General features: G+C 40.1%; 5 protein-coding genes, 1 long non-coding RNA gene, 1 other non-coding gene and 1 pseudogene across 15 annotated transcripts; 7 read left to right on the top strand and 1 right to left on the bottom strand.

Annotated features, from left to right (window-relative positions):
• Positions 1 to 3,305: 3,305 nt before the first annotated feature.
• Positions 3,306 to 36,908, bottom strand: LOC110742718. 2 transcript variants are annotated; one of them, XR_002520752.2, is made up of 3 exons: positions 36,798 to 36,908; positions 27,492 to 27,643; positions 3,306 to 4,730 (listed from the first exon to the last, which is right to left on the bottom strand). It is a non-coding gene; the product is annotated as an uncharacterized LOC110742718 (long non-coding RNA). The 2 variants fall into 2 exon arrangements; XR_002520753.2 differs by having other exon boundaries at positions 3,306 to 4,608.
• WEE2 (WEE2 oocyte meiosis inhibiting kinase) lies at positions 7,297 to 30,861 on the top strand. Its single transcript, XM_021935356.2, has 12 exons — positions 7,297 to 8,084; positions 13,111 to 13,307; positions 15,132 to 15,180; positions 18,294 to 18,466; positions 20,131 to 20,252; positions 22,355 to 22,501; positions 23,173 to 23,280; positions 23,417 to 23,502; positions 24,255 to 24,425; positions 26,804 to 26,946; positions 29,009 to 29,151; positions 29,458 to 30,861. Exons 1-12 carry the CDS (start codon positions 7,743 to 7,745, stop codon positions 29,481 to 29,483), a joined length of 1,707 nt encoding a protein of 568 aa, XP_021791048.1. The 5' UTR covers positions 7,297 to 7,742; the 3' UTR covers positions 29,484 to 30,861.
• On the top strand, positions 27,484 to 27,646 carry LOC116274834. The gene has a single exon (XR_004183598.1). It is a non-coding gene; the product is annotated as a U1 spliceosomal RNA (small nuclear RNA).
• Positions 36,909 to 36,913: 5 nt separating the features above from the next.
• On the top strand, positions 36,914 to 49,102 carry SSBP1 (single stranded DNA binding protein 1). 8 transcript variants are annotated; one of them, XM_009203990.3, is made up of 8 exons: positions 38,026 to 38,098; positions 39,832 to 39,927; positions 41,063 to 41,123; positions 42,477 to 42,617; positions 42,813 to 42,900; positions 44,379 to 44,467; positions 48,697 to 48,787; positions 48,952 to 49,102. In XM_009203990.3, exons 2-7 carry the CDS (start codon positions 39,892 to 39,894, stop codon positions 48,768 to 48,770), a joined length of 489 nt encoding a protein of 162 aa, XP_009202254.1. In that variant the 5' UTR covers positions 38,026 to 38,098; positions 39,832 to 39,891; the 3' UTR covers positions 48,771 to 48,787; positions 48,952 to 49,102. The 8 variants fall into 8 exon arrangements, with proteins under 8 accessions (XP_009202257.1, XP_003896744.1, XP_003896745.1 ...); XM_009203993.2 differs by lacking the exons at positions 39,832 to 39,927; positions 48,697 to 48,787 and adding an exon at positions 36,914 to 36,996 and having other exon boundaries at positions 38,032 to 38,098; XM_003896695.2 differs by lacking the exons at positions 39,832 to 39,927; positions 48,697 to 48,787 and adding an exon at positions 36,925 to 37,009 and having other exon boundaries at positions 38,032 to 38,098.
• A 7,875-nt stretch (positions 49,103 to 56,977) lies between these two features.
• On the top strand, positions 56,978 to 61,679 carry TAS2R3 (taste 2 receptor member 3). The gene has a single exon (XM_017957236.3). The coding sequence runs from the start codon at positions 60,579 to 60,581 to the stop codon at positions 61,527 to 61,529; it is 951 nt and encodes a 316-aa protein (XP_017812725.2). The 5' UTR covers positions 56,978 to 60,578; the 3' UTR covers positions 61,530 to 61,679.
• A 6,681-nt stretch (positions 61,680 to 68,360) lies between these two features.
• Positions 68,361 to 71,289, top strand: TAS2R4 (taste 2 receptor member 4). Its single transcript, XM_009203997.4, has one exon. It carries the CDS (start codon positions 68,402 to 68,404, stop codon positions 69,299 to 69,301), a length of 900 nt encoding a protein of 299 aa, XP_009202261.2. The 5' UTR covers positions 68,361 to 68,401; the 3' UTR covers positions 69,302 to 71,289.
• A 14,062-nt stretch (positions 71,290 to 85,351) lies between these two features.
• On the top strand, positions 85,352 to 91,554 carry TAS2R5 (taste 2 receptor member 5). The gene has a single exon (XM_009203998.4). The coding sequence runs from the start codon at positions 85,549 to 85,551 to the stop codon at positions 86,719 to 86,721; it is 1,173 nt and encodes a 390-aa protein (XP_009202262.1). The 5' UTR covers positions 85,352 to 85,548; the 3' UTR covers positions 86,722 to 91,554.
• Positions 91,555 to 96,711: 5,157 nt separating this feature from the next.
• LOC101001506 lies at positions 96,712 to 107,653 on the top strand (annotated as a pseudogene).
• The last annotated feature ends 14,243 nt before the right edge of the window (positions 107,654 to 121,896 follow it).

Below are 121,896 nucleotides of genomic sequence, written 5' to 3'. Positions count from 1 at the left end.
GAATGGCGTGAACCCAGGAGGTGGAGCTTGCAGTGAGCCAAGATCGCGACACTGCACTCCAGCCTGGGCGACAGAGCGAGACTCCGTCTCAAAAAAAAAAAAGAATGGACAAGATGAAGAAATAATCTTTGTAGTGGTCTAAGGAATATCTATACCCTTATCTGTCCTGGGAATTGAAGTTCCACAGTCAGATTCTGAGAGTACCAAAAGCCCAGTGCATCCAGGGACTTCCTGGGTGCATCTGCTCCAGTCTCCCTATTTCCTAACATCTACTTTATACATTAGACCACACTAGTCATAATATCAGCCCTGTCTGCACTAGTATTTCTTTCCCAAGTCATCTGTGCTACAGGTGCTTGTTGGCGTGGCCCAAGTTTAAAGCACAGTAAATCATATCCTGCAGAGGTTACATTCAGGTTGTGCCAGAAATGGTATAGGGATTCATAAAATGATGTAGATTTTAAGAATTAATACATTATTTAAAATCTGCAAATCCCTCCCTTTTAGTCCTCTTCAATTTGTATTGGGGCTGAAAATTAAGTTTGAAACCTCATAAAAGCTATCCATTCTGCAGTGGTGTCCATCATGGAGACAGATAGAATATATAACATACTTGATTCACTCTGGACATGTTTATTGAGTCTACCATGTGCCAAGACTTGATCCAGATAATGGAGATAGAGCATCGAATAAGAGTTAAGCCCCTCTCCTCATGGAATTTAGATTCTGTTGGGGGTGGGGTGGGGGAGACAGACAAAATTAAAAATGAATCATTAAATATATACTGTATGATGTAAGGATTCTTGCTGTGAAGGGACGTGACACAGCAAGGGGCCAGTGAATGAGTATGGGTACTCTTTAGGGTTATCATGGAAGACCTCTCTGACAAGTGACCTTTGAGCACACACCTGCAGGAAGGGACAGGGCGAGTGAGATGTGGAGAAAGGGCATGCCAGGAGGAGCAAAGGTTCTGGGGCAAAAAAGATCTTGGCATCTGAAGGAATAGTGAGGAGACTAGAGCGGAATGCCTGATGGGGAAGCTGGCAGGAGTCAGACAGGCTGGAGATGGACCATGTGGCCCATGGGCCTTGGTGTGAGGGCTGGCTCTGTCTTCTGAGTGAATTGGGAGGCACTGGAGGATTTGACTCCAGGAATGTCAGCATCTGGCTTACTTTCTGTTTTTATTATTTATTTATTTAATAATAATAATAATTATTATTATTTTTGAGACGGAGTCTCATGCTGTCATGCAGGCTGGAGTGCAGTGCCGCCACCTCAGCTCATTGCAACCTCTGCCTCCCGGGTTCAAGGGATTTTCATGCCTCAGCCTCCCAAGTAGCTGGGATTGCAGGTACCCAACACCACACCTGGCTAATTTTTGTATTTTTAGTAGAGACAGGGTTTCGCCATGTTGGCCAGGCTGCTCTCAGACTCCTGACCTCAAGTGATCTGCCTGCCTCAGCCTCCCAAAGTGCTGGGATTATAGGTATGAGCCACCGCACCTGGCCTTGGCTTACTTTTTAAAAGGATCCCACTGGTTACTAGGTGTAGAATAGAAATCAATGAGGCAAGGGCAAGAGCAGGGGATGCCCGTGAAGAGGAGGCTGTTGCCTTCAGGGAAGAGGCAGGATAGGACTGAAAGGATCGCTTACGGATTTGATGTGGGGTTGCAGAGAAAGAGAGGAGTACTCACTTGTTTCCATTTCCTGACATAGTAAACATCACAGGAGGAGTGGATGTGATGGGGAAGTTTTGGACATGTTAAGACTGAAGCCTTGTTAGACATCCAGAGGCAATTTGATATGGCAGTTGCAAATCTGAAGTGTAAGTTAAAGTTCTGTGACTTGGACATAAATTCAGAGGCTACCAACTTACAGTTGGTGTTTCAAGCTGTGGGCTAAGTGATATTCCAAGAAACAGAGTGTATACAGAGAAGAGGAAAATTTGGGGGAACAGCCCAGAGGCCTCCAGAGTTTAGAGGTCAGGAAATGAAGATGAAGGAGCAAAAAGATTCAAGCACCTTATGGGCCAGTTTAAAAAGTATGTGCATTTCTGTGTTTGCTTGATTACATTTAAAAAGTTTATTTTAAACATTTTAATGAGTATGTATTTATAGCAAAAAGTTAAATGATCAAATGCATGCAAGACACACTGTGCAGCAATCACCTCTTCTAACCCCGCCATCCCTTTCTCCATCCTTAGAGACAGCCACTTTTCACAGTTTATCATCAGTTTCTAGTAGTTACCTCCTGTGGAAGAGCTTAAATTCTTCTTTACCATACTTCAAAAAATCATAAAATGTTTTATGAAGGTAAAACTTCAGTGTAGGAACCTCGTGACTGGATCAGAAGGATGAAGAAGTAGCTGGGGATGTGTGACCAAGTTACTGGTGACTTCCAGAGCTCATCCCTTGGAGCACTGACAGTGAATAAGTCAAGACTGAGCACAGTAGAGATCCATCTCTGAGAATGTCTCTTCCATACCTGCTCATTTCTTCCCAGCGAGACGGTGTGTGTGTGTGTGTCTGTGTTTGTGAGTGAGGTGGGAGAGGTAGAAACAGACATACACACACACACACACACACACACACAGAGAGAGAGAGAGAGAGAGAGAGAGAGAGAAAGCTTATTTCTGTGGCTGGGGGCTGTGGGGCTGGTCTTGGTGCAGGTCACACAGGTGACCTATTACCTGTTCTAATGTTAGGGAATCTGGGATCACCACAGCCCAACTGTGACTAACAGAGAGAAGGTCAGACTAGTGGGTCTATACCATCGTTTTAAAATGTATGCTCCTTAAACTATTGGTAGGATATAATCAATCTCTAAATTACTGGGACATCAAATCAGAGACCTATTCCTAGTCTAAGAATGCTATGTCTTGTGTGAGTAGACAAGTGGTGTGTTTCTACTGTCACAGCTATTTTGATGAATAATCTCTAGATCTAGCAAATGGGAATATTTGGCAAGAGAAGCAGTTTGTTAAAATCTGTTTGATTTATTCATCAGATAGATTTATAGTAGATTTCAAATTAATAGCATAACCTAGGGGTTTTTATTAATGACACCAAAGTGTCCATGGGTAAAATACGTTGTCACTGATTTGCTTCAGAATACCCCAACACTCACCCTCAATGAAGTTGCAGGTATGAACGAAACAAGACTGTAAAGCCATACATAATTTTTGAAGCTAGGTTTTGGACACATAAGGATTCATTTTAATATTTTCTCTATTTTTGGTATGTTTGAACACTTCCAGAAGAAAAAGTTAAATAAAATGGAGAAAGTGTTAATAATAGACTCCTAGGCTTTCAAGCAACCTCCAGGCTTTATTTACTTATCCCATAATCTTTCCTTGGAATTCTGTTGTGCCGGCAACGCCACCCATGAGATACAGTTTTATGAGCAGTTTGAAATGAGAAATGTGATGGGCAAATATCAAGTATTGTTAATGATTTATGTAATTATCATTGGATTCATCGCAGCTGACAGGTGGCTGCTTCTGAACACTCTCTCAGCAGGCAGGGAGATTAGGAGAAGGTCCCCCTTCAAGGTTGCTGGCTTTGCTGACCATCCTTGTCATAGGAACAGAGCTGTGAGGAGTCAGGAGCACTGGAGACCCCTGGTTTCAATGGATCCACATCCACTGCAGCGGCCCCAATCTGGACCTGGTCAGTGTTGCCACTGCTGATGGATTTGTCCAGGGAGCGAGAGAACATACGCTGGTGATTAAAATAATGTTTTCTCTAAGTTACTGCAAACTTTCTCCTGTGTAGTTGAGGCAACACTTCCAGTTGTGGTGAGAGATTGGACAAAAGAAAAAGAAAGCATACAATGTTAAAGCTGGCAGGACCTTAAAGACACTGCCTAGCCTTGTCACTCAGCAGCAAGTTGCAGATGACTCCTCCAGATCTTGATGAGGCCTGCAGGCCCTCGTTTAAGAACCTCGCTTGCTGCTTTCTTGCTTCTATGGGGCACATTCTGGTGATGAAGGCCAGCTGTTTTTCTCCACCAGCCTGGAGTTCTCTCAACTTTGTTTCTGGCTTTCAGAGTCCCTGGCCAATTGTCTGGAGGCCCAGAGAGCCACTGTTAGTCTAAGGTCACTTAAAAAATAAGGCTAATCCCGGTCCTGGATTCTGCCAGATTCCTAGAAAGACTGACAGTGAAATTGTCATTTCGTGCTTGGGAAACCAGACTTCACAATGGTTTTCAATGGGACGGTCCATCAAATATGTAAGAATCCAACAACATTCTTTTTTCGGAGTTGGAATGACTCAGTCCTAATTCAGTCTTAAATAAATAATGTGCTGGACCTTTACTTAGGCCCGTTTAAGTGTTTTTTTTACAATTCTCTCCCCTGACTGAGGGGACAATTAGGCCAGCATGTTCTTCCTTGGAGCGACAGACTCTCAAATAGCTCATTTCCATGGCCTTAGCTTTACTTTGACAACGGGACAGTCTATCCAGGAAGGTGAATAAAAGTTTCTACCTCTTGCAAATTTGAATAGATAGATTTTCCTGCTTCTGTTCTTCCCATCAACATTTCATAGGCCTCAGAACCCAGTCTGGTCATAGTGGAGTCTAGGTGCTTCCTTATCACTCAGCAGTGTGTCTGCAAGGGGAGAACTTCCTTCAAGCACACAGTTTAGGGAACTCAGCCCTGAAATGCAAGGGTGGCCTCCTTCTTGCACATCTTACTCCTGGGAACTTCGCTTTCCCCCTGTGCATCAACTCCTGACATATTGAGAAAAAAATTCAAACGCTTTTTTAAAAAAGTCAAATACAGAGTATTTTAAACATGATTGAAATATATTAATTTACTTCCCCAAATTCATCCTAAAACAATTTATTAAACCCCTACTATATGTCAGGCATTAAAGGGAAAACCCTCTCCTTTTCCTCTTATTGCCACAGAGTACATGGGTCCCCCTTTTGACACATCATCTCAACTATGACCTGAAGGTTTATGTCAGGATGGATGCCTGTGGGATTAACATATACTGAAGCAGAGATAAAATTTTTCATAATGGAAAGAGGCTAAAAATTAAGAAAAGGCTACAACATGACCAAAAAAATAGTGAGGCCATAGGTAGCACCTCTAGGGATTCCCTTGGGTCATCCAGATCAGTTAACTATGCAATTCTTATTATTTAGTTGTCCAAATTTGGGATATCTTTTTTGTACTCATTGTTACACCTTTCTTATTCTGAAGACTTAGCCACAATCATTATCTTCTGAGTCACAATACATGAAAAGGTGAATGGTCCAAGTTTCTAACAGTATTACTGCTGATAACATGAGATCTCAAGCATTGCAATGGCATAGCTGCCTCCCTAGGCAAACAATGTAGTCATAAATATGGGTAATCAAGAAGTATAGCAAGGGAGAGAGAAAAAGCAGCAGGTGATGAAAAAAAAAAAAAAAAAAGAAAAAGAAAACCTGGTCTACTTGGGTAATACCCAATAAACCAGCCCCTGTGTCCTGCCTCCAGGACAATAATATAGCAGGTGTTTTGAGTCAGTCCTGCTTTACTGAGAGCAAAGCCAGCCTCTAGCTGGCCTGGAGAGGCAGGAATGACAAGCCATGGAATGGGAGGGGAAATTGATCAACATCAAGGCTGTAGAAAAGAAATTCTATCACCTGGCTTGCTAATTTGTAAACAAGACACTCCTAGGCTGAGAATCCCAGTTGATAATAATTGCATTACTGGTAACCTACAAGTTCTCCTTTTTCTTTGATTATTCTGGTTTTTTTTTTCTTTTTTTTTTGCCCCTGTAGGATGCTGAATCTCTGGCAAAGGTGGGCAGTGAGTGATTGCATTTTGTGAGCAATATTTTACCCCCTGTTGAATTATCTGGCATAGTTTGTGTGGGTGGGAGGCTGTGGAGAAGGGCCAAGGAAGGATGAATTGGTGTGCCCACCTACAAAGGGCTGCAGCATGAGAAGGCTTTGAGCTGAAAAAACACATTCAAGTCTCCCCAGTTAGTTTTCATTTGGATTACCCTCGTCAGGAGTTCTGGGTGGGAATGGGGAAGGAATTAGGAGAAAGTGGTGGAGAGATCTGTGAAGAGAGGTAAATGGAAGAGGCTTGACAGGTATCAAAGTCTGTAAAGAGAAGGGAAATAACATTTGTTTCAAACTCATCAAGCTGCCTTGGTTCCTGTCTCTCTTTGGGCCCATGTTTATTATGTAAATAATTTCTCATTTGCCGTCCCTCTGAAGCCTCCTTGAGGGGCACGAGTGTATCATTTTCCTTTTACATGGACTGCCTCTCACATAGTTTTCTCCTATAATGTGATATCAGTGAGGCCTTTTTCCTTTGATATACCTATACATTGTGTAATGATTACCAAAAAATTACCACACCCATGCCCACCCATGCTGTTCATTAGGTCCCCAGAATTGTTCATCTTATATCTGAAAGTGTGTACCCTTTGATCAGCATCTCCCTATTTCCCCTGCCTTTCCAGATCCTGGTAACCACCATTCTCCTCCCTCCCTCTAGGAGTTCGACTGTTTTAGATTCCACATATAAGTAAGATCATGTAGTATCTGTCTTTCTGTGCCTGGCTTATTTCACTTTAACATAATGTGCTCCGGGTTCATCCATATTGTCACAAACGGCAGACTTTCCTTTTTTATGAATGAGTAATATTCTATTGTGTGTGTGTGTGTGTGTGTATCCACTGCGTTTTCTTTACTCATCTGTCCACGGATATTTAGGTAGTTTCCATATCTTAGCTGTTGTGGATAATGCTGCAATGAACATGGGAGTGTTGGTATTTTTTTGAGATAATGATTTTATTTTCTTTGGCTATATAACTGGAAGAGAAGAGAGACAGCTGGATTGTATAACAGTCGTTTTTTTCTTCAAAGAGTTTTTCATCCTTCTCATGGGGGCTTCTCTGAGAAAGAAATTAAATAATGTGTACTAAAGATATTAAAGAGCGTTTTACAAAATAAGGCATTTTTGGTAAAAGCCATTGCTGTTTTCCAGTGATCAATATCTCTTTCTATGTGTTGCTGATCTTTCTAGCCTTTCTTTTGTCAGTTTAAATTTTTGTTCAATTCCCTAGAAGCTTTAACTGTTAACAGCTAACAGCTGCAGGAGGGAGATGCCTGAATTAGGGCAGGTGTGTTTGGCACAGAGCTAAGCTGTGTCTCTGTCAGGGATACAAACTCCAGTCAAGATATGTTAGAGGCTGTTTAAGGATCATTATGATAGCCAGGTGATGCTAAATTGTAATTACCTGCTGTTAGCCATTGGGTGGGTGGGGAGAAGAATGGAGGGGGGGGGTGATATTTATAAATGGCAGGTGTAAGGAGTGAAAATAATTTGTTTTCAATATGAGCTTATTCCCAAATTGGCTAACGGGTATGTTTAAAGCCAGGCTAAATTAAAGGAATCCAATTTTCTCACTAGTATTTGGTAGCACATGGGTTCAAGGAGACTACGTGTCATATCCAGAAGAGTTCTGTACATGAACTGGACTTAATTGTTCCGAGAGTCACTGGAGCTTTCTTTAATCAGAATGGAAATCAGGATAAGCTGAGGTCTTATAGATTAGTAATACTTAAGGCAGAACATTAACACCGTGCCTTGTAGCTGTTAGTTGGTAGAGGGAAATTCAGGCTACCGTCACAAAACCTGCAGGTTAAATTATTTTCTCCTCCCTGCTTCTGTAGGTTCACAGGGTTCCCTTCTGATCGAGTTTTTTGCCTGTGTTGTAAAGCTCTTTGGCTGAGATGGATGACAAAGATATTGACAAAGAACCAAGACAGAAATTAAACTTTTCCTATTGTGAGGAGACTGAGATTGAAGGGCAGAAGAAAGCACAAGAAAGCAGGGAGGCTTCAAGCCAAACCCCAGAGAAGGGTGAGGTGCAGGATTCAGAGGCAAAGGGTACACCACCTCGGACTCCCCTTAGCAACGTGCAGGAGCTCGACACATCTTGGGAAAAAGACAAAGAAAGTCCAGATCAGATTTTGAGGACTCCAGTGTCACATCCTCTCAAACGTCCTGAGACACCAGCCCAAGAAGACAGCAGGAGCAAGCTGCTGCCGGGTGACAGCCCCTCTACTCCCAAAGTAAGTAAGGGGTGGGGGAAAACGGACCCAGGTCGCCAAGCTCCGCTTCCTGTAATTTAGCTGATAGTGACAGTGGATTCATGTGTGTATGACAGTCACTTCCAGGCTGTGGATGTCCTCAATTACATATTTATTGATGAAAATAAAGAAGAGATTAAAATTACCAGAAAATGGACAGAATTAAATGGTTTGCCAGCTGTCTTCTCAAAACCATTGGTGCCAGTAACTATTGGCTATTGGCCACAAACAAATTTTGGGTAGAAAAACGTTCCTAAAAAATATTGGACCTGGAAGGAATATTGAGATTTAGAGCCCCAGCTGTGCACTTTACATATGAGAAAATGAAGGGCCCAGGACAGAAGCTGTCTCATAGCTCAGCCAATGTTAGAGACAGCACTAGAAACCTGATCTTTTTGGCCTAGTCTGTTCTTTCCATTACGCCAACTGGCTCTATTTTTGTGTGATTATTTACTAATACTTTCTAATATAAGAATGTCCAGATTCACTGTTCGAACACATTCATCTCTCTGCTGCTGCTCCTCCCAGAAGAAACTCCTCTCCCCTCCTTGGTCTCGTGAAATACAGGTTCTATTATATGTCAGCAAAGACGAAACTTGTTGATACTTCTTTATAAGCTGAGGATGGCAAATAAGCAACAGTCCCTGGTAGCATATTCCTTTATTCTTGTTGTGATTGGTGTCCTGTTGCATCGTTCATGTTCTTAAAGCCATAGTTGGGGCAGGGTTACCTCTAATCAACTCTGGTGCCATGATGTGTGAGTGCTAGGATTGGTATTAGCTCTGCTTCCTGCTGGCTCAGCTTGAGGCACTTAAGATCATCATCATAACATCTGTGATCCTGACTGCGGCACAGTTGCTGTCAGCGGGTCTCTTTAGTACCTGCTGGGTGTGGGTACCATGTATACCAGGAAATTCTAAGCTGCTTGTTTGAATTGTAGAAAAACTAATATGCTCTGATGTCTATCTCTGGGTTTTTCAATGGTCACAGCACCAACCAATTAATCACCCATTTACTCTTTGAGAATTCCCTGTAGGTAAAGAGCATATAATACAGTCTCTGCCCTCAAAGAGCTTACAGTCTAGCAAAGAGAAGTTATGCCAATAGACACTATGTGATAAGTGTGGTCAGAACCCGCTGGACACATTCTCAGTGCAATGATCAGAAAAGACAGGTATCGGAAGGGCAACGAAAGTTGGTCCAGTTTTGATATATGGGGGAGAATGGGCTGAGAGAATGTGGCTTTGAGTAAGAGTACACAGGGAAGAAAACATGACATTCATTTGATCATTCACAGCTTAACTGAACACCTTGATATGTTAGCAGACCCTCTGCTGGCAAAACCCATTCACTGCCTTCAAAAAGAGCCCACAAAATGAATAAAGATTAAATAAATTAAACAATAAAGTTCAAACCATGTGTACTAGAGGAATGGTTGAGCATGATGAGAAGGAATTAGGAATTAAATCTCTCTCAGGGAAGACTTTCCAAAGAAAGTAATGTTTGAACGATGTCTTAAAGGATATTTAGTTAGCCAGGCAAAGAGGGGAATAGGAATTCTAGGCAAAGGGGAAAGCATCTATCAAGTTACGGAGGGTAAGGAGCTACTACACTTGGAAAACAGCGTGTTATTCAGTGTTACAGGAGCCTGTGTGTGAGAGAGCGCAAGAGATGAGGCCAGTGTAGGTGGGCAGGAGTTGGATCAAGATTTTAATCCTGAGAGTGCTGAGAGAGCCATTACCATGGTTTTGAGTAGGGGGATTGTTTTGGAAAAATCATGACCTTTGTATGTATTATGGGATGGAGCATGAGAGAGCCTGGAGGTAGAGCAGTATTCAGAATAGACCTATTGAACAGAGAAGAGCCTGGACTGGGACAGACAGTGAAAAATTAAGAGATGACTTGATGGAGGGGTTCAGGGAAAAAGGAAACAATCTGATGACTGAGGTTTCTTGCTTGGTTCAGTAGATGGAATCAAGATAGGTGACACTGAGGAATATACGGGTTTGGAGAAAAGCAGAGATGTGGTATAAAAAGTTGGATAACTGGATCTGGGGCACAAGAAAACAATGAAAATTGGAGATCCATATTTGGATATCTACAGCATTTAGGAAGTACTTGAAGCCATGGGTGGAGATAAGGTCACATAGCCTGAGTGCCAGAGTAAGGAGAGAAATGGCCCAGTTAGAAATCTTGGATAATGCCAAGGTTTAAGGGAAAGGCAAAGAACAGGGCTTGGGAGCAAAAGTGAAATGCAACTGGGAAAGTACATACTTTATGCAAACATAGTTTGTGTTAGAGGAAAGAGGCTTGGCGGCTGATCATTGTTATGCAGAAGACAAAGCTGATGGGAAAGGAGGATTGGCTTAGTCAGTCTTGTCCAAGGGATTGAACCAGAAATCATGTGAAATTCAGTTCACTGTAAGGACTTCCTGACAGAATCATCTAGAGATAGAAGAGCATGCTTAGGAGGTGTACGCTCCCTGTGGCTAAAAGCATAGAACACTCATTGATGACCACTTGGTAGGAATACTGCAGAAGGGATTTGTTAGTGTGTTTGCCTTGCTACAAAGGAATACCTGAGACTGGGTAGATTATAAAGAAAAGAGGTTTATCTGGCTTACAGTTCTGCAGGCTGTACAGTAAGCATATTGCCCATATCTGCTTTTGGTGAGGGCCTCAGGAAGTTGACAATCATGGCACAAGGTGAACAGAAACGAGGCAGCTTGTTACATGGTGAGAGAAGAAGTGCGAGAGTGGAAGCAAGACAGGAAGGATTGCTGTCAGGCTCTTTTAAACAACCAGATCTGGCGTGAACTAACAAAATGAGAACTGGTTCATTATCATGAGGATGGCACCAAGGAACTCACCTCTATAATCCAAATGCCACCCACCAGGCCCTATCTCCGGCACTGGGGATTATATTTCAACATGATATCCAAATGATAACAGGATTCAAGCATCAGGGACTAATCATATTGACTGGGCCTTTAAAAAATCCAAACATCCCAATAATATCAGGATTCAAGCATCAGGGGGCTAATTGTATTGACTGGGCCTTTAAAATCCTTCTCTGTCCCAAGATACTATGTTTGTGTGTCTGTGAGGGGTTGCCTTCTCTTCTCACCATCTTCATAAGTCAAGTAGCTATCTGCCAAATTTCCCCAATCTCCCTCAATCATCTGTGCTAGAGCTATTCCTTATAGAATTATTTGCCCTCTCTGGAGCACATTTATACTCTCAACCTGTGTCATCTTTCAATAAATTTTCAAATTGCTGTACTTCTAAGCAGAAGTTCTTTTCATATGTCTTATCCCAAACTATGTTCTTTGAGATTTTGAAAGGATTACTCATAATTCTACTATTCCAGCAATAATGACTATATTAACATAATTAATATCCTTCCCTACATCATAAGTGGTGCTCACAGATTCTCTTGGCCCTCATATTTCCTGACTAGAAAATCTAGTCTTCCCTGATATGAATAATTTTTATCTGAATATTTTCTAGGCCCCTTATATTTTCCTTGATGTGGCAACTAGAACTATGTGCTGCATTCCAGGTGTGGCTACCCACTGTTTCATATGTAATAGATGCATTTTACTTTCCATATGATAATGAGCATTACAAAAAACTAATTCTCAGAATGACTTACAACAAAATTCTAGGTCCATTTTGCAAATCGCACTGATAACTGAGAAATATCATTATAGTTTCGCTTATTTTGAACCAATACTCAGTCTTCATGACAAACACACAGGAAAGCTGCGAGTCTGTCAACAAGGGCTTGTCTGCCCCCTGGATTCTTCAAGCAGCCCTAGGAACTCCAAGATATGAGAAACACTTAACTCTGGCAATGACATCATTTTTCTTCAGTTTTAAAACAAAAAAGGCAGGTTACTGTGATTTTCCATAGTTTCCTTCATTCCTGCTTATTCAATCATTTCTTTAGTATTTACAATAGATCCAATATTCATTTTTTGTAGACTCACATTCTTTAATGAATCATGCAATCTGGCTTCTGCTGCTACACTAAAATATCATGCGCAGAGATGATCAGAACTGTAGAAGTCTTTTAGAAAGAGCCTCACAGTGCAATGCTTATACCGTGGCCCCTGTGTGTGCTGCCATACTCCTGAAGATCCATAACACAGCTACTCCTCTGGCCCCTGACATCAGGTCAGCATTCTGCCTTCGAATTCTTCGGCTTTTCCCTTTGCCCTTTGGTTTCATTCTGGTTAGGTTTAGGCTGATGTTCTCTTCTTGTATCCCACTTGGAGTGGTAAGTCCTGCACCTTTGCCTATTTATTGGTAGCTGGTTGTAGCCACTGCAAAGATCTGAATCTTAAGGGCTTAGAGTACTAATTTTCAATCTAATTACCCCACTTCATGAAGCACTCCTCAGTTAATGCTATATTTTAAGTGAAATTTAAAACTTTTTTTCCATGTTTAAATAGTCTATGAAATCTTTTTCTTATAAGGTGATTATTTCTGAAACACTGATGAACTGCTGAATAATGAACTATATATTCCTTAAGATTTAGAATTCACTTCTGTACCACTTGGCATCTAACCCAGCATCTGCTACGTAGTAGGCACCAAACAAATATCTGGATGAATAATTGAGAGGAAGTTAAAGCATAAGCTCTGAGAATATAGAGTCATTTTTATTTGTCTAAACTTAATGTCTTTGTCTTTAAAAACTGGAGATAGGACTACAACTGGTTTTCATAGCCAGCTAACAGAATTGCCCAGGGGAAGGGTTAGAGTTTGACTAAAGTACAGACTCCTGTGTTGACTTCATGAATCAGAATATCTAGAGGCAGAGACTGGGATTCTGTAGTTTTCATAAGAGGAGCAGTTACAATGCAACTAGTTCGCATGGAACCAGATAATCTCTAAGGCCCCTTCAGCAAAAGCATTCTTCGATTCAGATATTAACTAGCTAACTGATACGGAATGTCTTTACTAATGTTATTATGGCTTGTCTTTTGTCATCCTCATTCAGAGCATGCTGAGCCGGTTGGCGATTTCTCCAACAGGGAAGCTTCCCTCCAGGGGCCCTAAGCATTTGAAGCTCACACCTGCTCCCCTGAAGGATGAGATGACCTCATTGGCTCTGGTCAATATTAATCCCTTCACTCCAGAGTCCTATAGAAAATTATTCCTTCAATCTGGTGGCAAGAGGAAAATGCGAGGAGATCTGTAAGTGCTCTATTACTTATGACTTTTGAGAACTGACCCTACTACAGTCAAGCAGTAAGAAGTGAGTGTTAAAGTAAGATTAGGAACGAGAACTCTATCTGAATGAAATGTATATGCTTACATATTCTCCCCTCCCTAGATATCATTGCTGGTTTTACCTGCTTTATCCCAGAGATTCTAACATCTTTCCATTCTGATGTGTAATGAAGATGCTTTCTCTATAAAAGAACAAGACAGAATAAGCAATAGATTTCTGGCTTCTATTAGGAAGTTGAGTGGGCTGTGGAATTGCCTTCAAGGGGCCCCCTCTGGTTAATATGAGGCTGGCAGTTGTGGAAGGTGTAGTTCAAACGTCAAAGAGTATGTTGCTGCTTTGAGTCTTGTGTGACTAGTGATGAAAGCTATAGAGCAAGGATTTGAACTTCTCTGTGGGTGATCAAAGATTGGCTGAAGCAAAAAAGCATTGCTTTCAGAGTTGCGAAAGAATAGAAAGCCAAACTGGACTATTCCATAAAGGCCCTTGAATGACAGAAATTGTCCAAATAAGGATTGTGCATATTACTCAGGAACATGACTATGTCTCTTCAAGGTCTTTATAGAATGGAATCACTTCCAAAGTGGGGCAGTCATTTATGTTCATATGTACTCAGCAAAAAAATGGACAGCTAACAATGTAAACTTTGCAGAGTGTTTAATGTGCTATGTCAAGTTGTTTCTTTGGAATCAATGAGTATGTGTTAATCAGTCTTTGACCAGAATAGGTTCTCTCAACACTATCTCCTTCTTACTTAAGTAAACGGCACTTCAGCACAAGTCTACTCACCTACTTTGGTTACCAAGAATTCAATTGGTTTTAGTTCTTTAGGAGTCTTTGTAAATCATTACACTCTCACTGAAGCCAGGAACAAAGACAGCTGATTTGAAATCTTGGCAATGAAAGTGGTGACACTTTTGTAGTGTCATTTGGTGCTTCTAAGAGTATTTTTCCTTATTTTTATAATTTATAAAACACTTCATAAAGTATTATAATGTGGTACTAAATCACAAATACCAAGCATCGATTTAGTTCCATGAATGTAGTGCCCTCCATTTGCCATTTCTACCTTGTGTTTCTCCAAAAGAAAAATCTATAGCTAGTTGAAATCTTGCTTAAGGATCCAGAATACAAGTATGTGTGGCAAAGAGGATGTCTGCTGGTCACTTAGCTTATTTAAGAGTAATTGAAAATATCTTATCCCGGGTTATAGCAGATTCTGCCCTACTTGTAGTCTACCTGTGAACTGATTACAAAGCCAGATTCTGGGGGAGGGGTGGGTGTTGGAAGGAGAGTGTGGTGTGGCAGTGAGGAGCAAATGCTTTGGCGTCAGACCTGGCTCCAAGTCCCAGTTCTGCCACTTGCTAATTGTTTGACCTAGAGTTATTTAACCTCTCTCTGTCTTGGTTTCCTAGTTTGTGGATGATGATACCCATTTAACAGTTTCACATATGTTCTGTGCGCTCTTGCTCCAGCACATGGTGTTCTACCTGCTGAAAACCTCACTCTTCTCCCTTTCCTAGTTCCTACTCAGTCCCAGAATCTTGGCTTATATATTCTCTCTTCTGGGAAAGCTTTTTACTCTTGAAATAATTGAGTGCTGTCCATGGTATCCTTGCTATCTTATCCTGTTCTAGGTTCTTGTATTGAAATTTCCTGGTTATCCCTGCCTCCACATTTAAACCGAAGAGAAATGATTGTCTTATTTACTCTTACATCCCTAGAACCTAGCATAGTTCAGGCTCAATAAATATTAATTATATACTGATAAACTTTTTTTTTTCTTTAAGTGAGGAAGCTGGTCCAGAGGAAGGCAAGGGAGGAGGACTACCTGCCAAGGTAAGCGTGGTTCTTTGGCCCAGCTGCCACAACATAGGCAGTTTATCCTATTCTCTTTCTCCTTCCCCCCCCCTTCTCCCTCTCTCTCCTCCCTCCTCCCTTCTTCCCTACCCTCCCTTTTCTCCTCCCTCACCCTCCCCTTCTCGCCTTTGTCCTGAACACTCCCTCCCCTTCTTCTACCCTCTCCTTCTGCCCTGCTCCTTCTGCCCTCTCTTCTCCATCTCCCCTCCTCCCCTCCTTTCTCCTACTTTTCTTCTCTCCTCCCCTCCCCACCCCACCCCACCTCACACTCTAGCTTTGTAAATGTGCTTTGCAGCTGAATTTATCTGGACCCTACTCAGGGTCTATGTTCTCTGCGAGTTGTAACTTTGCCAGGCAGTGCCTGATATGTATATGCTGAATCATTACTTGAGAGTATTTTAAAATTAAATATTTCTGCTTCTATCTTTAATCTGGAGAAAAATTCTACACTCATGGGGTAGAGAAGTGAAGGGAAAATTAAGATATTTTTGGTCTCAAAATAGAAAAAGAGAATTGGAAAAAAATGGCATAGAGCCAGAGATTTATATGTAAATTTTTAGCTTTTAAATGTATTAATATTTGATTTTATAATGTTCACAACCTTTGATCTATCCCTCATTTGATAATCTAACCTAAAAAAAATACTGTAAATATTATCCTCAGAGATGCTGATTGTAATAGCAAAAAAGGGGGGAGACCAAATGCCTTATAATAGAAAAATGGCTAAGCTAATTACAGTTTTACGTCAGTGGAATATTAAATTGCCATTAAGATGTTTATAATACCTTGAAAACATGTGTATGTTCAAGGTTCAGAGTGAAAAGACTCAAAGTTTTATATCCTGAATGACCATAACTATCTATTGCACATTAATCACAGGGAGAATGAAATGGAGCTATAACCACTGCTATTTCAACATTTTTGAAAGGTGGAAATTTAATATTTGTTTTTCCTTTAAATTTCTAAAGTTTTCTGAAGCAAGTTTTATTTGCATAAATAAATATGTTAATATGTTAAAAATGTTAGCACTTGGCTATTGTAGACATCATAGAAAAGAAGGCCACTGGCACAGTCTTTCCTTCATATGCAAATGTTTCTGACTTAGGCCTTCATTATTTTACTCTTGGATTTTATTCCTCACGTATTTTATAATTTATCTCTTGATTTCAGATAGAAATTCTAATGTTTATTGAACATTAAATAAGTGCAAAGCATTGTATTTAGTTAGACCCTTTAAGGAAAAAAATCTGCCCAAACAGAAGTTAAAACCTTTGAAATTTCAAAACAATCTATACATAAATAAGAAGCTATGAGATATGTGTATTTGTGTATATGTGTATGTACATATGTGCAATGTGAATATACATATGTGTGTATATATTTAAAATCTAGAAGGGGTTAGTAAATACTTCTATGAAATAGGACTTGGGCAGGAAGAGATTGTATATTAAGATAATTTTAGGCTAAGGAAGTAAATAACTTAATGCTATCAAGGCAGGAGAACAGAGTTCATGTGTAAGAGGGGCAGGGTGGGAGGGGAATGGTCAGGGATAGATGCAGATGGTACACTGGCTTTGTTGGTATCTAGGGGGAGGGTAGTCAAGTAGTGAGTGTGCAGTTGGTAGAAGGTCTTGAGGCTTTCTTATCAGGAGTTTGAATTTCTCATGGGAAGCAATTAGGTATCTCTGATTCTATGGTATCATTTTGCAAAAATAACTCTTACTATCAGAAGAGTTGAAGAGAGGGCTGGTAGCTGTAGCAAATCCAAACAAGAAGGGAACAGAGCTTGAGACTGGCTAAGGGTAATGAAAATTAGAGATCTTGCTGATGAAAGTGATTGGAATTAGATGTTGAAAATGAGGAAGTAGGCCGGGCGCGGTGGCTCACGCCTGTAATCCCAGCACTTTGGGAAGCCGAGGCGGGCGGATCACAAGGTCAGGAGATCGAGACCACGGTGAAACCCCGTCTCTACTAAAAATACAAAAAAATTAGCCGGGCGCGGTGGCGGGCGCCTGTAGTCCCAGCTACTCAGGAGGCTGAGGCAGGAGAATGGTGTGAACCCGAGAAGCAGAGCTTGCAGTGAGCCGAGATCGCGCCACTGCACTTCAGCCTGGGCAACAGAGCGAGACTCCGTCTCAAAAAAAAAAAAAAAAAAAAAAGAAAATGAGGAAGTAGTAAAACTCAAGATTTTTCAAACTCATAAAGTTGGAGAAAAATTCTTCAGGATTGGGACACTGAGAAAAGGTGACTTTGGAAGATCAATCAGTTTGGATTTGGACTGATATAAATTTATGGAGATTTTTTGGTCATAATAGTTTAATCAGAATTTACTATGTACTTGACATTATCCTAAGGTACGTGTTATGTGTACTATATGTAATACTGTATATTATCATGTAATATTTAAAAGAACCCTGAAGAGTAGTTGCCATGATCTTCATCTCACAGATGGAATGAAAGGAGTTCAGATTGACCTGGGGTTATTTGCTAGCTGGGCAATGAGTGATGTTGCTAGTTGGCCAGTAGTGAGAGTGGTTGCTAGACCTGAACACATAGTCTGAACTAACCAAAATTGTCAAAGTTTGACGATTTTGACAAGATCATTTCTCCAGGCTGGTTTTTAGGGAAAAGAAACAGAAAACAAGTATGTTTATTCAGCTTGAGATGGAAACATTAGCAATCCGACTTTGAGACACATAAAGAAGGGGGAGTTCTTTCATTTCTTTTAATTTGCTCCACCCAGGTCCCAGCTATTCTTTGAACTAAGGACAGTAGCTCTGGGTGTGAGAAGTTGTGTCCCCTTAGGAACATGTAGAAAAGAACAGTATGCCCAGATAGAGAAAAGAATATTGAAAAATAAGTGGGAATTGTCAGTATAGGGTTGTACAGAAGGTTACAAAGAAAACAAAGAAGATAGTCAGCAATTGGGGAGATTCTTGCTACCATGAATATTGATACAGGTAGAATTCATTGCAATCACCTCAAAAGTGTTTTTGAAAACTTGGAGCAATTTAGGACTGTAATATTGTTTAATTTTATTGCTTACAACATGTTAGAATTACTCTAATTTCCTTTTTATTAAAATACTTTAGAGATGTGTTTTAAGAGAAACCAACATGGCTTCCCGCTACGAAAAAGAATTCTTGGAGGTGGAAAAAATTGGTGTTGGCGAATTTGGTACAGTCTACAAGTGCATTAAGAGGCTGGATGGATGTGTTTATGCAATAAAGCGCTCTATGAAAACTTTTGCAGAATTATCAAATGAGTGAGTACCTTTGAAATGCACTAAAACTATAAACTTAGATTTGGAGAGCTGTTTCTTGTCAAATTATTTTGAATTTATAGCATCGATGTCGTTAAAAATCATTTGTATTTTAAAATCACCCCACATTACATGTTGTCTCATATTCATAACCTTTCTGAGTTTTCCAGCTCAGAGATGTTACTTCCTAAAATATAACGTGATCATTTTAGATCATGATGTTTTTCTTTATTTTTTAATTTGTATTTATTTATTTTTTTCTGTGATGGAGTCTCCGTCTGTCACCAGGCTAGAGTGCAGTGGTGAGATCTTGGCTCACAGCAATCTCCACCTCCCGGGATCAAGCAATTCTCCTGCTTCAGCCTCCTGAGTAGCTGGGACTACAGGCATGCACCACCACACCTGGCTAATTTTTGTATTTTTAGTAGAGACGGGGTTTCACCATATTGGCCAGGATGGTCTCGATCTCTTGATCTCGTGATCTGCCCGCCTTGGCCTCCCAAAGTGCTGGGATTACAGGCGTGAGCACCTGGCTGATCATGATGTGTTTGTGTTTTTTTGTTTTTTTTTGTTTTTGTTCTTGTGGCTTTTACTTTCCACTGCTGGTCTTTCTGACTTAAAAGAAAAAAAAAAGAATAGATTTGTGGAATTGTCCTCTGGTGTCTGTTTCATTTATCAGAAATATTACCAAATAGAAAGTGATTATAAACTCACTGGTTTATCTTTACTTTATGTTAACAATGAATTCAATAGTAAAGTTTCAGAGACTACATGCAAGGGAAAATAAGTTTGATTCCCAGAACTGTTCAAAAGTTTTTCCTTAATCACAAGGAAAATACATATTTTCAGATTCAGCCAATGATTTTTATGAACTGTGAGGATATACTTAACACGCAGAATCTAGAATTACAGGTTTGAGATGGAATCTAGCTCTGCTGCCCAGGCTGGAATGCAGTGGCACCATCGTGGCTCACTGTAACCTTTGCCTCCCAGGTTCAAGTGATTCTCCTGCCTTAGTCTCCCAAGTAGCTGGGACTACAGGCATGTGCCACCACACCTGGCTAGTTCCTCATTTTTATGAGATTTGTCAAGTACTCTATTTTGCTTAATTTGTGTTGGGATTTTCTATTCCATAAGGAATATCTCTCCCCAAGGCTATTCCTGTGAGTATGTCATATTGGCTGAGGTTAACACTGACTCTAATGACTGCCTAGTCTTTATAGAGATGAATCGAAGGCCCATTACAATATCCACAATCTGGTGTACAGTGGCCTTCTCGTTAAGCCCATTAAAATGTTTTGATTGTGACAGGATGAAATGAAGACCTGACGCGCATCTGCCATTGAGGCATAACCACTTAAAGCTCCTCTTTACATATGCCATGTTAAAATCAAAACACAATGGACTTTGGCACCAGGCTGACCAAGGTTCTGCTCTTAAGTCTACTATTACCAGTTCGATTTTGGGCCACTTACTTTCGAGAGCCTTCATCCTTTCCACTGTATATTACCAAATGATTATTAAGATTCAGTGAGATAAAATAGCAAGCAGTGTGCTCTCAATAAATATTCTGCCATTGCTAATAAAGCCTCATAGTTTTAAGAAACATTTTTGTGTACATTATGTTGATTGGTGTCTTTATTCCTCGATGCTTTTCTGTCTCATAGGAATTTGGCTTTGCATGAAGTTTATGCACATGCAGTGCTTGGGCATCACCCCCATGTGGTACGTTACTATTCCTCATGGGCAGAAGATGACCACATGATCATTCAGAATGAATACTGCAATGGTAAGTAGTATATAGAAGAATATCTATGAAGAAGGAGATGAACTTTATAAGCCTTTAGAAATAAACTTTCCCTCCTCCTCATAGTTTATGCCACAGATAGCAGACATACCTAAAAAGTCTGTACTATATATTATAGTCTTGCTTGGAAGCACAGAGCTTCTATACCTCTTAAAGGGGTCCTCGACTTATTCTTTCTTTCCCTTCTGTTGTCAGGATAATCATTCATTTCAGAAAATATTTATTCCATGTTAGACCTTGGGCAAGTGAAGATGAGTTAGATGTGCTCCCTCCCCTTAAGCAACCTTCAGGCTGGTAGAGAAACCAGAGCTTTGGTGGCTGCAGCCTTCCTCCTTGTTGGCAGTACCTCATGACCTCACCTACAAACTTTGTCCTGGAGGGACTTCTTTTTTTTTTTTTTTTTGAGATGGAGTTTTGCTCTTGTTGCCTAGGCTGGAGTGCAATGGTGCGATCTCGGCTTACCGCAACCTCCACCTCCTGAGTTCAGGCGATTCTCCTGCCTCAGTCTCCCGAGTAGCTAGGATTACAGACACCTGCCACCACGCCTGGCTAATTTTTTGTATTTTTTTTTTTTTAGTAGAGATGGGGTTTCTCCATGTTGGTCAGGCTGGTCTTGAACTCCCAACCTCAGGTGATCCACCTGCCTCAGCCTCCCAAAGTGCTGGGATTACAGGTGTGAGCCACCGCACCTAGCCGAGTGACTTCATTTTTAACAAGCTCCCAAACACTCTCTTTCCTTACTTATTCTTTCTAATTAATAAGTCACATATAGCGTATAAATTCTAAGAAGACTCTTAAAAAAATAAAAAACTTTATTGTAGCCCTCCTTGTGTTTCTGAAAGGAGCTGAATTTTTCTCCCTTCTGAACTTACATGTCATGCTAAAATAATTCTTTAAATTCAATTTTACACAGAATGCATTTAAATATGAATTCCCTCAAATTCCATGACTATCTCAGAGCTCAATGAGTGGAGCTATGGTCTTTGTAACTGCCAGTTAGAGCTAGGTCTCTATAATTTGAAGAACCTGCCAATGAACACTAATTAATAGTGTTCAGAGGTGGGGCACAATGGCTCACGCCTGTAATCCCAGCAGTTTTGGAGGCTGAGGTGGGCAGATCATGAGGTCAGGAGTTAGAGACCATCCTGGCCAAATATAGTGAAACCCCGTCTCTACTAAAAATACAAAAATTAGCCGGGTGTGGTGGCATGCACCTTTAGTCCCAGCTACTGGGGAGGCTGAGGCAGGAGAATTGCTCGCACCCGGGAGGCGGAGGTTGCAGTGAGCCAAGACCATGCCATTGCACTGCAGCCTGGGTGACAGAGTGAAACTGTCTCAAAAAAAAAAAAAAAAAAAAAAAGGTGTTCAGAAGCATTCTAATACCTTAGAATCAAGATCAGATAGTTATATGAATCCAGGCCTTTTATTTAATTGATAACAATAAATCGAGTACAGTTGATGTACCAATACTGTGGCTCAAATAAGATTTAGGTGTATATGCAGCTTTTATATTTTCCTTGGGTTGGCAGTCATTAAATATTCTTATTTTATGATCTATTTCTAATGAAATTAGTCTTAGACTCAATTAAATTATAAAATAACTGATGGCCTATAACAACTAGCCCGACACTGACATGGAGCTAATCATTGACACCAATAGTAGCTATATGACTATGCCTGATTGATCTTCTAGTTAATAATTAGGTAAAACTTTTAAAATGTTAGCTGGTACATGCTTGAATCAATGGGGCCATATACTGGATACCTGAGATACTAGCATTTTCTTTTCCTCTTTGAAAGCCCTGTAATTCTCCTTTCCAACATGTCTGTGGTATAGATGGGGCAGATATTACGCTTTGCACTGACACAGAATTAATCTATTTGTTGGACTGAAGCCATTCATGAGGAATGTATTCATTATAGTACTATGCCATTTTATACAAGGCACTTGGGCATTTGGGGCTTTGGTATCTGCAGGAGGTCCTGGAACTAATCCCCTGAGGATATGGGAGGCCAATTGTATTTACTGTGCTTTCATCTGTAAAACTCGTACTGTGGGGCTATTCTCCGTTGTTCTTTCCCAGGTGGGAGTTTGCAAGCTGCTATATCTGAAAACACTAAATCTGGCAATCATTTTGAAGAGCCAAAACTCAAGGACATCCTTCTACAGATTTCCCTTGGACTTAAGTACATCCACAACTCTGGCATGGTACACCTGGACATCAAACCTAGTCAGTGTGATTCCCTTCTGCCACTTCTACCATATTTTGTTCTTTCTATGCTATCATCAAAATCTAGGTCTGTATGTCTACCAAGTGTCAAAGACAGTGTTTGCTGGCAAGAACCCCTTTCTTCCATTTGTGTCCCTTTAAAAAATCAGTTAAATAGCTTTAACCGTTCTCTCCTAGGCCCAACGGATAGAGAAAAAAAAAGACTCTTACCCATATATAGTAAGGCCAAAAAGGTAAAATTAGGTATTTAATTTACTACAAAGGCAAGTGACAGCATATCAGCTACATTCTGATTGTGTTTATGACTAGGGCCATACTCATTCTAACTCTGCACTGATTAAGGAGAAATGAGTATCGCTCATTAATGTGAAACCCAAGGACAAGTTCTTACTATTTTTTTTATTTTGGGGACAATAGTACTTTGATGCCAGCCCCTTCAGAGAATGGAGAATGTATGAGGTCAGTTCAACTTAAATAGGTATGATCAATCACTAGCTCTTCAGAAGTGATGTGAGATTTCATAGAAAAAAAGAAACCTTAGTAGTCTTGCTATGTCCACACAAAAGAAGAAAGGAGAGAAGCTGAATTGTCAAATACAGAAAAGAATCTTTGAGATGAAAAAGCTTAGAAATCATTGCTTACATCTATCCTGTGATTTTTTTTTTTTTCAGGTAATATCTTCATTTGTCACAAGATGCAAAGTGACTCCCCTGGAGTCATAGAAGAAGTTGAAAATGAAGCTGATTGGTTTCTCTCTGCTGATGTGATATATAAAATCGGTTAGTCTGCCTTAGACCCTTAGCAGTTACTATTATCTTATAAAATACTGATGACTCAATTTATTCCAGTTTTAAGACATGCTTTTAAAGCTCTTTTTTTCTATTTTATTATTTCCTTTTTCCTATCTTTTTTTAGGTGACCTGGGCCATGCAACATCAATAAATGAACCCAAAGTGGAAGAAGGAGATAGTCGCTTCCTGGCTAATGAGATTTTACAAGAGGTATAGATTAGGGAAATAGAGGGTATTTTATAATCCATTGAACCTTTGACTCTCAAATGGAGGATCTCAGTGCAAAAAATTAAAACTGTATATTTATCATTACAGTACCTCTCTTCCCATTCAGAATGGAGACCAAAGATAGGAGAGAAACTCTTCCAAAAAAGTGAGGAAAGCTGGCTCAATTAAGGATGAATCAATATTCAGACTTTTCTTTCTAAATGCCCTTTACTGTTTCCAGATATTTCTTAGACTTCCTAACCTCATGGATTGCCTGCTAAGAAGGAAGCCTTTTCCTCAAGCCCATATTGGTCCAGTCCATCTTTATCATGCCATTATCGTTCTGATAGCACCACCAGTTTCGGTTATTGAAATGACGTTTAGTCATTGCCCATCTTCTCCAATGTCTGTTGAGTCAGGCCTAGGGAGGATATAACTTCTTCCTGGGTTATAATCAGGTGAAAATGAGTATTTCCTTCCTGTGATCAGACAAGTTATGTAGCAAGCCTTTCTGAGCCTGACAGCAAAATGGCAGTAAGTTTCTGCCTTGGACTCCGCAGGGCACAGCAGTGATAATCAGGTAGATTTATGTTCTCTCTTCTCTAGAACTCACTGACTACAGTGAATGTACCTTTGACCATCATATCTGTTTAGACCTTATATGCACTCGAATGAACCTTTCCTACCAGTTGTATTTTAATCTAGACTCACTCTGCTTGGCATAGTAACTGGCGTTCCTGTCTTCTGTTTTGAAGGATTACCGGCACCTTCCCAAAGCAGACATATTTGCCTTGGGATTAACAATCGCAGTGGCTGCAGGAGCAGAGTCATTACCCACCAATGGTACTGCATGGCACCATATCCGCAAGGGTAACTTTCCAGATGTTCCTCAGGAGCTCTCAGAAAGCTTTTCCAGTCTGCTCAAGGTGATCTCTCTTACGAGATGAACAGAAGATGCAATATCTATTTTTTTTTTTTAATGCGATGGCAAGTAGTTGGGCAAAGAAAAATGGAGATGCTGGTAGTGTCACTAACAGAAAAAGGAATGTGACTAGAAGTCCAGAAAAAATAAGGGCCGGGGCCGGGTGCAGTGGCTCATGCCGGTAATCTCAGCACTTTGGGAGGCCGAGGCAGGTGGATCACGAGGTCAGAAGGTGAGACCATCCTGGCTAACACAGTGAAACCCCATCTCTACTAAAAACACAAAAAATTAGCTGGGCGTGGTGGCCGGTGCCTGTAGTCCCAGCTACTCGGGTGGCTGAGGCAGCAGAATGACTTAAACCTGGAGCTTGCAGTGAGACAAGATCATGCCACTGCATTCCAGCCTGGGCGACAGAGCAAGACTGTCTCAGAAAAAAAAAAAAAAAAAAAATCGGGGGGTGGTGAGACAGATGGAGAATTTCTTAAGGAAACTGAGAGGATATTGTAAAATCTTTCATGCTTAGTTTAAAAATCCTGTTACAAACATGTTTTTCATTTGCCCTTTCTAACAATACTGTAAGGTAGGCAGGTGGCATCTTATCCTGCAGTTGAGGAAACCATGGCTCAGAGCAGCTCCTTGACACCTGTAGTGACAGTGAATTATGGGCTAATAATCCACAATCAAATCTGGTCCTTTAGCTCCTACTTCAGGGTTTTAACTTTTGTTAGCGATAACAGTGATAGTACTAAAAGAATGAATTTATATTATATGTAAGAAGGTATAAGACTACTTTATTGCTACTTGATAATACCAATTATTTGAGCTATTAGAAAAAAGGCATGATGTCAATTCAAAAATCTGTTTTACTTGTACTTAATGACATCTGAGTAGTGTGGGGACAAGAAAAGGAAGATACTATATTGAAATAGACACAAAAAGCTTATATTATCAAGCTTAATCACGTCAAGAAAAATGTATATATGACTTTAAATCATGTCTTAAGGAACAGGATTGGTTAGGATTCCCAAAAGAGCATTAGAAATATCTATTTCCTTGGAGATTAGATTTTTTGGGGGTGGGAGAGGACAGGGTCTCACTCTGTTACCTAGACTGGAGTGCAGTGGCACAATCATAGCTTACTGCAGCCTTGAACTCCTGGACTCGAGCAATCCTCCTGCCTCAGCTTCCTGAGTAGCCGGACTACAGGTGTGGGAGATTCACAGTTTACCTGCAAACTTCAAATGTATTTACAAATCTGTCCTTCTTCCTGACTTCTTTTGCTTTCCTGAAAGGAGGCAAACTCTTCCTCCTTCCTTTTGTTCAGTCTAATCACCTAATACCATGTGTAAACCACTTTTGCATTTAGTTGATATTTCAGTATGTAAATGCTGGCCCTGTACTGGACAATACATATATTAATTTGTTAAATTCTAAAAATAGTCCAAGAAGGTAAATATAATTATCCCAAATTTCAGGTAAGGGAAATGGAGCTTCAGCAAAATTTATAAAACAATGGTGGAGTCGGCTCAGAATTTTGTTCAGTGTTTTCTTCATTATATGACAGTGTCAGTTGCTGTATATAATTAGGTATTTTCTACTATATTCAAATCATGATAGGTTAGACATCTTCTACCTTAAAATAAATGCTTTAGGAATACTGTCATGTTGGGTTATTAATATTAAGTGAAAAAGCAACACGATGTGGTAGAAAGTAAACTGGAGTAAGAGTTGGGCAAACTAGGTTTTGGTCTTGGCCATTCCATAATTTGGATAATTTTTATCAAGGGTCTTAGTTTTTTCTGCTTTAAAACTAAGGCAATAGACTAGTTAGCCAGCCAGTTCCAAAATCTGATTAAAGACAAATCAGGCCGGGCGCGGTGGCTCAAGCCTGTAATCCCAGCACTTTGGGCGGCCGAGGCGGGCAGATCATGAGGTCAGGAGATCAGGATCATCCTGGCTAACACAGTGAAACCCCGACTCTATTAAAAAATACAAAAAGCTAGCCGGGCGAGGTGGCGGGCGCCTGTAGTCCCAGCTACTCGGGAGGCTGAGGCAGGAGAATGGCGTAAACCCATGAGGTGGAGCTTACAATGAGCTGAGATCCGGCCGCTGCACTCCAGCCTGGGCAACAGAGTGAGACTGTCTCAAAAAAAAAAAAAAAGAAAAAAAGACAAATCAAAGATGTGGACAACTGGTGCTACCAGACATGGACGATCCTCCTGCCCAAGGTGGAGCTCAGTTTTCATTTCTTCCCTCTGCACAAAGCAGAAGCAAGGTCTTACAAAATCCACCAGGAGACGCTGGGTTGGAGGTGGCTTCAGCGAGAAGATTTTTCCCAATAGTGAAGCTTCTATTTATTTCCTCTTGGTCCTATATCATCAGAACATGATCCACCCTGATGCTGAACAGAGACCTTCTGCAGCAGCTCTGGCCAGAAATAGAGTTCTCCGGCCTTCCCTGGGAAAAACAGAGGAGCTCCAACAGCAGCTGAATTTAGAAAAGTTCAAAACTGCCACACTGGAAAGGTATATTTTTGGATGATGGGGTTCAAAAAAGAATCTGAGCACTACTCACAATGGTATGACTAGTCTACGGTGTCTTCTCTGTGGATTCAAGTATAAATATATTCACCATTATAATACATAGGTCCCTGCCCATAAGGAAACTGGCAGCATGTGGCTCTTTGTAGCATCGGGCTGGGAGGCTCTGTGATTAGGTTGCTTGAGAGAGAAATTTCCAGTTAATGAAAACAAGGGAAGCAAGAGTGAGGAATGTAAGGAAATACCAGTAAAGAAAACTTAGGATTCTAAGTGACAGCGGGTATCTTAGTAACTGGTTGGTGATCGCCTAATATAAGATAACCGCAGGTAAGATGGGTAAGACCTATTTTAGAAACCCCTTAAATTTCAGGGGCAGGCAGGTAGACATACTGTCCTAGTACACATTTAGAGGAAGGATTATTTTTCTGAGCAAAGAAAACAATCTGTTCTCCTGCTCATGTAGGCTTGTATTCATGCATATATTTACTTGTTAATCCATTCCTTCAATAAATGGGAATTCAAATACTTACCTGGTAGGGAAGATACCATGATCACGAAGGCGGTTTTCCCAGGGTGAGACTCATAGACTGACTCTGGATGTGCTGACCCCTGCGATGTCCCCAAAGGTGGAAACCTTGACTGCATAAGTGGTGGTAGTGGGGGACTGTGTTCATGCTTTCCCCTGAAAAATGAAAAAAAAAAAAAGAATTCAATGGGGTGGGGTTGGAGATGAGCAGTGTTCTGAAGGCATTTTTGAGTAATTATTACATGTTCTGTACACTGCTGAAAATACAAAAGAAAATGAAAAATTGTCCCTAAAATAAGCTTACAAGCCCAACTTCTCTTGGATATACAATCATCCATCTTGGAAAGATTAGCTTTGAAGCATCCCTAACCTGATTTCTTAGTATTAATAATAACTTGTAGAGACTCTTGGCCTTTAGTCAGGTAAATCTTCCTAATAAGCCACTTAATGTTTCTGTTCTCGTTTTGAATTCCATTGTCCCAGCTAATAAAGAAAGTATAAAGTACTACACTTACATATGTTATTCACAAGAATATAAGTACCACTTAAGGTGTGGTGTATACATTCTGGAAAGTCAGCTATGGAGACACAGGTGACTATCATCAGCCAGTACAAGTGATGGGCACCCATCATAGAGATGGGGCAGACAGCATCTTGAAATTCTCTAGACCAGGGGTCCCCAACCCCTGGGCCATGAACCAGTACCAGTCTGTGGCCTGTTAGGAACTGGGCTGCACAGCAGGAGGTGAGCAGTGGGTGAGTGAGCACTACCGCCTGAGCTCTGCCTCCCATCAGATCAGTGGCAGCGTTAAATTCTTATAGCACAAACCCAATTGTGAACTGTGCATGTGAGGGATCTAGGTTGTGCACTCCTTCCAAGAATCTAATACCTGATGATCTGAGGTGAACCGTTTCATCCTGAAACCGTCTCCTCCCCTGATTCCCCATCCATGGAAAAACTGTCTTCCTTGAAATCAGTCCCTGATTCCAAAAAGGTTGGGGACTGCTGGTCTAGACCAAGTGTTGGAAAACTTGTTCCGTGAAGGGCTAGACAGTAAATATTTTATGCTTTGTGGGCCATATGCTTTTTGCTGTGATGATTTCAACTCTGCTGTTACAGTGTAAAAACAGCCATTGACAACATATAAATGAGTGGCTATGTTCCAATAAGACTTTATAAGTACAGGTTATGGGCCAGATTTGACTCAGAAGTTGTGTTTTGTTGACCCTGGTACCTTTCATATGTAGCCTGAAGAGCTGTTCAGTTAATTTAAAACATTTTAAAGATCATTTATACTCCAATCAGCAGAGTCTGGGGAGCTAAACCTACCATGTTGTATGACATGCATGTGTCAACCATTTTTTATGACAACCATAGTAACTGAATTTTCTATTCTGTACATAGCTCAGGCTTTTTTTCTGTAAATACTGAAAAAGAAAAACATTTATATATTAGTTTTGATCATATATATCTCTGATTGGAGATCAAGTAGTCTTTGCTTTTTCCCCCTTGCACTTCAGGGAACTGAGAGAAGCCCAGCAGGCCCAGTCACCCCAGGGAGATAGCCATCATGATGACACTGGGGTCTCTGGGACCCACACAGGATCAAGAAGCACAAAACGCCTGGTGGGAGGAAAGAGTGCAAGGTCTTCAAGCTTTACCTGTGAGTAATCTTCCCCTTAAGAACTCATTTTGCACCAGCCAACCTTTTACTGTAGAACCTCTGGAAATAGATACCAGCTGTCCCAACCTTCCTCTTATAAAATGAAAAAATTAGCCAACTTGAACGCCCAAGGATTTCAAAAGCCACTACTAATTTACCATTTTATAGCCAAGATCCTAAAGCTAGTAAGGCTTTGTATTAGCAATGGTCCCAGATACAGTAATTGGAAGCCATTTCTCCTCTATTGTTACATTCCTAATGCCACTGATCAATAACTTATTTACTTCTCACACTTTTGATGAACAGCAGGAGAGCGTGAGCCTCTGCACTGAAGGAAGAAAAGGAAACAGCCCTTGGTTTGGCCTATGGATTAAGAGGTTGCTGTTGCTGATTCCCCACGAAGGATGCCAGGGACTCATTATACATAGAAAGGAATAGAATTTAGTTTAGAGTTGAAGTCACAGCTTACAGGAAATGTGCCTGGATTTTCCACAGTGCTTCCCAGGTTATATGATGCTGTTCCTAAGAGAAAATTCCCAGCTTCTTGAGGAAGTGGGTCTCCTAATGTATACCCTTTCTGATATTGTATTTATTAAATAAATGGCTTCACCATTATGTGAGGTGGGTAAAAGTTAGACTGTATGCAACTTGGACATCTCTGAGCTGGCTGTTAACTTGTAGGACAAAAATGCTGTGGGGAGGGGCTTCAGGGAAAACTTGATGTGCCTGTGGTTGTTCTCCATCTATTTGCCCTGCCTCTCTTCTGGCTGTTCTGGTTGGTTTGATATTCCGGGTCTCACCAATTTCTCATGATTTTTATGAGAATTTGGCTTTGTTTCCTGTTTTTTAAGATCATATTTTATCTAAATCCTTTTTCTATACACATTTTAAAAGGAATAGAATACTGTATTTTAAATAAAGGGTTTTATCTTGTCCAAAGCCTAATTACAGGTAAAATATCCTTCTTTGTAAAATGTAACTAACAAAGAACAAGAAATTTATGTTGGAGAACATTTTATAAATAAAAGGGTAAGAGAATTCAGTGGGTCAGTAGTAACAGGTCTTGGTGGCAAGTCTCAGCTTCACAGATCCAACAGTTAATAATGGTCAGGGTCTGCTAGAAAATTATGTTGGTCACAAAGGTATTTGATAAGCTCTGTTTGTGTCATCTTAGTGAATGCAACCTGTTAATGATAATGGCTTTTTTGCTGCTTGATTTTCTTCTTTCCCCCTCATTTTTAAAAGCTAATTAAGTTTTTTTAATTGAATAAACCCTAATACTATTCTTTGTTCTGCTTTGGAGTAGCAGTTCTTTCCATGCAATTAAGTGTGGTGGTGGTCTTCCTATAGCCCATAGCCATTTTCTTTACTAGGCTCTATTCAAAATTATAAAATGGGGTTAGTTTATCTCTTGCCACCTCCCGCTGAACAACACACACACACCAGGCCATGTCCCTTGTAGTATAGTACAAGGTCAACCACAATTTGTGATTTAGAAACAGGTAAATTATTAAGTACATCCAATGTACAGATGAGAATTGTTTGGTTATACTAGTCTTCTCAGGCATTGATAACTGACTATTTGGGTCTACAGCCTCTTCTCTACTGTGTTCCTCAGCCTAGCTTCACAACTGAATGGACCTGGTGCCAGATTATTGGCCGCTCTGGCTCTCTCGCTCTGGCTCTCTGGCTCTCTCGCTCTGGCTCTGGCTCTGGCTTGCCCGCTCTCGTTCTTTCTGGCTCACCCGCTCGCTCTCTCTCTCGCTCTCTGGCTCGCCCGCTCGCTCTCTCTCTCACTTTCTGGCTCGCGTGCTCGCCAGCTCTCTGGCTCTCTGGCTTGCTCTCTCGCTCGCTCTCTCTCTACAGGAGCAGGATGTCACCAAAATATAGTATGTGTCTATCTGCATAGATACTACTGAGTGTGAGGGACTGGGTCTTCACTGGCCTTGGCGTTTCATCCCTTCCATTTCAGTTAGATGCTTATTCCTTACCTCAGTAAGTTTGGTTTTTGCACAGAGATCATTATGTAACTTGGAAACTAATTATCACAATTATTTCATTAACATCATTGGGCTGGTAACATTAAAGAAGTTAAATTAAAATACTTTAGAAAATATGTTACTTCTCTAAGGATGTATTCTAAATGTCAACACTGACATTAAGGTACCAACAGATAATCTTGAGATCTAGAGGAATACTATTGTGCTCCACTGGTCTAAGCTCTGACACACATACCACTTTAGAGAGGCCATTTACTGAAAGTTGTAGAAAGATGAATATTGAAAGATATGAACCTTTCAGCCTGAACAACTAAGGCTTTTTATCTCTAAATGAACCATATTTTCAATCTTGAATTGCAGAAAAATTGTCAGGTTGTTTTTAAATTAAGCCATAATAACTACTAAGTATTGCTAAAATTGCTTTGAAACCATTCTAAAATATATGCAAGTAATCAGTGTAGGTAATAAGTGCTGCAATTTTTCAACAGTTATTATGAGGCTTTAGAGAAGCTGATTTAAAATCAAAGTAAAAACCTGATTAAAATGTCTTTAAAAATGGATAATTTACAGCAAAACTGTCCAAGGCTTCCTATTTATGATAAAGCATTGCCAGTCTTCGTCTCTACCAATGGATGCCCATAGCTGGAACCTTTTTAATTCAGGGAGAAATAAGTCAGGCCAAAGGTGATTTTGCACCCCTGGGCATTTATGATACACACTTCTTTCTCATTCATCTTTGCAAGTGATAAAAGCCCTGTGTCAGTCTACTACTGTCAGGCATTAAAACTGATTAAAGCCATAATGCTACCTGTCACCACTTCACAGCATTGGGAAGGCCGTCTCTGGGCCCATGGATGAACTACAGAAAGTATGTGTATGTGTATCCTATGGAGAGGTTTCAGGGCTTCCTCATCAAAATGTGAAATTTAGGTTTCTGAAGGGGTATCTCTGATACAAAAATATATTGGAATCACTGTTCTAAGTCCTCGATTAAAAAGAAATTTTATGGCTCTGTGAGCATCCTTCTGGACTCTTCCCAGAAATAAGAAGGCTTATTTGAGCATCCCTTCTGGATTCTTATTTCCATACCCTGGCCTGTGACCTGGGCCCTACTAGCCTGTCCTTGTTTTAAAGTATCCTGTGAACTGGATATTCACAAGTTCCCTGAACTCTAAGAGCTCACAGTTAACAGGAGGGATGAGGTACCTTCGTGATCATTTGTTATAAGATGGACAGAGTGTGCAAAGAAAATGAAATGGGAGAACAGAAAGGAAGGAACATTTGAGTAGAGAATTCTGAAAGTGTGTGAGGGGAGTGCATTTTAGATCCTGAGGATGGAGCAATGCAGCACAGAAGCATTTGTGTTAGGAAGGAGGGATCCATTTGATAATAGAAGAAAATGCTTTAATTTCTCCATGACATTTTACATCTAAAAAACTGTACATTTTATCACACTTTTCTTTGTCACAGAAAAAACAAAGTAGCAGCACTGTGACTCTCTCCAGCCAGCAATCTCAGGAGAATGTGTATTGGCAATTCCTGTCTGAGAATTCAGGGTACTCCAGACTCTCCACTAAGATATTATTTAGAAAGTTGTAAGAGTTTGCTTAAGGTTGTCTCTTTTCAATTTGCATGGTGCTTTCTGCATTTTTCTTTATAGAACTTCTCCCACACTCCTTACTCCAAAGTATGCAAATTGAAGGGGAGATATTAGTGGCATCATGAAGAAAGAAGTTTTAGGGCCAAGTGATTGGATATGGGTGAATGGATGTGGGTGGTCAGAGAGAGATGAAGATGATTATAAAGTTCAAGTCTGGGAGAATCTTGCTACCATTAAAACAAACAAGGGAGAAACTGACATTGGGCAAAAGAGTGAATTTAGTTTTTCATTTGACTCAAGTGGAAGCAGGATTTTTAAAGAGAAAAATCACTGGAAGTCATTGACAGTAGTAACATAGTGGGTGGAGTGTGGGATTACTGATTCCTGTGCAAGGCTTGAAGGCAGTATAGCGTGGTATGTTTTAGGAGCTCAACATTGTGAGGGTGCTAGTAAAATAGAGGTAAGCATCTGGAAATACGATATACCAACTGGTAAGCAAGACCTTCAGGAGTGAGTTAAGGTGTGCGTTGGAAGCTATGTTAAGATTTTATCCCTAAATGGCAAAAAATGGGAAGATGAAAGGTTTTAGGTAGAGGCCTGAGGAGGTGATTTGCCTGTTAGAACAATACGGTGGGTACCTTCTTTCTCCACAACCTGGACAGTGCCAGGACCAGGAGATGGAGTGGAAGGGGTGGCCCCCACTGGTGTGGGTTCTGTATGGGGCTCCATACATTCTTTTTCCCGCTAGGCCCAGGATTAGCACGAATGAGACAGAATTTAAGGGGCACCAAGAAACTCAGCAATCAAGATTTGTAACACTTGAATGAAATATTCTTAAAATAGTAAAACTAATGAAAAAAAATTCATGATGAATAAAACACCAAAATTTTAAATAAAGACAAGATCAGTAAGCTGAAGTTAATTAAAATTATTTAAGATTGTTACTTGGTCAAGAAAAATTGTGAAGGTATGGAAATTCTCTCAAAACAAGATAAGCAAAGAAGTAGATTTGAAAACATTACTGATCAGTTTACTTCCATTAAAAGTAAAGTTATATTACACTCCATCTTGGCATAAATAAAATATTTAAAGTTAAAACAGTGTTGTGAATTTTAATACACCTGTAATGTACTGGGTCCCCCCCGACCCTGGGTTACTGAAGAGTGTATGTCCACTGCCTGAATCCTGAAGGCCAGGCCATGTGCCAAGGCCATGGTGGCCAGCCAGAGAGCAGGTGTTTCTGAGAAGCTCAAGATCCCAGAGAATATCTGAGAACCTACCAAAGAAAACAGTTCCATCACACACAATAGGCTAAAAGCCAGAAAATTAGCTTACAAGTAGCTTAGGGACGGGAGGCCAGGCGGATCTCCACAGCTGTCCTGCTGCCATCCAGGAGTCCCTTGTATGTAAGTTCTCATAAACTCCTCCACTCGCCAAGCTGTACTTGTGCAAGTCAATCTTTGGTTTCTCGGCTTCCTCTCAGTTTGGGGGAAGGTTTTTTTTTTTTTTTTTTTGAGACGGAGTCTGGTTCTGTTGCCCAGGCTGGAGTGCAGTGGCCGGATCTCAGCTCACTGCAAGCCCCGCCTCCCGGGTTCACGCCATTCTCCTGCCTCAGCCTCCCGAGTAGCTGGGAGTACAGGCACCCGCCACCACGCCTGGCTAATTTTTTGTATCTTTAGTAGAGACGGGGTTTCACTGTGTTAGCCAGGATGGTCTTGATCTCCTGACCTCGTGATCTGCCCGCCTCGGCCTCCCAAAGTTCTGGGATTACAGGCGTGAGCCACTGCGCCTGGCTGCCTGGCAAATTTTTGTATTTTTTGTAGAGACAGGGTTTTGCCATGTTGCCCAAGCTGGTCTTGAACTCCTGGGCTCAAGTGATCCACCTGCCTCAACCTTCCAAAGTGCTGGGATTACAAACATGAGCTGCTGGACCTGGCCAAAATTTTTTTAATTAAATTTTTTTTTGTTTTTGTCTTTTTTATTTTTAATTTTTGTGGGTTCAAAGGAAGTGTATATATTTAGGGGTACATGAGATATTTTGATACAGGCATGCAACGTGAAATAAGCACATCATGGGGATGGGGTACCCTCTTAATCATTTATCCTTTGAGTTACACACAATCCAGTAACACTCTTATTTTAAAATGTACAATTAAGTAATTACTGACTACAGTCAACCTATTGTGTCATCGAAAAGAGCAGGTCTTATTCTATTTTTTTGTATCCATTAACAATCCCCACCTTCCCTCCAGCCCCCCACTAACCTTCCTAGCCCCAGTTTTTAAAAATACATAAACACACATATATATGGGGCGCACATTCTTCCTTGTGCTTCAGGCTCCAATCTGGCTTAGATCCTGTATTCAGTTAAAATTTTAATACAGTCATGTACTTCATAATGATGTTTGGGAAAAAGACAGACTGCATATACAACAGTGCATCTACAAAGGTGGTCCCATAACATTACAATGGAGTTGAAAAATTTCTATTGTCTAGTGACATCGTACCTAAATAAAACATCAGAATGCAATGTATTACTCATGTGTTACTTGATATTAATAATGACTATGTCACTGGTTTATGTGTTTACTATACTTTTTATTATATTATTAACTTATTTTTAAAAAGTTAACTGTAAAACAGCCTCAAGCAGGTCCTTCAGGAGGGATTCCAGAAGAAGGCATTGTTATAGGAGATGACTGTGTGTCACTGCTTCTGAAGACCTTCCAGTGGGACAAGAGGTGGAGGTGGAAGGCTGAGACTGATCATAATGACCCTGTGTAGGCCTAGGCTAATGTGTGTGTTTATGTCCGTTTTTTTTTAAAAAGGCAAAAAAGTTTAAAAAAAAAAAAAAAAGCAAAGGTAGAAAAAAGCTTACAGAATAAGGATATAAGAAAAATATTTTTGTATAGTGGTACAGTGTGTGTTTTAAGCTAATTGTTATTACAAAAGAGTTAAAACGTAAAAAATATTGAAAGATTTATAAAGTTATAGTAAGTGAAAGTTTATTGAAGGAAGAAAAATATTTTTTATAAACAGAGTGTAGCCTAAGTGTATAGTGTTTATGAAGTGTTTAGTGGGGTACAATAATGTCCTAGACCTTCACGTTGGGTTACCACTCACTCACTCACCCACAGCAACTTCTAATTCTCCAAGCTCCATTCATGGTAAGCGCCCCATACAGGCGTACCATTTTTATCTTTTATACTGTATTTGTACTGTACCTTTTCCATGTTTACATATGTTTAGACACACACATACTTACCATGAATTACAATGGTCTGCGGAATTCAGCACAGTCCCATGCTGTCAGGTTTGCAGCCTGGAAGCAACAGGCCACACCGGTGACACAGCTGAGGTGTGTCGCAGGCTCTACCATTTAGGTCGTGAAAGTACATTCTATGGTGTCCGCACAGCAACGAAATCGCCTAATGACGCATTCCTCAGAACATTCCCTGTTGTTAAGCTACACACGACTCTTATTTTGTTCCTCCCGGATTTCTTGCATTAATTTTTACCTTTTAAAATATTACATTAAGATATTATTTGATTGCCAGTTTTTCTGGTGCTCCCTTAAATTTGACGGCCTGTCAGCCCTTCCCCGGCTCCCCTTTCTTTTTCTGCTTTTCTTAGTGCTTTAACAGGCCTGGAACGTTTTCTTTTTCTTCTTTTTCTTTAATTTTCTTCTTCTTCTTCTTTTTTTTTTTTTTTTTGAGACAAAGTCTCGCTCTGTTGCCCAGGCTGCAGTGCGGCGGTGCGTTCACGGCTCAATGCAGCCACGACCTCCAGGGCTCTGGTGATCCCCCGACCTCAGCCTCCCGAGTAGCTTGGACCCCAGGCGCGCGCCACCACGCCCAGCTAATTTTATACTTTTTGTAGAGACAGGGTCTCCCTATGTCGCCTAGGCTGGTCACAAATCGTTTTCCTTTCTCCCCCCACAGGCAGAGCTAGTCTCTGTTTTGCCTACCTCGCCCCCTCCCGGGCACAGTTAGAAACCTCATCACATAATTTCATTTAATTTGAACCTTGAAACCTTCCAAACTCACCACTTGGCGGCGTTGATCATCCTCCCGCGACCAAAGAGAAACTCGCGGAACTTCAGAGTTAAGGGGCGGCGTTTCCTACGGCGCTCGCCGGCAGTATTTCCAAGGCGCACGTTGTGGAGTTTCTGCTTCCTTTTTCCTCTCGCGAGCTTTGCGTTCCCTGTGCCCCGGAAGTGATCCCCTGGTTGGCTCGGCTGCTCGGGTTAGAGCGTCGGGTGAGGGAGGGATAGCAAGCGCTAAGCAAGTGGTGGAGTCCTGTGTTTTGGCGGCGCGTGATCCTGCGTGGGTCGGAAGGTGTTTCTGTAGGTGTCTGGCCCTTTCCTCAGTCGTGCGGAGGACTGCGTGATTTCCTCCCAGTTCTCCTCGGTTTTCAGGTGGTGGCGCCACCTCCGGTAAAGGGGGCCCACCTCTCCCCACGGTGTGGCTGGCTAGCCCTGGGATCTCTACGCTGCTTGGTCTTTGCTAACGGAGATGAAGGCAGTAATTTTTCAGCAACAGGTTTCAGATATAAGTCCCTTGGTGACGCTAATAGTTTTTCTTTTTTTCTTTTTTTTTTTTTTTGAGACGGAGTCTCGCTCTGCCGCCCAGGCTGGAGTGCAGTGGCCGGATCTCAGCTCACTGCAAGCTCCGCCTCCCGGGTTCACGCCATTCTCCTGCCTCAGCCTCCCGAGTAGCTGGGACTACAGGCGCCCGCCACCTCGCCCGGGTAGTTTTTTTTTTTTGTATTTTTTAGTAGAGACGGGGTTTCACCGTGTCAGCCAGGAAGGTCTCGATCTCCTGACCTCGTGATCCGCCCGTCTCGGCCTCCCAAAGTGCTGGGATTATAGGCTTGAGCCACCGCGCCCGGCCGCTAATAGTTTTTGAGCCTTTACTATGCCTAAACTTTTTTAGAAGTTTAGAAAATGGCAGTGAATTAAGCAGATAAAAATGTGTGCCCTAGGGGAGCTTGCATTGTAATCAGATTTGAGAAGAAGTGGATTGGAAGTGGGGTTAACTCACAATCAAAATTTTGTCTGGGTTGGAGGAAGAGGAAGTTGTTTGGGACCAAAAAGACATACAGGTGTGAGTTTATTTGGGAGGGAGGAAGGAATCCTCATCAGTTGTGCAGGAATGTTGGTACGTTGTGGTCACAAAATTGGAGTGCCTAAGAATTATGAATGCAGTTAGGAATTTAGGACTGGTGAGTTGTGCTTTTGCCATAAGAAGTAATGTTTCTCATTTTGTTTTTTTCCTTTAGGAAGAGCCTAAAGATTAGACTGTAAGGAAAGAAAATAGAAGCCATGTTTCGAAGACCTGTGTTACAGGTAGTCACTTGTCTGTATTAATATTGAGATGTATTACTATCAGCGGTGATCAGAAGACTTCTTCAGGCTTTTAACTACAGGGCAAAAGACCTTTGAGCTCACCCACCCACCTCTATACTCAACTGATATGGAGGATTGGTAGTGTAAATTTTGCCAGTGTAAATTATGTTCACTAAAACAAAAAAAAGTTCAGGTTTATTCACATATGTAATAGGAATCATTAATTTTTAAAACGTGTGTGTGTTGCTTGAATTTAAGCAGTGAGAGGACATTATAGGTCTTTAGTGACCTAAAGACTGTAGGAATCATTGTTCCAACTTTTTTCTTAAGGCGTGTAGTTGCTTTTTTGACCGTCTACCTCCTGTGTTGCTAAACGTTCCTCTTCCCCCATCTTTCCACCCTGAAGAGAGCAGCTCAAGTGTGAATGGTCACCACAGATTTCACTATGTAGAAAATGCCTTCTTATTCCACTTAATATGGCTCCTCACTTTTCCAGTCACTCTAGCCTACCTTGAGCCAGCTTAGACTACCGTTTTTCCTCACTTACCACATTTGGGCACCAACTCCTTTAGATTCTTCTTTGGCTCTCCTACTCCCCATCCTCCTGTGAAGATCAATGAAGAATAAGTTCCTCCATGACTCTGTCATTTTTCCCACCTTGATCCTATATTCTTGGATCCCCCCTTTAACCTGTATGTATCTTTAATCTATTTTTTCTGTATTGAAATGTGAAACATAAAAAAGTTATTACTTAACACTAATGTTACAGTATTAAAATGTCTTTAAATAAGAGTGAAAAGTTTAATTTTAAAAAGTATCCAAGTTAAATAATCCTTTCCTAATCTTTTCCAGTAGGCTTTGATTTTTGTGTGCCCCAAATGAGACATTGTTATCATGTAAGATTTATGAGCTCTTGCTTGTCTGAGCACTGAAATGAGTACATTTCCAGAATCATGACACAGGTTCTCATTAGCAGTTTGATTCTATAGTATGTTGTACTCATATCTTTATTCTCTTACCCACACTGTGCCCCTAAGTTTAGTGATAGGATTAGATAGCCAACAGCACCCTGGGAATTGGTGTTTATTTGATTGGTGGGCTTCTGCTTTTTATTTTAACAGTACTGCCACTTCGAAAATGTTTCTCTGATAGAATGGCTAGCTCTCTCAACTCTGTATTCAGTGATGTGTACTCCCATCTTTACAGTAGCTCTTGAAATTCAGGAGGCAGCAAGGGGCTTTGGGAAAGTAGTAGCATTGGTGTCAAAGGGCCTGAGCCTTGAGATCACTCGCCACATACTTCCTGCGGGATCTTGGGCAGGTTATGCAGTCTCTCCGAGGTTGTTTTCTCAGCTCTAAGTGGGGATAATTTTACATAACTTGTAGATTTAGTTTTATAATTGATAATAGATAAATCTCTTAGCTGATAGTAACCATTGCTGCTATTATGTGGTAGTGACTACCTTTTCCGACAATGATGTGATTTTGACTTGGACAGTCGAATCTTTGTGTGTAATCAAAGAACCAAATTTATTAGACCTTTTCTGATGCACTGAAAGCATGAAATTTCCCATGAAATATTTATAGAAATTGTATTAGGCTAAGCTCACTACTGAAGCTGTTTAATTTTTGCGATAACCTTGTGAAGTAGATATTACCTATCATAATTTTTGCTGATTTTAAAATGAAACACTTTAGGTTAATCATATTTGAGGCATCCTAATTCCTTTTAAGGTCTGAAGGAGCAACCGGGGGAAGGCAGTTACATAGACACAGGGAATCTGACTTTGGAATATGTTCCTGTTGCTGTGTCAGAAAGTCACTCATGTGGTTAGTTCAAGAATGTATTGTTTTATTGGGATTTAACCTATTTCTCATTCTCTAAACCAGCAGACCCCAACCTTTTTGGCACCAGTAACTGGTTTCACGGAGGACAATTTTTCCATGGAGGAGGCGGGTGCCGCGGGGATGGTTTGAGGATGAAACTTTTCTACCTCAGATCATCAGGCATTAGTTAGATTCTCATAAGGAGTGCACAGCCTAGATCCCTCGCATGAGCAGTTTATAATGGGGTTCGCACTCCTATGAGAATCTAATGCCCCTGCTGATCTGACAGGAGGCGGATCTCAGTAATGCTTGCTCACTGCTTGCCGCTCACCTCCTGCTGTGCAGCCGGGTTCCTAACAGGCTACAGACCTCTACTAGTCCTTGACCCTGGAGGTTGGGAATCCTCCTCTAAACTAGCTCGTTGTTATGCCTGAGAGTGAGGCTTTGCATTTATTCCACACCTCCTGACACTTGTTTGATCATTGCGTATGTTATTAATGAATCTACTTATTAAATTATTAATTATAAAACATCTCTTTTTACTCTCCTTTGGCCTAATGATGGATTAAATCAGTACCCATGTTGGATCTAAATTTCTTAATTTCTAAAGTCTACTGTAACCAAAATATAGTAATAATATAGCAGTTGTTTATACTAAAAAAAAAAAAAATTGAGGATGTATATATTGGATATATATAGTACTTTTTGTCTCTCCAGCTAATGAAAGCTGGATTTTGAAAATACTTGGCAGCAACTCTTAGGTACAGGTTGGATTTACAAATATTATCATACTCTGTAATGTTAAAGTCATATTATTTTGACTTTTCCTTTTGTATGCAAACACAGAAGTGCCATAATCAGGGGGACTGTGGCAAAATAAACGGGAGTACTATAAAGTAACTCTTGAGCATGCCTTCTAGTACCTTCCCTGTACCTTTGGGCTTCTGCAGTGGGCTGCACGTGAAGTGTTTGCCGGGTCCTTCTGGCACTCTTTTGGGAGAACATGAGAAGAGCTTCTCTTCTCTTCTGGAATTTACAGGAATTACTGACTACATGGTGAATGAATGTGAGTAATTCTTCTGTTGCTTTTGCCTTTCCTAAAAAATTAAAGCCATGTTACTCATTTGTTCTTCTTTAGGTACTTCGTCAGTTTGTAAGACATGAGTCCGAAACAACTACCAGTTTGGTTCTTGAAAGATGTAAGTAGCTAATTTCCAAGTTTAAAATGTTATTTTTAGTAATTTGCCAATCTCAAATGTGCTGTAGAAGAGGTATGCTTGTTGGGTTTACCATGTTATCATTGTGCTTTTAGTTTATGTTTGCTCTTCAGATCTTAGCCTTGACCCATCAGGCTGAGGAGAACTGAGCCCCTATTCTCCTTATCAGCCAGTTACTACTCATTCTCGTCGACCCTGTCTTGCATCAGAATTTCTGGCCGGGCACACGGCTTACGCCTGTAATCCCAGCACTTTGGGAGGCCGAGGCGGGCAGATCACGAGGTCAGGAGATCAAGACCATCCTGACTAACATAGTGAAACCCCGTCTCTACTAAAAATACAAAAAACAATTAGCCGGGCGTAGTAGGGGGCGCCTGTAGTCCCAGCTACTCAGGAGGCTGAGGCAGGAGAATGGCATGAACCCGGGGGGGCGGAGCTTGCAGTGAGCTGAAATCACGCCACTGCGCTCCAGCCTGGGCGACAGAGTGAGACTCCGTCTCAAAAAAAAAAAAAAAAGAATTTCCTTGAGTCATATTTGGTTATCTGAGTCTTCCCAGATTATATGAGGCTGAGATTATAAAAGATACTGTTTCTTCACAGAAATATTCCCTTGTATTTATAAAGATTTTCAGATCTCAGATTTGTTCTTTTAGCTCCACAGTCAGTTAAAAAAGATATCTTAAAGAAGAATTTAAGATCTAGAGCTTACAGTTTGTTTCGTGGGGCTGCTTTCTCTATGAGTGTTTTCTTCTTTCTTGACAACACTCTTTGCTTTTTCTTCTTTTTTGACAACACTCTTTGCTCTCGCAACCTCTTCTTATTCATTCCTTAACTTATTTTCTGCTCTTCCAGAACTTGGGTTTTACTTAATACAGAGATTGAAGTTGCAGTGATATTTATAGCATTTCTTCTGGACATTTCTTTCAATGTTGGGTGTGGATTTCTTTAGTGGTCAGCTTAGAGGCTGCTATAAAAAAAATACCATAGACCGGGTGGCTTCACCAACATTTATTTCTCACAGTTCTGGTGGCTAAAAATCCAGGATTCGTGTGCCAGTATGATTGAGCTCTTGGTGAGGGCTGTCTTCCTGGCTTGCAGATGGTTGCCTTCTCACCGTGTCTTCACATGGTGGAGACAGAAAGTTCTGAACTCTTCCTATAGGGGCACTTCACCCTCATGACGTCATCTAAGCCTAATTACCTTTTAAGGATCCCCACCTCCAAATACCATTACATTGAGGGTTAGAGCTTCAACATACAAATTTGGGGGAAGGGGCACAAATATTCAGTCTATAGCAGGTTCTGTGTCTCATTTGGTCTTGGTGTTGTGTTTCAGCCCTGAATCGTGTGCAGTTACTTGGGCGAGTGGGTCAGGACCCTGTCTTGAGACAGGTGGAAGGAAAAAATCCAGTCACAATATTTTCTCTAGCAACTAATGAGATGTGGCGATCAGGGGACAGTGAAGTTTACCAAATGGGTGAGTAGAAAAGATGGGGGTTTAATTTTATCAGCAATAAATAGATACTATTTACTGCCAGTTGTCTAATTTAGAGATAAGCCACTTTAAACAAGATCTGTCTTTCTGTTTGTTCTCTTAGCAATTGTGACGTTGGTTTTCCTGGGCATGTTGTCCGTTGGCATTTGTAACCAGTTTCCTATTCTTGTGATTTAGGTGATGTCAGTCAAAAGACAACATGGCACAGAATATCAGTATTTCGGCCAGGCCTCAGAGACGTGGCATATCAGTATGTGAAAAAGGGGTAAGTTGAAGAAGGAAGGATCTTATGGATTGAATGGTTTAAAGAACTGATAAGAAGTGTTCGCATGGCAAGGAGTGTGTAGCCTGTTAAATCCCTGAGTACTACTAATGACTGTATTAATTTAAGAGGTATTTACTAAGTACTCGATACTATATATGCATGGTGTGTTGCCATGTGTGATTAATTAAAAGGTATGTAAAACATAGTTTCAGCTTTCTAAGAGTTTACAGTTTAGGGCAAACAGGGTGTGTACATAAATAGATATAGATGAGGCAGGAGAGAAGGCAAAGTGGCATTTGAGCAAGTGGAACATCTGCTTTCAGGAATTCCTGTGCCTCTGTGGCCGGGGATGCTGAGTGTGGCTCCTTGCCTGTTGGCTGCCACGTGCTGTTCCAGGAGACAACCTGTCATGTCTGAAGCCTGACACGCCGACTTCATCTTCATGGCTGTTACATTATATTTGATGATTTTCTATAGGCTTAATAGTTCCCTTTGGGAAGGCTTGGATTGAGTATGTGTAAAAAGTATGTTTTCCAGACTCATAGAAGGACAAAATGGTGTGTGTAACAGCAGTTGTATTGATAGTTAATATGTTTAGAAATGTACTTGTTTTATAGAAATAATCAAAACAAATTTCATGAAAAAGAATTTAGCAATCACTAAAATTTTTCTTTTCAATAACTGTATAGCTTTTTTGCTATGTATCTTCATTGCCCTTTATGTATGTGTTTATGAATATGTGCACATACACACACATAAGGTATTTCAAGGGAACTGTCTGCACTCCCACTTACTGATTGATGGGTGTGTGTGGGAGTGGGGAGCACCTGACATTTCACTGATCTTTCTGTGTTGTACTTTTTTGGTGGTGGTAGACTCTCAAAACTGGTGCTATTGTCATTTTTCCACTCTTGAAAATCATGGTTAGGTTTGTTACCTAGTTTAGCCTCTAGATAGTGTAGAAATAGTCTTAGTAATTACCTCTAAGCTGATACAGTGTAGAAATAGTCTTAGTGATTAATTCTGGGTAATATTATACTAAGCTACAAATTCGTATTTTGAATTTTAATCATGTAAGTTTCTAAGGTCATAGAAAAGAATTGATAAATAAATGAAAATTAAGTCTGTTAGGGACTCCAAAATCAAAGGTCAAGGAAAATGATACATTGTAAATTATTCCTAGAGATTTAAAGGTTGCCACTAAATTGCCCTTTGAACTGTTTTGTTTCATTTTTTAACTTCCATAAGAGAAATAGCTGACAGATGAAAACATTGTCTGTTTTACCTAGATGTTACCAAGTCTATTTGTACACTCTGTTTCAGTACTTCTAATCCTGAACCTTGAGAAGTGGTAGCAAAAATTAGGTTATGTACGATTATATATTTCATCCTTGTCATATACTCAGTACCACCCTGACCTGACTCTTATAACGCATATTAGGATCTCAACTGAAAACTGTACATTTTATTTATATCAGGTCTCGAATTTATTTGGAAGGGAAAATAGACTATGGTGAATACATGGATAAAAATAATGTGAGGCGACAAGCAACAACTATCATAGCTGGTAAGAAGCTTGTGAAAATAGCTGTTTTTCCGTTTTCTCCTTTTCTTTTTCAAAAGCTTGGCTACAGTGTAACTAACTAGGGTTAAGAGTACCAGTACTTAGGAGGTAAGGCAACTTACTAGAAGATGTCCATGACTCTGATTTCTCTACATGGTAGGAGTCTCTACATTTATCCATTCCTTTAAAAAATTATTTTTATACTCACAGTTTTAGTCACCAGTAACTTTTGAATAAAGCCTAAAACTGAATTGTCCATCCCAGTACCTATTGTTGAGAATTACCAAAACTGAATGTATTGTCTTTCGGAAGGCTGTAGCCCTAACCAGGAAGAAGCATATGCCAAGATAAGAGTTACACTAATGTGAGTGTGCAGATTTATTCAGAACCTCTTTGGTACTTAGAGGTGCTGAAATTTCTATTTGAAATTAAGATTTTTTTTTTAATTTTATTTTTTCTGAGACAGAGTCTCACTCTGTTGCCCAGGCTGGAGTGCAGTGGCATGATCTTGGCTCATTGCAACCTCCGTCTCCCGGGTTCAAGTGGTTCTCCTGCCTCAGCCTCCTGAGTAGCTAGGGTAATAGGTGTGTGCCGTACCGCCTGGCAAATTTTTGTAATTTTCATAGAGATGGAGTTTCACCATGTTAGGCTGGTCTTGAACTGCTGACCTCAGGTGATCCATCTGCCTCGGCCTCCCAAAGTTGTGACATTACAGGCATGAGCCACCGCGCCCAGCTAGGAAGTTTTTAATATTCTGTTTTTTTGTTTTTGTTTTGAGACAGTGTCTCCCTCTGTCAACCAGGCTTTAGTGCAATGGTGTAATCACAGCTTACTGCAGCCTCTACCTCCCCAGGCTCAGGTGATCTTCCCACCTCAGCCTTCTCCTGAGTAGCTGGGACTACAGGTGTACACCACCACGCCTGGCTAATTTGTCAATTTTTTTGTAGAGATGAGGTTTCACTACATTGCCCAGGCTGGTCTCAAACTGCTGGGCTCAAATGATCCTCCCACCTCAGCCTCCCAAAATACTGGAATTACAGGCATGAGCCATTATGCCCGGCCTAATATTCTCTTTAAACAAAATACAGTACAACATAGAAAAGATGTACACGTAAAGGTTAAAGAAGATTAACAAGATATACCCTAGGAAAGAGTTTTTAAATTTTTGAAAATGCTATAAGAATTTTGAAAATGCTGTAAGAATTTTGAAAATGCTGTAAGAATTTTGAAAATAATATACCCCTCTGGATGTCTGCAAGTGACATTAAGACCTTTTTTTCAATATAAAATTGTGTTATTTTTCAGTGTATTAATGGAATCTAAATAGCATAGCAATGTGATACCTGCTATCCTGTAAAAAATACCAATTCAGCATTTGGAAATTTTACATTATTCTTTTTTCTTTGAACTTGTTTTACTGTTTTTATTTTCCCCTCAGAAGTGTATCTTAATAATATTTGGTATAGTTAAGAATTTTTTATTACCCTATTTGTAACAAAAATGCATACATAAAAGAAACTTTAAAATATTTAAAACAATTCTATAACAAATTCTCCTCAATTGACTTATCATTAAAGTTGTTTTTAGTACCTAATTGACCAAAATAATTTTAATGTATTTAAATTATATTGGAAATATGCCTTTAAATGAGATAAGTAGTGCTTTTTTCACTTCTTGAGTAAATTGCTAAAATTAGACACTGTGAATTTTGTGCTTTTGTTTTTATGGATTTTTTTGTGCTTTTGTTTGTTTTTATGGATATAAATACTAAGAAATAAGAAACCTTTTTAAAATAAATACATGGCAATAAACTAAATTTTACTATAGTAATGTCTCTGTGTTTATGAACTTCTGAGATATGCTCAAATTAGATAATATTTTTAAAAATTAATTTTTGGGTTGGGTGCAGTGGCTAACACCTCCCAGTCCTTTGGGAGGCTGAGGCAGGTGGATCATTTGAAGTCAAGAGTTCAAGACCAGCCTGGTGAACATGGTGAAACCCTGTGTCTACACAAAATGCAAAAATTAGCCAGGTCTGGTGATGTGTGTCTGTAGTCCCAGCTACTCAGGAGGCTGAGTCATGAGAATTGCTTGAACCCAGGAGGCAGTATTTGTAGCGAATTGAGATCACACCACTGCACTCCAGCCTGGGCAATAGAGCAAGACTCTCTCAAAAAAAATAAATAAATAAAAATTTTTTTTTACTATGGAAAATGTCAAACATATATAAGAGCAGAAAGAATAGTGAAATGAACTACCATTTCACTTCAGTATCAGCTTATGGACAGTGTTATATCCATGCCTCCAGCCACTTGTCGTCCACCTGGATTATTTTGAAATAGATGCTAGACATAAGTTTATTCATAAATTTCCATAGGGATCTCTAGAAGATACGGTGTCTTTTTGAAAATGTAACTACTGCGCTATTATCACACCTAATATTGATACATTACTGTTAATTTTTTAACTAAATATCATAGTGTTCAAATTTCCTTGATTACTTCATAAACATTCATACATTATATTACATGGTTTCTACCTTAAGTCTCTTAGATTTTCCTTTTATCTTTTTTCTTTCCTTTGCTCCAGGGTTCATGTCTTAACCACCATACCTTATTAATAATTTATAATTTGTTGTATAGAATGCTCATATGTTTTCTTACTGCTAAGTTTCTTTGAAAGTTTATTAACCTTGAAAAGTACTGTAGGTATTTTCCTACCCTCCTGTGGGTCCCAGCGTAAACCAAGAGTGTGGGCAAAATTTAGATTGTTCGGATTATTGTGTTGTTAGCAACCAAGCCAAATGGAAGCATTTCAGATGATCTGCTGTTTTGTTTTTTTCTTGTCACTAGGTTCCACTAGCACGGTCAGTTTACTTTAGGTTTATGTCTGATGGCAAAATTGAGCTCTTTAGTGACATTTGAATTGAAGAAAATAGAGCTTATTGGTTGATCTGTTATATTGGTGATTTTTTTTTCCTCCTAGGGATCCTATCTGTAACTTAAAAATCACCACCAGTGGATGGCACTCTTGGCTTTTTCCACAGTGATATTTGAATAGTCTCTTCTGAAGTAGACATTCTAGACCGAAACATTCTAGTTTTTGGAAGATTATGGTCATGAACAAATATTCAGTCCTTGCTGGATAATTTTATCGTTACAAGAATCTAGATCTTTTGGAATTATAAAGGAGATGCAGTCATTCCTCCAGGTCCCTTGGTTCTGCATCTGTGGATTCAACCAATCACAGATCGAATATATTTGAAAAAAATAAACCAATAAAAATAATACAACAACAAAAAATACAAGAGAAACAATACAGTGTAACAGCTGTCAACATACCATTTACCTTGTGTTAGATGTTGTAAGTAATCTAGAGATGATTTAAAGTATACAAGAGGAAGTGCATAGGTTATATGTGATTACTATACCATTTTATATCAGGGACTTGAGCATTGTGGATTTTGGTATCCATAGAGGTCCTAGAACCAGTCCCCCCATGGATACTGAAGGATGACTACTACTTGCCTCTGTTCTTTTGTTTAGTTTTAGCTAACTCCCTCTGGAATAGCATTTTAAGAGCAACATTTGATATTTTTGGATAAAAATGCCAACTCTGTGATGTTGATTCATAAAAATGTTCCCAAGAATTGGTATATTAAAATTATTCTGGGCCAGGTGCAGTGCTCACACCTGTAATCCCAGCACTTTGGGAGACCAAGGTGGGCGGATCACTCAAGGTCAGGAGTTCAAGACCAGCTGGCCAACATGGTGAAACCCTGTCTCTATTAAAAATACAAAAATTAGCCGGGTGTGGTGATGCACACCTGTAATCCCAACTACTGGAGAGGCTGAGGCGGGAGAATCGCTTGAACCCGGGAGGCAGCAGTAAGCTGAAATCACACTGCTTCACTCCAGCCTGGGTGACAGAGACTTCATCTCCAAAGGAAAAAAAGAAATTATTCTGTTTTATAATTTAAAAATAAAACTTCTTCTATTTGAATTTTTAAAGTTAAAAACATAAATAAATCCTGCCATTGCTAACAGGGCCACATATGGACTCTTACTCTTTCTCTAGACCTCCAGAGTGTAGAATGTGATATACTTTTATCCTTTTCTCTGAGGATGTGCTGCCTGATGTCATGGCATCTGCCTGACCATTGCAAGCATCCAATTTTGTGACCAGTTCTTTTGCAGGAAATTGTTTCTAAGAAGACTTTATCTTCTTTTCAGGGAAGACAAGAAATATCCCACCTCTTCTAACAAAATCTGAATTATTAGAAAAGCAGCCAGTGCCTAACTTTTAGCTCCACTTATGCCAACTGTATGTATACCTCTCATGAGCATAGCAAGTTATTTAATATTTTGAAAATTTGTCTAAAATCCTTTTAATGAACAGCACTAAAGTTGTATGTACTAGAGGAGAATTATTGAATGAGATGGAGAAAGAGTTCTGAAATTAATATTTACATTTTGGCTTTTTTACAGATAATATTATATTTCTGAGTGACCAGACGAAAGAGAAGGAGTAGAAAGGATGATTCTTCTTCGGCCATCATTGGGTACAGTCTCATTTCCAAGTCATGTATAATCTTTATCGCTCCCAAGGACAAGAATTAAAATACTCTTTTACATAAAATGAGTGATAATCTTTTTTCTGACTGTCATTCTCACTCTCCTTTTTGTGGTATAATCTTGGTAGCTACTATCTGTTACAGCATTTACTAGTTGTTTATTCTTTTAGGGGTGGTTTCTATGTACAGGCATACAAAATAGTAAACTTTCAGGCTCTTTTGTGCTATGGCAAAAGGATAAATATCCTTTGGGAAGGTCTCCTGGTTTTTGTATACACTTCTCTTGCAATATTGATTTGTCCACTCAGTGAATTTACTGAGCATCACTGTATGTGAGACATTTATCCCATGTTTGTAAATACTGATTTTCTTACCGTTTTGCTCTGTAGACATGAAGGCAAGGACTGAATCTTCTGTTTGCCTGCACTTTAAACAGTGCTTTACACAGAATAGCCACTCACTAAGCATTGATAGATGAATCATCCCAATGGGATTCTAAGCTTCAGGCAAATTGAAGGGGGTTGTTGAGCAGTGGTTAGTGTGTAACCTAAACATCTTTAAGACTAACCTACCTTCTTCATATCTTTTGTTTTCAGAAAGTTTCACTAGTAGCATTTATGAAACATAGTTTGCCAGCAGTAAGGACCTGAAATATAATTAGAGGTGAAATCGTTCATCTCCAGGTGATGCCACAGGAGCTGTGGTTCTATTCTATCTTTCTCTGCCCCTCTTATCTATCCTTTTAGAGTCTTCTGCAGAACTCTTCTTAGGGAAGGTAGAAGAGGATCCTCTTAACAACCTCTGTCAGTGCCTCCCTTAGAGTCTTAGGTCCTACATTTTCCTTTTATTTTTCCATATGGATCGTTAGGTACATCATGTAATCTTACTTTTTATTACAAGATTCAGGAAATTTTAGAATACTAATAATTTACCAATAAAGATGAAATGAACTCAGTTTTTCATGCATCTTTTGCTGTTTAACGTTTGCATCAGCTCTCCCGAGGTCTGCCTGCCGGTTTGCTGCTGTGTCCCAGAGGTTGGCTGCCACTGTGCAGGTTGTTTTGTTCAAATGGTAGAAGTCTCTCATACTATCTAGGCCACTCTGTCTCCAGTTTGGCCTCTGACCCAGCCTATGTATTTGCTCCCCAGCCTACATGTTCTGTCCTCTCTGCCTAAGAGTACAGGTGTAGTGCTAACTGCAGCTTAGGTCATATTGGACTTTATTAGGTTCAGAATTCACAAGCTATGTTACAGGTTCATGACTTTTTTGTCTTAAGGTATTTTCTGCACACTTGAGTAGCTTTTTAATACTTACAGTGCATTTTGGTTGAGGAAAGATGGAATTTTTTAGCTTTATCCTCTCCTTGCCCAGGAACAGTAGAACATTCATTGCTGTTTTCTCCTGCCAGCCATCTTTCTTTTTCCTGCAGCTGGGACTATTAATCAGCATATTAACTCTGCTCTCTTAAGTTCACACATTAAAACTGCCTGGTGATGTAGTCTTTATTCCTTTATGCCACATTCCTTAAGCAAAATTGTGAAGTGTATAAAATTTATCTTTTGAGCAACTCTATTTCTTCCATCAGCACAGCAACTTTTATATGCCTTAAATGTGAGAAATTATGCAGATTAATAGTCCTGTTTAAGCAGGGTGATAAATCTCTGCTTTGGGAAAATGACATGCTGAACAGAAGAGCTTAATTACCAACCCAGAGCAGTTTCTGAGTCCAGAATACAGGGGCAGAAGAGGATGCTGTGCTGGACCACTGTGAGCCGAGGGGCTCTGCTTTCAACTCTTCCCTGAAGGTTGCCTCTTCTCTCCACGCCTCTGAAAGGCTGTGGGGCTGAAGCAGCAGTGTTTTATCAGACTCAGGTGTGTAGCGTGCCGTCCTCAGCATGCGTATGATTCTAGCAGACTGATTCTCTCCTCAAGTCAGTCAGACTTGCTAGGTAAACTTTGCCCACCCCTAGGAAGCCCCGTCTGCTGAGAAACTTTCTCCTGCTCCCTAGCTGGTCTAGGCAGAGCACATGTGGGAATATGATAGCGGTAAAATACTGTAGGGATCTTCTAACCCAAGCTTTGGGTCTTGCATTTCCCTTTTGGATGTGATAGTGTCAGGGAATAAACCTCAGAAAACTGCATTGTGACCTCGATTTGGAGGTTTCATGTTAAATGGTAAGACGAATAGTATACCTAGAAGAATGGGAGAAAAAGTATCAAACAGTATGTCCAGGATATCCCGTTTTTGAAAAAGAAGTTGTAATTAAGATATGCTTAAAGTCTGGAGGGAGAAACAGGATATTATCTCTAGAGAGGGTGATTATGTGTGATTTTCCTTGTTTCTTTACAATTTTTATATATATATATTTTAGCATTGAACATATGTTACTTTTATAATGAGAAAAAAATAAAACTTTATTTGGGGAAAAAGATCTTTCCATTATTTCTGAGCCAGGCTTACTTTACTCATTCACTTTTAATGAGTACCACTTCACTGGATGTGAACAAGAAAATCTTTTATATATTTTCCTCCACCGTCTGCATTTTAGCATCTCATGCTTGTATGATTCATTCATCTGTTAACACGTGTACACAGCCCAAAATAATTTACTTTAAACATCAACCTAGCCAGGTGCAGTGACTCATGCCTGTAATCCCAGCACTTTGGGAGGCCGAGGCGGGCGGATCACGGTGTCAGGAGATCGAGACCATCTTAGCTAACACGGTGAAACCCCGTCTCTACTAAAAATACAAAAAATTAGCCGGACGTGGTGGCGGGCTGTAGTCTCAGCCACTCGGGAGGCTGAGGCGGGAGAATGACATGAACCTGGGAGGCAGAGCTTGCAGTGAGCTGAGATTGTGCCACTGCACTCCAGCCTGGGTGACAGAGCAAGACTCCATCTTAAAAACAAACAACACCAACCTATATGAGATCTACTTTTTGATGCCTTTACAGTTCTCAAATAATCAATCATTTCTTAAAACACACTGGACATTTAATTCAGAGATATCTAAAAATTGACCAAAGATATGTTTCTGTGGCAGTTTTGGCAATACAGTATACATTTCTTTGGGAATTACTCATCATTGCAATGTGGATTACAGCCTAACTTTTGCAGCTCAGTTAGGAGAAGTTAGTGTTGTTTTCCCTTTGTTCCCAAATGAGATCATGCAATTCTTGAAGGCAGGGTTTTCTTTTACTCAAACCACCCTTTTCCCCCAATCTAACTCAGCCTAGCACAGTGACATGAAGATTAATAAATGTTTGTCATTCAGTTAGGTGGGACTCAAAAAGAAAATGAGGGCAGGATCACTTTACTATTTTTCTGTCAGAGTTTGCATAATATTCTGTGAAGATCTGTGGGAGTAACAGCAAGAAAATCATTGTGGAAAATGAGAGGCAAGTCCAAGGTTAATGAATTACAGGGAAATCTCTTAAGATGAAACAATAATCATATTAATGACTGACATTTCTCTTCTGGTTACTATGTACTGAGCACTAAGCGAAGTACTTTTTATCATTGTCTCATTTAGCTATTATACTAAGAAGAAGGTACAATAATCCCATTTTACAGGTGAGGAAACCCAAAATCGAGAGAGGTTAAATAACTTGTCAAAGTCATGCATCTTCCAAGATGCACACCTGGAGTTTGAACTCAGGTATGTGAAGTTTGCATTTTGCTTTCTGCCCGCTGCCTGCTTCCACTTGCATTCATTCTCCACTGGCCCTCCATATCCACAAATTCCCACAGCCAACTGTATTTGTCCATTTTCACACTGCTATGAAGATACTACCTGAGGCTGGGTAATATATAAACAAGAGGTTTAATTAACTCACAGTTCTCCATGGCTGGGGAGACTTCAGGAAATTGATGGTCATGGCAGAAGGTGAAGGGGAAGCAGGCACCTTCTTCACAAGGTGGTAGGAGAGAGAGGGCACAGGGGAAACTGCCACTTTTAAAACCATCAGATCTGGGGAGAATTCCCTCACTATCAGGCAACAGCACGGGGGAAACCGTCCCCATGATCCAGTCACCTACCAGGTCCCTACCTTGACACGTGGGGACAACAATTCGAGATGAGATTTGGGTGGGGACATAACCAAACCATATCATCCTGCCCCAGACCCTCCCAAATCTCATGTCCTTTTCACATTTCAAAACCAATCATGCCTTCTCAACAGTCCCCCAAAGTCTTAACTCATTCCAGCATTAACTCAAAAGACCAAGTCCAAAGTCTCATCTGAGACAAGCCAAGTCCCTTCCACCTATGACCCTGTAAAATAAAGTTAGTTACTTCTAAGATACAATGAGGGTATGGGCATTGGGCAAATGTTTCCGGTCCAAATGGGAGAAATTGACCAAAATAAAGGGGCTACAGGCCTCATGCAAGTCTGAAACTTGGCAGAGCAGTCATTAAATCTTAAGGCTCTGAAATAATCTCCTTTGACTCTATATCTCACATGTAGGCCACCCCAGGGCATGCTGATGCAAGAGGCGAGCTCCCACAGTCTTGGTCTTGGGCAGCTGTCCCTGCCTTCCTGTGGCTCAGCAGGTACAGCCCCTGTGTCCGCTTTCATGGGCTGGTGTTGAATACTTGCAGCATTTCCAGGCACATGGTGGAAACTGTCAGTGGATCTACCTTTCTGGGGTCTGGAGGATGGGTGCCCTCTTCTCACAGCTCCACTAGGCAATGCCCCAGTGGGGACTCTATTGGGGGTCTACAACCCCACATTTTCTTTCCACATTGCTGTAGCAGAGGTTCTCCTTGAGGGCTCCTTTTAGCCATGGCTGGTGCTGGATCCGCTGGGATGCATGGAACCAAGTCCTGAGGCTGCACAGAGAAGTTGGCCCCTGGGCATGGCCCAGGAAACTATTTTTCCCTCCAAGGCCTCTGGGCCTGTGATAAGAGGGGCTGCCATGAAGGTCTCTGACATGCCCTAGAGACATTTTCCCCATTGTCTTGGATATTAACATTTGGCTCCTTGTTACTTATGCAAATTTCTTCAGCCAACTTGAATTCCTTCTCAGAGAGTTGGTTTTTCTTTTCTACCACATGGTCAGGCTGCACATTTTCCAAACCTTTATGCTCTGCTTCTCTTAAACATAAGGTTCAATTTCAAACTCTGTGAATGCGTATAAATGAACACTTTCAGAATAAGCCAGGTTACCTCTTGAATGCTTTGCTGCTTAGAGATTTCTTCTGCCCGATACCCTAAACATCTCTCCCAAGTTCAACGTTCCACAGATCTCTAGGGCAGGGGCAAAATGCCGCCAATCTCTTTGCTAAAGCATAGCATGAATGAGCTTTACTCTAGTTCCCAATTAAGCTATTTATCTCCATCTGAGACCACCACAGCCTGGACTTCATTGTCCATATCACTATCAGCATTTTGGTCACAGACATTCAGCAAGTCTCTAGGCTAAAGTTCCTAACTTACCCACATTTTCCTGTCTTCTGAGCCCCCTGAACTGTTCCAACCTCAGCCTTTTACCCAGTTCCAAAGTCGTTTCTACATTTTTAGGTTATTGTTATAGCAGTGCCCTATTCCCAGGACCAGTTCTCTGTATTAGTCCATTTTCACACTGATGTAAAGATACTACCTGAGACTGGGTAATTTATAAACAAAAGAGATTTAATTGACTCACAGTTCCACATGGCTGGAAAGGCCTCAGTAAACTTATAATTACGGTGGAAGGCAAAGGGGAAGCAAGGCTCGTCTTACATCTTACTTGGTGGCAGGAGAGAGACAGCAAGCAGGGGAAACTGTCACTTTTAAAACCATCAGATCTTGTGAGAACTCCCTCACTATCCCAAGAATAGCATGGGGGAAACCGTCTCCATGATCCAATCACCACCAGGTCCCTCCCTTGACTTGTGGGGATTACAGTTTGAGAGGAGATTTGGGTGGGGACACAGAGCCAAACCATACCACCAACCTTTTATTTTCTTCAAATGTTGACACATTTATTGTATAATATTAATCAAATTCATGGATATTACCACTGAAATCAGAAAGTGTTAGAAATCTGTCAAATTCCTTACGGAGAATGTAGATTTTCCAAACTTTTACATTCAGGGGTACATGTGTAGGTTTGTTACATAGGTTAACTCCTGTCATGGGCGTTTGTTGTACAGATTATTTAGTCACCCAGGTACTAAGTCTAGTACCCATTAGTTATTTTTCCTGATCCTCTCACTCCCACTCTTCACCCTCTAGTAGGTCCCAGTGTCTGCCGTTCCCCTCTCTGTGTCCATGTGTTCTCATCATTTACCTCAGACTTATACGTGAGAACATTAGGTATTTGGTTTTCTGTTCCTGCATTAGTTTGCCAAGAATAGTGGTCTCCAGCTCCATCCATGTTCCTGCAAAGACATGATCTCATTCTTTTTTATGACTGCATAGTATTCCACGGTGTATATGTACCATTTTTCCTTCATCCAGTCTACCATTGATGGACATTTAGATTGATTCCATGTCTTTGCTATTGTGAATAGTGCTGCAGTGAACATCCCACAGCCAACCTTTCAAGAGTGACCCATGCGGCGTGCATCTAAATCACACTGGGAATTTAATCGGTTTTGGTTGGAGGGAGAGTTATAAGTGAAGGAGAATACCTCTACCTCTTAATTCTTTCTGATTTTCAGTTTAATGATCTTACAAGAAATGAGTCAGTTTCTCTACCATGTTATCTTAACATATTCGTCTTCCTTTATATCAAGCACTGTCTTTTTACTGGTTAGAGTAAGTTCAGAGCGTCTGCTCCTTTCATTGTTTACTCATTACCAGTTGAAATAATCAAGAATGTTGTTTAAGAATTTGTCAGACCCACTTTTTAGAGAATGAGATTTTTGGCAGGCATTAGCAGCATTGAAGTCTCCCCTCACTATTGTAATTTGCTTCTGGGCCAGTCCCACAGTCTGTACTAGGATAGTGTGTAACTTTTTAGGTTGTCAGCATCATGCAACCACAATAATGAAATTATTTATTTATTTATTTATTTTTGAGATGGAGTCTTGCTGTGTTGCCCAGGCTGGAATGCAGTGATGCAATCTTGGCTCACTGCAACCTCTGCCTCTTGGGTTCAAGTGATTCTCCTGTCTCAGCCTCCCGAGTAGCTGGGATTACAGGTGCGTACCACACCACCTGGCTAATTTTTGTATTTTTAGTAGAGACAGGGTTTCACCATGTTGGCCAGGCTGGTCTCGAACTCCTTACCTCAAGTGATCTGTCTACCTCAGTCTCCCAAAGTGCTGGGACTACAGGCACGATGAAATTCTTTTTTTTTTTTTTTTTTTGTCTCTTTATTCTTCATCATTGTTTCTCTGCCATGTCAGAGTCTTGTTTTGCCATTGTAGGTGCACACCTTGACATTTAGTTTCTCTGCCTTACCTGTCATTGGAAAAAAAGGTGGTCTATAATAATAGTTCAAAATTAAGGCTGTGCAGTCAGCCTGGATTTGAATTACTGCTTCTCCACTCGACAGTTGAGTGGTCTCTCTCGTGAGTTAATTAACTTTATCTGCCTCAGATCTTTGTTGTTTTGTTTTCCTGGAAGTAAAACAAGGATAATAGTTCCTCCTTCATAGGCGTGCTGTGAAAAGCACAATAAGTAACACAGTGCATATAACCTATATAATGCATAGTAACTGAAACAAGTGCTCAATACATGTTGGCTGTTATTATTATTCTAGTTTTTATTTTAAACAAGGTATTTATTTATTTATTTATTTATTTATTGAGACGGAATCTCGCTCTGTCGCCAGGCTGGAGTGCAGCGGCGCCATCTCAGCTCACTGCAACCTCTGCCTCCCAGGTTCAAGTGATTCTCCTGCCTCAGCTTCCCGAGTAGCTGGGACTACAGGTGTGCACCATCACGCCCAGTTAATTTTTGTATTTTTGGTAGAGATGGGGTTTCACGATGTTGGTCAGGATGGTCTCGATCTCTTGACCTTGTAATCCACCCACCTCAACCTCACAAAGTGCTGGGATTACAGGTATGAGCCACTGCACCTGGCCATGTAATTCTTTTAAGTCACTATGTCCATCTTGCCAAGTCTTATGTGATATTTACAAAGCATATTAACCTTGAAATCGTTTATTGTACCTGACTTGTTTTGTTGTTAACTTTCATGAATTACTAAACAGCTTATTCCATGTTAGTGATTTGTTTTATGCTTTTAATCTTCCACAACTATTTGTAATCAATCTGTGTATCTTTTTAAACTCTGAAGTCAGTTGGGCATCTGCTATATGTCATGCACCCATATAGACCTGAATGTAGGGATGAATATAACAGGATTCCTGCACTGAAGGAATTCACAATTAAGCTTATGGAGGGTTAGGGAGGATAAGCAGAAACCTTTGTAGCTAACTGTGATAGGGTGTGAGGAGTAGCTTAGAAGAGAATAGATAGGTTAGCTTTCAAGAGGAAACAGCATGAGCAAAGATCCAGAAACAAAAGTTTACGAAACAAAGGTGAGATATGGAAAGTGGGTTGGGGCTAGATAGTAAAGGGCCTTGAAAGCTTTCAGAGAACTTTGGCAATGGGGAGCAATAGAAGGTTTGAAAACAAGGACATCTTATCAGAATTGTGCTTTAGAAGGAGAACAACAAAGACAGAGTGAAGGGCTAAAAGGAGAAAGCCTAGAGCCAGTTAGGAAGCTCTGTACTAAGCCTAGAAAGGTTAGCAAGAGTGCGGATGAGAGGTGACTTGAGGGGCATTTGGGATTCAAATTGATTTGACAAATGCGAATTGTGTACCAATTTTGTGCCAGACCCTGTGCTAGGCTCTGTGTTAGAAATACTGCAGAGAATCACTTACAGCTTCTGCCCAAGATCTAGTGGTGACACAACCACTATCGCTAAGAGGAAATGCAATTCAGTGGTGGTTCTGAGGTTCCTGCACGGAGACATGTGTGGATAGTAGCACTTCATTTCTGAGTTTATGGAATGTGGATGTGGGAGCAGAGTTGAGAGGGGGAAAGAGAATGAGCTTAGTTTTGAATATGGTTTATCCGTAGACTTTCTGACTGCTCCTTGGCAGGGCATTAATTATGTTAGTCAAGCTCAGAGGAGAAGTTGAGACAGTAGTGATTATTCTTTTTCTTCTGCCAAACACATTATAAACTGGTTATTTTCTTTATTTTTAATTTTTAAATTTTATTTATTTATCCTTTATTTATAACATATGTACGTATGTTGGAGTCTTGCTCTGTCTCCCAGGCTGGAGTGCAGCGATGCAGTCATAGCTCACTGCAGCCTCAAACTCATGGGTGCAAGTGTTGCTCTCACCTTGGCCTTCTGGGTTGCCGGGATGATAAGCATGAGCCACCATGCCTGGCTGTGAGGTAACTTTAAAGCATTCTAGCTTTCTGTTGTAGATTCTAGCTTTCTGTGTTAGAAAACCATATTGTGGAAAAGATTTCCAGTTGCCCACCTGTTTTGTGATGTACCTGGGACTTGCCTTAATCATGTACAGTAGGAGACAATTGCTTTAATCATGTCATGGAGACAACTGCTTTGAAAGAAGAGTCTTTTATTTCACAGTTCCCAATAGGAGGTGGCATGCTATGCCATGCAGGGCCACTTAGGGATGCACTGGAGTTGGTCAGGAGGAAGAAGGAGAGGGGAAAACATGAGCCAGAGCCTTTGTTGTGTTTTTCATAGGGAAGCAATGAGTAAGGTACTGGTGGAAAGCTGAGCAAGTTTAGGATTGGGTAGTTTGAATAATTTCAGCAGGCTCCAGGCTCTCAAGATGGTCCCTAGTTATCAGGTGCCTGGCCCTGGGGTGATTGAAAGCAAGGTCATAGTGTCCTGGGCTCGTTTTCTACGTCCTAAGCAAAGGAGGTAGATGGGAGGGGCAGTATGGATTCAGGATTGGCTGGTTTGCTTATCCAAGGTGTTTTCTCAGGCAAGTTGTTTGCTAACTCTAGGAATTAGCTAACCTTGGGAGGGCACGCCTTCTCTGGGTCTGCAAGGCCCGAAAGTGTCGAAGCATAAAATATAGAAAATAAACATGGTCAATGCACTACCCAGTATCTATTGTCCCTTCTGTATTTATAGAACCCAGTTGTGAGAGGGTGCACAGTGCATGTACTGCGTTCCTATTCTTTTCAGTTAGGGGTTGCCAAGGGGCTATAGGCAGAAGTCACTTGGTGATGCTCTCAGGGAACTTTTTATATGAGTAACTCTTGGGAGGCATATCCAGTGTGCTTCCCCAGACTCTCATCCTACAGCTTTTTCTTTTTTGTCTGAAATGTGGACATTTCATGGCTGGATTTCCAGTTGCCATCTTAGACCATGAGGCAATCTTCAGAATGGAAGATAGAAGAAGCTGGTATCTGCGATCACCATGCAACCACCATACCAGCCTGGACAGTTTGCCTCTGGACTGCTTTGGGGAACACAAATATACCTCTCCTCTAAGCCACTTATTTGTGTTGTGTACTTAAACCTAATTCTTCCTTATTCATACATTGTAGACTTTATATACGTGAGCAACTCTTTACTCTTACCTTACTCTTACATGACCTTCCACGGCAAGAAGAAGTAAAATCTTATTGTTATTCCCACGGTCCTTTAGGTTTTAAACTAATGTCTCATTAAATTTAGGGAAGGGAGTGGGACATGAAAAGTACACAAACCTTAGCAATTAACTTTAAAAAGAGTGAACATAAGCGTACTTTAATATAAACTAAGTACTGTTTAATTCTGCATGTAATCCTGAGTGAAGATCCTTAATTAATAGCCCCTTGTTAAACAGAGGAGCTCTTAGGTTAAGAACAGAAGTATTGTTCTTATGCTTCCCTTGGCAGTATTACAGCAGACTACAAATCCAGAGTGGGTCTGAGACTTCCCACTGCAAGTCCAAGATCGGGATGTAAGCTTGGCCACTTTCTGGTGAGGCTTCTCTTGCTGGCTTGTAGCTTACCGCCATCTCCGTGCATGTAAGCCAGGCTCCAAGGAGCAGGCCTTTTCATTCTAATCCAGGATCGATGGCACTGAACTTTTACAATTTTATGCACTTAAACCTCACTCCAGGTGGATAGTGGCTCCTAGTGGAATTCCTTTTCTGTATCTCTGAGTCCTCCCTCCTGAGGAATGAGACTTTTACTCTTCTGAGTAATTCTGAGCCTCCTCCATTTGGTGCCGCTCATCTTTCTGTTTTGGGTAGCTCAGAGCCCTACACCCTTTGAAACTGAGTCCAAGTCCTCCATCATCTTTGTGACCTAGATCTCTTCCTTCTCTGTGTGACACTGGACACTACTCATTTGCATTTTAGCAAAGAGCTGCTAAGTTTAGGTTCATAGATGGAATATGACAATCCATATCATCTGTGAGGAGGACAGACTCACCTGAAAGAGCCAGAGAGGATTCCCTAAATTGTGCTGTACGACAGACTAAATTGGGCAGAGACGAGAGACAGGTACAGTGAAGCAACAGGTAGAGGAGTAGATTAACGAGAAAAATATCAAATCAGTGAGGAGATTCTACATATCAACAGAAAGAACAAAGATCAGGACTGCCTAATTGCTGACATGATGGGACTCACCGACGGGGTGTTCCTGATTGTGTGTGGCACTCAGTTCACACTGGGAATTCTGGTCAATGGTTTCATTGGTTTGGTCAATGGTAGGAGCTGGTTCAAGACCAAGAGAATGTCTTTGTCTGACTTCATCATTGCCACCCTGGCACTCTCGAGGATCATTCTGCTGTGTATTATCTTGACTGATAGTTTTTTAATAGTATTCTCTGTTAAGGAACATGATTCAGGGATAATAATGCAACTTATTGATGTTTTCTGGACATTTACAAACCATCTGAGCATTTGGTTTGCCACTTGTCTTGGTGTCCTCTACTGCTTGAAAATCGCCAGTTTCTCTCACCCCACATTCCTCTGGCTCAAGTGGAGAGTTTCTAGGGTGATGGTATGGATGCTGTTGGGTGCACTGCTCTTATCCTGTGGTAGTACCGCATCTCTGATCAACGAGTTTAAGCTCTATTCTGTCCTTAGGGGAATTGAGGCCACCAGGAATGTGACTGAACACTTCAGAAAGAAGAGGAATGAGTATTATCTGATCCATGTTCTTGGGACTCTGTGGTACCTGCCTCCCTTAGTTGTGTCCCTGGCCTCCTACTTTTTGCTCATCTTCTCCTTGGGGAGGCACACACGGCAGATGCTGCAAAATAGTACAAGCTCCAGAGATCCAAGCACTGAGGCCCACAAGAGGGCCATCAGAATCATCCTTTCCTTCTTTTTTCTCTTCTTACTTTACTTTCTTGCCTTTTTAATTGCATCATTTGGTAATTTCCTACCAGAAACCAAGATGGCTAAGATGATTGGCGAGGTAATGACAATGTTTTATCCTGCTGGCCACTCATTTATTGTCATTCTGGGGAACAGCAAACTGAAGCAGACATTTGTAGAGATGCTCCGGTGTGAGTCTGGCCACCTGAAGCCTGGATCCAAGGGACCCATTTTCTCTTAGAGTAACAGAGGGCCTGGGGTGGAGCCCGTGAGCCTTTTGCCTGGCTCAAGACTACGGGATTCTTCCTGACCCTCCCATGATACCAGTTCCATAGCATCACTAGGAGAGAAACCCTGACTGCTTTGCCCCTGGTCCCTGAGGACCTCTTCCAAGGTGAAAGCCATGCTTCTCACGACCTCTGTCTGTATGGTGGTTGCGGAAGTGAGGAGGGCGCAGGAGTAGTAGTGTTTTGGAAATGACAATGTTGTAAGAACACTCTCACTATAAACACACGGTGCTGTATTTTAATGATCATCAGCTCCACACAATGAGTCTGATTACTAGTTTCAACTTAAATTAGATACTAACAGTGATAAACATAAAATTACATAGTAGACTTGAAGGAAAGAGCAAAAGTTTTGCAGTCCTGTAGATGTGGGCTTGAGTTCTGATTCTGGCCAAGATTTTTGGCCTCAGGTGAGTTACTTTAATTACCTGTCTGATCCCCTCTTCTGATCCCTACTGGCCATTTTAGCACACTGTGTTTGTAAAGTACTGAGTAAGTGAAGGCTATTATTGTGCTAATATTGGATTGTGCAGCAACAGCAATTTCCATATGATTCCAGTTTCCACAAACCCATTGTGTAATGATGAAAACAGTGGAAAGAAAATTAAGACCTTTAGATTCTAGATTCCAATTCAATCTTGCATTTCATGATCATTTTGCTGAAGTACATTTTCAAGTAATTATTTTGTAGATTGACCAAAAGACCAAGTGGTTTTGTTTTTATTTTCGACCAAGATGCCTACCTGGTTTTAAAGTTACAGTTTTATCAAATGTAATATAAGCAAATTTTATGTTTAATCAATTTTATTTAAACAGAAGTATATAGATGCTGATTTACTTCCTGTTATTAACAATTTTGACATGTCAATGAAAAGATATTGCTTAATATCCTGAAGAATTCTCAAATTTGTAAACATATTCAGTTAATACATATGGCATTATTCAGAAATGTGGATTTCTAGTCCTAATGGGACTCTCAGAAGTGGATTGTTGTGGCTAAGAATGTGGACCCTGAAGCCAGACAACTCGTGTTTAAATTTGGCTTTGGCCCTTTTGAACTGGGTGACCTTGGGGAAACTTCCTAACCAGTCTCTATTTAACTTTCTTCATTTGTAAAATAGAAATAGTAATTGTGTGCGTGTGTGTGTTGGGATAAAGTTGTTGGAAGGAATGAGTGAATTAACACATGAAAAGTGCTGTCCTACATGGAGTAAACACACAATAAAACTGCTATCGTTGTTATTTTGTGAAAAGGAGCATATTTTGACATAATAAAAAGGAGTATATTTGGACATAGCATGAATGTCCATTACATTACTGGACATTTGGTCATATGTAACCGGAAATTAACATTAGGGTTGTTCTGGGATTTATATCTTAATTTCTAAAATGTCAGGAAAAAAATTTCCTTTGGTCTGCACAGTTTGCATTATCCCATTGGATTAAACACCTCCCCAACCAGCAGGTGGGGGCTCAGGAGAAAAACCATATTACTGATAGATAAAATAAAGAATTGACTTGTTTTCAGCACATTTGAGCTTGTAGAGTGAGTAAATTTTGTTGGCCACACTATCATTAAATTGTCATTGTGACTTGGTGGAGCTGGGTCAATCGTCTGAGCAACATTTCCAGGTTAACTCTGAAATACATATTTTCAGAAGTTGATGAGTGGAGTTTCTTGGCCGTGTTCTGTCTGATCTCAGTTTCCATTTGTGGCCAGACAGGGTATTCATAGCCAGAGAGAAAGGTTTTCTGAGTTATCCTTGGCTTTTCAGGCTTCTCCGCTTATTGCCCAGCTGGCAGATCCCCCTTGAGAAAGGGATGAGTGCTGCCTAGTTTCTGGATGTTGCCGCAATATTCCAGGAATGAATACATTTCTCACTTCATTTTGATTCTGGCTAGCCTTGATTCCAGTTCATTCCTTCCTGCCACAAACATTTATTTAACACTTATTGTATACCAAGCACTGTATGAGACCAAGCACTGTACGAGATGCTTGTTCCTTGAACACGGTTCTGTTCTCAAAAACATTACTTAGTGGGCAATAAAGACACAGTAACAAGTATTTAATTGCTGCATCACTGAAACAGGTACTTCAGGTACAGTAAAGGGATCATCCTATCTTGAGGGTCCTGGTGCAGGTGATCTTTGTCTCTAGACCCCTTTTGTGTCAGCCTTGAAAATGTGCACTCAGATCTCTGCTGTGGAGGCTCAATTGACTGATGGCTCCAGCTTGGGAGATCCACTACCGTGAGGCCACATTTCCTGCAGGCTTCTCCCAGCCAGTGGTGGAGCACTGTGGAGTACTAAGGCAAGTCTGTTTTGCTGAGACATGGGACTCCTCTAACAGGCAATTTTGGCCAAGGACTCTGCATCAGCTTGGTTGAAGTTTTCTTGGACCTCTACTGCACTTTTGAACTCTCTCTACCCAATTATTCCCTACCCCACTTTACCTCTTCCCCTTTTATAGCTGTCAGACCTACATTGCTATCTGAATACTCTGCTCACTTCCTCTGGCTCCCACCCACCTAAGATCTCTTGCACATCTAATCTTTTTTAAGCCTCTGCCTCTTGGCAGACCTCTCATATAAGTAATCTCTTTATTAAAAAGCTAGTGCAGACAATAAAGATACTCACTAAAAGACATACAGGTGTACGTGCGTGTGTGTGTGTGTGTGTTCAAAGTGCACCAGAATTCTAGAAATCATTCCAGATTCTGCCTTCTCCTACAACCTCAATATCCATTTAGTTGCCAGATCCCCTTTGTTGTACTTCAAAACATTTCTCTCACATGTTTCCTGGTCTCCATTTCCACTCTTTTCAGCCCATCAGAGTGATTGCAACAGGATTCTAACTAGTTTCCTGTTTCCAACTCCATCCCCTTCCAGCAAAGCCTTTCCTCTTTACTTGGATTGTATTCTTCATACAGTGAAAAGAGGGGAGTAATGCTCCCCTCTTAAAAGTCTTGCAGTGGCTGTCCATTGCTTTGGGTAAAGTCCAGACTACTTAGTTTACAGCATAAAGCCAGTCATCCCATTTGGCCTCTGTTTTCTTTTCAGTTTCATCTTCTTGTTCCTTGCTTTTCCAAAAGAACTTTGAACTGCTTCTAGTTCCCAAATATGCTGTACTCTTCTTGCTGCTATGCTTTTCCATGTGCTGCTTTCTATACCTAGAATTATCTTTCTTATCAACTGTGTCAACTTCTCTTATTCTTCAAGACCTCCCTCCTCCAGGAAACTTTCTCTGATTCTTTTAGGTGAAGCTAAGCACTTATTCTGTGTGTTTTTCTAATGTGGTACATGCCTCTGACCACATTAGTGTAATAATTGTGTCCAAATTCTGTACCTACTATGGCATAGATACTTCCTGATTTATCTTTTCAGTTTCATCTCCCACTGTTTCTCTTCCTATCCTTGTACCCCTCCCCTCTTCTGTTTTCTGAACCCACCACACACTATCACCTCTTAGTCTGCATGTAGAGTTCTCTGCTTGCAATGTCCTTCTTTCTCCCTACCTTAGCTTTTTTTGGATAATCTCTTTGCATCCTTTAAGACTGAATGTATATGTCTTCTCAGTTCCTGAACTGCCAAAACTGGATCAAGTGTGCCTCCTGAACACTCCTGTTGTGCTCCTTGTGTTTCCTTATTATGGCATCTAAAACTCTCAATTCTAATTGTCTATTCATCTGTCTTTTTTATTTTATTTTATTTTATTTTACCATTTCATATATTCTTTGAAGGCAGGTGTGCTGTGGGTGATTCTTCTCTGTTTCCCCAGCACCTAACAGTGCCTGGCTGATAACCACAGTTCATAGAATGAAAGAACCAGTGAGGGAAGTCTAGTGTAGTAGAAAGAGCTCAGTCTCAGACCTTTCAGCTTAGCCAGTCGTTTGCTGCTATGGTTTGGATGGCCCTTCCAAAACTCATGCCAGAATGTAATTGTACCCTCGTAACAGTGTTGAGAGGTGGGGCCTTTAAGAGGTGACTGGGTCATGAGGGCTTTCCCCTCATGAATGGATTAATGCAGGAGTGGGTTTGTTATTGCAGGAGTTTGGCCCCCTTTTCCTGTCTTGTTCTCATGTACACATTCTTGCCCTCTGCCATATTATGAAGTACTAAGTAGTCGTCATTAGATGCCGAGCTGATGCCAGCACCATGCTTTTGGACTTCCCAGCTTCCAGAACTGTGAGCCACTAGACTTCTTTTCTTTATAAATTTCCCAATCTGTGGTATTCTGTTACAGCAGCAGAAAATGGGCCAAGGCATTTCCTCTGGTGTTAAGCAGTCACTTATTTTCCCTGATCTTCATTTTCCTCACTCATAAATAGGATAACCATATACTCCTCCTAGGATGCCTGGTGCACTGCTGGGAACATAGTAAGCATTTTAAAAAAAAACACAAGAAATGGAAGTTTTCGTCTTTCTCGTAAGTGCCATGTATACTTTTTTGAAAAAATTTCAAACTTTTAAATTCCTGTTTCTTCGTGACTGACCTAATTCTTCAGAGCTGTCATCAAATAAGTTAAGTGCCATTCATTTGCTTTGACAATTTGCCCTAAAGCTTTTCTTACAGACCTGTCAAGAAGCAGAGTTTGGACCCATGCCTGCAATGCCTGCTAGTTGGTCTTCTTGGGCTCTAGTAAATAATCAAACTCACAAGACTGTCTTAGTCCACTGTGGTACCAGCCTACTCAGACGGATAGAGTTGAGGGACCTAATTTACCAGCAGGGCAGTGTCAGGCCTTCCTCTTTTGCAGAGTCTTTGGTGCAGGCCATACAGTTCAGGTACAATAATAAGAGATACACATTAGAGTAAGGCTGGGAGCTGCCGTAAATTAAAAGCTTCGTGTCCCAAAAGATCCAATTTATCATGTTATAATTTTGTAGACAAAGCTTCTAGGGTCGAGTCAAGATACAGGCACATGAGAAGGAAGCCCAATGCATGCAGTCTCCGTAAGATACTTATTACAGTTCACTTACAGTTCCTTCCAGTCAAGATGCAATTTGCCAGTCAGGAGTCTTTTTTTTTTTTTTGATCTAGAAACATAGTTGATGTTCTCACCCTTCTCAGGTTGGTAAGGAAAACAGCTAGGAATTTTAACTGTAGGTCAAATTCTCATGCAGAGGGAGAAAGGGTTCTGCTAACACTTTTCCTATACTGACCCTTGTGGAAATAACTTCTAACTGAATGAGCTCATTCATTGATTGTGCTAGCCAACTTTATCACATCTTAATTACAGCACTTCCTCCTACACAGAACCCAACAATTTGGTATAGTACATTCTGGATAGAGTCTGTTACTATCTAATTCTGGGATTCCTGCTCTTTTGGCCACATTTATTTCTTATGGTTTACTCTATATTATTTATTTTATTTAAATGTGATGTTAGTAATACTGTAACTTCACTTTAATGCAGCCATCTACGGATAATTAATTGGAAATCTGTGCTATAATTTTCCTTTTAGTCATAGTCTTCCCGGCTCATTCTGTTTGCCTATTTAACTGATATGTGGGCATGCCTCTATCAGTGCCTGTTAGTTCTGAATAAAAAGCTTCTGTAACCACCTGGGCACAAGATCAGAGAATTTCTCCAGGCTTGCCATCCTGTCATCTGTCTTAAAGGGCCTCATGAATGTGTTCCCCTCTTCTGGACCTGATTATCATTATATCTTAGCTCCTTTTTCTTATCTATTTCTATTTGGACTTGGCAGGAGGACTTTGTGCTGTATCTTGATGCTAATTTGGTAACATATGTGGCCGCATCCAGGATTGCACCTTGGTTTCATTCAGCTGCTGGAGTAGATAAGAGATGCCATACTCTTACATTCACCTATGGTCCGCCATAATATCATTTGCCAGGGATATTGTGCCATTTCCCATCTGAGCAAATACAGAGAAATCCAGCAATGAGATGCCTAGCTGTTTGGCTCACAAAACTGCAACCAGTGCATTACTGTGTATCTCATTTCAGGGTACGTGGATTGACAGTTAAATGCCTAAGAGAAAATAGCCATATGTGATCTAAACATAAACCCAGATTTATAAAGGAAACACGTACAAGGGTTGACTTAATTTTTTCTAAGAAAAACCAGAACATAGCAAATGGTTATGGCACAAATCTATGTATGTAGATAGAGAATGCAAAGCAAAGGGCATCAGAAAGGATGGGATTCATTGAGAAAGGTTTTTTCAAGGAGATATTGGGTCTTTGAACTTGATCTATTAGATCACTGTAAATCACTGTAGGTGAGTCACTAAGGTTGAAAGAGTGGCATTGGCATGGCCAGAATTACAGTTGGAGAAACCGGTTGTGGCAGCAACAGATTAGAGGAGAGAGAGAAATTGGATTCCGGTCATCCATGAATATGAGGCTAGAAGGTGGGTGGGTAGGAGTGAGCAATGAGGATTTCCGCCATATTCTGGCATTTTTATGAAGAAAAACTTTACCGTAAAACAGTGACAGAAACATTGCTGGACTCGAGCTCTCCGATTTGGATTCTAAGTTTTTGGAGCCTGTTGTGACTCCTCCCTCTCACCCTCCTGCTCTTGGAGGATTGGACTCCCAGGATCACCTAGGCTTGCTGTAATTAGGCATGTCTAGGAAGAACAGGATACAAATGAAGGAATAGTAATGCAATCCTTGGAAGATTTGCATCTCAGTAAAAGCAGCTGGCCCTTAGATCATGGATGGCTCATTTGCCACGCTGGGGAAAAATTAAAAAGGAGATGTCCTTCCTGGCTAGATACTGGTGTCTGCTTATACATTTTGGTATTTCTCCTGCCTCCACTATCAGCACCACAACTGCTGAATCCTCAATGAGTAAAGATGCTTTGGTTATTCTATTCCTCTGCTATTATTGCCTCAGTTATTTTAGATTTTGTAGGAATCATTATGAGTCTGTTTATTACAGTGGTCAATTACAAAACTTGGGTCAAAAGCCATAGAATCTCCTCTTCTGAAAGGATCCTGTTCAGCTTGGGCATCACCAGGTTTTTTATGCTGGCACTATTTCTGGTGAACACCATCTATTTCGTCTCTTCAAATAAGGAAAGGTCAGTCTACCTGTCTGCTTTTTTCGTGTTGTGTTTCATGTTTTTGGACTCAAGCAGTCTCTGGTTTGTGACCTTGCTCAACAGCTTGTACTGTGTGAAGATTACCAACTTCCAACACTCAGTGTTTCTCCTGCTGAAGCGGAATATCTCCCCAAAGATCCCCAGACTGCTGCCGGCCTGTGTGCTGATTTCTGCTTTCACCACTTGCCTGTATATCACGCTTAGCCAGGCATCACCTTTTCCTGAACTTGTGACTAAGAGAAATAACACATCATTTAATATCAGTGAGGGCATCTTGTCTTTAGTGGTTTCTTTTGTCTTGAGCTCATCTCTCCAGTTCATCATTAATGTGACTTCTGCTTCCTTGCTAATATACTCCTTGAGGAGACATATACGGAAGATGCAGAAAAATGCCACTGGTTTCTGGAATCCCCAGACGGAAGCTCATGTAGGTGCTATGAAGCTGATGATCTATTTCCTCATCCTCTACATTCCATATTCAGTTGCTACACTGGTCCAGTATCTCCCCTTTTATGCAGGGATGGATATGGGGACCAAATCCATTTGTCTGATTTTTGCCACCCTTTACTCTCCAGGACATTCTGTTCTCATTATTATCACACATCCTAAACTGAAAACAACAGCAAAGAAGATTCTTTGTTTCAAAAAATAGCGGAATTTCAGTAAACAATACCTAGATTCACCTGATGGTTTGGGGGAAGGTTTTCTGTTGGCAGTTTTCCCAGTGGTCTGAGGAATTCAGTTTTGTGATTGCTGATCTGACTCTTAGGCTTTTGAGTGCCTGAATTTCAGCTCATTCTGTAATTGTTTTTGGTATGTAAGTATTTTAAAATAAGGCACATTCTCTAAGAAACTTTTTTGAGGCATTATTTATCATGTATTTTGCATGGCCATTGAATCCATGGATAATGGAAATCATCACATTGTTTCATTGTCTATTAAAGTATAATGGGAAATTCTTCCACATTAGAGAATACATTGGGGTGCACATGGTGAGTTAAATGTTTGTGGTTTAGCTACGGAGCCCTGAGTAAAGGCTCAGCAGTGGATAGGTGGTCACTGGGAGCCACTAGACTGACTGAAAGCAGAGGAATTGGGGGCAGTGCAAAGAGAAAAGGAAAAAAGGTTTCAGAGAGAAAAGAAGGAAAGAGAAAGGTGAAAAGAACACTGTGGGACAAGACAGAAAAAGTGTCCTCACACTTGCTGGGTAACAGTAACTGAACTCTTCCTTGCAAGAAACCCTAAGGTTTCTAGGCTTGTTCTGGAAAAGAGGATATTGCCAGAGTTGGTAAGTAGAGGGAAGTGATTAGTATTTAAGAAACTGAATCAAGAATGGTTCCAAAAATCTTAAAATCCAGGGGAGCCAGCCTAAGCTCAAAGGCAAGTGCTAGATCATCAAATTAACACCATATGAGTACAAATTTACAAAATACTGTACCTCACCATAGGATATGGAACTCAGTGGAAACCCAAAGAAGCACTGGACAGGTAGGGGGAGTGCTTGACTTGTGATGAATTTATTTCATCTGTTTATGCATTTGTGCATAGCACAGTTCTTCTGCAGAATGTTGTTTCTGTGGTTGGGACAATAGGACTGTGGCTCCAAAAGAACAAGAGTCTGAAGATGGGATGTTGACAAGCTTTGGAATGTGAATTGGGGAATCATAATTTGTATTTATTTAATTTTTTTTTGGTGTTCATAAAATGCTTATGTAATATTTACATATGTCAAATAAATCTTAAAATTTTATAAATTACATGACTTTTCTCATTCTGATTACCAGAATCTTGACTGCAATATTCAGTAAAAATTACCCAAGCCAATATTTTGTGCTATGAAACCTGGAGGTTAAATCATCATGTTAAATCCTAAGAGAGATAAAAGGATTACTGAGAGTGATTAAATGCACACTGTGTCTTAAGAACTCTAAATGAATGGCAGACACCCTCATTGGTCCCTCAGTATCTGTTCTTTCTCCTCTCTTCCATAGTAATCAAATCGTTAGCTGTTCAGAATTTTGGCAGCAAATTCCATTATTGCCACAATATGAGCAGAAAAGATGTATATAATTTCTAGGTGGTGCTTCAGAGCAGTCCTGCCTTCCCTTCTTTAATCTTTTCTTCATTACTCCCTCCATGAGCTGGAATGCTGACGTCATGATTGTCTATCTTGGACAATGCAGATGAGGTGAATGCTTGCGATAGTGGAGTAATTCTCCATCCTAGAGCTGGCTCCATGTTTCTTGACACTGTGCACTTGTCACACCAGCTCTGGACTGCTCAAGCCTGAACTCCGGGACTGTTTATGAGAAATCATTGTCTCCATTCTTTCAGGTGCTGGATTTTTGGTCTCTGTTACCTTAGTCAAATAACCTATGCTATACCTTAAATCTATACAATAATACATATCTTTATGATGAAATAGTATGTAGTTACCATCTTATAGTCAAAGAACATTTTTATATGATCTACTACGTGAAATTGAAATAAAACCTGTACACGTGGTATAATACCTTTTTTTTTGGTAAAAATGTGTACATATGAAGAAAAGTGTAAAAAGAAATGTATAAAAATGTAAACAGTAATTATTTTAGGTGGGAGGAATCAAGTAATCTTTTTGTATATTTCAAGTTTTCTATAATGAACATTTTTTATAATCAAAAAATATGTTTAAATATGTAACATATATACAGTCTATCTATCTATCTATCTATCTATCTATCTATCTATCTATCTATCTATCTATCTGTCCGTCCGTCCGTCTGTCTGTCCATCCACCCACCCACCCACCTAAAAGACAGAGAGGGAGTTCTGAGGTTAACATCCAGTTTGTCCTCGCTAAGAAAGGTAAATGAATTGTCTTGCTTTATCTGGATACTTTTTATCGTATTGGCAAAGTTCTGCCAATTTGTTTCCTGTTTGTCCTACACTGTCTTCAATTTTCCCCTCTCTGGGTTGGATATGTTGTCTTTGTGTTAGGACTATTTTTGCTGTCTGAAGAAAGTCTTCAGTCTTTGCTTAGGCACTTACCCAAAGTCCCCCTTGGGCACAGTTCCAAGTCTTTGCTATTGTGAATAGTGCTGCAGTAAACATACATGTGCATATGTCTTTATAGCAGCATGCTTTATAATCCTTTGGTTATATACCCAGTAATGGGATGGCTGGGTCAAACGGGATTTCTATTTCTAGATCCTTGAGGAATCGCCACACTGTCTTCCACAATGGTTGAACTAGTTTACAGTCCCACCAACAGTGTAAAAGTGTTCCTATTTCTCCACATCCTCTCCAGCACCTGTTGTTTCCTGACTTTTTAATGATCGCCATTCTAACTGGTGTGAGATGGTATCTCATTGTGGTTTTGATTTGCATTTCTCTGATGGCCAATGATGATGAGCATTTTTTCATGTGTCTGTTGGCTGCATAAATGTCTTCTTTTGAGAAGTGTCTGTTCATATCGTTTGCCCACTTTTTGATGTGGTTGTTTTTTTCTTGTAAATTTGTTTGAGTTCTTTTTAGGTTCTGGATATTAGCCCTTTGTCAGATGGGTAGGTTGCAAAAAGTTTCTCCCATTCTGTAGGTTGCCTGTTCACTCTGATGGTAGTTTCTTTTGCTGTGCAGAAGCTCTTTAGTTTAATTAGATCCCATTTGTCTATTTTGGCTTTTGTTGCCATTGCTTTTGGTGTTTTAGTCATGAAGTCCTTGCCCATGCCTATGTCCTGAATGGTATTGCCTAGGTTTTCTTCTAGGATTTTTATGATGTTAGGTCTTACATTTAAGTCTTTAATCCATCTTGAGTTAATTTTTGTATAAGGTGTAAGGAAGGGATCCACTTTCAGCTTTCTGCATATGGCTAGCCAGTTTTCCCGGCATCATTTATTAAATAGGGAATCCTTTCCCCATTTCTTGTTTTTGTCAGGTTTGTCAAAGATCAGATGGTTGTAGATGTATGGTATTATTTCTGACGGCTCTGTTCTGTTCCATTGGTCTATATCTCTGTTTTGGTACCAGTACCATGCTGTTTTGGCTACTGTAGCTTTGTAGTATAGTTTGAAGTCAGGTAGCATGATGCCTCCAGCTTTGTTCTTTTGGCTTAGGATTGTCTTGGCAATGTGGGCTCTTTTATTGTTCCATATGAACTTTAAAGTAGTTTTTTTCCAATTCTGTGAAGAAAGTCATTGGTAGCTTAATGGGGATGGCATTGAATATATAAATTACCTTGGGCAGTATGGCCATTTTCACGATATTGATTCTTCCTATCCATGAGCATGGAATATTCTTCCATTTGTTTGTGTTCTCTTTTATTTCATTAAGCAGTGGTTTGTAATTCTCCTTGAAGAGGTCCTTCACATCCCTTATAAGTTGGATTCCTAAGTATTTTATTTTATTTGAAGCAATTGTGAATGGGAGTTCACTCATGATTTGGCTCTCTGTTTGTCTGTTATTGGTGTATAGGAATGCTTGTGACTTTTGCACATTGATATTTTATCCTGAGACTTTGCTGAAGTTGCTTATCACCTTAAGGAGATTTTGGGCTGAGATGATGGGGTTTTCTAAATATACAATCATGCCATCTGTAAACAGGGACAATTTGACTTCCTCTTTTCCTAATTGAATACCCTTTATTTCTTTCTCTTGCCTGATTGCACTGGCCAGTACTTCCAACACTATGTTGAATAGGAGTGGTGAGAGAGGGCATCCCTGTCTTGTGCCACCTTTCAAAGGGAATGCTTCCAGTTTTTGCCCATTCAGTATGATATTGGCTGTGGGTTTGTCATAAATATATCCTATTATTTTGAGACACGTCCCATCAATACCAAATTTATTGAGAGTTTTTAGCTGAAGTGCTGTTGAATTTTGTCAAAGGCCTTTTCTGCATCTATTGAGATAATCATGTGGTTTTTGTCTTTGGTTCTGTTTATATGATGGATTATGTTTATTGATTTGTGTATGTTGAACCAGCCTTGCATCCCAGGGATGAAGCCCACTTGATCATGGTGGATAAGCTTTTTGATGCACTGCTGGGTTCGGTTTGCCAGTATTTTATTGAGGATTTTTTGCATCAGGGATATTGGTCTAAAATTCTCTTTTTTTGTTGCGTCTCTGCCAGGCTTTGCTATCAGGATGATGCTGGCCTCATAAAATGAGTTAGGGAGGATTCCCTCTTTTTCTGTTGATTGAAATAGTTTTAGAAGGAATGGTAGCAGCTCCTCTTTGAACCTCTGGTAGAATTCGGCTGTGAATCCGTCTGGTCCTGGACTTTTTTTGGTTGGTAGGCTCTTAATTATTGCCTTAATTTCAGAGCCTGTTATTGGTCTATTCAGGGATTCAACTTCTTCCTGATTTAGTCTTGGGAGGGTGTATGTGTCAGGAATTTATCCATTTCTTCTAGGTTTTCTAGTTTGTTTGCATAGAGGTGTTTATAGTATTCTCTGATGGTAGTTTGTATCTCTGTGGGATTGGTGATGATATCCCCTGTATCATTTTTTATTGCATCTATTTGATTCTTCTCTCCTTTCTCCTTTATTAGTCTTGCTAGCGGTCTATAAATTTTGTTGATCTTTTCAAAAAACCAGCTCCTGGATTCATTGATTTTTTGAAGGGTTTTTTGTGTCTCTATTTCCTTCAGTTCTGCTCTGATCTTAGTTATTTCTTGCCTTCTGCTAGCTTTTGAATGTGTTTGCTCTTGCTTCTGTAGTTCTTTTAATTGTGATGTTAGGGTGTCAATTTTAGATATTTCCTGCTTTCTCTTGTGGGCATTTAGTGCTATAAATTTCCCTCTACACAGTGCTTTAAATGTGTCCCAGAGATTCTGGTATGTTTTGTTTTTGTTCTCATTGGTTTCAAAGAACATCTTTATTTCTGCCTTCGTTTCGTTATGTACCCAGTAGTCATTCAGGAGCAGGTTGTTCAGTTTCCATGTCGTTGAGCGGTTTTGAGAGAATTTCTTAATCTTGAGTTCTAGTTTGATTTCACTGTGTTCTGAGAGACAGTTTGTTATAATTTCTGTTCTTTTACATTTGCTGAGGAGTGCTTTACTTCCAACTATGTGGTCAATTTTGTAATAAGTGAGATGTGGTGCTGAGAAGAGTATATATTCTGTTGATTTGGGGTGGAGAGGACTGTAGGTGTCTATTAGGTCTGCTTGGTGCAGAGGTGAGTTCAATTCCTGGATATCCTTGTTAACTTTCTGTCTTGTGGATCTGTCTAATGTTGACAGTGGGGTGTTAAAGTCTCCCATTATTATTGTATGGGAGTCTAACTCTCTTTGTAAGTCTCTAAGGACTTGCTTTATGAATCTGGGTGCTCCTGTATTGGGTGCATTTATATTTAGGATAGTTAGCTCTTCTTGTTGAATTGATCCCTTTACCATTATGTAATGGCCTTTTTTGTCTCTTTTGATCCTTGTTGGTTTAAAGTCTGTTTTATCAGAGACTAGGATTGCAACCCCTGCCTTTTTTTGTTTTCCATTTGCTTGGTAGATCTTCCTCCGTCCCTTTATTTTGAGCCTATGTGTGTCTCTGCATGTGAGATGGGTCTCCTGAATACAGCGCACTGATGGGTCTTGACTCTTTATCCAATTTGCCAGTCTGTGTCTTTTAATTGGAGCATTTAGTTCATTTACAGTTAAGGTTAATATTTTGTGTGCGAACTTGATCCTGTCATTATGAGGTTAGCTTGTTATTTTGCTTGTTAGTTTATGCAGTTTCTTCCTAGCATCGATGGTCTTTACATTTTGGCATATTTTTGCAGTTGCTGGTACCAGTTGTTCCTTTCCATGTTTCTTGCTTTCTTCAGGAGTTCTTGTAAGGCAGGCCTAGTGGTGACAAAATCTCTCAGCATTTGCTTATCTGTAAAGGATTTTATTTCTCCTTCACTTATGAAACTTAGTTTGGCTGGATATGAAATTCCGGGTTGAAAATTCTTTTCTTTAAGAATGTTGAATATTGGCCTCCACTTTCTTCTGGCTTGTAGAGTTTCTGCTGAGAGATCCACTGTTAATCTGATGGATGGACTTCCCTTTGTGTGTAACCTGACCTTTCTCTCTGGCTGCCCTTAACAATTTTTCCTTCATTTCAAACTTTGCTGAATCTGACAATTATGTCTTGGAGTTGCTCTTCTTGAGGATAATCTTTGTGGCGTTCTCTGTATTTCCTGAATTTGAGTGTTGGCCTGCCTTGCTAGGTTCGGGAAGTTCTCCTGGATAATATCCTGCAGAGTGTTTTCCAACTTGGTTCCATTCTCCCTGTCACTTTCAGGTACACCAGTCAGACGTAGATTTGATCTTTTCACATAGTCCCATATTTCTTGGAGGTTTTGTTCATTTCTTTTTACTCTTTTTTCTCTAAACTTCTCTTCTCGCTTCATTTGATCTTCAATCACTGATGCCCTTTTTTCCAGTTGATCAAATCAGTTACTGAAGCTTGTGTATTCATCATGTAGTTCTTGTGCCATGGTTTTCAGCTCCATCAGGTCATGTAAGGACTTCTCTACACTGGTTATTCTAGTTAGCCATTCATCTAATCTTTTTTCAAGGTTTTTAGCTTCTTTGCGATGGGTTTGAATATCCTCCTTTAGGTCGGAGAAGTTTGTTATGACCGATCTTCTGAAGCCGCCTTCTCTCAACTTGTCAAAATCATTCTCCATCCAGCTTTGTGCCATTGCTGGCAAGGAGCTGCAATCCTTTGGGGGAGAAGAGACACTCTGATTTTTACAATTTTCAGCTTTTCTGCTCTGGTTTCTCCCCATCTTTGTGGTTTTATCTACCTTTGGTCTTTGATGATGGTGACATACAAATGGGGTTTTGGTGTGGATGCCCTTTCTGTTTGTTAGTTTTCCTTCTAACAGTCAGGACCCTCAGCTGCAGGTCTGTTGGAGTTTGCTGGAGGTCCACTCCAGACCCTGTTTGCCTGGGTATCACCAATGAAGGCTGCAGAACTGCAAATATTGCAGAACGGGAAATGTTGCTGCCTGATCGTTCCTCTGGAAGCTTCATCTCAGAAGGGCACCCGGCCATATGAGGTGTCAGTCGGCCCCTACTGGGAGATGCCTCCAAGTTAGGCTTCTCGGGGGTCAGGGACCCACTTGAGGAGGCAGTCTGTCCATTCTCAGATCTTGAAAGGAGCTGGGCACATTCCTCAGCCCCGGGCTCAAAACTCCCTGAGCCTAGCACAGACACATCCCATCCTCCCATCCCACCACCATATATCTCTCAAACTCCCTGAGCCCAGTATAAACACCACCTGGAAAGTCTCCGATAAGGAGACAGCCGTTCAAGGCTACTGAAAGCGCAGGAGCCAAAAGAATTTCTTTGTTCCCCTGCAACTTTCGGGCTATAAAAAGCAGACGCTCGCATTGTTCGGGGCCCTCTTGTATACTGTGTAAAGGAGGGACCAAGTTCGAACTTGCAGTAAAGATCCCTGCCACTTGGCTTTGACTCTGGACTCTGGTGGTCTTCTTTGGGGAACAAACAGTCTGGGCATAACAATCTCAAACTCCATGCTGGGAGAACTACCACTCTCTTCAAAGCTGTCAGACAGGGACGTTTAAGTCTGCAGAAGTTTCTGCTGCCTTTTGTTCAGCTGTGCCCTGTCCCTAGAGGTGCAGCCTACAAAGGCAGGCAGGCCTTCTTGAGCTGTGGTGGGCTCCACCCAGTTCCAGCTTCCTGGCCTCTTTGTTTACCTACTCAGGCCTCAGCAATGGCGGGCGCCCCTCCCCCAGTCTCGCCACTGCCTTGCAGTTCGATCTCAGACTGCTGTGCTAGCAGTGAGCAGGGCTCCGTGGGAATGGGACCCTCTGAGCCAGGTGCGGCATATAATCTCCTGGTGTGCCATTTGCTAAGACCGTTGGAAAAGCGCAGTATTAGGTTGGGAGTGACCCGATTTTCCAGGTACCCTCTGTCAAGGCTTCCCTTGGCTAGGAAAGGGAATTCCCCAACCCCTTGTGCTCCCCGGGTGAGGTGATGCCTCGCCCTGCTTTGGTTCACGGTCCATGGGCTGCAACCCCTGTCCTGCACCCACTGTCTGACAAGCCCCAGTGAGATGAACCCGGTACCTCAGTTGGAAATGCAGAAATCACCCATCTTCTGCGTCACTCATGCTGGGAGCTGTAAACTGGATCTGTTCCTATTTGGCCATCTTGGACCCTCCCCTCAAAAATTTCAGGGATTTTAAAAGCTTCTTTATATCACTTAAATTTCATGTAAACATTTCTAAACATGTCTGGCTTTGGGTTTCCTTGATAATTGCTACTAGCATTCTGTTGATGAACCATTTTCAATTGTTAAAAAAAGAGAAAAGATTACTAGAAAGGGGTCTTTTAAAGCTTGAACGGAATGTAACTTATAAGGTAGCGTCAAAAGCTACAGTCTTCAGGTGAAATTGAAGCTTACTGAAGGCATTTAAAATAAATTTTCCAATAATATAATTTTTTTTTACAAGTTAAAACTGGAGATGGATCATCTAGTCTAGTTCACTGGTTCTCAAAGAGAGCCAGGAGGGTGAGAAGTATGTCAGAGTCCGTTGGGAATTTTTATTTTTCACATTTTATATACCCTGTTTTCATTCCTTCTGAGTGTGGGAGTGGAAGGGGGAAGTGGAATTTGACAAAACTCCCTAGGGATTTGGATATTGTGGTCTAAGGAAAGCCACAGATATACATTTAGTTCCCCCTCTAAGAGAAGACCCCAAGGCCAGTTTTACTCCATGAGGAAAATAGTGTGAAAAGAAATTCCATGTTTGTGTAAGAATTTGCCTGGCATAGAAATTAACAAGAGAGTGATATGGGTTAATGGGGGTGGGAGAAGAGGAGAGGAAACGGGAGACATGAGGGTAAAGTCAATAGCAGGGGGAGGGGTGCAGTCTGTACACCCTCCTCCCCATGCCTGGTGGAGGTGTGAGGTCAACATCACTTCACCATGTTATGATTGTCCACTGTGTTATGTCTATGTGGATATATGGCGTCTGGGAAATGGGGTGACTGCAACTCTACCTTGGGTCAGTAGGAAGGAGTCAGGAGCTCTGGGCAAATGACTGGGTGTGTGCACAGCTAGCTTGCAAATGAGATATCTAAACACAGGTGCATACTTGATTGGTCTGATAACATTTCTGACCTATTTTAAATATGGAAAAATTATTTGTCTTGATTTTGCTGCTTTCACAGATGCGACAGTGACTATGGTTATGATCTGAACTCCAGGTATCTCAAGAGAAGAAATAGCTAAACATTGATATTACTCAGAAAAGACCTCTCCAAACTCCCACCTACCCCTTTACATCTTTGACTTCTTGTGTTTTAAAGGCCTGGATTAATCAATCTCTCCTCTTTATACATGCTTTCCAGACATTCTGGAAGTATTCAGAACTGGACACCTGTGTCTAGAATCAGTAGCTCAGTTCATCCTGGATTTGCATACTGTGAATAACAGACTTCAGGTGTTCTCTGACTTTATTGAAAGTAGTAGTTAGGGAGAGAAATCACCAGGGAAGGAAAGAAAAATAACACTAATTAGACTATTTGGGAAGCAACAGGCTAGGTAATTTGTTTTATCATCACAATAGCCCTGTGAAGTAAACATTATCTTTTTTATAGAGGGGCAACTGAAGCTCAGAGGGGTTAATTGGCTTGTCTAAGGACCTAGCTGCTAACTGGTTGAGTTGGGAGCACCCCCAAATCTGCCTGACTTCAAAACGCATTGCCTTTCTCTGCATGGCCACAAGTGCCCCATTGATTAATACATGTAACAGAAAGCTAGTCTTGAGGCCTGTGTCCCATTGAGGGCCGGTACTAGCATGAACATGTGAACTCTTTGCCTTGGATGGGCAGACACTCAGAAAGCCCTGTCTGTAGTCTGTGCTGCTTGACCCTTTCCTTAGCATGATCTTGCAATGTTATAGGAACACCTCAGTGTCTTCTGGATATGCACAATTCTCATTGCTAAATGCTAAAAATGTAATTCGCAATGCTAAAAATGTAATTATTATATCTGAGTTTTATTTCAATTTTGAAAATGTTTTTATTTCATTGTATTTTACAATATTTTATAGAAAAGTTGCAGAATGAGTACAGAGAGTTCAAACATCATCCTCACCCAGTTTCTGCTAATATTTATAGCTTACCATCACCATGGTACGGTTGCATTTAGTATCTCTAGTCTGTGTCGGTTTCTCAGCTCTTTTTAAAATTACCCTGCCAGTTTTAAAGATGACTATTCAGGCATTTTGTAGAACGTCCCTCCATTTGGGTTTGTCTGATATTTTTCTCAGTTAGACTGAGGTAAAGTGCCCTACTCATCACGTTAGGAGTTCTGTGATATCAACATGACTGGTCACTGGTGACGTTAACCTTGATCACTTGGTGAAGGTGGTGTCTGCCAGGAACATTGTAAAGTTGTGATTTTTTCCCCCCATTTCCACACTTTGTTCTTTGGGAGCAAGTCATTATGTCCAGTATAAACTCAGAGGGAGGGAAATTATGCTGCACCTCCTGGAGGGTTCCCCACATTTTGCCTGCTATAGTTAAAAATTCTCAGCCCTCCAAATTTCGTATTCATAAAAGCACACAAAAATAACTCCCCGGGCCGGGCGCGGTGGCTCACGCCTGTAATCCCAGCACTCTGGGAGGCCGAGGCGGGTGGATTATGAGGTCAGGAGATCGAGACTATCCTGGATAACACGGTGAAACCCCATCTCTACTAAAAATACAGAAAATTAGCCGGGCGTGGTGGCGGGCGCCTGTAGTCCCAATTACTTGGGAGACTGAGGCAGGAGAATGGCGTGAACCCGAGAGGCGGAGCTTGCAGTGAGCCGAGATCGCGCCACTGCACTCCAGACAGAGGGAGACTCCGTTGGATAGGATAGGACAGGACAGGACTGGACAGGACAGGCTCCCGCTCTCTCATCTGCAGTCTCCTCACTAGCCCGCTTTTACTCTATTCACTTCCCTGCCCTGAGCAACGTTGCCGATACTGGTCATCTTGTTCCTCAGAATTGTGGTGTTTGCCGCACACAGTACCCTCCACGGTGTAGTTTGTGCTTCCTCCTGTCTCCGAACGCCTAAATTGCAGCACCAAAAAGGCCACAATGACTGGTGAGCAAGACTCCTCTTCTTCATGTTTGTGAGGAAGGAGGCTGGCAAGACTGTGAATTTGTGTACATTTATAAATTGTGTTCTTGTTACACGTGCTTTTTTTTTTTTTTTTTTTTGAGACGGAGTCTCGCTCTGTCGCCCAGGCTGGAGTGCAGTGGCCGGATCTCAGCTCACTGCAAGCTCCGCCTTCCGGGTTCACGCCATTGTCCTGCCTCAGCCTTCCGAGTAGCTGGGACTACAGGCGTCCGCCACATCGCCCGGCTAGTTTTTTGTATTTTTTTAGTAGAGACGGGGTTTCACCGTGTTAGGTAGGATGGTCTCGATCTCCTGACCTCGTGATCCACCCGTCTCGGCCTCCCAAAGTGCTGGGATTACAGGCTTGAGCCACCGCGCCCGGCCACACATGCTTATTAAAAACGTGCTTGATCTGTTCCGTTTCTGACTATCTGAACTAATTCAGCTCATTAAGGTTTAGGGCCACATCTTCTACAGAGGCGTTGCCTTGACGCCATCTAGTGGCAAAATAGGAACAAGTCTGAGAAGCATTTTAAGAAGTCTTGAGTACAGGAATACAGAAGATTTGCAAGAGAGATGTAGAATAGGGGATGGAAGATGGAACTGTACTGAGTGGTAGCAGGACAGGGTGATTTTTTTGGGTGAAAGTGCCAGGTTTTGGAAACCAATGCTTGTTCTTTGTTTAATATTCTTATTATAGACTGCTCTGTTGACGCTGAGTGTAAAGCCATAACTTGCCCGTAGGAGGGTGTCTTTGGATGCTTGCATCCCTCTTGATCTTTCATCAGCTTTCTTTTCTTGGTTCAGGTACTGCTAAAGTAGCTGAGGGCTCAGAGCCGTGGGGAATAGGAGCATGAATAGAAGGGACTTTGGTACAAAGACTCATGGTAGTATAATGCCAGACACATTTTGGTTGTGTCAAAAGTAAAAACCATACTATTGCTCTGGTAAAGTGGATGGCACGGAGGCTGTTACTCTCTACATACACCCCTTCATTGCAGCTCTTGGTGTGGATGCCGATAGGCTGAACAGTTCTGCGTGGAGATGAAGTAGCAGCCGTGGTTCACAGATTTCTCTCCTGCCTCACCTCTCCTAGAATTTGTTACTCAGCAGTTGATATTTATCCTGTCTTCTCCTTGTTTTTGCTTGTTTGCTCACCCTATCCTTCCATTTGTTTTCATTGTTATTGCAATAAGCCTTTGCATAGGTGTAAATATAGCTCTCATGTTTATATATTCAAATTACAGACATATTAAAACCATTAATTACTTGCCTCGTCCACCAGAACGTAAGCTCCATGAGAGCAGCAACTTTGTTTCTTTCCACTGTATCCCAAGAGCTTGGAACAGAGGACTGGCACATAGTAGTCATTAATAAATATTGGTTAAATAATTGAAAAATGTCATGCTTTCCCTTTTTTTTTTTTTTTTTTTTTTTTGGAGACGGAGTCTCGCTCTGTCGCCCAGGCTGGAGTGCAATGGTGCGATCTCGGCTCACTGCAATCTCCACCTCCCGGGTTCAGGCAATTCTCCTGCCTCAGCCTCCTGAGTAGCTGGGACTACAGGCCTGTGCCACCACGCCCAGCTAAGTTTTGTATTTTTAGTAGAGACGGGGTTTTACCATGTTGGCCAGGATGGTCTCGAATTCCTAACCCCAAGTGATCCACTTGCCTTGGCCTCCCAAAGTGCTGGGATTACAGGTGTGAGCCACTGCGCCCGGCCCATGCTTTCCCTTTATGTAACATGAGTTGCCTTGCATTTGCCACTGTTTAAATTCTCAGAATGTCTTACTTAGGTTTTGTGGAGTTAGGTCGGGTGGAAGTAGGATTTCAGGAGACTGTGCTCTAGGCTGTCTGGAGTTTAGTTCTTTCCTTCGGAAGGCATTCTGTAATTGTGTCTCTGTACCTAATCTCAGATCTCAGGCCAGTGTCAGGTAGATGTAAGTGAAGGAGGGATTGTTACCTTCAAGAACGTTTCTTCTGTTCACAGTTGTAACATCTTTACCAGAGAAGGGATTTCAGACAGTAACAAAATCTGAGTTGTAAGAAGTGAAATGCTCTGCCATGATACTAATACCATCCTCAGGGATTCTGACACAGCCAGGAGCAGTACATGTTAATCAGCACTAAAGCAGGGCACCTCCTGATTCAGCACGGAGACCCTCCCCTCCCCAGCCACGTTGGCTGCTGCCCTAGGATTGCTGATGCCCATTGCAGTGGCTGAATTTCTCATTGGCCTGGTTGGAAATGGAGTCCCTATGTCTGGAGTTTTAGAGAATGGGTCAAAAAAAAAAAAAAAATGTAAGAAATTCCTATAAATCCTCATGATTCTCGTAAGTAGCCACTTTCTCCTACTCAGGCTGATCATGTTGGACGTAAGTCTGTTTCCACTTTCCCAGAGCAGTGGTTGGCTTTATTATCTTCATGTCTTCTGATTCCTGGTAAGCCAGGCCAACATACAGTTTGCCACTTTCTTCAGTGGCTTCTGCTGCGTGGAGATCATGACCTTTGCCCCGCTGACTTCTTGTAGCTGAAAAGGCTGGGTTTTTGGTTTTTGCTAGTGTCTTTCAAGATCACTTTTTATTTCTCAGCTTCTGTTGGCTGGATGCTTTAAAAACCATTAACAGGAAACAGCAACATCCTGCAACCCATTTTAAATCTGTTATTTTTATAGATTGCAGTCCAGTGCAGGAAACTGGTTGCTATTTGTGATGTTTCTGCTCCACTTGTCTTTTTGTATAGACATCACAGGAAGATGGAGGACCACACAGCTGCCAGGAGGAGGCTCGAGCCAAGGTGCTCATTGCTCTAAACTTCCCCTTTTACATGGTTTCTGCTTTGGCCAGCCACTTTCCCATAACCTTCTAATCTCCTTCTGATCTCACCATTCTTGCCATCTCTGCAAAGCTCATGGCTGTCTATACTTCACTTTCCTCTGTTGTAATGGTTATGAGGAATCAGACTTGTCAGAGAATTCTGTAGGGGATGAGATGTGTTTGGAAATCCTAGAGGCCATGGCTTGGGAGAAGGATCTAATCAGGTCCTTAACTGTATCATTGACAACAGTAGAAATAACTAGATTTTAGAAAAATAAAATTTTTATTCTCAATTCTTCTCATTTCTTCTTTGATTTTGAAGCAAAATGAAAGGGTAACATGAAAAACAGGCTAGAGGCCGGGCGCGGTGGCTCAAGCCTGTAATCCCAGCACTTTGGGAGGCCGAGACGGGCGGATCATGAGGTCAGGAGATCGAGACCATCCTGGCTAACACGGTGAAACCCCGTCTCTACTAAAAATACAAAAAACTAGCCGGGCGAGGTGGCGGGCGCCTGTAGTCCCAGCTACTCAGGAGGCTGAGGCAGGAGAATGGCGCAAACCCGGGAGGCGGAGCTTGCAGTGAGCTGAGATCCGGCCACTGCACTCCAGCCCGGGCTACAGAGCAAGACTCCGTCTCAAAAAAAAAAAAAAAAGAAAAACAGGCTAGAAACTGGACCTTACTGCTCTATAAGCAATGCAAATCACATCATTTTAATAAACTACTGAAGTCAAAACTGAGTTTTCATATTTTGCATGGAAAGTATCACATTTTAAAAAATTACTGCAGATAATCCAATTTTCCTTGCCAATACGCTATGTTTTTGATAAAAGGAAGTAGAAAATAGCTATAGTTTGAAACTAATGTATTTTAAAAAGAGGTGAACCTGTATGTTAATTGCTGGATATTTTTTAGGCAAGCACTTTTCTTAGTGGAATTAGCTAAATTATTATCTCAATTTTCTATGTGGTTTAGCCTCTCAACACTGGTAGTAAACTAGTCTGTCAAAAACCTCTCTTTATATTTCTGGATACTTTGATTTTTTGACACCAGACTAGCTTTCTGGAAACATGCCAGTTGGCTACCAGGATCTGTGGCAAATTCCACTGCCAGGCTAGATTGGGGCAGGTGGGCAGAGAGAGGCACTATGTCTCTATCAGAAAGTCGCCAAAGAAACCCTGCTTTTGGACAGGTTCAAGCCTCATCTAGATTTTTAGGCCAGTAGAAGATCGTGACCTTCTCTGCCCCTCCATAGCCTACAGCCAGAGTTTTAGAGTGCTAGGTCTTGCAGCTGGGTGGAGATGATGTACAATGAATGCCACCTGGAGGCAGGGACTGTGTATTACAATGGCACTATCCCCAGTGCCTAGTACACTAGTTTGACACAAAATAAGCACTCTGTAAATTTAATCCGAAGGAATGGAAATCTAGTCCTACAATCCATTCAGTTATTAGTAGAGCAACTGAGGCCCAGAGAGGGGCAGTGGCCTGCCTGCCTACAGCTTCATAGAGAATTCTCAGCATGCTTACTTTTTTTCCTTTCTTTTTTTTTTTTGAGATAGAGTCTTGATCTGTCGCCCGGGCTGGAGTGCAGTGGTGCAATCTCGGCTCACTGCAGTTTCCATCTCCTGGGTTCAAGTGATTCTCCTGCCTCAGCCTCCCGAGTAGCTGGGACTACAGGCAGCCACCACCATGCCTGGATAATTTTTATATTTTTAGTAGAGATGGGGTTTCACCATGTTGGCCAGGCTGGTCTCAAACTCCTGGCCTCAGGTGATCCACCCGCCTTGGCTTCCCAAAGTGTTGGGAGTACAGGTGTGAGCCACCATGCCCGACCCAATGTTGTTTTTATGAAAATAAAATTTCTTTTTTTATATATAGCATATGAACTCATAACTGGCACTATATAGCACCTGAGCATGTTTTGATTTGACCTTTCTTGTTGAGGGGCCTTGCTACATTATATCCTGGTGTCTAGACTTTGGCCCATGACCTTTGAGATGGAGAGCCAGTGTCTCTGGTACTGTTGGCAATCTCTGGGTCTACACCCAGAGTTCATTCATGTAGATGCAAATACAGAGCGTGTCATAACTTTCAACCTCTCTGTTCCTCGTCACAGCTGTTCAGTCTTGCTTGAAGACAGATTACAGAGGGATAAGGCCAAATCCAGATTCTGTGGTGTGCACATTTACCCTGGTGTGTTATTGCTGCTAGGGGATCTGAGCTCAGCCAGGAGCAGTGAGAGCCTCCCCTCCCCCGTCATGCTGAGCGCTGGCCTAGGACTGCTGATGCTGGTGGCCGTGATTGAATTTCTCATCGGTTTAATTGGAAATGGAATCCTTGTGGTCTGGAGTTTAAGAGAATGGATCAGAAAATTCAGCTGGTCCTCATATAACCTCATTATCCTGGGCCTGGCTGGCTGCCGGTTTCTCCTGCAGTGGCTGATCATTTTGGACTTAAGCTTGTTTCCCCTTTTCCAGAGCAGCAGTTGGCTTCGCTATCTTAATGTCTTCTGGGTCCTGGTAAGCCAGGCCAGCTTGTGGTTTGCCACCTTCCTCAGTGTCTTCTATTGCAAGAAGATCACCACCTTTGATCGCCCTGCCTACTTGTGGCTGAAGCAGAGGGCCTATAACCTGAGTCTGTGGTGCCTTCTGGGCTACTTTATAATCAGTTTGTTACTTACAGTCCAAGTTGGCTTAACGGTCCATCATCCTCCCCAAGGAAACAGCAGCATTCGTTATCCCTTTGAACACTGGCAGTACCTGTATGTATTTCAGCTCAATTCTGGAAGTTATTTGCCTTTAATGGTGTTTCTTGTTTCCTCTGGGATGCTGATTATCTCTTTGTATACACACCACAAGAAGATGAAGGTCCATTCAGCTGGTAGGAGGGATGCCCGGGCCAAGGCTCACATCACTGCCCTGAAGTCCTTGGGCTGCTTCCTCTTACTTCACCTGGTTTATATCGTGGCCAGCCCCTTCTCCATCACCTCCAAGACTTATCCTCCTGATCTCACCAGTGTCTTCATCTGGGAGACACTCATGGCGGCCTATCCTTCTCTTCATTCTCTCATGTTGATCATGGGGATTCCTAGGGTGAAGCAGACTTGTCAGAAGATCCTGTGGAAGACAGTGTGTGCTCGGAGATGCTGGGGCCCATGATCTAGGAAGAAAAGTGTGGTCAGGGCACTCTTGGGACGCTCTTTTGATAGCTGTCTGTAAGGGAGCTGCCTTCTATGTCTTTTAAGATTTTCCTTCTTTTACACCAATTTAATGAATGAGCAACAGAAAATACAGATCAAAACTCAATACTATTTCTCTTTTGGCAATACAAAGTACATTTTTTTAATGTACCACAGAAATCAAGGCTAGGGCTTCATGTTTGGTAAAAGAGGTATTATATTCTCTCTACGTATAGCAAATAATTCATATATAAATGATGTTTTTCCTATTATAGAAAACAGAGATTAGGAACAATTCTGTCTACATGTAGCAAATAATTCATATATAAATTTTGTTTTTCCTAGTATAGAAAATAGAGATTAGGAACAATTATAGTGATCATTAATTTTTCTGAAATTTCACCTGTACATTAATGTTAGTCATTTTAGATACGCTTTTTAAAAAGTATCAAATAATGTCCCCATTTCTCTGCTGTAATGAGTCTAATTATCTAACTAAAAAACAAAACAAAACATCTTTATATTTCTGGAAGTTTCTTTGAGCCCTAACCTTGGCTTTCAGAATAAAAGTCTGTTGGATGCCATGATCTGTATTAAGCTCCAAGGCCCAGGACCTGGAGTGGGGCAACATGAGGGTGAGGAGCACTTGCTTCTGCTTAAAAAAAAATAGACTGCTTTTGAAGAGGTCATGCTGTCTGCTCTTCAGTCATTTAGCCATTGTGCCTGTCTACTGTGGCCTCACCACAGCCTACAGTCAGTTCTAGTGTGCCGGGTCTTTGAGTTGGAGCGAGATCATTTAGAATGCCAGATCCATGGCAGCAGGAACCATGTCTGTTTTTATTTTCTCCCATGTCTCTGTGACTAGAACACTGCCTATCGCATAATAAACACTTAATACATATTTTGTAAATGATTGAGTAGCTGCTCTAACTGGTTTTACGATGCCTCCTTTGTATTATCGGTAAAGAAACTGAGGCTCAGGGAGGGGCGGTGGCCTGCCCAGGGTTTCATAGAGAGCCTGGGGCAGTGCTGGGACTAGAGCTGTTTCTTGACTCCTGGTCCAGGGCTCTTTCCTTTACAACATACTACTTTCCTAACGAGCTAGCTTTGTCCTTCCCCCCTTGGAACCCCATGCCTCTTTCTATAGACTCTTCTACGCCCCTCTTTCTCTACCTTCTTTCTAGCCTTCTTTGTTTCAGTTCCAGGGGATCTGAAATCCAAAGAACAACACTTGATGTTCTTAAACTTTTTTTTTTCACTTCCTATGATCAAGGAAGTGAAAATCTATTCATTAATATATTCTCTCAAACCTATCTTTTTCTTACCTGAAGCTGAGAATCGAGGTACATGCTGGGCACCTGTGGATATCAGTCATCACACAGCGGGAGACTGGTTCCACTGCCACTGTGAACTGTGTGAGGTCAAGTACCATATTTTGTGTCCTGGGAAGGATCATATTCATTCCTTTTAAAAATAAAGGTGCTTCTGCTTGGTTATATTTTTTTTATTAGGATGAATTTTCATTATGCCATTTCTACTTTTTTTACAGATGTCCTTTGTGACCAGTTGTTGTAATAGTGACAATAGTATTTAACATTTATATTGGGCTTTACATTTTACCAGACAATCTCATGTATAGTCCATTATCTCATTTGATTTTAATAGCAACCCTATGCAGTTAGCAATTTTATCCCCAAATCACAGGTGACAAAACTCAGGCTAAAGTGATGATTTGCCCAAGATCATGAACTTGTAAATAATGCAGATGGGGCAGACCCAAATTTTTTGACTCGGAGTCTTGTACTCTTTCCAGTAAATCCTAAGTATCTCATTGTTCATACTTACAAGACTTCAAACTAGGATTAGCCTGTGGAACTTCCCTCAAGTTTATGAGTATTTTTACATACAGGCAATAAGCAACTAATCTTTCAAATTTGGTATTGATGGGATCTAAGATCTAAAATCACAACAGATCAAAGTTTATGATCTGGTTTTCTTAGTGACAAGGTATGGAATCAACCTAAGTGTCCATCAACAAATGAACAGATGAGGAAAATATCGTGTATACATGTATGTGTATCTGTTTCATTTCTACTTTTCTGTACTGTTCAAATAGTTTTTAGCCATGCTCAAATATCACATTTTAACATTTGAACAGATAAAGAAAATGTGGTGTACATATGTATGTGTATATATGTATATACACACACAAAATGGAATATTATTCGGCTTTAAAAAAGAAGGAAATCCTGTCATTTGAAAAAATGTGGATGAACCTGGAGGATCATTATGCTAACTGAAAAAAGCCACATACAGAAAGACAAATACTGTAAGATCTCACAGATGTGTGGAATTTCAAAAAGCCAAACTCACAGAAGCACAGAGTAGGATGGTGGTTGCCAGGGGCTGGGAGCATGGGGGAAATGAGGAGATGTTTATCAAAGGGTACAGTTTCTGTTAGGCAGAATGAATAAGCTCTGAAGATCTAATGTACAGCATAGTGACTATAGTTAATAGAACCATATTATATACTTGAAATTTGCGAGAGAGTAGATGCTAAATGTTTTCACTAACAACAACAACAAAGATAATTGTGAGGTGGTAGATATGTTAACTTGATTGTGGTAATCATTTCACAGTGTATACATATGTCAAAACACGTTATGTACTATAGATATATACCCTTTTTGTCAATCATTCCTCAATAAAGCAGAAAAAATTATTGCATTTTCCACATCACCTTTTGGAATTTGATTTCCTTCTTTTTCTGTACACAATTTACCTTACGATGGGTATGAGACTGCTTTGTGTTTTAGCAAAGAAAACAAATTTGAAGGCAAATATATACTCTTGAATTGATTCTTATGTAATTGAATCTTTTGTAATTTGCATTCTTAGAGTTGCAGCTGGATCCGTGTGTGTGTGTGTGTGTGTGTGTGTGTGTGTAGATATTAATGGCCTTACATTTAATTATGTGATATGCTCTGTGGTGGTGTAGCTGAGAGATGTGAAGTGTTAAAAATGTGATATATGAGCATGGCTAAAAATGATTTGAAAACGACAGAAAGATAGAAAATAAACAGCAACGTTTTTCCCTCCCACCTTCCATTATTAGTCCCACAGACTGGATATAATTGTATCTTATCACTTGTGTTAGTTCTTTTATTGGTTATTTTTTATGACTCTAAGTAGTAATATTTTGGTTCTCTTACTTGTCTTATCAGCTTTAAATTGTAACCTTTGAGTCCCATTCATCAGGTTTGGGGACTATCTCATTTTACCCCTGATCCATTTTCCTCTCCTAAATTTGATTAGTTTTATTTTGTCGTTCTAACAGTCATTACTTTTACAATTGTAAGTAATATATTTTCTACCCTGCTTTTTTGAACCATGCCTTATGACAGTATCCACAGAGTCCCAACTATGTAGGAGGAAGAAATTAGTGCTTCACCTGTCCTGCACTTCTCCCATATCCCGACTTCTGTCACCTATGGTATCAGTTATGAACAACATAGTCCAACTTCATATGACTTCAGGAAAAAATACACTATTGAAAGGAAATTGGCTAGATTATAGAACCAAGGAGAAGGCTGGAGGATCCACCCCAGAATGGGAACCAAGAGGGGTTAAATAAACAAGAACACAATCAAGTCACACTACAGGGACTGATGCCGGCACCGTCTTTCCCGTTCAGCTGTCAGCATTGTGTCCTTGACACTGCCACGGCTTCTGAGACTGTGTCTCTTTGAGCCATCCTGGGTGGGATTTTTGGCTGGCTGATTCTAGATCACAGGCCTGCCCTAGCTGACACGCCCTGGGGTGAGGAAAAACCTGGTTTCCCTTTGGCTTCTGAAATATGCATTTTTAAATTAGGCGAAATAAATTATTCCGCCATTGAATTAAGCAGTGGAATGGGTACAGCTCCTGGTGTGGAACTGATGCACTGGAAGGCCAGCTCTAGAACTCTCACAGGAGATATGGCGAAGTAATAAAGAGACAGGAAATTTAAAAGCAAAGCAAAATGGCACACAGCAATAAAAGGACCCTCATAGGTATGACTGGAGCCCCAGAAGGACATGGAAAAAATGAGCACAAGGAATGAAATATTTGAAGAATTAACGACCAAGAATTGAATTAAGTTAATGATGAAAAAAGACAGACTAAAAGGACTCAAAGGGTGTCAAAGAAGACAGATAAAGTGGGAGGAATTCATCACACTTAAACACATTGTAGAGATTTAAGAATATTGAAGTAAAAAGAAATTTATAAAATTTTGAAAGAACAGATCAAGAATCAGATTGACATTTCTCAGGAGAATACAGAACAAGATTTTGCATGACATTTTTTTCTAGTAAATATTTTGTTCTTATTTTCAAGTAACACCAAGAAGAGAAGTTTAGAAATATTTTCCTGGCTAGCAACATATTTTATATTAATTACAAATGGAGAGTTAATTCTAAAAATGTCAGTGGAGGCTCAGTGGTTGATTATCATAAGGTTAGTAAGCAAATTCTGAAATATTTGAACAATCAAAGAAAATCCTGAAACTAAAGGATTTGGAGAGATTGTGATGTCAATACTCACAAATGAATTAAAAGAGTCAATGTGGCATAGAATTGGGGATGACTCTGGAGGGAAAAAAGTAGCACAAATAATTGCCAGTGCATTAGAATTTGTGAAAATGCAGTAAACAGGAAAAATTGAGCATTTCAACTGACTACAAAAGAAACAAACAGGGGGCTGGGTGCAGTGGCTCATGCCTGTAATCCCAGCACTTTGGGAGGCTGAGGTGGGCGGACCATAAGGTCAGGAGATGGAGACCATCCTGGCTAACACGGTGAAACCCCGACTCTACTAAAAATACAAAAAATTAGCTGGGCGTAGTGGCAGGTGTCTGTAGTCCCAGCTACTCGGGAGGCTGAGGCAGGAGAATGGCGTGAACCCAGCAGGTGGAGCTTGCAGTGAGCGGAGATCGCACCACTGCACTCCAGTCTGGGCTACAGAACAAGACACTGTCTCAAAAACGAAAAAAAAAAGAAAGAAACCAACAGGATAAACTTTCTCCCAATTAAAGAGAAAGCCTTAGCAATATATGAGCATCTTAAGAAAGAAGCTGAAAACTTTGCTGCAGTGATCTCCTTTAGTGGAAGCTATTGGAGTGGCTTTTAGGACTTCCACATTCTACATACCTGCTGAGTTTTTGGTGAAACTGAGTGAAGATTAAATAGCAGCAAAAACATTCCTCCTGTGTTTTAAAAAGTGTATTGATAGATACAGTTGTACTCTGGTTCAGATTTTTGAATTTTACCTTTTTTAGTTGACAAATAGTAATTGTGTATATTCATGGGGTACCTAGTGATGTTTTGATCCACCTAATGTATTGTGATCACATCAGGGGATCTGAGCACATCTGTCATCTCAAACATTTATCATTTCTTTGTGTTGGGAACATTCAATATCCTCCTAGCTATGTGAAACAATATAATACATTCTTGTTAACGATAGTCATCCTACACTGGTTCAGATTTTTAATTGTAATAAAATTAATCTCTAAAACTTAATTCCCTCAAAGATCTATACTTTGAAAGAAACATGAAACCGAGTATAAAGGCTGTGAATGATTGATTGACAGATGTTGAGTGCAAAGACTATAGAGATACATCATTCTAGGATTTTTATCAGCTTTCTTTTTATTTCAGTTAGTGCTCTGGTTACAAAGTTACATAGGTTTTCAATAGTCTTTTCCAACCTTATTCTGTCCTACCCCCAAATAAACTCATATTTTGTGTATGATGTTGAAGAATTTAAAGTTTTACAAGAACATATATATCACTTTATGAAGGAAGGCCTGTATATACCTCACAGGTTGTCATGAAGATTAAATGAATTAATAGATGTAAAGGGCTTACAAGAGTACCTGGTATATAATAATGGATATAATTTTTTATCCTTAATATTATTATTGTACTACTATTTAGGAAAAATTATTTATACTTTTGACAAATTATAATAATGTAAATTATGGGGTACACAGTGATCGTGATGTTGTATGTATATAGTGTGGAATGATTGAATCAAGCTAATTAATATATCTATCACCTTAAATACTTATTTATTCCACTTGCATAACTTAACTGTAACATTCTAGTCTTTGATCAACATCTCTTGATTCCATCCACCCCCCAGCCTCTGGTAACTATCATCCCACACTCCGCTTCTATGAGTTTGATTGTTTAGATTCCACGTGTAAATGAGATCATGAGGTGTTTGTCTTTCTGTGCCTGGCTTATTTCATTTAGCGTAATGTCCTCAGGTTCATTCATATTGTCAGAAATGACAGGATTTAGAAGAAATAATTTTAAATATTTGCACTTGCAAAGAATAATCAAAAGATAAAGAAAATAGAATTGAAACACCAGATAAATATGTAAATTTAGCAGATGATAAATGTGGTCTTCTTTTCAAAAAGGATTATTCAATAAATGCTGCTGAAACAAGTGGCTAACCATTTAGGATACAGTAAGATTAGATTTTTACTTCACATTGTCTTTACTAAATTTGAGGTAGATTAAAGAATAAAGTGTAAGCAATGAAACCATAAAAAGCTCAAAGAAAATATAGATGAATAAATTATTGGGGAATGAAAGAAATTTCTAATTATGCTATAGAGGACAAAAATCATCCAAAAATTATTAACATATATGATCACATAAAAAATTAAAACTTCTTTATGTCACAAACAGCACGCATATAAATTTAAATAGCAATGGATAAACGGAGGAAAAAATTGCAACTAAGCATACATAACCAGAAGAAGTTATTATTAATTATTACAAAATTATTAAAAAGAACCATAACATTCCAACACAAAAACGAGAAAGGCTTTGGAAGCAATTAAAAAAATGAATCAATATAAATGGTTTATAAACACATTGTTATTTCTCACTAGTCATAAAAATGTGATTTTTTTGTAATACCATTTGTGTTTATCCAGGTAGCAAAGATTAAAAAATGAAAGATGATAGTTTTATTGAGAATACAGGGAAAGGATATTCTTATACATTGAAGATGGATGCGCTAATTGGTATAATATTCTGAAGGACAATTTGGCAGCATATTTTAACATGTATGTGTATATCTTGATATAGCAGTTATACTTTGTAAATATATCTCTATTAAAGATCTATGTAAACTTGCTTTTACAAAGATGTTCATCGCACAGTTATTTATAAAACTGAAAAATTGGAAGCATTCTAAATGCTAAACTGAATAGGATTGATAAAATAAATTGGGGGTTCAGGGCAGAACATGGGTGATCTGCAAAATTTCAAACTGAAAAGTTAATTTTCAATGTCCTTGGACTAAGGACTAGAGGGAACGAGATAATAAAGATATGGAAGAAGTCAATGGAAAATATAAATAAAATTTCAAATGATTTTGATTCCTTTAATCCTTCCCAAGCACTTACAAATTATTTATGAAATTTTCTTCATTTATTTCAAGTGTGTTGTTTTTCTGACTGATATATATGAAAAAACCAAAAGTTTGTTCTTTGAAAAGAGTAATGAAGTAGAAAACTCATTTGGTATAGACTGAATGTTTGTGTCCCCCCAAAATTTGTATATTGAAACCTAATCCTCAATGTGATGGTATTTGGAGGTGGGATTTTGGGGATGCTGTTAGGTCCTGAGGGTAGAGCCTTGATGAATGGGATTAGTGCCTGATATGGTTTGGCTGCGTCCCCACCCAAATCTCATCTTGAATTCCCATGTGTTATGAGTGGGAGGTAATTGAATCATGGGGGCGGGTCTTTCCCATGCTGTTCTCGTGATAGTGAATAAGTCTCATGAGATCTGATGGTTATAAAAAGGGGAGTTCCACTGCACAAGTCCTCCTCTCTTTGCCTGCTGCCATCCAGGTAAGATATGACTTGCTCCTCCTGCCTTCCACCTTGCTTGTGAGGCTTCCTCAGCCACTTGGAACTGTAAGTCAATTAAACCTCTTTCTTTTGTAAATTGCCCAGTCTCAGGTACATCTGTATCAGCAGCATGAAAACAGACTAATACAGTGCCCTTATAAAAGAGGCCCTGGAGAGCTCCTTTGCCCTTAGGAAAAAGATGGCTGTCTATCTACAAGGAAGTGGGCCCTCGCCAGACACTGAATCTGCTGGTGCCTAGATCTTGGACTTTGCAGCTTCTAAAACTGTGAGAAATACATTTATGTTGTTTATAAGCTACCCAGTTTATGGTATTTTGTTATGGCATCCTGAGCAGTCTAAGAAACCACTGATAAAATAAGTTTGGAATGAAAGAGAGAAGCTAAATAATATGAATGCAGAATGGTCCTTAGCTACAGATACAGAAAATATTAAAATATTTAAAAAATACTATACATAACTTTGCTTCAGTAAATTTGAAAACTTAGATGAAATTGCAAATTTCTAGAAAAATACAATTTACCAAAACTGATTCAGGAATAAGAATCCGGCTACTTATTTAATAGATTGAAACAGTAGTAGTTAAAATATTTTCACATAGAAAACAAGCTTAGGCATTTTTGCAGGCAAATTTTACCAAACTGTAACTTAATATTAAACAAACTTCCAGAGAATAGGGAAAAAAAAAGGGCGGATACTCTTTAAGCTTTACTCTGAGGTCAGTATAACTTTGCCAAAACCAGACAGAAAAAAACAAAAAATGAAAAGCACAGGCCCGCTTAACATATAAATATAGAAGTAAATGTTTAAAATAAAAATAATTAAATTATTTAAAACCAGAATTCAACAGTTAGTAGAAACAATTAGACATCATGATGTTGTTTATCCCAGGAAAGCAGGGATGGCTTACCATTAAGACTATATAAACACCATTTGCTCCAGGAACATAATAAAGAATAAAAGCCATATGATTCACAGGCTACCAAAATTGAATAAAAAAGAAACAGGAGTTCTGAATAGACCTTCGAAAATATACTGGAGTTTTAATTTAAAAGACAAAAACTTCCTGCAAAGAAAAGTCCAGGACCAGATGGCTTCACTGGTCAAGTCTACCAAATATTTACAGGATTAATACCAATTTTTGGCACACTCCTCCAAAAAATAGAATAGGAAGGAAGGCTTCCCAACTCATTCAATGAGGCTAGTTTTACCTTGATAACAAAACTAGAGACATTGTAATACAGACCAATATCTCTTATGAATACAGACGCAAAAATAATACAGACGCAAAAATCCTCAGCAGAATACTAGCAAACTGAATCCAGCAACATATACTCAAACAGGTGGGATTTTCTCAAGTAATGCAAGATTGTTGATTCTTTCTGACCAAATAATCAGAATAAATGTTGATATAAGATAGGGTCACCCCCACCAGCAGGACCAAAAAAGTAGTGTTGAGGCTACGGTCAATTAATAGTATGGTAATGCTGGCGGCTAGGACTGGGAGAGAAAGGAGTAAAAGGATTGCCGTAATGAGGACTGGTCACACGAAAACGGGTGTTTTGATACTGGGATATGGCTGGGGGGGGTTTATATTAATAATTGTGGTAATAAAATTAATGGCCCCTAAAACAGAAGAAACGCCTGCTAGGTGGAGAGACAAAATGGTTAGATGCACAGAGGTTCCTGCATGTGTTAGGCTTCCTGCTAAAGTGGGGGTATACTGTTCAGCCGGTTCCCGCGCCGGCTTCTACTATTGATGATGCAAGTAGGAGTAGGAAAGAGGGAAGAAGGGAGAAGTTAGAAGCTTATATTATTTATCCGGGGGAACGCCATATCGGGTGCACCAATTATCAGAGGGACTAGTCAGTTGCCGAAACCCCCCGTTATGATTGGTATTACTATAAAGATTATGACGAATGCGTGGGCGGTAACAATAACATTCTATATCTGATCATCTCCTAGCAGAGTTGCTGATTGGCCTAATTCTGCTCGAATGAGAAGGCTTAGGGCGGTGCCCACTAATCCCCGCTCATGCGCCGAATAGCAGGTAGAGTGTTTGTTGAAAACAACAAACGATTGATGAACCTAAGTGGGGAAAAAAGGTGAAATGGCTGAGTAAGCATTAGACTGTAAATCTAAAGACAGAGGTCAAGGCCTCTTTTTACCAGCCCGGAGGTGGTTTGTCACATTGAATTGCAAATTCAAAGGAGCAGCTTCAGTCCTGCCGGGGCTTCTCCTGCCTTTCTGCCCGCAATGGCAGGGGAAGTAGATTAAAGCCAGTTGATCAGAGTGTTTAGCTGTTAACTAAATTTTCGTGGGTTTGAATTCCACCAATCTAGCAAGAGCTTAGCTTAATTAAAATGGTTGATTTGCATTCAATTGATGCAGAATAGAGTCTTGCAGTCCTTAGGTCTGTTACAGAAGTTAAATACAATTTACTTACTAAGGGTTTTGAAGGTTCTTGGTCTTATGTAACCTAAATTTCTAAGTTATAGTCAGTATCAATGGAGAGATAGGTAAGAGGAGGGTAGAAAAGATAAGTGGGGGGAAGAGAAATATAGTTTTTGTATTTTCGAATTGTCGTTTTATTTTCATATTATTAGATGTGGGGAATATTGTTACTGAGATGGAATAAATTAGGCATATGTAAAAGTACAGGTTGAGTAGAGTTATGATAGTTATGATGGCAGGGGTAATAAGACTTGATTTTTGTAAATTCTTGAATGATGGTTCATTTAAGCAGAAATCCTGTTAATGGGGGTAAACCTCCTAGGGATAGTAAAATTAGTGGAATTATAGGTGTTAACCATGTTAATTTGTTTCAGGTGCGAGATGGTGACAGGGTTGTGCTTATACTCAGGTTGAGTGCTAGAAATGTGGTAGTTGTTAAGTAATCAGGTTTAGAATGGTAATGTTTGGGTTACAAATTATTACTTCTGTTATTCAACTTAGGTAAGTAATTGAGGAGTAGGCTGATTTTACGCAGTTGTGCTTGATTAAGTCCTCCTCAGCCGCCTACTATAATGGATCGGATTGTGATAGATAGGAAGATGTTCATGTTTGTAATTGGGAAAATTTGAAACATGATCGAGATAGGGGCTAGTTTTTGTCATGTGAGGAGAAGTATGCCAGACATTAGAGAGGTTCCTTGAGTTACTTCTGGGACTCAGAAGTGAAAGGGGGCTATTCTTAGTTTTATTACTAGGGCTGTTATTATTATTAAGGATGAAAATTGATGAATAGTGTTTATTATTGTTCACTGTCCAGAGGCCAGGTTATTGGAAAGGATACCTATTATGAGAATTACAGATGTGGTTACTTGTGTAAGGAAGTATTTGGTGGCTGCTTCGGTAGAGCAGGGATTTATTTTTTTAATTAAGATTGGGGTAGGAGCTAGTATGAATTTGAATTAGATGCTCATCCTGATCATAGAATAGAACAGACAGCTAGGCTTGATGTGGCTAGCATAAATAGGAGGCCTATATTACAATTAATTAGGGGATTTGTTATAGAGAGGGGACTTCACAGAGGAGAGCAATAGAAAGGGCCAGGGTTGGAGCAATAATATAAAGGGTGATAGTAGATGTAGATGTTGAGGTCTGTAAGGGTTCTTGTATGGAAAGTTTTATCGCATCAGTGAATGGTTGAAGCAGTCCACAGGCACCTACAATGTTAGGTCCTTTGCATAGGTGTATATAGCCTAAGATTTTTTGTTCAATGAGTGTAAGGAATGCTGTAGTGATTAGAGTGGAAATGATACGTAGGAGAAGGTTAATTATAGGCTTATTGTTAAGAGGAGGAGGCTGGGCACGTGGCTCATGCCTGTAATCCCAGCACTTTGGGAGGCCGAGGTGGGTGGATCACGAGGTCAGGAGACCGAGACCATCCTGGCTAACACAGTGAAACCCCGTCTCTACTAAAAATACAAAAAATTAGCCAGACATGGTGGTGGGCACCTGTAGTCCCAGCAACTTGCGAGGCTGAGGCAGGAGAATGGTGTGAACCCAGGAGGTGGAGCTTGCAGTGAGCAGAGATCAGGTCACTGCACTCCAGCCTGGGTGACTAAGCGAGACTCTGTCTCAAAAAAAAAAAAAAAAAAAAAAAAGAAGAGGAGTTGAGCCTCTGGTTATAAAGTTTTAAGTTTTATGCAATTGCCGGGCTCTGCCATCTTAACAAACCCTGTTCTTGGGTAGGGTGTATGGTGTATGGTGATTTGTTAGATTGAGATAGCGTTATCTACAGGGTGAGGGCGCTTTATGAAGTGGGCCCTGTCTCTCTTGTCCTTTTGTACTAGGAGAAATGTTAGATAGAAACCAACCTGCATTACTCCGGTCTGAACTCAGATCATGTAAGACTTTAATCGTTAAACAAACGAACCCTTAATAGTGGCTACACCATTAGGATGTCCTGATCCACCATCGAGGTCATAAACACTATTGTCAATATGGACTCTAGAATAGGATTGTGCTGTTATCCCTAGGGTAACTTACTCCATTGATCAAATTATTGGGTCAATGTATGTTAACCCACTTATACTAGTGAGGTCTCAGTTTAGGTTGTTCAGGGATTGAGTTATGCTCCGAGGTCACCCCAACCAAAATTTTTAATGCAGGTATAGTAGACTAAGGCCTGTAGGCTTTTTTGAGTTTTTATTTGCATTAATGAATTTAGTCAAGGTTGTTTCAACATCTGAAACTTAATGTAATATACTATATTAATAAAATAAAGGGCACACTTCATATGATCATCTCAATAGATGTAGAAAAAACATATGAAAAGGTACAACATCCTTTTATGATAAAACCACTCAACACACTAGGTATAAAAGGTGATACAGTTTGGCTGTGTCCCAACCCAAATCTCATCTTAACTGTAGTTCCCATAATCCTCACAAATGGTGGGAGGGACCAGGTGGGAGGTAATTGAATCATGGGGGCAGTTCCCCCATGCCCCCATGCTATTTGATTTGGTTTGGCTGTATCCCCACCCAAATCTCATATTGAATTGTAGCTCCCATAATCCCCACATGTCATGGGAGGGACCTGGAGGGAGGTAATTGAATCATGGAGGGTGGGTTTTCACATGCTATTCTTGTGATAGTGAATGGTTTTATAAAGGGCAGTTCCACTGCACACGACTCTTGCCTGCCATCATGTAAGATGTGCCTTTGTTCCTCCTTCACCTTCTGCCATGATTTTGAGGCCCCCCTCAGCCATGTGGAACTGTAAGTCCATTACACCTATTCTTCTTTGTAAATTACCCAGTCTTGGGTATTTCTTTATAGCAGTATGAAAATAGACTAATACACTCTTTTTGTGATATTAAGTAAGTTCTCATGAGATCTGATGGTTTTATAAGGGGCTTCCCCCTTTACTCAGCTCTCATTCTTCTCCTTCCTGCTACCATGTGAAGAAGGACATGTTTGCTTCCCCTTCTGCCATGATTGTAGGTTTCCTGAGGCCTCCCACCCCAGACTTGTGGAACCATGAGTTAATTAAACCTCTTTTCTTTATAAATTACCCAGTCTCGGGCAGTTCTTTATAGCAGCATGAGAATGGACTAATACAGAAGGGAACTTTTGTAACCTGAAGGGAGGTATCTACAAAATGCATATACTCAATGGTGAAAGACTAATGCTTTTCCCCTAAGATCAGGAACAAGGCAAGGATATCTGCTCTTGCCACTTCTATTCAAGATCGTACTGGAAATTCTAGCCAGGATGATTAGGCAAGAAACAGAAATAAAAGTCATGCAGATTAGGAAGGAAGAAATAAAACTCTATTAATTTGCAGTTTATGTGATCTTGTTTATAGAAAATCCTAAGGAATCTACACTAAAAAACCATTAAAAGTAATAAATGGCTTCAGTAAGTAGTAAAAGACTCACACATTTCCTTTGGCGGATGCCAAGGTTTAGAAAAACAATGACTTGCAGAATACAATATCAATATACAAAAATCAATTGTATGCATGTACACTAGCAATGAACAATTCAAAAATAAAATTAAGAAAACACTTCCCTTTACAGTAGCATTAAAAAGAATAAAATGTTTATAAATAAATGTAACAAAAGTACAAGACTTAACACTAAAAAACCATATAGCATTGCTGAAAGAAATCAGAAAAGACAATAATAAATGGAACTATTACTGATGTTCATGAATTGGGATAATTAATATTGTTTAGATATCAATACTCTCCAAATTGATCAGTGCAATTCCTATGTAAATCCCAGCTGGCTTTTTTGTTGTTGCAGAAATTGACAAGCTGGCTCTAAAATGCATATAGTATTGTAAGAGAGCTATAGTAACCAAAACAATTTCGAATAAGAATAAAAAATTTTTGAGAACTCAGACTTCTCAGTTTCAAAAACTTACTACAAAACTGCGATAATCAAGACACTGTGGTCCTGACATAAAGATAACATGAATCACTGAAACAGAATTGCAAGTCCAGAATTAAACCTTCACATTTATGGTCAAATAATTTTAGTCAAGGGTGCCAAGACAATTCGATGGTAAAATAAGTTTTTCAACAAATGGTGCTGGATCAACTGGATATTTACATGCAAAAGAATGAAATTGGATTATTATTATTATTATTTTGTGAGTCAGGGTCTTGCTTTGTTGCCCAGGCTGGAGCCTGGTGGCACAGTCATGGCTCACTGCAGCCTTGACCTCCTAGGCCGAAGCAATCCTCCCACCTCAGCCTCCCTGCCAAGTAGCTGGGACCACAGGTTCATGTCACCATGCCCGACTAATTGTTTACTTTTTTTTTTTTTGGTAGAGATGGGGTCTCACTGTGTTACTCAGGTTGGTTTTGAACTCCTGGGCTCAAATGATTGTCCCATGATATCCTCTCAAAGTGCTGAGATTATAGGTGTGAGCCACTGTGCCTAGCTTGATGTTGGAGTCTTAATTCATACCATATATAAAAATTGACTAAACATGGATAATAGACCAAAGTGTAATACCTAAACCTATGCAACTCTTAACAAGAAAACTTACAGGAGTAAATCTTTGCTACCATCGGTAATGTTTTCTTAGATATGACACCAAACACACAAGCAAAAACAACCAAATAGATAAATTGGACTTAATTAATTTTACAAACTTGGACTTAATTAATTTTTAAAACTTTTGTGCCCCAAAGGATGCCATCAAGAAAGTGAAGAATGAATTACAGAATGGTAGAAAACACTTGTAAATAATACATCTGATAAGGGCCTGGAATCCAAGATATATAAAGACTTCTTACAACTCTCTAGTAAAGAGACAAATAATACAAGTAAGAAAGGGTGAGAGGGTTTGAATAGGTGTTCTTCCAAAGAAAATATACAGATGGCCAATTATCACATGAAAAGATGGTCAGCATCCTTAATCATCAGGGAAATGCAAATCAAAACCACAATGAGGTACAACTTCACACCTACCAGGATGGCCAAAGGGAAAAAGACAATAATGCATACTGATGAAGATTTGGAGAGACTGGAATTCTCAATCATTACTGGTGGGAATATAACCCAGTGTAGCCACTTTGGAAAACAGTTTGGCAATGCCTCAAAATGTTAAATGATGTTAAATAATGTTAAATGTTACCATATGACCCACAAATTCCATCTATAGGTATATAGCCAAGAGAAATGAAAATATATAGCCACACAAAAATTTGTGCACAAATATTCATGGCAACATTATTCATAGCAACCAAGAAGTGGAAACAAGCTGTTCATAATCTGATGAATGGACTAAAAAAAAGGTGGTACATCCGTACAATGGAATATTATCCAGTCATAAAAAGGGATGAAGTATGCAGATGAACCTTGAAAACATTATGCTAAGTGAAAGATGCTGTTACAAAAGACTATGTATTGTATCATTCCACTTATATAAAAGGTCCAGAACAGGTAAATCCATAGAGATAGAAAGTAGATTAGTGGTTGCTAGGGGCTGGTGGATAAGAGGAATGGATAATTAACGCTTATGGGTACAGCATTTCTTTTTGGGTCATGAAAATTTTCTAAAATTAAATAGCAGTGATCATTGCACAGCTCTGTTAATATATAAAAACCCACTGAACTGTATATTTTAAAAGGGTGGGTTTTATGGTATCTGAGTTTTATCCAAATAAAGCTGTTATTAAAAACCATGTAGTCATCTGAAAAATACAAAACAAACATTTGATGAAATTCACTATTCATTTGTGATAACTTTTTTTAAAGTAAACCAAGAATGGAAAGGAGCTTTCCTAAGTTGATAAGGATAACAAAAAAATCACAAACATTATTCTAAGTGAGGAAATAGTAGAAGCTGTTCCTTTACACTCAGGAACAAGACAGAAATGCCAACTATCACCTTTGCTCTTCAGCATTATACTGGTAGTGATAGAAGTAAGATTAGAAAAATAAATTAAAGGAAAAGAAGAAATAAAACTGTATTAGGGTTCTCCAGAGGGACAGAACTAATAGGATATATGTATATATGAAAGGGAGTTTATTAAGCAGAATTGACTCAAAGGATCACAAGGTGAAGCCTGATGACAGGCCATCTGCAAGCTGAGGAGCAAGGAGCAGTAGTGGCTCAGTCCCAGTCCCAAAGCCTCAAAAGTAGGGAAGCTGACAGTGCAGCCTTCAGTCTGTGGCTGAAGGCCAGAGAGCCCCTGACAAACCACTGGTGTAAATCCAAGAGTCCAAAGGCCAGAGAACCTGGAGTCTGATGTTCAAGGGCAGGAAGCGTCCAGCACGGGAGAAAGATGAAAGCCAGAAGACTCAGCAAACCAGCTTATTCCACCTTCTTCTGCCTGCTTCTTCTACCGACACTGGCAGGCGATTGGATACCGCCCACCCACATTGAGGGTGGGTCTTCTTTTCCCAGTCCACTGACTCAAATGTTAATCTCCTGTGGCAACACCCTCACAGACACACCCAGAAACAATCCTTTACATCCTTTAATCTGGTCAAGTTGACACTAATATTAACCATCACAAAAACTGTCATTATTTTAAGAGAATATGATTGTTTACGATAGAAAATCCCAGCAACCTAAAAATTATTGGAAAATAAGCTAACTTAGGTAGCTAGATGTAAGGTTAAGACACAAAAGTTAATGTATTTTTATATACCAGTATAAAAACCAGTAAGGATGAGTTTTTAAAGGGTCATTTTTTTTTTCACAGCCTCTTATTAGTATTCTGTAAAATTCTGGGAAAAAGTTAGATATTACAAACCTCGTGGTGAAAATTACTTTCAGATTCTCAATTTTGACTGTACATGAGGATCACCTTGACAGATTAAAATATATCCCAATGTCCAGGTCTTGCCCAAGCAATTAAATCAAAATTTCTTTTATGAGACTCAAGAATTATGCCTTGTAGAGCTCCCCAGATAATTCCAGTGTGCAGCAAAGGTTAAGAAGAGTAGAGGATTAATCTCATTTACATTTTTCTGAGATGAAGTAAATGTTATTAGCATAGTATCATGTTCAGATGAACTTGTATTGAATGCAGCATAAAGGATTACTTTTATACAAATAAGTATCAACAGTTTGATTTCCTTTTAATAAGTCCTCGTAATTCAGTATTTTCTGGATATTTCTAAGGAACTAGAAAAAGGGATGGGAGAACATCTCATGACAGCAGCATTCACTCCAAGGTCCCTAGCTGTGTGTGTCAACAGGCTTTGGGTCTTCTTAGTATCCCCAACAAGAGCATTTGCCAATCCAAATCATTTTCTTCCGAGATTCATGTCCTGGGTGTCTCTGGAGATCCATTGCCTTCCCTTTTCTTTTGCCCTTTTGTCCCCCAACATCACCTTCTCAGACTCAGGAGCCACATTTTTGTCACACATTATTATACCTTTTCATAAACACATTCCCTATCCTCACTTTCTCACCCTTGATTATGGTATTCTCACTATTCCATATCATATTTCTAGGAGAGACACACTACCTCCCAGCCCCTCCCCACTCTATTTTCAGCATTCCTGAGATTCCTCAGGAGAATTCTTGGAGCCTGCTCAAGTTTTGGGGATCCACATTCAATGAATTTCACCGAGTGCCCTATTTAATAATGTTACCCCAGCACTCACAATTTTACTTTATTTTTTTCTCATAGCACTTATCTGATATCATTCATGCATACTTTATTTGTTAGCTACCTGTGTTCTAAACTAGAATGTGTGCTCCATAAGGACAAGGACTTTTTTTTTTTCCCCCACAAACAAAAAAGTGCCGGGTCACAGCTTGTCACCAGGATATTTGGGAGAGACTGTGGGTGAAGCAGGTCGATCTGGTGGTAATATTTGGAGTTCATTTTTGAACATGTTAAGTTTGAGTGTATATATATATACACATATACACACACATATAATCTATTAGATTTAACTAATTTTAAAATAGTTAAAATATTAATTTTTATTAATATATTTTTATATTTTATTATTAATTTTTAATATATTAAATTTAACTAATATTTAACCATGTATAGATTAGATTAGATTAGATAAATATGTGAGACTGGAAGGGAAGGGAAAAATCTAAACTGGAGGTAAATATTTGGGAGTATTTAGACTAAATATGATGTTTAAAACTGTAAGACTGGGCCATTACTGTAGGAAAAGGTGCCGCAGAGCTAAGCAGTCAAGGTGTGTGACTTCACTGAGGACCAGACCACAGAATTCAAGGAGGTCTTCTAGCTGTTTGACTGAACAGGTGATGGTAAGATCCTGTACAGTCAGTGTGGGGATGTGATGAGGGTCCTGGATCAGAACCCCACCAATGCTGAGGTGATTCAAGTCCTGAGGATCCCCAAGAGTCATGAGATGAATGTGAAGGTGCTGGACTTTGGGCACTTCCTGCCCATGCTGCAGGCTGTGGCCAAGGACAGGGACCAGGGCCTATGAGGATTATGTTGAAGGACTTTGTGTATTTGACAAGAAAGGGAAAGGCACCATGATGGGCACTGAAATCTGGCAAGTCCTTGTCACACTGGGTGAGAAGATGATAGAAGTAGAGATGCTAGTGCAGGGCATGAGGATAGCCATGGTTGCATCAACTGTGAAGAGCCTGTCCATGGGGTGCCACATGGCTAAGAACCTTCTCAGTCTCCCCAGAGCCCGTGCCTTTTGCTGTGGGAGACTTTGTATCTAGCCTGAAGGCTTTCTAGGCTCTCTTGTCACAGCACCTTTCCTATCTTGTCTCTTCTGAATGTTTGGTCCGCTTTTACCAAATAAACTTGCTCTCTCTGCGCCCCCTGACAAATAAATGAAACTATAAGACTGATAAAGATGACTAAGGAAGTGGGTATAGATAGCAAAGAGATGTCCATGACTAAAACTCGGGGACTACTGATGTTAAGAGGTTGGAGCACCAGTGAGGTATATGGAAATAAAAAGATCATGATATCCTGGAGGCCATGTAAAGAAACTGTTTCCAGGAAAAGGGATTGACCAACTTTGTCAAATGATGCTGATCGCTCAAGCAAAATGTGACCTAAGAATTGACCTTTGAATTCTGAAATATACAAGTCATGGGCGACTTTGGAAAGAGCAGTTTTAGAGAGGATGCTTTGGAAAAGCTAGATTGGAGTTGGAGCAATAGATTTGGGAGGAGAGGAATTGGAGAAAAATTGGGGAGGAATACTGGAGTGGTTTTCTCGAAAAGAAGAGAGGGGATGTGATCTCTTGAGGCTTAGCCTTAAACAGGAACTGTTAAAATCCTCAAAAAGATAATCAGGAAAGCTTATATAAAAACAAAGTCATTTATTATTAATCTCCCCAGCAAGGGAAAACCTCATTAAGAACAGAACATCAACAATGTACACAAAATAAAAGTTACAGAGTGTGTGTTTTTTTTTTTTTTGTTGTTGTTGTTGTTTTTTACAGGACTAGATCTGGTGTTAGGATTATAAATTGGGTGATTTCTCTGGGATGTCTTTTGGAAATGGGGAATGAATTGGGCTAAATGGGTAGGGAGCAGTTATTTTTAATTGGCTTGGGAGAACAGAGCAGGGCATGCAGTGTTTCTTCGTTCTCTTTTCATCTGAATTCCGAAACTTGAAGTCTTCTCTTTCCAGACCATGTTGTGGTGTGTTTTTGCTTGTTCTGCAGGATTGGTAATTTTCTGATAGATAGGATTGTTAGTCTGACTTCCATTTCTCAGACTGTTTTTTGATCATTCTCTGGTGGAGGCTCTGTGACTGATAATTTTGGTGATCTATCCAGATCTACATTTTTGTTTGTATGTCTTTTGTCATATTGATAGTCATTTCAGTTTCAACAAATGCTATTCTTTCTTGTTGCTTCTGCTACATAATTGCTTGTTGAATCATTTGATGAGACAGTGAATGCGTGGCAGCCTTTAAGGCAGAGATCATATATTTGAATACAGCACAGTTTGTAATTCACTTTTAAGCCTGGAACAAAACAAGTCCAATTAAAACAAGAGAACAGATCCCATTCCCAATCTAGAAAGTTCACAGGATGAGATATGAGTATGTTAGCCAAATCACCTAAACTTTTGATTTGTTTACTATTCCTTAGAGTAATATTAAAGATTCCAAAATGGTCTGTAGAGATGTAAATTCAAAGTCTTTCCTTAAAATGGCACATATCTGCTTTGAGAGGCTAATAATATATTCAAGGCTATCTTGTTTTGAACCATAACCTGTCCAGTCTCAAAACGTCTCAGATGAGGAGCTCTATGGTCTCAGAGACATTGTCTAGCTCTTCCATCAATCTTTGAACCATTGTGCTGTAGTATTTACCACATTTTTTAGGCCTATAAAACAATTAAGATGCTCGAGGACAGAAGAAAGAAGCACAGAATCTCCCCTTAGTTGTTAAAGTTTTGAGTCTCCAACTGAGGCTCAGTCTTTATCCTTCTTGAGTTCAGTCATATTTAAACATCTCATATCTCTCTCTCTCTTTTTTTTTTTGAGATGGAGTCTCACTCTGTAGCCCAGGCTGGAGTGCAGTGGCATGATCTTGGCTTACTGCAACCTTTGCCTCCCGGGTTCAAGCAATTCTCCTGCCTCAGCCTCCCAAGTAGCTGGGATTACAGGCATCCTCCACCATGACCAGCTAATTTTTCTTTTTTTATTTTTAGTAGAGATGGGGTTTCACCAAGTTGGCCAGGCTGGTCTCGAACTCTTGACCTCAAGCGATCCACCCACCTCAGCCTCCCAAAGTGCTTGGATTATAGGCGGGAGCCACTGTGCCCGGCCTATTTTTTTAATGAGGGAAAATTCATGTGCCAAATAGAACCAGGTTGATGTCAGGAGCTGTCTGGAAGGCAGGCATGAGTTTGGACATGCCTGTCCAACTTGCAGCTAGTACTCAATGGGTTTTTGTCCTGCAATTCTAGTGCGTGTCATTGGGGGCAGTTTAATGATCTGTTTTCAGACAAAATATCCCTATGGGATGGTATAATTGTGCCACAGGGGTGTAGTGCCACTCAGAAAAATTGGTTTGGTATCAGAAAGTGAAATCAACAATAGATCAAGAGTAGATAAACAGGTAGATCTTCAGTACAAGTATTAAGTTGAACTTAGTAGTTAGCCTTTATTGTGGGATCTGTAAAAATGAGTCAGCTTCTACTCGTGCACTATTTATTTCTTTGTCTTTTTCTAAACTCTAATATTGGAAAAATTTGTGAAGGCTACCTCCTATGCAAGGTGTTCTGGTTTTCATAACAAGTGTGATCTGATGATGAGTTTTTGAGTTTTGGTTGTCTGACCTGTTATGGTGTTTGCCATCTAAAAATCTGGGTAGTAGTTGATTTATATTTTCAGGAAACCAACTGGTTTATTAGCAGAGACTGATAGTAATAGTCACTAAGTGTTACCCAAAGGAAAGTGTTTATAAACACAATTAGTTTGATTGTGTGATTTAGCCATATCACGAGTGAATTGTAGCTAGATACTGATTCATTCCAAGGAGTGATTAGGGATGCACAGAGTAGTATTAAGGAATGTTATCAATTAAAAGTAACAAATGTGTGTTAGCAATTTAGAAACTTAAACTAGGAGAAAATAAAGCAAATAGCTAGGAAAATAAACAAAGGAGCATGCCGGTTAAAAAAATGAGACATGGGATATGAGTTTATTTATAGTTTCAGTTATCTGGACCTTGTTCTGTGAGTCTTAAGAAGAACCTGTCTACAGCAAGAAGTCATCTGTTTGTCTGAAGAACTGTGAAAGATGTCATGTACTTCTGGAAGATGCCTGGATAGCTTAGCTTGAGATCACCCAAGTGTTCAGATTTCCAAGGAGAACAGGACATTTGAAATTTTGAAACAAGGCCAGGTTGTTATTTGAAGTTTGACCAATGTGTGCTTTCAGTGGTATTCAATAATGTTCTTTCCAATGAGCTTCAAAAACAGTCTTTCTTTGAAATCTTTAGTATCTCAGCAATGGATGAGAAAAGTTATGTTGTGGAAAAATAGCTTGAACCTGTTGATGATGTGACTAAATATACCAATTTAGTCTCTTATAAGAAGTTTGGCTAATTTCAATTTTGTCATCCCTTTATCCTTTCTACTTTCCTAGAATATTGAATATAATAAGGACAAAGATGGTTTTTTTTTTCTGTAAGTGCCAAGAACTTACAAAATTCTTGGGTGGCAGTTGCCATTAAATGTGTTTCCCTGTCCCTAGATTACTGTGAATACCCATGTAGGAAACACAAAATCTAAAATCTCTTTGTATTGCAAAAACAATTACTTTTCTAAATACAACCTCTGCAGCAACCTGCCTGGGAAGCAAAACCATTCTAAAATGCTGAAAACATTTTAGAATCGTTGGAATATTGTCAATAACTGCTAGCTTCCCTATTTTTTGTCCCTGCTTCCAATTCGGGATCACCCAGAGAAATCCAGATATACTTCCCAAACCAAACACATAAGATGCCTCATTTCTAGTTGGCCCAGCTTCTCCATGCCAACACCCTCTAATCAGAGCATACTTGAAGCCTTTCCTTTTTTTATTGCAAAGCTTTACCCTTTCCTGCCTGCCTTTGAATCTCTGCCAAATGCTAGTGACGGTGGTGATTGCCTTGCTGCAGCAAGCTCTGAATAAATTGACTGTATTTTTTTCTCAGTTGGGTGGTCTTTGTTTATTTATACAGTAGATATAGTTACATCAGAGTCTGTAAGGAATTCCATGATTTTCCTTGAACAACTAGGCTGAATAGTCCTTGAGAGGATTATGGAAGACAAGAAACTTTGTGATACCAATAGTTCCCTTGGGCACCATATTTGGTCATCTTTAAAGAAAACTTTCTTTTTATTTTTGAATAAGATGGATCACTGGCTTTTGCCATGGACCTTTTGTTGGCCATATCTACAGGTATCATGATCTTTCATTCCATATGCCTGGAAGAAGCAGATTGATTGGTAATTTCAAATGACATTAGTAAATCCTCTTTTTGATGGCCTGTTTTCTAGGTCTCATTTAAAGTATTCAGCAATACTCCATGGTTCTTTTATGCCAAAGTCTTTTGTTCTAATTTACTTTTTCTATTAGATCTACTACATCAGATTTTAGTCCATTGATGAAGACAGGACAAAGTTCCCTTGATCTCATTTTTTACATTAACTCCAGAATTGTGTTGAAAGACCCGTACAAGTTGATTTCTGTAGTCATCAATAGACTCCTTATTTTTCTTGTTTATAGGACTGAATTTTTGTTCAGTCTTTGGCAGGGGGTAAGTTTTAGTCTTTAAAAGTTATTTACTAACTTGCTTTGCTATATTCAGCCCTTTCCTGTTATTGAGAACTAGGGTTTTTTTAGATTGCCTTCAGCTTCTTGTCAGCCTGCACTATTTATCCATTTTAAAAGACAATGGATTGTCTTATTAAGATGAATCAATTGAAAAGTATCAGTACATGTCTAATAGACTTCTGAATGCACTAAGTTTAAATTCTACTTGCACAGGGCAATTTTCATGCTTATTAATCTCCTCCTGAGGGATTCTCTGAGGAAAAGGAAGTCTAGAAGCAGACTGGGAAGGCTAAAAGAGTGGTGCAAAGACAGGTAGGATTAAGTAGGATAAAAGGAAACTGATGTCTTATGGAGAACTGTAGATCCAAGATTGAAATAGATATATTTTTATCCTTTGCTAGAGAATCCATTAAGCAAACCAATCACATTTCTTTCAGAGATTTCTGCATACTAGCTTGACAAATGCCAACCACTGAATGTTCAAAATCTCATTACTTTTTCAGTATGTCTCTAAGATTGTGGTTAACAGCTTCAAATATGGTTCCCAATAATCTACAATATCTGGTAGTCATAGTCACATCTATTGTGGAATCTTTTCCACTTTAGTGTTGGCTATACCTAGTGACTTGTTTCTATTGGATTGAACATAGCAAAAGTGATGGGCTGCCACTGTCAGATAAGTTACAAAAGATCGTAACTTGCAGCTTCTCTCTCTTGCTTTCTCTCTTGCTTGTTTTGATAAAGCAAACTGCCATGTTGTGAGCTGCCCTTTGTGGAGGCCCTCATGGCAAGGAACTGAGAGTGACCTGCAGTCCATAGCCAAGGAGGACTGATGCCCTCAGTTCAACAGTACAGGACAAACTGAATCATGTCAGTAACCATGTGAAGGGGCTTGGAAATAGATTCACCCCAGTAAAACCTTAAGGCACTGGTGAACACCTCGATTACAGCTGTTTGAGGGAATCAATTGCCAAAAGACCCAATAAGCCATGACTGGATTTCTGATCAACAGAAACTGCGAGATGATAAATGATTGTTGTTTTGAGCCTCTGAGTTTTGGGGTAACTTGTTGCACAGTAGTAGATTACTAATAGAAAGACATACAATTTTGTTTTTTATTTTTTATATTGTTTTGTTTTTTAATGTTTTTGTGGGTAGATAGTAGGTGTATATATTTATAAGTTACATAGAATATTTTAATACAGGCATGAAATGTGTAATAACCACATCAGGATACAGAGGATATCCATCACCTTAAGCATTTATCCTTTGTGTTTCACACAATACAATTATACTCTTTTAGTTTATTTTTTTTTGAGACGGAGTCTCACTCTGTCACCCAGGCTGGAGTGCAGTGGTGTGATCTTGGGTCACTGCAACCTCCGCCTCCCAGGCTCAAGCGATTCTCCTGTCTCAGCCTCCTGAGTAGCTGGGATTACAGGCGTGCACCACCACACCTGGCTAATATTTGTATTTTTAGTAGAGATGGGGTTTCCCCATGTTGGTCAGGCTGGTCTCGAACTCCTGACCTTGTGATCTGCCCATCTCAGCCTCCCAAAGTGCTGGAATTACAGGCATGAGCCTTTAGAACCTTATTGTACTGTTTTCTTCATTTCAATTTCATTTATTTCTGCTCTGATCTTTATTATTTTTTTCCCCTCTAGGAATTTTGGATGTGGGTTGCTCTTGCTTTTCTAGCTCTTTAAGAGACATTATTAAGTTGTTTATTTCAAGTTGCTCCTTTTTGATATAGGAACTTATAGCTATAAACATCCCTCTTAGTACTGCTTTTGTTGTACCACAAGCTTTTGTATGTTGTATTTCCATTATTATTTGTTTAAAGAAATTTTACATTTCCTTTTTAATTTCTTCATTGACTCGTTAGTCATTCAGGAGCAGACTGTTTAATTTTCATGTATTTGTATAGTTTCCAAATTCCTCTTGCTGCTGATTTCTAGGTTTATTCCACTGTGGTCAGAGAAGATAATTATTAATATTTCATTTTTTGAATATTTTAGGACTTGTTCTGTGACCTAACATATGGTCTATCCTTGAGAATGATCCATGTCCTGAGGAAAAGAATATGTATTCTGTAGCTGTTAAATGAAATGTTTTATAAATATCTAGTAAGTTCATTTGGTCTATAGTGAAGATTAAGTCTGATGTTTCTTTGTTAATTTTCTGGGAAGATCTGTCCAATGCTGAAAGTGGGGTGTTGAAGTCTCCAGCTATCGTTGTATTGGAGTCTCTCTCTCTCTTTAGCTCTAATAATATTTGCTTTATATATTTGGGTGCTTCAGTGTTGGGTGCATATATATTTAACTTTGTCATACCCTCTCACTGAATTGACCCCTGTATCATGATATAGTGACCTTCTTTGTCTCTTATAGTTTTTGTCTTGAATTCTATTTCATCTGATCTAAGTACAGCTACTCCTGCTCTTTTGGTTTCCACTGGTATGTTATATATTTTTCCATCTCTAAATTTTTAGTTTATATATCTCTTTATAGGTGAAGTATGTTTCTTTTGTTTGTTTTTTTAATTATACTTTAAGTTCTGGGGTACATGTGCAGAACGTGCAGTTTTGTCACATAGGTTCACACGTGCCATGGTGGTTTGCTGCACCCATCAAACTGTCATCTACATTAGGTATTTCTCCTAATGCTATCCCTCCCCTAGCCCCCGAACCCCCAACAGACCCCAATGTGTGATGTTCCCATCCCTGTGTCCATGTGTTCTCACTGTTCAACTCTCACTTATGAGTGAGAGCATGCAGTGTTTGGTTTTCTGTTCTTGTGTTAGTTTACTGAGAATGATGGTTGCCAGCTTCGTCCATGTCCCTGCAAAGGATAGGAACTCATCCTTTTTTATGACTGCATAGTATTCCATGGTGTATATGTGCCACATTTTCTTTATCCAGTCTATCATTGATGGGCATTTGGGTTGGTTCCAAGTCTTTGCTATTGTGAATAGTGCCGCAATAAACATATGTGTGCGTGTGTCTATACAGTAGAATGACTTATAATCCTTTGGGTGTATACCCAATAATGGGATTACTGGGTCAAATGGTATTTCTAGTTCTAGATCCTTGAGGAATTGCCACACTGTCTTCCACAATGGTTGAACTAGTTTACAGTCCCACCAACAGTGTAAAAGTGTTCCTATTTCTCCACATCCTCTCCAGCATCTGTTGTTTCCTGAATTTTTAATGATCGCCATTCTAACTGGTATGAGATGGTATCTCATTGTGGTTTTGATTTGCATTTCTCTAATGACCAGTGATGGTGAGCATTTTTTCATGTTTGTTGGCTGCATAAATGTTTTCTTTTGAGAATTGTCTGTTCATATCTTTTGCCCACTTTTTGATAGGGTTTTTTTTTTTTTCTTGTAAATTTGTTTAAGTTCTTTGTAGATTCTGGATATTAGCCCTTTGTCAGATGGATAGACTGCAAACATTTTCTCCCATTCTGTAGGTTGCCTTTTCACTCTGGTGATAGTTTTTTTTGCTGTGCAGAAGCTTTTTAGCTTAATTAGATCCCATTTGTTTATTTTGGCTTTTGTGTGTTTCCTTTAGGAAATAGATTATTGGATCTTGTTTTCTTAATGCATTCAGCAACTCTATGTCCTTTGATTGGAGAGTTTAGTTCATTTATATTCAATGTTATTATTGATAAGTAAGCACCTACTCCTGCCATTTTGTTATTGTTTTCTGGTTGTTTTGTGGTCTTCTCTTTCTTATTTCCTTCTTTCCTTTCTTCCTTTTAGTGAAGGTGATTTTTGATGGTATGATTTAAGTTCTTGCTTTTTATTTTGTGTGGATTTCTTGTATGTTTTTTGATTTAGGGTTATGAGGCTTGCAAATACTATCTTATAACACATTACTTTAAACTAATAACAACTTAATATTGCTTGCATAAAATAAACAAATAGACAAGCAGAAAGAAAACAAATAATTTCGGATGGAAATATTCCCTTTAACATTTCTTCTAGGACATGTCTGGAGTTGATGAAGTCCCTCAGCTATTGGTTTTGGGAAAGCTTTTATTTCTCCTTTTTGTATGAAGGATATTTTTGACAAATATACTATTCCAGGGTAAAAGATTTTTTCCCTTCAGCACTTGAAATATGTCATGTTACTCTTACATGCTTGTAAATTTTCCACTGAAAAGTCTGCTGCCAGATGTATTGCAGCTCCATGGTATGTTGTTTATTTCTCTCTTCTTGCTGCTTTTAGGATCCTTTCTTTATCATTGACCTTGGGAGTTTGATTATTAAATGCCTTGAGTTAGTCTTCTTTGAGTTAAATCTGCTTGGTGTTCTATAGCCTTGTACTCAAATATTGATATCTTTTTTTAGGCTTGGGAATTTCTCTGTTATTATCCCTTTGCTTAAACTTTCTACTCCTATCTCTTTCTCTACCTCCTCTTTAAGGATAATAACTCTTAGATTTGCCCTTTAAGGCTGTTTTCTAGATCCTGTAGGCATACTTCATTGATTTTTATTCTTTTTTCTTTTGCCTCTTCTGATTTTGGATTTTCAAATAGCCTGTCTTCAAGCTCCCTAATTCTTCCTTCTGCTTGATCCGTTCTGCTACTAAGAGACTCTGATGCATTCTCAATATGTCAGTTGCATTTTTCAGCTCCAGAATTTCTGCTTGATTCTTTTAAATTATTTCAATGTCTGTGTTAAATTTATCTGGTAGAATTCTTAATTGATTCTCTGTGATATCTTGAATTTATTTGAGTTTTCTCAACCCAGCTATTTTGAATTCTCTGTCTGAAAGGTCACATATCTCTGTTTCTCCAGGATTTGTCCCTGATGCCTTGTTTGGTTCATTTGGTAAGGTCATGTTTTCCTGGGTGGTCTTGATACTTGCTGATGTTCATCTGTGTCTGGGCATTGAAGAGTTCAGTATTTATTGTTGTCTTTGCAGTCTGGGCTTGTTTGTACCCATCCTTCTTGGGAAGGCTTTCCAGGTATTCAAAGGGACTTGGGTGTTGTGATATAAGTTCCTTCATTAGAGGGAACCCCAAACCCAGTAATGCTGTGGTTTTTATAGTCTCACAGAGGTACTTCCTTGATGGTCTTGGACAAAATCTGGAAGAATTCTCTGGATTACCAGGCAGAGACTTTTGTTCTGTTCCCTTACTTTCTCCTCCAAAAGGGAATCTCTCTCTCTCTCTCTATTCTGAGTCTCCTGGAGCAGGAGGTGGAGTGACACCCCTGTGGCCACCATGAATATGAATGCTCTGGGTCAGACCTGAAGCCAGCACTGCACTGGGTCTTGCTCAAGATCTGCTGCAACTACTCCCTGGCCACTGCCTTTGTTTGCTCAAAGCCCTGGAGCTCCACAATCAGCAGGTGACACCAGCCAGGCCTATTGTTCCTCCTTTTATGGGAGTGAGTTCCCCCGGGCCCTGGGCAGGTCCAGGGGAGCCATCTGGGAGGCAGGGACTACAGTCAAAAACCTTAGAAATCTACTTGGTGTTCTGTTGTACTGTGGCTGAGCTGGCACTCAAATCACAAGACACAGTTTTTCCCACTCTTCCCTCCTCTTTCCAAAGGCAGGGAAGCCTCACCTTCTGACCATAACAGGACCACAGGGAGTACTGCCAGGCTAACACTGATGTTTCCTAAAGGTTCAGGAGCTCTTCAGTCAGCTGGTGGTGAATGTTGCCTGGCCTGGTACTCACTTTTCAGGGCAGTGGGCTCCCCTCTGGCCCAGGGCAGGTCCAGACATTCTGCCCAAGAGCCAAGGCCTTGAATCAGGGTCCTTCAAAAGCTCACTTGGTGCTCTACCTCCTCATGGCAGATCTGGTACCTATGGTGCCAGACAGAATCCTCTATATTTTTCCCTTCACTTTTCTTGAGCAGGAGTCTCTCCCTGTAGCCACCACAGCTAGGAATCTTCTAAGTTTCACCTGAAGCCAGCAAGTCTCAGAGTCTCATGCAAGGCCCATGATATACTATCTGGGTATTACTGCTGGCTATCCAGGGCCCAAGGGCTCTTCAGTTAGCAGGTACAAATCCTGGCAGGTCTGGGTCCTTCTCAAGGCAGTGGGTTCCATTCTGCCCCATGCTGTGTCTAGAAGTGCTGGGAGCTAGGACCAGGAAAGTGGGCCTCATAACTGACTGGTGCCCTATCCTGTGGTGGCTGAGCTGGTATCCAAGATGCAAGACAATGTCCTCCTCACTCTTCTCTCTCCTCTCAAGTGGGAGTAAGGGGTCTCTTTTGGAACCATAAGCTGTGAAGCCTGGGGTTAGGGGAAGGCTGATGCCAGCACTCCTGTAGCTGCCCCAGCTGATGATGTCCCCTCAATCCACTGGCTCTGAGCCTCCTTCATCACTAGGACTCACCTAGGAGTTGTAGCCCTCGTTGCCTAGACTGCCTTCCAAGTTTATTTAGATCCCCATGGCACTTCAGCCTGAGGTTGCAAGGCTTGCTGGAACCCAAGCTCTGACCACTGGAATTGGCAATTCCTCTCTGGCTAGGGCTGGTTTAAATACTCCCTCTGTGGGTGGGCATCAGCTGAGTTTGGTTGTTTTGATTTCTGCTATAATAGGGTAACACTGAGTTCAATGCAATATGTCACAATTGATACATTCTCCCTCTACTAAGTATACAGATTCTCTCTCTGAGCTCCATAGCCATCACCAGGGGATGGGGGAGGTGTGCATCAGTGACTCAAGACTGTTTTTCCTACCTCTTTATTACCTCTTTCAGGAATATGAAATGAAAACCAGGTACTGTGAATGCTCACCTGATTTTCTGTTCTTATAAAGGTGCTTTTCTTGTGCGTGTAAATAGTTGTTAAATTGGTGTGGTTGTTAGCGGAAAGATCAGTGGAGCCTTCAATTCTACCATCTTGCTTGACCCGGCCTTCTCAACCAAGAGATACAATTTGGAAGTGTCAAATGTTCCCCCAAAGTGGCCACTGAAATTCCAGGTTGTTCTTAATAAAATTATGCTATTTAGAAGGTTAAGTTCATTAAATAAGATTATACTGTGAGCACATATAATAAACCAGAGTCTGTCAGGAGGTAGCATATATTTATTTTAGACAGATCCATGAGGATTAGGTCTATGGTCAGTTGGATGTGCCCGCTTATGAAACTGTTTTCAGCTCTCCAATATAGTTAATTAAAGCGAAGTGTTTTTTTGAGAGAGGTTCTCACTCTCTCACCCAGGCTGGAGTGCAGTGGTGTAATCTTGGCTCACTGAAACTTCTCCTGGGCTCAAGTGATCCTCCCACTTTAACCTCCTGAGTAGCTGGGACTATAGGTGTGTGCCACTATGCCCAGCTAGTTTATTTATTTATTTATTTATTTATTTTAAGAGATAGTTTTGCCACGTTGCCCAGGCTGGTCTCAAACTCCTGGACTCAAGTGATCTACCTACCTCTGCCTCCCCAAGTGCTGGGATTACAGGTGTGATCCATCCTGCCTGGCAAGTTAAGAATTCTTAAGGAAGAGGGAAGGAAAAAGATCTGGAAGGAGAAACGAGGCAAATGAGCGTATCTCGGATAATTGCCCAGTTCATACTTTATTCACTATTTGCTTTGTTTTATTGATTTATGAAACAGATTCTCATACTTGTGCCATAGGAGTTTAATTATTGAGCTATAGAGTACACTTTATTGTTTGGGAGATCAGGACAAACCACCTCCACTGCTTATTCTTCATTATTAGTGTTTTGGCTCTTCTCATAAATTCATTTTCTTGAATTGCTTTGTTAAAGAAAATTTATTGTGATTCTGCTTAGAATGTCATAAAATTGATTGTTAAATTAGCGATTGGGGTACTGGTAATGTGATACTAAGTTTTATCTTCTAGGAGCATGGTAGATGCTTTCAGTGTGGGTGATAAAAGAAATGATTCAAGTCTTTTTTTATTCCACTCAAGAAAATTTTGTGCTTTTCTTTAGAGAGGCAGAGAAAATTTTCCATATGTTTATAGTTTTAGTTAATGTTATTATTAAAATATTTTCCTTATATTTTAAAAGTAATTATTATTGCCTATCAGAACATATTCTTTATAGATAACATATAATCAATAAAATCAATTGGGATTTCCAATCAAGAGACTTGGCAGTTCTATTTTATGCAAAATAATGATTGTTATGTTTCGTGCTTTTTCATGTGTATTTTTTCTTTTCTATTGCGTTGGATAGAATTTTCAGGGCAGTACAACTTATAAAGATCATAGACACCATCGTTATGTCTTATGTCTAGCATTTCACAGTTGGAATGGATATAGCTAAAAAGTGGTGCAACTGGGGTTTAAGCCCCTTATACATCAAAAGCCTATGCTCTTTCCTTTTTGCCGTAATAACTTGCTGTTACTGAGCATAGATAATGGAATTATTTTATTTATATTTTTAAATTTAAGTGATCCTAATTCTTTTAGTTACAGGCACTAACAAAACTTTGCCTTTTAACTCTAGCATTTCTATATTCTTTTTGTTAATTACATAATTAATACCTGGAGAATGAATTTTATAACTAGCATTGTGGTTATAAGGCAAACATGGAATTTTCTGTCTTCAGTTTAAAAAAATGGTGACTTATTTTGTCTTCTCTAATACATTGTTATTTCTTTCTATTTCATTGCTTCATAGTTACCCCCAAAACTTAGTAACTTAAAACAATTTATTATTTTTCATGTTTATGTAGGTTGACTAAGTTCAACTATGTGGTTTTTGTCAGAGACACTCATGCAATTGAAGTTAGATGTTGGCTCCACTGGAGTGGACGCACGTGCTGGGCAGTTGATGCTTACTGTTCGCTGGGAGCTCAACTTGAGAGCCTATATTGGCTTCCTTATGTGGCTTGAACTTCTCATAGTACTTTAGCTGGCTACTAAGAGGGAGTTTTCCAAAAGTGAACATTCTAAGAGGCAACCGGGGAATCTGCCAGGCAGGCCACTTAAGTACTATTCATGGAACTGGCACGGAATCCTTTTTGCAGTGTTTTACTGACCAAAGAAATTTCAGGGTCCACGTAGATTCAAAGCACTAGAGCTGTGTTTCTCAACCAGGGACAATGTTGTTCCTCATTTTTTATTGTCATGACTGAGAAGCAAGCTGTCCTACTGTTATCTAGCGGTAGAGATCAGGAATCCTGCTAAACATCCTATGATGCACAGTACAGCCCTCCACAACAAAGAATTATCTTATCCAAAAGTCGCCCAGGCTGGAGTGCAGTGGCCGGATCTCAGCTCACTGCAAGCTCCGCCTCCCGGGTTTACGCCATTCTCCTGCCTCAGCCTCCCGAGTAGCTGGGACTACAGGCGCCCGCCACCTCGCCTGGCTAGTTTTTTGTATTTTTTAGTAGAGACGGGGTTTCACCGTGTTAGCCAGGATGGTCTCGATCTCCTGACCTCGTGATCCGCCCGTCTCGGCCTCCCAAAGTGCTGGGATTACAGGCTTGAGCCACCGCGCCTGGCCTTATCTTGTCCAAAATGTTAATAATGCCAAGATTGAGAACCCAGATTACAGAGAGAGATTCCACTCTTGCTGTGGGAATGGCAAGATCACATTGCAGGAGAGCTTGTGGAATGGGAGGTGTTGTTGTGGCTATTGGTGGAAAATATAATCTACTACACATCTCTTCCTCCCTTTCATGTTTTCCATCCTCTTCATGTTTTATTTTTAATTTTTATTTTTTTAAATAATTTCAACTTTTATTTTAGATTCAGGGATTCATGTGCAAGTTTGTTACCTGAGTATATGGTGTGATGCTGAGGTTTGGGTATGATTGATATCATCATTCCGATACTGAACATAATACTCAATAGTTAGTTGTTTTTTTGGTTTTTTTTTTTTGAGACAGAGTCTTGCTTTGTTGCTTAGGCTGGAGTGCAGTGGCGTGATCTTGGCTCACTGCAAGCTCCGCCCCCTGGGTTCACGCCATTCTCCTGCCTCAGCCTCCCGAGTAGCTGGGACTACAGGCGCCCGCCACCACGCCCAGCTACTTTTTGTGTGTGTGTATTTTTAGTAGAGATGGGGTTTCACCGTGTTAGCCAGGATGGTCTCGATCTCCTGACCTCGTGATTCGTCTACCTCAGCCTCCCAAAGTGCTGCGATTACAGGCGTGAGCCACCGCGCCTGGCCAATAGTTCATTTTTTAACCTTTGCCCCCTTCCACGCTACCTCCTCTAGTAATCTCCACTGTCTGTTGTTGCCATCCATATGTCCATGAGTACCCAGTGCTTAGCACCCTCTTGTAAGTCGGAACATGTGGTATTTTATTTTCTATTTCTGCATTAGTTTGCTTAGGATTATGACGTTCAGCTGCATCCCTGTTGCTGTAAAGGATATGACTTTATTCTTTTTTATGGTTGCATGGCATTCCATGGTGAATACGTACCACATTTTCTTTATCCAATCCACCATTAGTGGACACCAAGATTGATTCCATGTTTTTGCCATTGTGAATAGTGCTGTGATGAATATGTAAGTGAATGGGTCTTTTTGGTAGAACAATTTATATTCTTTTGTATACATACCCAGTAATCCAGTTGCTTGGTTGAATGGTAGCTCTGTTTTCAGTTCTTTGAGAAATCTCCAAAATGCTTTACACAGTGGCTAAACTAATTACATTCCCACCAACAGTGTATAAGTGTTCCCTTTTTTCCACAGCCTCACCAGTATGTTGTCACTTGACTTTAATAATTGCCATTCTAACTTTATGTTTTATTGCTTTGTCTTGGTTTCCCCAAGTGCTGATCTAAAGTTCAGGTTCTACAACAAGCATTTATTTGCTCTGGAGGACTCCCATACACTCCATATCTCTGAGATGATGCACAGTCTAATATAGGCCCTTATGCCAGTCTTGTGGTTTGGGAACCTAGGCAGGGCATCGCCATAGGAATATGTGTTTCATTACACTCAATTGGTTTTTTTTTTTTTGGTCTTTCCAAGGGTGCTATGTTGTTTACACCAGCTACCTCTGTGTTCGCTCCAGAGCTAAAAATGTGTCCTGGCGCTTTCCTTATTCCTTGAGAACTTTTCTTTTTTCGTTTTTGAGTTGTGTCTTTGCTTTTACCAGTGCTTCTGTAGACTAGAATCCACACTTGGGTCCGTGACTCTGTGGATAGATCTTTCTTCATTGCCACCAGACCCTCACATAAATTGGTTGGATAGAGATCCATAGCTCTTTCCTGCAAATTCCTTTCATATCTTCCCTTTATTTCATGGGAATTATTTTCCAATGATAGCCTGTTCCTATGTTCTCTGTTTGCCGAACCTCTTCCTGTGACTTAATTCCAAGACCCTTCAAGATTGCCTACTACAAACTTAGGGATCTTCCTAGTTTAGGGCTGATGCTCTAATCTCACTGTTTATGTAAGTATTTGATCCTCTGGATTAATATCATGGGGGATTTTATTTATCTAGCAATTTTCAGTGTTTCTCTATAATTAGAATTTTACTCAAATTTGCCACCCTGTTTTTAATAAAGCTCTGAAAATTCCAGTTTTTCAGACTTACAAGATAATATTTATC

Source organism: Papio anubis, chromosome 4 (genome assembly GCF_008728515.1).
Source record: "Papio anubis isolate 15944 chromosome 4, Panubis1.0, whole genome shotgun sequence".
Taxonomy (NCBI): domain Eukaryota; kingdom Metazoa; phylum Chordata; class Mammalia; order Primates; family Cercopithecidae; genus Papio; species Papio anubis.
Note: the sequence above shows the minus strand (reverse complement) of the source record. Positions and strands in the feature narration are given on the sequence as shown.

Bases quoted from the DNA above. Each gene is read 5' to 3' on its own strand.
- WEE2 (XM_021935356.2), top strand. From the start codon at position 7,743: ATGGATGACAAAGATATTGACAAAGAACCAAGACAGAAATTAAACTTT. The intron at 22,502-23,172 runs GTCAGTGTGATT...TTTTTTTTTCAG, and splicing joins ACACCTGGACATCAAACCTA to GTAATATCTTCATTTGTCAC. The intron at 26,947-29,008 runs GTATATTTTTGG...CTTGCACTTCAG, and splicing joins AAAACTGCCACACTGGAAAG to GGAACTGAGAGAAGCCCAGC.
- SSBP1 (XM_009203990.3), top strand. From the start codon at position 39,892: ATGTTCCTGTTGCTGTGTCAGAAAGTCACTCATGTG. The intron at 39,928-41,062 runs GTTAGTTCAAGA...GTTCTTCTTTAG, and splicing joins GTCAGAAAGTCACTCATGTG to GTACTTCGTCAGTTTGTAAG. The intron at 41,124-42,476 runs GTAAGTAGCTAA...GTTGTGTTTCAG, and splicing joins CAGTTTGGTTCTTGAAAGAT to CCCTGAATCGTGTGCAGTTA.
- TAS2R3 (XM_017957236.3), top strand. From the start codon at position 60,579: ATGATGGGACTCACCGACGGGGTGTTCCTGATTGTGTGTGGCACTCAG.
- TAS2R4 (XM_009203997.4), top strand. From the start codon at position 68,402: ATGCTTTGGTTATTCTATTCCTCTGCTATTATTGCCTCAGTTATTTTA.
- TAS2R5 (XM_009203998.4), top strand. From the start codon at position 85,549: ATGACCTTTGAGATGGAGAGCCAGTGTCTCTGGTACTGTTGGCAATCT.